Source organism: Penicillium canescens (assembly GCF_028828765.1).
Source record: "Penicillium canescens strain IBT 15451 chromosome Unknown utg000010l_segment0_segment0, whole genome shotgun sequence".
Taxonomy (NCBI): Eukaryota; Fungi; Ascomycota; class Eurotiomycetes; order Eurotiales; family Aspergillaceae; genus Penicillium; species Penicillium canescens.
In genome coordinates this window covers 1447478-1559043 of record NW_026703972.1, presented here as the reverse complement: position 1 = coordinate 1559043, position 111566 = coordinate 1447478, and the positions used below count along the sequence as shown (strand labels likewise).

The 111566-nt window shown below is 49.2% G+C and overlaps 17 protein-coding genes across 17 annotated transcripts; 11 read left to right on the top strand and 6 right to left on the bottom strand.

The window, feature by feature from the left end:
• Positions 1-15346: 15346 nt before the first annotated feature.
• Positions 15347-17279, top strand: N7446_012320 (zinc finger BED domain-containing protein; the record flags this gene model as incomplete). Its single annotated transcript, XM_058521062.1, has 4 exons — positions 15347-15844; positions 15904-16467; positions 16534-16620; positions 16671-17279. 4 exons carry the CDS (start codon positions 15347-15349, stop codon positions 17277-17279), a joined length of 1758 nt encoding a protein of 585 aa, XP_058366428.1.
• A 4121-nt stretch (positions 17280-21400) lies between these two features.
• N7446_012319 (uncharacterized protein) lies at positions 21401-22357 on the top strand (the record flags this gene model as incomplete). Its single annotated transcript, XM_058521061.1, has 1 exon — positions 21401-22357. The coding sequence occupies one exon, from the start codon at positions 21401-21403 to the stop codon at positions 22355-22357; it is 957 nt and encodes a 318-aa protein (XP_058366427.1).
• A 3029-nt stretch (positions 22358-25386) lies between these two features.
• N7446_012318 (uncharacterized protein) lies at positions 25387-26653 on the top strand (the record flags this gene model as incomplete). The annotated part of the gene is made up of 6 exons (XM_058521060.1): positions 25387-25760; positions 25864-25907; positions 26037-26110; positions 26168-26244; positions 26314-26413; positions 26474-26653. 6 exons carry the CDS (start codon positions 25387-25389, stop codon positions 26651-26653), a joined length of 849 nt encoding a protein of 282 aa, XP_058366426.1.
• A 3606-nt stretch (positions 26654-30259) lies between these two features.
• N7446_012317 (uncharacterized protein) lies at positions 30260-31473 on the top strand (the record flags this gene model as incomplete). Its single annotated transcript, XM_058521059.1, has 5 exons — positions 30260-30424; positions 30491-30775; positions 30824-30827; positions 30886-31003; positions 31077-31473. 5 exons carry the CDS (start codon positions 30260-30262, stop codon positions 31471-31473), a joined length of 969 nt encoding a protein of 322 aa, XP_058366425.1.
• Positions 31474-40750: 9277 nt separating this feature from the next.
• N7446_012316 (uncharacterized protein) lies at positions 40751-41074 on the bottom strand (the record flags this gene model as incomplete). The annotated part of the gene is made up of 1 exon (XM_058521058.1): positions 40751-41074. One exon carries the CDS (start codon positions 41072-41074, stop codon positions 40751-40753), a length of 324 nt encoding a protein of 107 aa, XP_058366424.1.
• A 5615-nt stretch (positions 41075-46689) lies between these two features.
• On the bottom strand, positions 46690-53383 carry N7446_012315 (uncharacterized protein; the record flags this gene model as incomplete). Its single annotated transcript, XM_058521057.1, has 3 exons — positions 46690-47188; positions 48121-52655; positions 52736-53383. The coding sequence occupies 3 exons, from the start codon at positions 53381-53383 to the stop codon at positions 46690-46692; spliced, it is 5682 nt and encodes a 1893-aa protein (XP_058366423.1).
• A 979-nt stretch (positions 53384-54362) lies between these two features.
• On the bottom strand, positions 54363-58455 carry N7446_012314 (uncharacterized protein; the record flags this gene model as incomplete). The annotated part of the gene is made up of 3 exons (XM_058521056.1): positions 54363-58091; positions 58160-58310; positions 58379-58455. The coding sequence occupies 3 exons, from the start codon at positions 58453-58455 to the stop codon at positions 54363-54365; spliced, it is 3957 nt and encodes a 1318-aa protein (XP_058366422.1).
• A 7678-nt stretch (positions 58456-66133) lies between these two features.
• Positions 66134-73915, top strand: N7446_012313 (uncharacterized protein; the record flags this gene model as incomplete). Its single annotated transcript, XM_058521055.1, has 4 exons — positions 66134-66763; positions 67029-72978; positions 73068-73439; positions 73500-73915. The coding sequence occupies 4 exons, from the start codon at positions 66134-66136 to the stop codon at positions 73913-73915; spliced, it is 7368 nt and encodes a 2455-aa protein (XP_058366421.1).
• Positions 73916-73969: 54 nt separating this feature from the next.
• N7446_012312 (alpha/beta hydrolase family protein) lies at positions 73970-74543 on the top strand (the record flags this gene model as incomplete). Its single annotated transcript, XM_058521054.1, has 2 exons — positions 73970-74011; positions 74034-74543. 2 exons carry the CDS (start codon positions 73970-73972, stop codon positions 74541-74543), a joined length of 552 nt encoding a protein of 183 aa, XP_058366420.1.
• Positions 74544-82283: 7740 nt separating this feature from the next.
• N7446_012311 (cupin domain-containing protein) lies at positions 82284-83437 on the bottom strand (the record flags this gene model as incomplete). The annotated part of the gene is made up of 3 exons (XM_058521053.1): positions 82284-82588; positions 82668-83102; positions 83182-83437. 3 exons carry the CDS (start codon positions 83435-83437, stop codon positions 82284-82286), a joined length of 996 nt encoding a protein of 331 aa, XP_058366419.1.
• A 318-nt stretch (positions 83438-83755) lies between these two features.
• Positions 83756-85468, top strand: N7446_012310 (uncharacterized protein; the record flags this gene model as incomplete). Its single annotated transcript, XM_058521052.1, has 6 exons — positions 83756-83806; positions 83866-84427; positions 84483-84639; positions 84702-84857; positions 84936-85075; positions 85131-85468. 6 exons carry the CDS (start codon positions 83756-83758, stop codon positions 85466-85468), a joined length of 1404 nt encoding a protein of 467 aa, XP_058366418.1.
• Positions 85469-86390: 922 nt separating this feature from the next.
• N7446_012309 (fumarylacetoacetate hydrolase family protein) lies at positions 86391-87510 on the top strand (the record flags this gene model as incomplete). Its single annotated transcript, XM_058521051.1, has 4 exons — positions 86391-86670; positions 86745-86881; positions 86944-87313; positions 87404-87510. 4 exons carry the CDS (start codon positions 86391-86393, stop codon positions 87508-87510), a joined length of 894 nt encoding a protein of 297 aa, XP_058366417.1.
• Positions 87511-87981: 471 nt separating this feature from the next.
• On the top strand, positions 87982-90556 carry N7446_012308 (uncharacterized protein; the record flags this gene model as incomplete). The annotated part of the gene is made up of 9 exons (XM_058521050.1): positions 87982-88080; positions 88148-88248; positions 88303-88526; positions 88584-89078; positions 89132-89324; positions 89377-89526; positions 89582-90069; positions 90139-90348; positions 90405-90556. The coding sequence occupies 9 exons, from the start codon at positions 87982-87984 to the stop codon at positions 90554-90556; spliced, it is 2112 nt and encodes a 703-aa protein (XP_058366416.1).
• Positions 90557-92480: 1924 nt separating this feature from the next.
• Positions 92481-94115, bottom strand: N7446_012307 (aldehyde dehydrogenase; the record flags this gene model as incomplete). The annotated part of the gene is made up of 4 exons (XM_058521049.1): positions 92481-92625; positions 92695-93137; positions 93197-93590; positions 93664-94115. 4 exons carry the CDS (start codon positions 94113-94115, stop codon positions 92481-92483), a joined length of 1434 nt encoding a protein of 477 aa, XP_058366415.1.
• A 647-nt stretch (positions 94116-94762) lies between these two features.
• On the top strand, positions 94763-95529 carry N7446_012306 (uncharacterized protein; the record flags this gene model as incomplete). Its single annotated transcript, XM_058521048.1, has 2 exons — positions 94763-94890; positions 94956-95529. The coding sequence occupies 2 exons, from the start codon at positions 94763-94765 to the stop codon at positions 95527-95529; spliced, it is 702 nt and encodes a 233-aa protein (XP_058366414.1).
• A 7581-nt stretch (positions 95530-103110) lies between these two features.
• On the top strand, positions 103111-104857 carry N7446_012305 (carotenoid oxygenase family protein; the record flags this gene model as incomplete). The annotated part of the gene is made up of 5 exons (XM_058521047.1): positions 103111-103296; positions 103361-103484; positions 103569-103945; positions 104014-104151; positions 104213-104857. The coding sequence occupies 5 exons, from the start codon at positions 103111-103113 to the stop codon at positions 104855-104857; spliced, it is 1470 nt and encodes a 489-aa protein (XP_058366413.1).
• Positions 104858-109738: 4881 nt separating this feature from the next.
• On the bottom strand, positions 109739-111162 carry N7446_012304 (Zn(II)2Cys6 transcription factor; the record flags this gene model as incomplete). The annotated part of the gene is made up of 3 exons (XM_058521046.1): positions 109739-110500; positions 110559-110700; positions 110756-111162. 3 exons carry the CDS (start codon positions 111160-111162, stop codon positions 109739-109741), a joined length of 1311 nt encoding a protein of 436 aa, XP_058366412.1.
• Between the last annotated feature and the right edge of the window lie 404 nt (positions 111163-111566).

The window sequence follows — 111566 nt, the reverse complement described above, 5'->3', positions numbered from 1 at the left end:
TTGCATTGCAGGGCGGGTCTTCTTTCACTCCTTTGTGACTTTTGCCACATGTAACGTATTTCCCTAGCGAGCTGGCCTCCCCCCCCCCCCCCCCCCCCCCACCACCCCCGGGAGCTGGCCACCCCAAAACACCATAGTAAATGCGATAAATTACAACATAGTATCACAACAACGGCAGGTTATAGGGACTTTTCCTTAAAAACTAATGCTTTTTAGGTGGTATTTAGTCTACAACGGGAGTTTAAAGAATTTCGATAACTTAGTAATTGAGATATAATCAGATATTTATATTTCTAGCTCCTAGCTACGTAATTCTCGATACCGTAACAATGTAGGTTTCAGATTTCGTCAAAATTAACATATAGTGTTGAAAAGCCTTATCAATGGCTATCGCTAAATAATTGAAATAAAATAAAAGCGTGGTCGTTGAGATATCAGTGTAGAACATATCGTATTTACTATGGTGTTTTGAGGTGGCCAGCTCGGGAGGGGTGGCCAGCTCGCTAGGGAAATACGTTACCTTTTCTTCTACATTGTTTCTTTTTTATTGTGTTGACGAAGGCGTCTTGATTGAGAGGTTATTGTCGGCTCTCTGCTCGCATCCTTAGGTCTATCACGTTGCATCCAAAAGCCTATTCGATTTTGCCAACTAATGCCTCGCTTTGTTTTCAGCGACGGCGTCTTTTATTTTTCTCATTTCTCTTTTTTGTAATGCAGGATGGTACCACTTGTTTTGTCTCTGCAGCTGTGTTATACTTGACGACTCTGCCCTGTATTATCACAACCATTCTGGATTTCCTATCTACTACTGTCTGAATGATATCAATATACTGCGATCTCGGAAGGCAAGCTATTGACTCTAGGGCCCTAAAGTAAGCTCCCAGCAGCCCCACAGATTCCAGATCTGGTCAATGTATTCCCAAAGCCAGTTTCGCATCTAGTCAGGAACGTTGTGACGGTTCATGGATGCTTGGGTTTACCACTACGCCATCTGGCCAAAAAGGCACAATGTTTGGTCAGCGACCAAACACCCAAGCTACTATATATGCTCGGTCTCTGACAAACGTAGAGTGAAAATCCCAGGGGTAGACATCATTTTCCTGGAACTAGAAATAGCCCCAGGATCTCAAGAGTATTTCCTAGGGGATAAAACCCCCCTAGAAATGCTTTTGAAGGTCCCAGGGTCAACATAGTAATTTCTACAGTCAATTCAACAAGCACAGAGATCCGTCACTTGCTCCAGCCCCACGAGTTGCGTTTTCTGTCAACAATCTCCGCCTTATTCGACGCGGCTCCACTGAGTTGAATCCGTGTCTTTTTGTCATCGCTGGTAAGGTAACTATGTCAGATTCGAATTGAGCGACGCAGCCAGTAAATTTTGACTAAGGTCTAGTGGTGTCCAGCACTTGCAAAGATGAACGGCCGCCTTGTAATCTGAAGTCTAAACAATCGGGATCTCGTTTCTTGCTAGGCTTGCTTCAAAAATCTATATCAATGCTATGGCCACAGTTGCGGATCACGATGCCGAGTGTTGGTCCCGTGCACTCACGTGTGATTGGCCGTCGCTTGTTCTATTTCCATCTTACCTCGCCTGGAACCTGTGATCACCCACGGTGAGTGGAATTGATTCGTGCGACCGGCGAAGCGGTGCAGAGGTGGATGGGTCTCGCGGTAGATGATCCCCTGCTAGTCCAGCTGAGCGACGGGGCCCACCAGTGGGAGATGGTTGGCTTGCCGTGGCGACGGTACATGTCTCGGCGTCCGACAAGGGGATTGGTAAAGGGCGAATCAAGGCGTCTAGGGCACCTTCGTTTCGGCTGTAGTCATCAGTATCCTGGTCGTTGCAGAAAAAAGGTCATCCAAACTTACCACACACAGCAGGAGGTGCTAAAGCCTGTATCTCGCCTTTCCAACCACTCTTCCGCGCAAGATAGATGAGAGAGCGCTCGGCACTGACGGCAGCGCAAGATCACGCACTCATTTGCATGGTCTTCATCCTCGGTCAGGCAGAACACACAGTGGATGCTGTCGACCTCTTCACTCGGGGTAAGACTCTGGAGCGTCAATTTTTGGAAACCCGCCCAGATATTAGCGACCGACGCCAGAATAGCCGGTTGGGCCGGCGAAATGCGCCATGGAACACTGTTCGTCCGCAGCATTGCAGAAGTCACAAAGGGATTGAATGGCTGCACTGGCTCGGGGTTCGTTGACAGGCACACCGACGGGTCTTGTCTGAGCCCGCGAGGTGACGGATCAGTGTTGTCTGATGCAGGGCGTCGCCTGGAGGCTGACGACGTCTGACGCTGGCCCCGATGTGCAATGACTGATGGAGAAGCCATTCTGGAGCCATGTGGTACTCGCGCCTGGCTGCGGACGGCGGCTTCATACCACTGCTGGCCAACTTGGTCGGCCTGCCGTTGCCGGTGCCATCTTGCGCAGAGGAAGTCTCTGGCGACATCACAGAGCTTCGACTGCAACGTTGACAAGTCAAACGGCTTTCTGGCGAGACTGGTCAACTTTGATGGCCGATCTTGGTGTCTTCAACTTGATCGAGTTCTTGCATGGGTCGCCTTTTTCGTCATGCCGCTACAGGAGCCAGGACCGCCATTGGAGCTGACCTCTATCTCACAAACAAGAAACGGATTCCAAGGCAGCATGGTAGTTATTGAGTGGTCGCCAAAGGCAGAAAATGCTTCGGATTGTGGTGGTGTTGGGCCATCACCGCGGCGTTCCCTCGCCAGCTTTATATGCCATCGCCGTGGGCTCCTTTCCTACATGGCTGCGTGGCTGCTGGCATGGAATACTTCCTTGAAACAGTCGGTACGTCCGAGAATGCATTCGCACGCAGTATGCGCCACTATACGGCCAATCAGTGGCCTGCGAGAAGGGGTATCATTCCAGATCGCTGCTGCCCAAATCAGCTGCACTTCTGGCTGTAGACCGCGGTGACCATGCATTGACGAACAGATTGGCTACTGCGGTAGGCAGTATAGTCGACAAATGCTGGGTGAAATTCTGGGTTGCCTATGGAATTTCAAAGTGAGTGATAGCTTGTGATTTATTCTTATGGCACTAGATGCAAGATGTGGGTACGTAGAGATAGATTCGGTTCCCATGCCATCAACACACTACCAGGAAAAGTTTTGGCGTTCCCAGGAGCTAGACTCCAGAGATTCTCCAACTCCGCCTGAGCATTGTTGTCAAGGCTTTGATGCTGCCGTGTGATTGCTACGCACCTCTCAGCGGAGTGACAGACTACACTCCTACCTGACAACGGAATGTGGCTGAGACGAGTATATAAAGGCCTCCGATATCCTACTTTCACAACTCTCACCTCACCCCTATCTACATTTCGTTTGCTACATCCGCTGTCCAATCATGGTCTGTTCAATTCGTTCTTACGGAGTTTACCGATGAGCTAATACATTACAGCCAAACATCAGAGATCTGCCCAACGAGCTTTTGCTGTGGATTGTGTCGTATTTGGACGGTAGTGCATTATTTGCCCTCGCAAAATCATGCAAAGACCTTGATTTTAGACTGCAGCCCAGCATCTGGAAATACAATATCAAATTTCAGAACAGCAATCTGTTGCACCTGGCCGTCAAATACGACAACGTTGGTCTTGCGGAGGCTTTGCTCCGGCACAACGCCAACATCAATGCATTTTACCGAGGCAAAACTCCTTTAATGAGGGCGCTCAAATACTCTTCCGCTGGTGTGCGCGAACTCTTGCTCAATCATCGAGACCTAGACATCAACATTCAAAAGCAAGCGCGGGAGAGCGCCCTGTGGTATGCCATCCACTACGGAACTTTTTCCACCGTCAAGCGCGTTCTAGAACAACCCAACGTCCAGGTGGACGTCAATCACAAACACGGCCGAACGGCGCTCCACCTAGCAGTCTTCGCAGGCCGAATAGGGCTCGTGCATCTGCTACTTTCTAGAGGCAGTGACCCTGATCTACAGGATGATTCGGGCCACTCGCCATGGGACCGGGCACGTCGCTTCAATAGGCCCGTGATGGAAATGATTTTTTCAAACGATCCGATGGCCGAGGTGTTTCTTGGTACCCGATCATCACAGGAGGCTGAGCTACCTCTTCACCATGCGGTATCCTATGGGTCGGTAGATGCTGTCAACCGGCTTCTTGGACAAAAGGGTCTGAACTTGGACGCCCACGACCCAAATGGTGATACGCCCCTCCATCTCGCCGTCCATAGCAGACGCCTCGAAGTGGTCAATATGCTCCTGAGTTACCCTCGTGCCAATGTGGACTGCAAAGACAAAGAAGGCAATACACCTCTATGGCTGTCAACGTACTTGTCATACGATGAGATAACCGAAAGGCTACTGGCCGAGATCGGCATCGATGTTAACTTCATCGGAGGCTACGGGAGGCGCGAGGGGCCCTTCTACATCGCTTCATCACGCGGCAGCCAGATTGGACACTGCAGTTTTACGGCAGCTGCTTGCGGTGCCAGGAATAGATCTCAATCACTGTGTTGCAGGCCACTCTCCAATGTCTGCTGCCGCATCGCACGGAAGTGTGGACACGGTTGCTTGTCTACTGAGTATGGCGGGCATGGAGATTAATGGAATGGATTTAATAGATCCGCCTATTTGCCGAGCGGTTGCACATGGCCATCTCGATGTGGTACGACTTTTAGTGCAACACGACGCACGTCTGAACATCAATGAAAGCACGATCGCAACTCACGACACTGCTCTCTGCATGGCTGCCCGTGGCGGTGACTTGGAGATGGTCCAGGCGCTGCTATGCCATGATCGAATTGATGTAAGCGTCAGAAATCGATATTCTGAGGATCCATTGATGTTGGCAGTCAAGGGTGGACATTTCCCGATTGTTGATGCACTTGTGGTCAATCCCAGACTGAATTACTTCAGCCTGAAGAGATCGCTGGACCTAGCAAGGAACGATTGCATCCTGAGGGCCATTCGAAGCAGAATGGAAGACGTCAATACTCCACAAAGATTGTTGAAGCGGTCTCCGAGGGGAAGGTTGGGTGGTCTGTTAGGGCTGGCGACGTCTACCCCAAGTAGCTCTTTCGATGCAATGCGAGACGGCCGATTCATTCGACGCTTCCTCCGCTAGCTGTACTGCCCACATTGTCACTGGATCCGTATTTTGTCTATAATATATTGAATTAATAGAAGTGACCTAGAACAGGCCGGACTATCCACTGACACACTCCGCAAAGGCTATCATATGCCTTCTTAATGTGAACAACTAAAAAGACATAAGCTGGCATGCGCTAATCCTCTTCATTGTGAAATTGTTGGTTATTTTCCACGTTGTAAAAGACATAAGACAAATATGAACATGCAATGCTTCACTCTTCTCTTGCGTTGTCCAAGAACCCTGGTAGATTGAGTCTGGAAGGGTGATCCCAGTCATCGAGTACGCGAGTCAGTCGAACCCGAGATGATTCCAGTGCCTGCTCGAAAAAGCGCAGCCGAGACAGCTGCTTGTCGTGGCGAAGCTGAAGTCCGTCCCTCTCTTTAGTCAGGTGTCTGCTAGCCTCCTCCAAGATACGATTGCTCTGGTCTAGCTTCTGGCCATCGATGTGTTTGGACACGCACGAATCCCATAGGCGTCGATAGAGCCCGACAAGTCGAGCCGCGGGAAAGGCGAATTTGGGATCGTCGCGTTCGAGGTCTTCTAGCACCTTCAGAACAGGCTAAAAGGGCTCAGTCGCCAAGGCATGTCTTGTTTCTGCTTCCTGTTCCGATGTAGAGGGCTGTAATGGTCAGCAAGAGCATTCGAAGCTGATCCTTTCCACTTACCACTGCTGCATCATCGGAAGTTTCCTGCGAATTGTCTTTTTCACAGACGATTGGCAATGCACTAGACTGTTGTTCTCCTTCTGCTTCCTGGTCTGGCGTGCTGTTAGGGGCAACCATCTTGATCGTAGGGAATAGTCGAGTGTCTGGGCAGTAGCATGTCCATCAATCCTTGGAGGATTTTATAGACTAGCAGACGTAGGTGGTTACTCATTCTCACTTTCACCATGAAAGTCAATTGACACAGTCTGACTTTGCCTAGAACCCAAAATTTTTCGGGCCTCCGTTTGAGACCGTTCAATGATGGTGCTGGTGTGAATCTCGTGGTGTTGATGGTTGGTGAATGTGCCTCATATTAGTGGCTCCTGGTGATGAACGGTCCAAGAGATATATATTCAATCACAACGCATTTTCCACATTCGTTTGAGAGCTCAGAAATCCCAAACGTAAATAGAGTAAAATCTAGAGGACAGAAAAAGAAAATCGAAAAAAGGATATCTATCTCAACCATGATCACAGGTTCAAAAGTTGACTCCCGTCAACAAGGACGGCCCAGCTTCAACGGGTGACGGGTTGAGTACCCATGCTGGCGCGACCGCGGCCTGACGCTTCCGCAGCCTAGACGGACAGAACCACACGCAGCTCAGACAATCAACACTCGAGCGAGGCCAGAAAATTTTCATGTTCCTTGGATGAAAATGTGAGCGCTCTTGGTGAAATCAAAGAACGAACAGCTTCCATTGCCTCAGTATTAGGACCGTAGATTCAACAGTGAGCCAACGTCTCTTAACCGACTCACTTTGACTAATTCTCATCATGACCCTAGCATTTTTAGTCGGTGGGCATCTAACATGACACCAAAAATTTCGCTGCAAATAGTTGCGGTAGAACGAAGGCATGAATTGCAGCAGACCTCACTTAGGATAGCGTCGTGTCCTTGGACCTTTGCTCCATCAAACAGCACGTACACGACAGGAGCCGAGAAGCCTATAAATTCGCCCTCTTCCCCCCAGCAATTTGTTCTCCATTACCATCACTTGGCTATGCAGAGTCGATCAGGTCTTCGATTCCTGATAAGTTCTTCCCTTTGACCTACTGGAATTTCACTGTATTGACATCTATAGTTACATCGTGGACCGACAAGCTAGAAAGTGCTTGTGAGACGCGACGACCACCAGGTCCACTACGTCACTCATGCCAGCCGATCAAGAAGCAGATTTGGGTTAGCTAGCAAAGTATCTATGCGAACATCTGTCCACCATAGCGGCCGACCACTGTCCGCTCCTGAATATATCGATGCAAAAGAGCGGTCGAGGTAAGTCTGTCTCCGCGCGACCCTATCCGAGACTAGACTGACTTCAAAGACGGTGCGAAACAAAGATCCATGCATTCCATCCAATATACACCAGCCACGGTGCCCTTTCCCGTGTCGTCTTTCAGAACATGTGAGTCATGCATTGCCTCGCCGATCGACAAGCTAACGATGGACAGGATACCGTTGACAGCGCACCAGACTGAGTCCGAACCAGCTCTCCGTCAGTGCTCCGCGCAGGGTCATGGCTTACACGCCATTTCTGGCCCTGTCACTTCAAACCATGCAACATGTCCTATGTGAAATACTGCAAACTAAGGCCGCGGGCAAACAACAGGACGTATAAGCTCCAGACGTTCGTTGTCCACGATGAAGTGAGTGGAATATCGCGCCTCTTGCTGCGCCGGGTCCAATGATTCGTGCCAACTCTGTGCCGGAGACACAAACACCACTGACATCTCTATGCCGTTGTAGGAGCAGCCCATCGCCGACCGCGACAATTCTTGTGGCGAGTAACCTATTCCCGCCGAGTCAGATAAGACCCAGGGCGCGACGCGCGCCATCGCGTCTTCCCCTCCTCACCGCCTTCACACCATGAACAGCGGAGTGCCTCAACCTCTCGCTGTCTGCACGAAGCTGTCTCCTAATACAACTGTACAATTTTTTGTCACACGTGAGTTCGTCATGCGCCTTTGCCGTGTTGTCAACTTGTCGGTTCATCCAGCGCGGCTTCTCGAAGCGACAGCCGGAGAGTGTGACGGACCTGGATACAACATGGCATATTGGTGACTGCATCGCAGAACTGATTTGGCAGTGATCTAGTTGGTAAGCAGGTATGATCACGAATCTTGTTGATTATCTGTCTCAAGCATACACTCGGATTCTTCATGAACGGCGTAAAGTACAACACCTTGTCCAACTGAATCAACACTTGCTGACTCTGGTCTCACCACAGGAAGACGCCGTCAGATTCCCATCACCCGAATGCAAAGCGAGCAAATCTCTTATCTGCTCGACCTCCCCTACACCAATACCATCTATGCTTTGTTTCTTCCACATGACTACTGGTGGCATCGACGAGTCGCTACCTCGACCTTCTCCCAGTCGATTTGGTTCATCAGATCATGCGTTGGTATGCCTACCTGATGCAGACCCAATGGAGCGCATAGCAGTGTCTGTCTCCCGGCATTTGAACCCTCTCATAGAATGGCCTACTTGCGGCTTGGATCCCTGGCGTCCAGTGGGTGACCATCGTTGTCCTCAGATGGCATCTAGCGTCTTTCGAGCCTGAAACCCCTAAGAAACCGGGAGAAGCCAATGCTTTGTCTAGCTAGAGCCATATTTTCGTACTGGCGAGGTTGTTAGTCGGGACTGCTTGCATGGAGAAGGTGAGGCAAAAGTCCCCGTCATTTCTACCCGAATCAACTAACAATAGCCAGTCAGCTTCAAATCGATGGACAAGACCGAGGATGGCCAAACGATGGAGAGGACCCATGACCCAAGAACCACGCCTGATGGAGTCCCCCTGATTCCTCCTCCTCTCCTCGTTGCTCAGCTTATCGACATATTCGAGCGAGCGGGAACCACTCGGACATACACGGAGTTGCATGCTATCAGAATTGTTTGTCTCGTCCCTGTTAGACAGAAGCTTCCTAAGCCTGTGTTTTTCTATCCAAGCCCGAGCACTACGTGCAAAGCCCATACACCTTGAATGTCACAGCAGCTGGAGGTCAGTCAAGTTATCCAGTATCCTTCGACCATTGAGACCGTCGTCTAACATATCGCAATTGGAGGCGCAAGCAGGTCTTGCCAGCAAATCACCGATTCCTCTACGTCTCTGAGCTCACTGTTCTTTGACCATCTATGATGTATTTCTCCGCGCCCAGGACGATATCTGGCATATCACTGTTGAGCAATTCACCGTGAAGGTGGGGTTGATGTCTGTAACAGCACCACGAGAGCCCTCGGGTTGTAGGACCTCTGAATGTCCCGTACAGCCTATACGAATTATCTACCCCAATAAGCGCTCATGTTACATTTGCTTGGGGAGGATTTGAGCGGATGCCTGCTAGGGTCACAGGCGGATGAGAACACTCCTGTACAAATCACCAGGTCCCGAGCGCTGATTGGGGAGAGTGTCTTACCAGTTCTGATTTCAGATGGCTCGTTGGGCCCCGATCAGAAATCAATCATGCTGTATCAGCAGCGGAGCATGATTTATCGCATGTAGTGGGGAATAAGCCTCACAGAAGGTAACGACCGTTTCTTCATCGCTGTAGTGGACTTCTACGAGAGATTGGTTGGATTTACTGGCGGGATATTATTCACAACGTTGCGACGGCTCCTACATGTAGAAGGAGCGGGTCAGATATTCGCGAGCCAAAGCTACCAATGATATGTTAACCTCGAGACAAAGAAACTCTCACTCTCGCAATTGCTCTATGTTGTAGGCATTCTGGTGTACCATAGGTTCTAGTGACTAGCAATAGTCATCTCAAGCAATTTCTTTGGCGACGCAAGAAACAGAGCGTATCGCATAATCATCTTGGATTGAACCCGTGATTCGGATTTACGAAATACATCACATGGCTCTACACTTCCTAGTTCTGAGCTTGAGTGTACAGTATGTTGCGTGATAGAGTTGCACAATTCTTGAATTAGATCATCTCAATTGAGTTGGAAGCCGAAGTCAAGGTGTGACCAACAGGGATCAAAATTGCTTTGCAGGATCAAAAAAAAAAAAGGCAATTGAAGTTTCTATGATGTGGGGGACATGGCAAGAGACCGCGTTGCCTCTGTGAGACGGTGACCAGCACTCCCTTCACCGCCCGACCATTCACCACACCAACATCAAACATCAACATCAAACATCAACATCAAACATCAACATCAAACATCAACATCAACACATCAACACATCAACACATCAACACATCAGTACATCAACGCGCTGTTGAATATCACGGCGGCTAAGCTTATGGAGTGGATTAGGGTCGGAGATATAAAGACGGGCTACCCCTCTCCTGTAAATAAGTCAATCAATCAATAAAAATATTCAATCAGAAAATCACTCATCTCAACAGTGTTGATGTGTTGATGTGTTGATGTTGATGTTTGATGTTGATGTTTGATGTTGGTGTGGTGAATGGTCGGGCGGTGAAGGGAGTGCTGGTCACCGTCTCACAGAGGCAACGCGGTCTCTTGCCATGTCCCCCACATCATAGAAACTTCAATTGCCTTTTTTTTTTTTAATCCTGCAAAGCAATTTTGATCCCTGTTGGTCACACCTTGACTTCGGCTTCCAACTCAATTGAGATGATCTAATTCAAGAATTGTGCAACTCTATCACGCAACATACTGTACACTCAAGCTCAGAACTAGGAAGTGTAGAGCCATGTGATGTATTTCGTAAATCCGAATCACGGGTTCAATCCAAGATGATTATGCGATACGCTCTGTTTCTTGCGTCGCCAAAGAAATTGCTTGAGATGACTATTGCTAGTCACTAGAACCTATGGTACACCAGAATGCCTACAACATAGAGCAATTGCGAGAGTGAGAGTTTCTTTGTCTCGAGGTTAACATATCATTGGTAGCTTTGGCTCGCGAATATCTGACCCGCTCCTTCTACATGTAGGAGCCGTCGCAACGTTGTGAATAATATCCCGCCAGTAAATCCAACCAATCTCTCGTAGAAGTCCACTACAGCGATGAAGAAACGGTCGTTACCTTCTGTGAGGCTTATTCCCCACTACATGCGATAAATCATGCTCCGCTGCTGATACAGCATGATTGATTTCTGATCGGGGCCCAACGAGCCATCTGAAATCAGAACTGGTAAGACACTCTCCCCAATCAGCGCTCGGGACCTGGTGATTTGTACAGGAGTGTTCTCATCCGCCTGTGACCCTAGCAGGCATCCGCTCAAATCCTCCCCAAGCAAATGTAACATGAGCGCTTATTGGGGTAGATAATTCGTATAGGCTGTACGGGACATTCAGAGGTCCTACAACCCGAGGGCTCTCGTGGTGCTGTTACAGACATCAACCCCACCTTCACGGTGAATTGCTCAACAGTGATATGCCAGATATCGTCCTGGGCGCGGAGAAATACATCATAGATGGTCAAAGAACAGTGAGCTCAGAGACGTAGAGGAATCGGTGATTTGCTGGCAAGACCTGCTTGCGCCTCCAATTGCGATATGTTAGACGACGGTCTCAATGGTCGAAGGATACTGGATAACTTGACTGACCTCCAGCTGCTGTGACATTCAAGGTGTATGGGCTTTGCACGTAGTGCTCGGGCTTGGATAGAAAAACACAGGCTTAGGAAGCTTCTGTCTAACAGGGACGAGACAAACAATTCTGATAGCATGCAGCTCCGTGTATGTCCGAGTGGTTCCCGCTCGCTCGTACATGTCCAAAAGCTGAGCAACGCGGAGAGGAAGAGGAATCAGGGGGGCTCTATCAGACGTGGTTCTTGGGTCATGGGTCCTCTCTTTCGTTTGGCCGTCCCCGGTTTCGTCCATCGATTCGAAGCTGGCATGGCTATTGTTAGTTGATTCGGCTAGAGATGACGGGGCTTTCACCTCACATTCTCTTTGCAAGCAGACTCGACGAACAACCTCGCCGTGTACGAAAATACAGGTCTAGCAAGACGAATCATCGGCTCCTGTCGGTTTCTTCAGATTTTCAGGCTCGAAAGTCGCTAGACGCCATCTGAGGACAACGATGGTCACCCAGTGGACGCCAGGGATCCAAGCCGCAAGTAGGCCATCCCATGTGGGTGTTCAAATGCCGAGAGACAGACACTGCTATGAGCTCTAAAGTCCCAGTCATCGTCCTCCACGAAAACTACCCCTGGACCGGTTAGCGTAGTGTTATCCTCCTCGGGCACCAGCTCATACCCTACGCCAGCTCCGTGAGGCTGCGCCACCCCCGAGTGCACGACAAAGGAGCAGAACAGCGAGTTCGTCCTACGTGTCCTCTACAGCGTCCAAGCAGATATGCGTGGTCGACGACTGGGTAGGATATGTAGGCGATGAGCCTGACTGGAATTGGACATGGCATTAGCGCTCACGGAGGGATACGCGTGGCAGATCGCCATGATGCTTGGCTTTGGCCGAAAAGCGCACTTCCAATATGTCCCCATCAACGAATTTCCTGTTGGGTCTTGCATCAGGTAGGCATACCAACGCGTGATCTTATGAACCAAATCGACTGGGAGAAGGTCGAGGTAGAGACTCGTCGATGCCACCGGTAGTCATGAGGAAGAAACAGAGCAGGCGATGGTGTTGGTGCAGGGGGAGGTTGAGCAGACAAGACATTTGCTCGCTTCGCATTCGAGTGTGAGAAACTGAGGGTGTCTTCTTGTGGTGAGATCCAAGTCAGCAAGTGTTGATCCAGCTGGAGGTATTGTACTTTACGTTGTTTTTGGTGCATCCCAGAAGTGTACCCTTGAAGCAGATGATAAACAAGGATAGTGATCATACCAGCTTACCAACTAGATCACGGCCAATCTTCTTCTGCATTGCAGTCACCAATCATGCCATGTTTTATCCAGGTTCGTCGCACTCTCCGGCTGTCGCTTCGAGAATTTGCGCTGAATGCACCGGGCAAGTCCACAAGACGGCAAAGGCGCGCGACGAACCCACCTGTGACAAGGAATTGTACAGTGGTATTGGGAGACTGCTTCGTGTAGAGGCACTCCGTTGTTGAGGGTGTGAAGGCGGTGAGGAGGGTGGAAAACGCGATGGCGCACGTCGGCTCACTTGGTTTTATCTGACTCGGCGGGAATAGGTTACTCGCCACAAGAGTTTGAACAGTAGGCGATGGGTTGCTCCTACAACAGCATGAAGATGTCAGTGGGGTTCGTGTTTGGGGCACAGACTTGGCACAAAATCAAAACCGGCGCAACAGGAGGCGCGATATTCCACTCACCTCATCATGCACAACGAACGTCTGGGGCTTATGCGTCCTGTTGTCCCGCGATCTTGGTTTGCGGTATTTTTAGTAGAAAATATCGCATGGTTTGAACTGACAGGGCCAGAAAAGAAATGGCGTGTAAGCCATAACCCGCGGAGCACTGACGGAGCACTGACGGAGTGCTGGTTCGTCAATTTGGTGCGCTGTCCACGGTTTCTTGTCCATCATTAGCTTGTTGGTCGGCGAGACAATGCATGACTTACATGTTTTAAGAAAGATACAGGAAAGGGCTCCCTGGCTGGGGTATATTGCACGGAACGCATGGATCTTTCTTTCGCATCGTCTTCGAAGTCAGTCCAGTTTGGGAAAGGGTCGCGCTGAAATCTACATACCGGTACAGTATGGGAATCGCTCTTTTGCATCGATATTCAGAGAACAGTGGTCGGCTGCTTTGGTGGACAGATGTTCGCATAGATACATCGAGGATCTAACACAAAACTGCTTCTTTGATCGGCTGGCATGGGTGGCATAGTGGTCCTGGTGGGAATCTTATTCTCACAAGCAGTTTCTAGGTTGTCAGTCCACAACGTAATTACAGTATAGATGTCAGTACAGTGGAAATCCAGTAGGTCAAAGGGAAGAACTTATCAGGTACCTCGAACCGAAGGCCTGCTCGACTTTGCGGAGCAAGTGACATGTGTTGTAGAACAAATTGCTGGGGGGAGAAGGCGAATTTATAGGCTTCTCGGCTCCTGTCGCGTATGTACTCTATTATGGAGCAAATGTTCAAGGACACGACGCTATCCTAAGTGAGGCCGGTTGCAATTCATATCTTCGTTCTACCGCAACTATTTGCAGCGAATTTCTCGGTGTGATTTTAGATGCTCACCGAGAAAACATGCTAGAGTCAAGTAGAGAATGAGTCAAAGTGAGTCGGTTAAGAAACGTTGGCTCACTGTTGAATCTACGGTCTTCCTACTGAGGCAATGGAAGCTGTGCATTCTTTGATTTTACCAAGAGCGCTCACATTTTCATCTAAGGAAGATGAAAAATTTTCTGGCCTCGCTCGAGTGTTGATTGTCTGAGCTGTGTGTGGTTCTGTCCGTCTAGGCTGCGGGAAGCGTCAGCCCGCAGTCGCGCGGGTGGGGGTGACCTGTCAACCCGTTGAAGCTTGGCCTTACGTTGTTGACTTGAGTCAAAGTTTTGAACTTGTGATCATGGTTGAGATGGATACCTGGTTTTTACAATTTTCTTTTTCAGTCCTTTAGATTTTACTTTATTTACGTTTGGATTTCCGAGCTCTCCAACAAATGTGGAAAATGCGTTGTGGTTGAATATATATCCCCCGGATAGGCCTCGGCAGAGTCCGTCCATGGACGCCCCTCTAGTGTCCAAAGTCCAACTGCGCTAAGTCCAGTCCAGCCCAGCCCGCACACGCTAAGTCCCAAACCTGTCCAAACCTGCCCATTCGTGCATAAAATCCTCCATAAATCTAATCACTCCGTAAAATGAAAGACTGTTATTTACTATCGTTCTAGTTCGTCACATAACCAGATTCTGATATTATCATCTTCCTCAAGGAAATTCTTTGAAATTTCTTTGTATCTTTAATCCTTTACACCGTTACCGTCTGATTGATTAATAAGATCAATATTATTATTGCAGGCTTATGTTTTCTTAAACGTTATCTTGGTCAAGTAATATTGAACTCGAAAATATATATTTTACCTCAAGGTCTACACCAGGATTTCTCTAAGTAAGCACTTTTGGTATAAATATAAAAATATAGCTAATTACGCCTTAAGCTTCATAGAGATTCATGGATTATATCCTCATTTTAACTACAAAAATATTAAGAATGTATTGTGTCATAATAAAATTAGGAGAAATCCTGTTCATCTTGAATCACTATGTTCTGATGGCTTTTTAAGGTTGATGCCTTAAGCTCAAATAAGGGGGTCCGAAGGGTGAAATTTTTTGGGTAAAGGAACTTACTGAAGTCCTGGGGCGTTGGTCTTGAGCAAGTTTCAAGGATCGATGGGCGGGTTTGGACAGTCCAAAACCGCCCACCTAGAAGCATGCATAGTGTAGCCAATCGGATCTTAGAGTTTTCTAGTCGGATCTGCCTATTTATGATATATCACCTAAAATCTATACTAATCTATACCGCTATCCTACGCGTAAGCAGACCCCTGGTCGCGACTTCCTAGTCTCTGTTTAGCTACCTACTATTGACTTGTAAGTTGTTTCTATACTCTTGATTCTACTTTATGAACCTTAGCTCTTCTCTTATCTACCCGGGAAAATGTCACAACAAACTCAGGATTATTCCTCATCTTTCTATGGAGATAATATTGACCCTCTCCTAGCACCAGATATCTTGATCAGTCAACAAACAGCGCCTACATCACGTTCTTTAGGCAGTGACCAGATATCGACTCGGCCACACTCCTGTCCAGAGATCATTAAAGACTGGGTTCTCTATACAGAAATGAACAAAGACGAGTTTGTTGAGTGGTGGCTTACAACATCGATTCGAAGTGACCTCTATGAGAAGAGTCACCAGTTTTTTGATGTGAAGAAACGCCATTCAGATGGGTGGAGATCTTTCCATCAAGTCGCACATACCCGGACTGGGGATCCACGCATTTTGTGCAAGGAGTGTGGCCAGCTCCTTGACCATCCGAGTCGGAAAGGAAATGGGACAACACCAATGACAAGACATTTAAAAGGGGCTAAATGCCAGAAACTAGCTAGCCATGCTAGTAAGACTAGTAATCTGAAAGAGCTTTTTGAGCTACAAGTAAGTTCGACTGGAGATGGTATCAATTCTATTCAGCTACTAACATGTGATATTACTAGGGACAACTCTACCCTCCGTCCCAGCGGTCCTTGTCGATAGAATTCAATGAGAAGGCTTTTATGGAGGATCTAACAGACTTTGTTGCTGGTCTTCGTCTTCCATATGTTATTGTTGAAAACCCTCTTTTCCAGAAGCTTCTCCAGCGAGCCCAAGCATCACCAAGGCCTCTTCAATTCCCATCCGCTAGAACAGTTCATCGACAAATACACCAGATCGGGCAAGGGAAACAACAATCGATCCTTAATTCACTACCCGAGAGAGCCAAGCTTTCGATCGCGCTTGATTGCTGGACATCACCATTCTCGCAGGCTTTTATGGCAATCACTGGTTATTTTATCGATATCAATTGGAATTATAGAGAGTTTCTACTTGGATTCGAGCCCCTAGAAGGCACTCATTCTGGTGAGAATCTCAGCTCGGTTCTTCTTACCCGTCTTAAAGACTACGATATCACTCATCGGATCTTGGCAATTACATCCGATAATGCCTCGAACAACCAAACCTTGGTAGACAGTCTAAATGATGAGATCGAAACTCTGGCCGAGGCTATTAGTGCACCAATAGTCAGAGTTCCATGTATTGCACATGTCATTCAACTAAGCCTCAGAGATCTTCTAACTCATATGAAGCTTGAGCCAAGCAATGAGTATACAGAGAGAGAATTCCGACCTGGGCTAACCAGTGGGAAGAAAGATATTCTTTCAACATTTAATAAGGTACGTTGATTTGGTCTGATCCATACTCAAATTACTAATATATCTATAAGGTTAGGGCATTTGCAGTCTTTGTCAACGCTAGTCCCCAGCTCCGTGAATCTTTTTTGAAGCTTCAATCAGGGGATACAACCTTAGTTCCGATCCAAGATGTAAAGACTCGCTGGAACTCAACATTCCTATTGCTTCGCCGCGCAAAGCGTATTCGGTCTACTTATCAGACCTTCTGCACTGAGAGTGGATACAATCAGTTTTTCTTAGATCGAGAGGAGTGGCGTCAGATCGATTACCTTCTCTGCATTACCCGACCCTTCTATAACTTTACCACCGTTCTTTGCCAAACCAAAGACGTCACTATCCACAATGTCTTCCAGATCTACAATGCACTATTTGAACACTTTGAGAAATCACTCAACCAGCTCCGACGGAAAAAGGTGAGCTGGAAGCAAGCGATGCGACAAGCCCTAGAAGCAGGAAAGCGGAAGCTAGCAGTCTACTATGGAAAGACAACAAATGCCCATGGTCATCTCTATGCAATTGGTACAATCCTTGCCCCATCGCATAAGCTCAACTACTTCTCTGGTGATGAATGGTCTGAGAATGAGTATGAATGGCGTGCGACATACCGAGATAGTTTCTATGACTATATCCGGCCCTACTAAGTACGATTGTCAAAGCGTCCTGGTTCCCCAACTCACTCTACGATGCCTGTAACAGGCTCAAGGCTTTCGGCAATGCTAGACCGGGAGAGTAAGGAGAGCCAGGGAGACGAGATTCAAAGATATCTTGACAGTGGTGAGTTAATCCTACTTTAATAAGTAGAAGCAGGCTAATTTAAGAACACCTTAGGTACAGTCAAAGAAGACCCGCTCGAGTTCTGGAGAAAGCAAGAGTCGTCGCTACCAGCCCTCGCAAGCGCAGCACGCGATGTTCTTTCTATCCCAGCGACAGGTGCAGGTGTAGAGCGTCTCTTTAACTCTGCACGGGATATCTGTCACTATCGTCGAGGATCACTGAAGCCAACCAGCATTCAGGATCTAATGATGTATCTGTGCTCGGCTAGGTTTGAACTTACTGGTCGTTATTTAGAGACTGTGAAGCAGGATAGATTCAGAAATGAGAAGGAGGCCGAGGATGAAGAGGTAGACGCTGATGGTGGAGATGATTATATAGATGGGATTAGTGACACCGAGGAACAGGATACTGTGTCTAATCCGAGTTTAGGTCGGTTGACTACCGAGGTTCATAGCCAGCAAGCACTCTTCTTGGGAAATCAGGCTGGTGATAGCGATGAAACCAGCGTAGCTAGCAAGGAAGGCGACGCTGATGAGGAAAGTGATGATGGTCTAGTTCTTCCATTGCCAGAAGGGATTGGCCGAAAGCGCTCATCAGGGAGGATATGTAGACCTTCTAAGAGGCTTAAGGAGTTTGAAACCTATTAAAATTGAATTGATGCTATTTCCACTCGATGCAGTTGAGATTCCTTGTATCCCTAATACCTTAAGATACTCTAAGCTACTGCATAACTATATGCATGTTACGAATACCCCGCGTGGGCGGGTTTGGGCGGGCAGGTTTGGACAGTGGGCGGACACCCCCTATCCTGTCCGCCCATGGATATTAGTGGACTGTCCAAACCCGCCCAGTGGGCAGGTTTGGGCGGCTTTGGACAGTCCATGCGTGGACTCTGCCGAGGTCTAGTGGTGAGTATGTGAGGAAAGAAAGCAGTTCGAAAAATGTTCAAGAACACCAATCCACTAGTTTCGCCCATGCAATGAGTTTTCCGTTTCTATAAAGCGACCATCCCATCCCAACCTCAGTTTCGGAAAGTAGAAAAATACGAGACGTAGTCCGTCTGCAACCAACATGAACCCATTTCGAAAACAAGTTCCCGGTCACTCTGGCGATAACACTTCCAGTATCTATAGTCGATCCTCCGACACGGCCAAAGATGCAATACCTATGACTTCCATACCAACTACCCTACAAATCAAGCCATCTCTCCCTGAGATAAATCTGCTAGACCACCAAATCTCTATGGCTCGTGGATCTACCATGGCCTTGGAAACCACACGGCCGCGACTGAGGAAATCCAAAACTCAGCCCGAGATGTCAATTGCAGAATTGAAGGCTGAACGATTGCAGCAACATACTCAACAGGGGCTTGAAAACGACTTCTATTGTAAGTGTTTTGAGAGCTTCCACAAACTCGTCAGCACCACAATGGACGCAACCCAAACTTTGGCTCTGCAGTATCATTTCAACTCTGCAAACCACCCCTCCAGGGACCCGCGCTTGATTCGAGCTATAATTTCATTGAGGGTGGGTCTTGACAGATCCCGAGCCGAGGAAACCAGCGCAGAGCAGGAGTGGAAGCAGCAGTGGAAGGACTCTTCTGCTAGGCAGTCGTCGCTCCAATGGCTTTGACCATTGAGACATTTTGTGTGCCTTTGACATCTATCAGGACAGATAATCCAGGGCAGAAATTTTAGTTGAGATCAGGAAAAAGACTGACCGAGTGTTCTGAGATCTATACCAAGTGAAAGTTAACAATAAGACACCAGAATCTTCAAAGTCATCGCGAGAATTCACTTAGTGTTTTCCCACATTAGCCACAGCAGAGAGACAGTGCAGTTCCAAATGCCATTGTTGTTGTAGGAATAAACCGAAGACTCCTACGAACTTTTGAACTCGGCGCTTAAAAACTGTTCAACTTTGCAGATCAAGTCATCTTCACTGCACTGAAGGACTCGCTTTACAGCTTCTGGAAGCAAGATCAAGCGCCCGCCCAAATGATGTGGGCTGGCTTTACACAAGGGGATTTGTAGGCTGGCCTTTTGCTTTAGCTGGGTAGTCAGATGGTGGAATTCTGAAAGCGCCGTCTTCACGAACGCTTGAAGGCGACAAAGACTTTCGGAGTCTTCCAAGCCAACAGTGCATTTCGAGAATTTGATGGCAAGGCGGATTAGCTCAAGTGGTGATTTTCGATCCTGTGGAATGCGATGAACAGCCGCGTGGCGGATGCTAGTGACCACGCCACGCCAACGGGTCAACGCTCTCAGAGTTAACTGATAACATTCATCCTTGACTTTCTCTCGTTGAGCTTTCAAGAATCGGAAGACTTTTTGTAACTCTGAGGCCTCTGGGCATGTCCATCCGGCCGCGAGTGACTCTGCTAAATGCCATCCCTGGATAAAGCGGAAAGCATAAATTTCGAGTTGTCGTTGTACGACCTGCAAGATCTGGTACTGAGCGCGAAAGGGTATATACGCGGCCGAAAATCCGGATAATGAGCTTATGCTTTCCATTACCCCTGTCAAACATGGTTAGCTTATCGCAACTGGGTTATCAATGATGGAGTATCCGACATACCCTCATGCAGCATATCTTTCTGGGCCATAGAGCTGACTGGAGCTTCTGTGCAGTTCAGCCCTTTGGTGGTGGGTCAGATAATGTTGGAGCTTAATGAATGTATATGGACCTGTGGGCGGGGGTTTTTGTAATATATATGTGGTATGACAGGAGCAACTCGTCAAATGGACCTCGTAGAGTGTTGAGATATTGGCTCAGCAAGCCTGAGGCATCAACATCTCTGAATTCATGTGCAACGACCATATAGGGCTTATTGGATGCTTTCTACCATGGAACTCTTGTAGCTCCATCGCACTCTCGCTTATTGTATTTTTACTACTACAAATAGCTGTAGAAGTACCTCTTCAGGGAGTTAGAATTAAAACACCTCATTTCAATGACAAAACTTCTTGCCAAGAGAACCTTCATAGTCAGATATTTCAACACTTTTATCAGACTGGTCTCCCACTATATAGCCAGAGACGGTACAAAGAGGTAGAGACCATGCTTTGACGAGTTCTTCACGGGGCAAGAGAAAGTACTAGGCCTTAACGTTAATCATGAAGGGACATTGTACTCCAGAAAGTACATGGACAAGGCCTCTAGGCAGACCTTTCCTTTAGAAGTCTTTCGGATCCTTTAATACTAATTAGTATCAACCGTCCATAGTGGGTTAGTCCATCAGAGTTTCCACACTATCTCCGTGGATCCCATCCGAAGCTTGGCATATTTGAACACTAACCAGCCCCCGCATTCTATTCGGGCCAAGTCAGCTTCCTTCGGGACTTCGGGAACGGCCACGAACGACGACCGCCTCCTAGTGTTCGGACATCCTATCTTTGCACTCGATGGGAAATTGGTGGCAAGCCTAGACCGGGGACTGATTACCCCAACCCTACTGTATCTCAGCATTGTCAACGCTGGTTGGTCTCTGCCTGACCTGAAGCACTGCGTGAGAGAACAGCTGCCTGCCACGGCGAATTACAGCAGCTTGCTGAGGGGCCTAGATGTCGTGACCTCTAACCCCTCCACGTTAATTTGCCAGCCACCCGGTTCAGATTGGCTCCCGTCGCCGTCAGGTCCAAAAGTCTCTTGACTCGACACGAATCTGTGAGCCCTTGTCGGAGTTTCTCGTTCATAGTCTCCTCCTGCCCATGTATCAGCAGCGATGCATACACCATCCATTCCTGCGGCTTCCCGCATTCATCCCCGCCAAACTTTTCGAAGTTGATATGCCTAGATTACGAGGTGCGGAGCTATGCAGAAAAAAATATTGAAGTCCCCATGGTTAGTAGTGTATGCGCGGCTCCTTCGCCTCCTCTTTTCCCTAACACCCTCTCTCTGCTCCTCTCAATCCGTTCTACAAAATGAGGACGTTTCCCCTAGCGACCTGCTAATTATCAATTAAAGCTGCCGCGTGTTGGTGATCAAGATGCTGTCCCTTCACTCCGCGCTAGCTTCCACCAAGCCCCTCCGATCGCTGTGTCGACTCCCTGCGCCAGGGCCGACCACACTCGCGCGCCGCCGGCCCTCTCCTGAGCTCGACTCGGAGCACCGTCGTCCATCTGCGGAGCAACATTGGTTCCAAGGGCGAGGCCCAGCAGTACCTGTCCCACTTCTCCTCCGTTTCCCCCAGCAGTTCGCCGTTATCAAGGTCAGCGGTGCGATTATCACCGAGCACCTCCAGACCCTGTCCTTGGCCCTCGCTTTCCTGAACCATGTCGGTCTTTACCCGATTGTCGTCCACGGTGCTGGTCCGCAGCTCAACCGCACGATACAAGCCGCCGGTGCCGAGCCCCAATTTGAGAATGGGATCCGGGTCACGGATGGCAAGACCCCGTCGCTGGCGCGCAAGCTCGTTCCGGAGGAGAACATAAAGTTGGTCGAGGAGCCGGAGCGTATGGGTGTCCATGCTCGGCCGATCACCGCCGGTGTGTTTTTGGCCGATTATCTGGACAAGCTCAAGTATAACCTGGTGAGTACGATCAATGGCGTGAAGAAAAAGCCTAGTGAGTCGGCCATTGCAGCTGGCTGCCTACCCATCCTGACTTCCATGGCCGAGACCCCCGATGGCCAGGTGCTCAGTGTTAATGCCAATGTGGCTGCTGGTGAGCTAGCCGGCGCTTTGGAACCATTGAAGATCGTTTATCTCACTGAGAAGGATGATCTGTTCAATGGTGGTACCGGCGAGAATATCTCCGCCATCAATCTTAACGAGGAGTATGACCACCTGGTGACTCAATGGTGGGTCCATCACGGAAGTCGCCTGAAGATCAAGGAGAGCAAGATGTTGCTGAGTGACCTACCGCGCTCGTCCAGCGTGGCCATCATCCACCCTGCTCGTAACACAACTGATGCCAAGCGTAGAGGTCGGTCAACGAATCTATAGTTTCCAGTAAAACGCAAGTATTCAGGTTAGATAAAATCTAACTGCAGGGTAGGAGGCCGGTCAGTGAGGTAAGGAAGAAAGTAACAAGTTCAAATGTGGTAAGACTGTTTCTTGAGGATTCCTCACGAATCTTTCACGGAACACTCTATTTAACATTGAGTCTCCAGGAGGACACCGAGGTTCAATATACCGTGATTCGGTGAGGACAGCTCAACTAATGCAAGAATAACATGAGGGGAAGCATCTCTTATGAAACGTAAGAAAGAGGGTGCGTTATAACAATAGGCTCGTGCGGCATTCAGCCAGCCACGTTTTCACCTCCGCTTCATGGGCGAAGCGGTGCCGGTTATGAATAGCTTCATGGAAGAGAAGATAGTAACTCTCTATAACCAATTTTCCCTATGGCTAAATCAATCATGTCAGCTGGTATGAGGATGGCACTGGCTCCGTCATGTCCCAGGAATCCACTGTCACATCGCAGTTCTTGTAAACTGCACAACATTCCGTTCCCCCTCCAATTGCGGTGGGCAACCTAACCCAGTATGTGCCGTCGTAAGGGCCAAGATTGAAGTTATACGTCAAGTCGTGGTACCGAGAGTTACTATATATAGACAATATTAGCAATGGAAGGTTCATTGTCACTTGGATAATAGATGACGTCTTACCCGTTAACTGCGGTTGACGATTGTAACTTGGCATACATAGTACCACCATGGAATCCGTCGGCATAGTAGGTGGAGCCTACATTGGTTGGTAGTTTATGTGTTTGGCGATGGTGAGCCGCAATTTGGAGAATTGATAACTGTGCATTGAACCGCTGCGTCACAGTGCATAGTCAGCCTCAACATGACGAAGGCTGCTAACAGGGCCCGTTTCGGACGGACACCTAGTGGGAAATAGGAGATGGTACGCATTCTGGAGGACAACGATAACAGCTGAATGAAGGCAAGAAGCCTACTAACTTATGTTCGAAGGAGGATATAATGTGCTTCCACTTTTTTATCCGTAGTGTGTTGCGGCTTTTATAAGAATTTAAGTCTCCAGAATCTGCTTTAAGCTGCGCCACGAGACAAGATAGAAACAGTGTGAGAGGCTGGGAGTCTACTGGACAATACTGAAACAGTAGCAACATTCATTATCTCAAGCAGATCCGCCTACGCTAGTGGGCCGCGTTTCCCACATCAATAATTAACTAAGCGAAGATCAGTTAGTGAGTGCTGCCTCCTACAAGGCTATCAGCTGACTCTGTAATTCTGGGAAATGTGTCTCCTAACGGCGTCTGGGCGCATTTTCAGCGATAATATTCTTCGCGATGCGGAATACCTACTCGATAGTAGAAGCCCCTAGAGAGGCAGGTTCTCTTTTTTGGGCATGTTTGGCTTTGATTGCTGCATTTGCATCCCTTCCCTTCTTGCACGCATGCGGGTGGTAGAAACCGGAGGCCCGATTTCCGAAACTCGCGCTGCTGCCCTATTCGGGCTGCATCGGGTGCCCCGCATGCACGTGGCATTAACCCTGCTTCTTCTGCTGGTTAAGCAAGAGAGTAAACCCCCTACATGGCGCCTGTGTGGAGGAAGCTAAATCGGCTCAAAGATATTGATTAATTGGTTAACTTCATAGTTAAGCTTTCTAAGAAACTACCAAACCACCACCGCTCCACCACCGCTCCACTTCGCAAACAAAATAAGGAGTGGGGATAAGGGGGTGAATCCCGAAGTTTGAACTTGTTTTTCGCTTATCGCTAGATTAAGAAGTCTTAACTAACCACAGAAGTTTGGGTGGCAGCTTGAGTCAAACCTTATTTTTCCATCTTCCTGCACACACGGCTCGGAAATTCGAGAACTCTAATTAGTCCAGTCATTTGCTTCAAGCAATATGGTCAATAATGCCGTGCTCCTGCCACTTCTGTCGGCACTAGGGAAAGACGCTTCTACTAGCGGAAGCTTCTATCAGCACTAGAGAAAGACACTTCCACTAGCGAATATAGTCAGTCTACCCCGCATCTCTTCAAATCCTTCATTAAATAATTCACTGTAAAATAAAGAAAAAAATATATATATACATGAATAAAATATGTGGTACTTGGTCAGAGATGCTCAAGCTCAAGCAAATAAAGACATACTCATGTCAGACAGCCATTCAACAAATGAGGATAATCCCCAGAGCACATTTCATATCCTTTGGTGAGGCTGGCATTCGAAGCAAATTAAGATACAATAATATCCGAGTGGTCCAAAGCCGGTACTCTACTAGGCAGCCGTCGAATTTTTTAAGAGGGGTAATAGCGATAGGAAGGTGGCAGTTCGGCTTACCGAAAGTGTCAAGGTACAGGTCTGGGTAACATTATATTAGGAGTTTGGGTGGCGAGGGGGGTCCGGAAAAATTGGTGAATTTTGTAGTGAGCCGGTTATCCGTTCCGTCGTGGATTTTGCTACCACGGAATTGTACCCTGTTCGTAAGCGGCGCGGAAGTTATATGAGGTTGTACATTGCAATGGCCTGTATAGCTATGGAAATATGCTGGATGCCAATTAGAGCAACGGAATCAAAAGGGGGAAAACAACGACGAGACCTGGAAAGAGTGTTGATTCTGGTGGGCGATCTACTGAAGGCCGAGGGGGTTGAAATACCCTCGAGCATAAGGTCGCTCGAAGGTTACATGTCCGAGGTGACAGAAGGTCGCAAAAAGGACGCGTAAACCAAAGAGAGGGTATTGGATGACCACAGATCTCGGCTAGTCACAGTTGTACCTGACGAGTTAATATAATGCCTATCTCCATGTTCCTGACAGGTTGCGACTTTCCATCTGCAGGAACTGACAACTTATCTGCATCCTGTGTAGCGCCATGTCAGAGATAAGGCTCATTTCCCGAAGTAAACAAATCTTCCAATGCCTGATACGAATGAATACAGCAGGTCATGTCCCTGTGAAGGTATAAATAGAAGCGTCCTCGAACAGTGCTTCTCCATACTACCGAACATTTTTACCAGGCTACTCTCTGCTTTTAGCTCAACTAAACTGCATCCATAATGCTAAGTCTATTTATTCTACTACTGCATTTGGGTGTTCGCATCGCGCATGGCTATCCTAGCACTGCACACCAGCAAAGTGCCGAAACCGCACCGTCCCTATTCCTCAAGACTCTCAGTGAAAGCAATGAAACCGTCTTTATTCCTTATAAATCCCTTGATTATGGACAGTGGAAACCTGACAGCACTGTCTATGACGGTGTTCCTATGGTTGAGAAGCATGCTGTTGTTGATGGCAAAAACTTGACATACCAGGACTTCGATATACCTGCACTCACAACAGAGCAGGTTAGGAAGTATCTGATGTCGACTCCAGAGTTTTTTAATAGCCATGGGAAACAATCTTACACACTTGAAGACGTTGAGAAATACAGGTAAACGCATACCGCGCTTACATTTATGGACCTTGAACTCACTACGATTCTAATCTAGGCATTCCTTAATCTCAGGGGACCATAATATGACTATTGTACCCAGTCGTTATGCCAAAAGAATTTTACCTCACACCACGGATGTTGAGTGTGAGTTTGGCAGCAGTTCATTCTGTATACCAGAATGCAGGAGAAGCTCGTCTAGAGCCGTTATTCAGTCGACAAACCCGAACGTCTATGGGGACTATCATTACGAAAGCGGCGCTTTGTGTGGCACAGGCTCTATAACAAAGAGCGTCTCCGTTACTTCCGCGTCAGGGGTCAACATTGGCGGCAGTGACAATATTCCCGGGGTCAGTTTTGTGTACTTGCTTCCTTTTAAAACTGCGTATGCCTAACTTTAGCAACAGTTGGGGAAAGGGTGGACGGGCGCACTAACAAAATTCCTAAGCACCTTCGGACTATCAACTTCTCACAATTCAGACACGTGAGTTAAATTACTAACCCAATCCCCAATATGCAGAAATTAGGGAGTACTGATAACCCGTCTTATTAGCGTTACAACCAGTATTTCCTATTCCGGCACTTGTGGGCCACATAATGTCTGCTTTCTCTGGGAGAGACCACATTTCACCGTTGAACAAGGAGTCATTACTGTGAGTAATGAGCAACTATTCTGGTCACTTCTAGCTGTGTAACCATACTGATTAAAGTAGACTCAGGAGTTTGATATCGCTACCAATAAGGCTTGCGGCTCTCCATCTGTGACGCCATTTGAGGCCCATATAATGCATGAGGATAGCGATGCTGGAGGCGCTGGTATGTACCTCTCCATCTCATCAGTTCCTATGTTCTGTTTCACCTGCTTTGTCTTCCCTGCTCTGCTACGTCATTGACACAAATGAGAAAAATGAAGGCTTGCTAATTGGATAGCTGACTATGGTGCTTGCTATTCTATGACGTACCATGGGTGCCCAGGCCCGGTAGAAGCTTCATCTACTCTTCCCCGCTGTCCAGATGGCTATTGAGCACTGTACCCGACTTGGACAGATGACTCTGCTCGATACGCTTTAGGTGTCCCTGTTTTTGGTGCTACCATTACTCCGTTCGGCTCACCCTATACCTCTGAATATAAACAGCCCTATTCGGATACGGGGCGTGAGAAGACACGTGAACGAATCAACGCGTTTATCAGGGAAAGCGGCATATTTGATGCAGTGCTCATTGACAATATATTTTGTCAACATGGAAACCAGCTATCGCTTTTCGAAGCTCCGAAGCACACTCGTCCACACCAACGGCTCTGTCGACCCGAGACTCCATTTATGTGGCAGTATCATCCTACTCTGCTTTATTTACCATATGTCTCAGTGCCCTTCATCCATAAGCAATACGGCCACAGCTTTGGTTTCTCTCTTAGCCCAACTCGTTTGTTTTGGGACTTCTCCCTTTTGTCACTACATGCTGGATTCGGGAAAGCAGCTCCCTTCTTCCTCCTTCCTGCTGGACTACCTCGGAATTATTCTTCACATGTGGGGGACATCCGTATCAGTCTTGCTTTTAGAGGCTACTGATAGGGGGAACAACAATTCCATTTTCCTGGGAGTCACACTCGGCGGGGTGGTCGGTGCCACTTATTTGATAACCTGGCCAAGAGAGAAGAGAGAACGAGTGCTGGTGATTGGAGGGGTTTGGAGCTTTGGCTTTATGCAGCGTCTCGCTCTACAACGCTGGCTTTTCTGGTATATCTCGACTGACAGCCTCTTATATCTTAATGGCTTTGGTTAACGGCATCGGAGGTTGGTTCTACTCTCATGGGTCTATTCAAGTCCTGAGTCAACGTTCACCCAAGCACTACACTGTGTCGGGGCACACGTTGATGCACATATGCTCCCTGATTGCATCCATATTTCACGCTTCAATCTTGGTTTCTTCTGTTTGTATCTGACAGACTTGAGCCCTTAATCACATGAGGTTTCGATTTCGGCTATTTCTATGAAAATTCGGTCATGCTTGTTGATAATGTTAATGGCACGTAAGATTCCGATCAGCTCGGCGGCGTATATTCCGACCCGACCGTCTGCCTATCGGCTCGACCTGAACCTGTGATGATTCTGTAATCCCTAGGCTGTTGTCCAGCGCTATGTCAGTGTGTGTTGGCACCAACGGAAGGATAATTTGTGATTAGGTGGTCTGGGTAGTACTCAGAGTGGACTCCACGAACATGTGGCTTGTTACGCGGCTATGGCCCTCTTTGAATGCTCAAGCGAACTGATCTTGCCATATCACCTATTCTCATGATACTAAATCCATTGAATGTCAGACTTGGAAAGGTTGAAGCAATCTCGCGGGTTGTCTGCGGACTAGTTCCCACAGCCAAGTTCCAAAGGAGAGGGCCAGCCTCGTATCAGTATGCAACTTAAAGGTAGAGAACAGTTGACAGATATTATCACATTAGAAGGTATTAGTGGATTATTATTGATAAACCTAAAAGCGCAAAGCTCCTGGAATCGTATAGCAGACTCTCGATTGGACATGCCTTCAATTGTGGCTTTCGTCGCCAAATAATGACACAATCTGATCTGGCAGCCATGTTGCTCCTGGAAATACACTTCAAATCAATTACTGGATCGGGCTCCATGTGGATACGGATATCCTTGATCCGACCGTCGCGTTGGTGTTCGATACAAAATATTACGAACGTTCAAAAGAGCAGAATTGGTCGGATAAACATGTCAGTGCACGGTTCAAGTGGGGCAACGGATCAGATCGCGGTTGAGACGGTCAGTCGCGGTCAAACCGGTTATCATTGCGGTTCAACAGTAAAAGCAACCGATTTCACTACTTTATCCAAGACCAATTTCCTACAAAATAGGTGACAGTAGTAGGTCAAGCGAGACTTGCGCTGACCCGGGCTAGACGTCCAACCACCAAACATCAATGGGCATTCGGCCGTTTGCTTGGACAGGAATTAGAAGTGAAATTGATCTCTTGCGTTTACGGTACAATCTCCGTGTCGAGCTTTCACTGCGTTTGCACAAGTTTGCCAGCAGGAGTACAACCAAGTTCGAAATCAGATTTGCCATTTTACATGATTTTTTTCCGTAGGCAACCGAAATCATAAAGCCCCGCCCGATGAGGGAGCCAAAGATAGCGAGCATCTTCCTGACGCGCTGGGGCAGCGCGACGCAAGCGGCGTCAGCACCAGCCGAAGCTGGCGGACAACCCGGGGGTGGGCGATTGCAGGTATTTGCAGACCGTCCTTAGGGGACTGGCCACGATCAATTGACCACTGAGCTAGCCGGTAGGTGGCCTTGCCGTGACCGTCGTTTTCGGTAGGAGCATCGCTGGCTGTTTGCCCTGGGACGTTCGCGGCTGCACTGCAGAAAGTGGCGAGCAGCAAAGGAATGAGAGAAAATTGAGTATACAGTATTAAAGCTATCTCTCAAAATACGAGGCGACGGGACAGAAGAAACAGAAGAGGGGAGAACAGGATGCAGGCGGCCCCGGAACTGCCGACCGGCAAAAAAGCCTTGATGGCCGCTGCCGCGCGTGCGAGAGCGGTCAGATAAGGAAGTTGGCTACGTTAGGGATAAGAGCTGGGCCTGCGATCATCTAAATTGGTTACGATTGTCTATACTCTATCCAGTTTTGGAAAAGCCAGAATTATTTATATCTCAAGTCACGAAGTCGTATATATATTCTAAAGTCCTTGAAGAGGCCAGATATTACCATAAATGGTATTTTGGGATGTCCAGCTCGGTAGTGAATTACGCTAGATTCCGCGACACGTATTACCACATGGCTGGCTGGGATTTGGGGTTACCCCGAAAACCTTAACCATCCAAATAACTGGTATCCGCCGAATCCCGAGAGATCCCCATAGGATAGAGGATATACATACGCATACTATAATGTTCCAAAGAACATGACAGGACCTTCAATGGTAATTAATAATATCTCACATCTTGCACTTTGCTGATAGTACCACTGGATAGCGGCTTTCGACAGATAGGGATCATGTTAATGAATTTTCTGCTTCCAGAATAGTTAAAGAGTACCTGGTGTGGTATCACAGTTTCCTGGAATAGTATCTCGAATTTTCCCAGGACTCATCGAACCCGTAGAACGCTAAGTGTTTTGGATCTCTTGGGATCCAAAGAGGGAAACAAAAAAAACCTTCAATGGCTGATAACCGTGTATTTCACGCTATACTGATATACTATACTATTCTTTAATCTCTCCTGATAGGAGAGACGCGGAGATAGTGTGACAAGCCCCACAGGACTCCCACTATGGGACTTGGGACTTCCACTCATGGACGAGTTGGGCTAAAGCTTTGGATCCCATCGACGGGACTAAAAGGGCGACGGGCCTCGAAAAGTCCAATAAGGTTTAGATCAAATCATGCCTCCGTTCTGAACTCAGTTCCTGGTTGCCCCGTACGGCACTTAAGAGGCTGGCTCCGGCCTCCTTCAAAACGTTCGCAAGTCTCTTCCACCATGGTATCAACAACGGCAGACGACAACAAAAATGCCGGTACTGGCGTACTGGCAACAGCATGGGCCTTCACTGCGGCTGCAATTGTCGTCATGGCACTCCGGGTAGTCGCCAAGATCAAGATTGCCAACTTCAACGTCGATGATGTTGTGATGATCATTGCGCTCGTGCGTTCGCCCTGTTCTCATCGGCGGAATGACGGGCTGACCCTGCTATCATGTTTCTACGTGTAGGTGTTCCTCATTGCCAGTGCGGCTTGCGTCACTGTCGCAGTCCAGGTTAGCCTCGCTCGCAACTCGACCATCACGCAAGAACAGGAGGTGCAACGCATTCAATGGTATCTGGCTGCACCGTCTGCATGCATTATCTCCTGCGCAACTGGCCGTATCGCATTCATCATGTACCTCCGCCGTCTCGTTCCATTACAATCGAAAACGCGGACTGTCTTTTGGTTACTTTTAGGACTGCAACCACCCGTTAACATAGTTCCGATCCTCCTGATGTACCTTCAATGCAAGGTATATTGCATGCCTGTAAGCATTCAGATAAACTGTGGTTATTTTCAGGGTGGTCCGTATTCCCTCTCCCTAGCTCCTATGGCTGTCACGCTCGTTACTGACCGCCCTAGCTTTTAACGCGGCAACTGATCTATACCTCGCGACCTTCCCGATCTATAGCTTCTGGAGCTTGCAACTCAGACTGCGCATCAAGATTGTGCTGCTGTGCCTACTCAGTATGGGTCTCTTGTAAGGGCATACATAACTCCAAGTATACTCGTGTCTGGATTTTCTAACACCATCCTTGCCGCTTTTTCTATAGTGCCATGATCGCCTGTATAATCAAGGCGGTCGAGCTTCGTTCAACGAGTGAAATTGGATACCCTACAGTTGTGCAAGCCAATCTGGTACATTGGGCCTACATTGAGGCAGGTCTGGTGGTGATCTGTTCTTCTGTTCCATGTCTGCGGCCGCTCTTCGTCACGATGGTGGAAAACCTCGGTAGCTCCCCAAGACCGACGTACGAGCTCACTCCCACTTATGCACAGTCCGGCCACACTCGGTCTCACATCACGACGCGCGCCCACACATACATCCGTGGAGATGCCCACGATGACTGGGGAGATGGAGACAGTGCCCGCCAGATCCTGGAGGGGATACGCGGTGGGATTACTAAGGAGACGACTGTAACGGTGCGAAACGAGCTGTTATCAGCATAAGTACCCTCGAAGGGGAGCACATGTAATCAGAGTCACGCTCGAAGTTTTAGTTCCTAGGAGGGAAGTGATTGAAAGCCATTGGACCTCATGCCCCATAGAGAACGTAGAAGGGCCTGTATGACCGGTGCATCATCTATACCGCCCAAAATAGTGAATTATCCTCGAATACAGCTCCCTTTCGGGGCTCTTCCTAAGGCGTTGACGGGCGTGAGGTCGGCACTGATCACCTGAAGATTCGAAGCGTACGTAGATTTTCCACGGAGTTTCCGGCAAAAAGTTCCTCTGTAAAAGCTACTGTCCGGAATCCAAGATGCCCTAGGGATGTGAACTGGCTCTGGAAATACATTGGCAAGATCTGGGAGTGTGAGGGTCTCACGTATACATAGAGGTGGATAGTGTTTCAAGATGAACAATCGATATTAGGAATAACTATAGTTGACTCTAGATACAAGACGTAGCGCGAGGAAGCAAAAGAAAGGTAGCTTCCTCGCGTTCAGGGGAACCCATGTGCACTATGTGGGTCCCGTGCGGATCATATCTCCATCCGTTCCGCATGCTTCATCTATATCCTTGACAGAATCAGCGGACTGTAATCATCAAACCTGGCTACATATCTTGAGTTACTGTATACAGTCTTTGAAACCAACAGACACTATAAGTTCCGGTTTCCATCTTCTATGGACTCTTTGACTTCTACCCGTATAGCTTCAGTTTACCTTGAACGTGTTGTGCTACAACAATCGCCCCTACATACTGGATTCTTCAGTGTCGCAGTACCACTCGCCCTGAGCTGAAACCGCCTTTCAGCAATACGCCTTCCGCTTCTGCGCCTGCTGAGAAGAGTGTTTGACATATCCTATTGCAGTGCATCGGGAGTGACAGTCTATCACCAATTGTTATGTCCACGCGTCCTATAGCTATCACACGTCTTGCTTAAACAGTTGGAATACAACGGTGGTAGCTTGCAATATTGACCAGTCCAACCACAATGCCTCTTCATTCCTGCCAATCATGCCGCAGTTTGAAAATTCGATGCAATCGTGAAGTTCCCCATTGTCAAGCTTGTGTCGGGCGTGGTAAATTGTGTGTTTATGCAATGAAAGGGTCAGACCGGAGACCTGCTCTCTCAGAGCTACGGCCAAATCAGCAAAAGCAAGTGCAAGAGGGTGAATTTGGTGATTACCAAACTACATGGAAAGGACAAAAACCGCCAACCGAACAGGCTTTGCAACACGGAACGAGTACAGCTGAGGCTATGCACCACGTCGTAGGGTGTGCAGATGATGAACATATTCAGCACTTGAAGAAGAAGGGTTTCAAGCAAGATCAAAATCCGCCTTACGAGATACTACCAAAGATTGTTGCGGCTACGGTGGGGGAGTCTTTCCCAAACAAATGGCCCTACAGCTGCTGAAGATATTATGGAACGAGGTCGAAGCTTGTCAACCTCTCAAACGACAAAGCCGTTTGTGCAGATGACCCCTCCGGTAATAATCACAATCTATGAGGCTTTGAGACCCACGACTGACTGTCAACCAGACCTCTTTGCCTCCACCGCCGAATTTTGATTTTACTTTATTGGTGACCTCACGCAGTCAAGAGGAGCAAGAAGAGTGTAGTTTGGCCATAACGGGTCACCTGTCGCTGCGGTCGTAGACCGTAGCGTCAGATAGGGCCCAAATGACCCGGCCAAACTAGGATGGTGGAGGGGACGGTGGTGGAAGCAGCAGAGACAGCGAGGCCGGCGAGCCTGTCTGGAACTGGTGATTGAGCTTGTACAAAACTGACGCGTTCGCCGTAAAATACACCCTGAAAGACTCTGAGGTCCATCTCCCTAGCATCTGAATCTGGTCGTCGAGTATCCCACTATCGTGCGCACGCTGAGCTGCGCCCTTCCGAAAACTGTGACCCGAGTAGCCCTCTGTCCGTAGTCCAAGCGCTCTTAGCTTAGTAGATAAGGTCGAGAGGGAGTTGTTGCGACTGAATGGTCTTCTGTGGAAGGAGAACAATGGGGCGTCGGGCCCTCTAGGATCGAGGAGTAGCAGCTTCTGAAGGGCATCAACAGGGCAAGCGCCGTCTCCCGTCTTTGCAAGAACAATTTGCACCCCTTCGTGGCGGCGGTCCGTCTTACTGCGCTTGAGTGTGAGTTGTGCGTGGTCTAACGAGGACGAGAATCTGACGTCGGAGCGAGTTAACTTTGTGGCTGAGAAGATAGAATGTGTGCTAAGGTCTTCAGTCTTGTAGGTGAATTCGCCGAGGCGGAGGAATCCAGCAAATGCTACCCGGCACGCGGTTGCGAAGTTCAAGTCGTCTAGAAGGTTCGCAGACATCTCCAAGGGCCGTGACGGGAGTGCGGCGAGGCCCGCGGATAGTTTCGTAATAGTGTCACGCGAAATAGGTTTTCTGACCCGTACTTTTGTGATGGGGTTGAGTCTTCTCGCACCGTCTATGAGACGTCGAAAATGCTTGTTATCGAAGAGTTTATCGTCAAGGAAATTATCGATATGGTAGGCTCGGAGAGCGGCTAGGTCGGCGAGTGCGGTGTCAGGCTTGACGGCCTTTTGGCTGGCGTTACCAAGGAGTCGTGAGCTTAGCCATGAGGTTAATGAATGTCTTGACACTGGCCATGCGGAGAAATTTTGTAGCGCGCAGTGCTTTTCGTAGCTGCGCTGAACGGAGAGGTAAACGGAACGGGTGTTGGCGCTGAGTCCGTTCCAGAGCAGTTTTAGGTGGCCGGTATTGAGCTGAGGAGCTCGTGAAGAGAACCACGCGGGCGGTTCAATACCGAGAGGTCCTGCCAATGGGGACAAATGTTAGCAATGTCTTCAAGATTGTTACGTGAGAGCGCGTCTGCTAATGTATTTTCCCCGGAGGGGAGCCAGTGTGGCACGATGTGGATGTCTCTCGCCGCCGCTAGGATAAGCAGGCTCTTCAGAGGTGCGTTAGGCGGACCATGAAGAAAGCCTTTCTTGAGTCCCGTGTGCGCTGTGGAGCTATCCGTGTGGATAACGAGAGTATGATGGAGCCAATGGTGGCTGAAGAGTAGGAAGCCTTGTAGAATAGCGTCTACTTCGTTGGTATTGATGTGCGCATGTGCGTCTTCAGCAAGGGCCAATGTGGCAGCATTGCTTGGATGAAGCTGGTGACAATGGGCCAGCCAGCAGTCTAATGTAGACTTGGATGAGAAGAAGAAGAGCCCCTGGCCTAAATTAGAGGCATCTGTGTAGAGATGCGTGATGGGGCGGCGGCAAGGGTCAACTAGGAGTACGCCGTTGGAGAGAGACAAGGAGTCCTTCCACCATTCCAAATCGTCACGTACCTCGTAAGGGATACGGCGGCGCGCACTACTCCCATGTGGGAAAGCGGCTTGGAAGGTGTATAGTGACTGTAGTCTTGTTCTTCCAAGTCGGACGACTCTTGAACAAAAGGCTAATAAGCCTGTGAGGCGCTCTGCTTGCTTGAGGGAGAGACTCGCTGCGTTCAAGGCAGCTGCGGCATCCAATGTGGCGCGGCACAACTTTCCTGGTGGCAGACGAGCTTCCATTGCAATAAAGCGATCTGGATACCTAGGACTGTTACACAGGTCCCTTGCTGGTTCTTTTTTGTATTGCGAGGAATACGTAGATAGTCGGTGACTCTGTTATAAACCTCATCAAAAAGACCTGTGGGGTCGGACACTGAGGGAGACTGAGTAATTGTGATGAAGTCATCTAGGTAATGATTGATATGGAATGCAGGGAGGAGGCATTGGAGTATCCAATGGAGTGCCTCGGCGAAGAGGTTGAAGAGAAACGGGGCCGTTGCGACGCCAAAGGGGAGGCAGCATTCGACATAAGTGGAATCGGTCCACTGGAAGGCAAGGAGGTGCTGGTTATCCTCGGCAATGGGGACGATTCGGAAGGCGTCCTTGATGTCCCTCTTGATTATTGTGCAACCTGGGCCAGCTTGTATGGCCTGCTCGTAAATGTCGTCGATTGTCATGTATTCGATAGCTGACCAGGAGTCCGGTACGCCCTGGTTAAGGCCCTGTCCAGGGGGCCAGGATAGATCATGGATGCGGCGCCAACCCCCGTCGTGCTTAGGGACTAACCCAAGCGGTGAAACGAAGGAGGGCCTAGAGGCTAGTCTAACACGACCGAGGCTGAGATCCTCTGCTAGCTTGGCCGTGATCATGCCGGGTTCATGTATGTGATGGTTGGAGGAATAGCGAAACTGCTTCTTGCCCCTATAGCCGACCTGAACACCGTAGGTCAGAATTCCAGCGATAGTGGACCCGAGATCGCCCGGATAGTAGCGTAGAAGATTGCTCCAGTCTTTCGCATGCAGTGGCGACGGAGAGGACTGTAGCCTTGGGAGCTCTGGGTTGAAAACGGGGTATTGAACAGCAGTGTTTGGTCTGGGCGGTTGCCCCTGTGGTATGAGGCTTAGGGATAGGGGATTGAGAACAACGTTGTCGGTGTCACTAGTGCAGTTCCCAAGGGCTGTCACTTGCTATTTCTTCTTGCGGCAGGAGGAGGCGCCATGCTCGCTTAGCCCACATGCCGTGCACTCATGACGTCTCTTACAGCCTTCCCAGGAGCACCCTGTCGTATTGAACTTATCGCAAACTTCTGTCTCATTATTCGAAGATCTGGTATTCCTAGCTTGACGAGGCCGGGTTGGAGGGTTTGTTGGTGTCTTTGCAGACAGGGTGAGATTGTGGCGGAGGTATTTCTCGCGAAATGGGCCTGTGACCAGGTAGTTGTCCGTCGATAACTCTCCTTTATCCATCATGTATTGGTGGAAATTAAGAGCAAGTCGGAGGACTGCTTCCGACCACTGATAAGTCTGAGCGAAGTCCAGGATCTGCCTCATAAACATGAGTAGATTGGGAACTGCTTTAGGGTGTTTTTCGCCGAAGAGATATCCTACAACGGCCAGATAGGCAAGAAAGCAGGTCGTCCATATTTGAGGATTGGGGCCCCAGTCCTTAAGACGCTGCTGCCTTCTTGAAGCCTACTGTGCCTCCCAACTCGGTCATCTTGAAGACTCTGTCCTCCTGATCTAGCTCGGTGACTGACTTCTCTTTGAAGCGTATGAGTTCAGTCGCCTTCAACTTCCTCTCAAAGACGCGAGTAAGAAGGGCGGCGGAGACACCAGGAAATATGTCGATGAGTGGTTTGACTTCGGGGAGTGGCTCACGGTTTTCTTCGGGATTATCGTCATCTTGAAGGTCCACACGAGGCCTTCTGCGGCGGAGGTCGGTCTCCGCTACATCCATTTCAAGGCGCCTAGCCCGGTCTCTCTGTATCTGTCCTAGCCAACTGGCACGGTCTGCCGCGCCCATGGTTTCCCAAATGTGGGCCGGAGGCCAAGCGGAGTCGAGTGTGGCAGGCGTGACACTGCTAGATTGGCCGAACGTCATGGCGGAGAGCAATATAGTCAAGGCTTATCGGTGCTATAGCCGTAGAGAAAGGATGTGATACTCAAAATCAAGACTTGACTGCGTGAGAGATGACGAGCTACCCGCAGAGGCAAGCAACTGACTCCTGTGGGGCAGTTGTAGGAGGAAGAGGCGTAATGTCGGTGTAAATATCACGTGAGGCTACGGGCATTGCCGCGGAAGACGCGATGGATCACGCGTCGTAGTGACGCCTTGGTCTTATCTCCGATGCGGCGATAGAACTCCCAACAGCGATGTTTCACATTGGGATGGGCTGCTCCTAATTCCAATAGCATGAAAATCAGCAGTGTCCGTGTTTTGGAGCACAAAAATTTGCGCGAACAACTGATATAGCACAGCAGAGGGCGCGACAAATCACTCACACTACCAGGATGAATGGACTTCCTTGCAGTCAAGCTCGCAATCGAATGTCCATACCTGTTATTGATATTACTCATCTAAGGTATGCTGGCTAGTCTTAAGCGACGGGACCAGGAAAGATGTGTAGGCCATGGCTTGTGCAGAGCACTAACAGGAGTGTGGTAGCCTCGGGGGCACTCTAATGCGATGTCCTTGGTTCACTGTCATTCATTAGCTTTCAGATCGGCGAGATAGTGCATGACTCACATGTTCTGGTGGCCAAAACTAGGGACGAAGAGACGGCAAAAAGCTGTGGCCCTTGCGCTCGTGCCTTGTTGTCGAATTTCCTCGGTTATATTTAAATCGCATCGACTTCAGGATCAGTAGAATCCAGACAGGTCAGGCTAAGATTCACATAACTGCGACGCGGGTATTCGCGCTTTCTCTTGGGAATACACACAGAGGCTGTACAGTAGATCAGCTCAGTCGGCTGCTGTGACGGAGGCATCTTCGCATAGACATCTTTAATCGGCTAGTGTGGATAGCAGTGCATCTGGTGGGAATCATACCTGTATCTCTCACAAGCACTGTATGGCTTGCTAATCCACCACGTATTCAATGAATGTCAGTACAGTGGCAATTTCAGTATGGGATCAATGGGGAAGTACTTCTCAGTGGCTCAGACCCAAGCCCTCTCGAATTTGCAGAGTCAGGAGAATAAATTGTAGAGCAAATTGCCGGGGTAGAGGACGTATTTATAGGCTTATCGGCTTCTGTGACTTACAAGCTTGGTACCTGTCCTAATTGAGGTCACTTTCATGTTTTCTTTTTGCCGCAATATTTGCAGCGACATCCTTGATGCCTTGAGATGCTCAGCGAGAGAGAGAGTAAAAGCGGTGTCGAGAAAAAGGATGCTGAGTTGGTCAAGAAACGTTGGCTGACTGTTGAATCTTTCACGGCTCTCTAAAATTCAGGCACTGAGTACTATTCAATCCGCAATGGCAGGCTCATATTTCTTGTTCTGATACCTCACCTGTGAGTGACTCAACGTTGAATTACCGAAAAGCGCCTACAATTTCGTCCCGATAAGTATGTATTTCTTTTTCTTAACCTCGCTTTAGTGTGGTGTTGGTTGTGTAGAGCTATGAGTCTGTCCGTCTAGACTGCAGAAAGCGAGGTCATTCGACCCGTCAACCCGTTGAAGCTTGGCCACGCGTTGTCAACACTCAATTTCCGAACTTGCGACCATGAATGAAGACACGCATTTTTTTTTGTTTTGTTATCTTTTTCAGCTTCTTTTTTTGGTGACTGAAGGTTCTACAATATTCCATTTGTCGGATTTCTGAGGCGTTAAACGAAACGGAAAGTAGTGTCTGGTTGAAATATATACCCTCAATAATTTTGAAATGTCTGTTGAGATATTGGCTCAGTGAGCCTGAGGCCTCAACATCTCTGAATTCATGCGCAACGACCATATAGGGCTTATTAGATGTTTTGTACCATGGAACTCTTGCAGGTCCGTCGCACTCTCGCTTATTGTATTTTTACTATTACAAATAGCTGTAGAAGTACCTCTTTAGGGAGTTAGAATTAAAACACCTCATTTCAATGACAACACTTCTTGCCAAGAGAACCTCCATAGTCAGATATTGTTGAAAATATCTGACTATGGAGGTTCTCTTGGCAAGAAGTGTATGTCAATGTGTTGTAATTTAGAATGTCTAATGATGGAGGATGAATAAAGTATGCAAACAGTCTATTCCAGAGAGGTGTTTAAGTCTGGTCTCTTTCTCTCTAGAATAGGTCAAATTCATGCCGTCTTGGGTTGTACATCCTGAATTTCAACAGCTTCCTCGCGTTCAGGGGAACCCATGTACACCATGTGGGTCCCGCGCGGATCATATCTCAATCCGTTCCGTATGCTTCATGTATATCCTTGACAGCCCCAACTTAGCTCTTCGGGCCCTTCATATTCTCGAGAAACCAAAATTATTCCTGGGACCTTCAGTCCAGTTTGTCAGAGATCGAGCATATATAGTAGCTTGGGTGTTTGTTCGCTGACCAAACATTGTGCCTTTTTGGCCAGATGGCGTAGTGGTAAACCCAAGCATCCATGAACCGTCACAAGCACTGAGGATTTTCGTATTCCTGGGAGCGTCTCCTTGGCTTCTGGAATTTTGTTCAGCTCTAGATCCATTGAAACATGATCTTTATGATTGAGATCCTACCTCATTTTGAGTGAACAGCTTATGCTCCCAAGCAAGGTCGATTTATTCATGTAGTAGATGTATATATCTTCTCAGCTCAGGTTCCAAGATACCCCTTATTCCATGCGCCGACACTCGGTGGTCACAACACCCGAGCTGCAGCTCACACAAGAATGCGTATACCAAGCAAGGGATGTTATCTCCCGGTCGCTAGCGGTGAGTTACCGCAAGCTTGTTCTGACCGAAGGATATATCCCGACAATAGCCTTGACCATCTTGCATTCAGGATCTGGGTCTAAAATGTGGATCTGGATCCGCCCCATTTCGTGGTCTAGTTGTTGTAAGGGCTAGGATACAGATAGCTTGGGCATTCACGGTCATTGGGTGTCGGGCCCAACTGTCGACCAGGGCACAGCAGGGCGGCATAATCCCCAACGTAAAAGCAAGAGTCATAGACACCTAATGACTCGTATTTAGCGCCCGCCTTATTCATTTTTGGCTGATAGAGATGATTTGTGATCAAAGTAAAAGTGGGTGGACAACGTACCAGCGGCACCACATGATGAGCTTGCATCTTGGCAATCGTTGTTCTCTCCCTGAACCAACGGGAGATGGATGTTCATATAACTGGGCTCACTTGTGCTACAAATACGTCCGTCTTTCGTCTTCTTAATCACCTTTGCGAGAAATTAGGCTGAAGGTCTCCAGGATTAGATCAAGAAACGGAAACTTACTCTAGCTACTCCATTTGCAACAAAAATGTTAGGTCGAAAAGTCTCAATAAAAGGATGTAGCTGGTTATTATCGCTGTAGGTAACAGTGTAAGATGTTGCCGTAGCGTGGCTGTTTGGACTGATTAGTTAGACACTATCTGACAGAGCTCCATATACGTACCCCCACGTATAGGTGAACATGGCCCTTATGCCAAGTTTGTCGAGATAATCAACAGGTATTTTCTATACTGCTGTAAGTCCCTGCGCTCTGCACCATAGTACCAGCAGAGGATAGACTAACCAAGTCTGGGCCTTCTTGGATTGAGATAGAGTACGAGTAAGAATAGGTGTATGACTTCCCAATACTTCCAGGAGGACAGAGGGGATCTGAAACTTGATGTATGTTGCCTGAGACCACCTGATAGTTCACGGTTTCCCAGGTATAAGAGGTTTCCTGTCCACATTGACAAAGGTTAGGACAATTGATCCATGCAAAGCTTCGAGTTTCAGGGCGAGAACTATTGCATTTACACCAACATGTCAGTCAGCTCTTCTCGCCGTCAAGAGGCGAAAGCTTACCGATCGCTATTCTCAGTCTGGGTATCCTCAGCAGCTCCGCGCTCCTCCCAAAACCCGGAAGGGGGCTTAATTCCTTCAGAGTAGTTGTAGAATTTTACTCCATCTTCAATGTAAAAGCTCAACTTGTCTGGTTCCGGTAAGGAGTGTTGATAGGTAATGTTACCAAACTCAATGATATCTGGATCCTGGCCAACCAAGTCTAGGATAGAGAACACTCGATTTGGTAGACCTTTTGGGAGAGGTGGGGGTACAGCATGTGCCCCAAGTGCGCATAAGGCAAAGATGAATCCTAAGACATGGACCAGGCATGAAGATGACATCTTCTTAGACGACTACTCCGACCAACTGAAGTATGTGGTTGTGTGAAAGGCGGCCACAAGCACCATATTTATATTCTCAAAAAAATTACCGTTGGGTCTCAGCTATAGGTTTCGAAATTTGCCTTTACCTTGTAACAATCATTTTCGCCAAGACTCAGTATCATATACAGGTTCACAAACGCGCTTCGAGGCTAGAATCGAAATGTGTAGCAGTAAAGCTTAAATTAGTATCCTTTCTCTTTGTGTCTTCGTGCAGATTGTTGTTGGTTAGAGTAGGGAAAGCGAATCAGAATTTCGACTGCCTCCACGTTTTTCCTTTCGCAATTTGCGGCGCCATGACTCCAAGAAGTTGCCATCCCGGCACAGTAGCACGTAATAGATTTTGACCTTTCGGTGGATTCCATATTTGCTGTGAGATCCACACGTTAGAATATGGCTTCCCGCTCCATTCAGTTTGCAAGTCACGCCACGTTTTCAAGTACAGGTTAGCGCGCACTTTGTACTCGGCTAGGTCGGCAACACATTTCGCATTGTAGAAACCCATCACCTGTAACTTATTAAATAGCCAGGGAGCACCCAGTCTGTTTCATTGCTGTGAAAACTCCAAAACTAAACCCTAATGCGTGGCTCAATAGACTGAAGTCACCTAGAAGTAGCCATTACTGATTTCGCTTGCTCGATCAAATACAGTCCTGCACACACCCACAAGATGGTTTCTCTTGGATCCCCTGTACTGATGGTGTCGTCCTGTCACCCTGATACGCACTACTCATGCATTAGGGTTAGACCTGTATCTATAATGCTGGGTCGTGACCCACATAACTCTACTAACAATACAACCATCATACACGTGCTACAAGACTTTCGGAATAAACTTGATGCTAAGCTTTAGCAAGCTTTTCAAGGCGGTGAGAAAGAGGGGTTGCGGATCGGTACGGGGCGAATGATGGCTTGACAGTCCCAAACTAGACCCACTTGCTGACAACTTGTCAATAGAAGAAGCACGCAGCTATTCGTTGAATGTGCCGAGCTTAGCTCCAAGTGGCGGCCTAACTTGAAGCACAGATGAGAGCCAGATGGTGGCCCTAGGAGTATCCGCCAATCTGCCCAAACTACTTAAATTTCATTACTTTACGGATCAAGTTAAGAGGCACATTATCTAGTCATTTTGTCATTGTCCCGGCCTATCCCGAAAACGCCGTGATAGTATAAGCCAGCCGGTCAAGCTAACGTGCATATAAAGACAATAGTACAATAAGTTATTGTTCCACAAATGCTACGCTAACTGCGTTACTTCGGTAAAATATAAACTTTGTTTCGTAAGGCCCCGTTAAGGACACCGAGGAAATTATTCGAGATTCAGAATTGAAACGGAGCCGAGACTTCCCGGCTACTGCGTAGCGCCGTTACTACCGAGTCAATATCTGTCAATGGAATGGCTCAGACCTCTCGGTGCAATGGCAGATCCCACCCAATCTTTCCAACCGGCCCCTAACCACGGAGACTTGCTCTGGATGCCTGAACAAGCGACTTCAATTTTGCGAAGATCTCCTTGGCTATCGCATCCTGTGAGTAAGCGGTAAGAACTCACGACAAGTCTTCTCAATTAGGAAGTTGTCACTAACGCACTGCTCTCAGACTGGTAAAACAGTTGATTGAATGTTGCCAAGGGAAGATCGATACCATCTTCACTAAGTTCAAGCTACAAATTTAGGAGAGCGCGCCGATTAATCTACTGGCTCGAACAACAGTTTTACAAGGTCTATACTCACTTCTCGGAGTTCCAATGACAAGCATCCCTTTCCGCGCACAGAATCTTATTCTCCAAGCCATACAGCGACATCTTGAATTCGATGCATTTCAATTCGTTCACAAATGGCTTTTAGAGGAGTCTCTCATGGTTGGGTGGACATGCCCAGAGGAACTGGAGCTACACAGTTTTTTGAAATTCTTGGTGAAACATCGGGACAAGATACAGTGTAGCTCTTGCCGTCAAGCCGCTAACACCATATAAAAATGGCAAAGATTGGTTTCCGGCATCCGCCACGCTGCTGTCCACCGTCTTTCACAGGATCGCGAATCGCTCCTCCAAATGAACCGCGCCACCATTGAATTCTATCTCTGTATCGGTGGATCTTCACGGGCGGAGAAGCTTCGCCATCTCTTGAAGTTCCTGGAAGATAGACTCCCAAAGTCAGAGCGCCGTCGAGCGCGGCCGAGACGAAATTTCAAAAACCAAGCTTCTTGCCAAGAATGCGCCTCGAAGGTCTTAAAGACCGATTCCTGTTGCTGCCGAAACACACGCAGAGAGTTCTTCGCCCGATTGAGGAAATGTACAATTTGTAAGTGGACTAGTTTTAATATCTTGATGTCCAAATACGACGTTTTATTGACGTGTTTCTCGGGATAAACGGACGTGAAATGATTTGTTAAGTGGTTGAAAATACTGCGCTTGCATGTGGACCGACAGTTGGAATCTCATCGTCGGTCCAAGGGACAGTGGATCAAGGAGGTTTGAATTTTAGCCCGGAGGAGAAATCAGAATGATCTGTTAGGGTCCAGCACAGCCAGCACCGCTTCCGTGCCAGCCTAAAAGAACACGGTCGTCATCCTGGAGGTGGGACTATGTGCATCGTGTCTGTGCTGCTAGTAAGCTGAGATACCGGCGAACAGAGCTGCACTTTAGCAGCATTCCTCGGCTGGATCGCTACATTGCGATGTCCAAGGAACAGTGGCCAACTATCTTGATAAACTAGTCCTAGTGCATGTTCCTACGTCGAAGGCGGTGATCAGCAATGAAGCCTCGGCATGAGGAATATAAGCGTGGTAGTATATCGTTCCATGTACGGAGTAGCAATCGCCCTTTGGAATTACAATAATATAGAGGATGCCCCAAAGTCAAAGGACTCGAGCACGATGGTGGTGCCCTTGGAACAGGCCCGCATACACATTTTCATCCTTGTCATGCATAACCAGCAGGATTTCATCGGAGTGTTATGTGGCCCGGTAAGTACTGCTGACAGCGTGTAAGGATTTACGATACTATGAGTGGTCCCGTAGGGAGACAGGACATGGTAGCAAGGGGGCTCTGGGAAAATGGAAATACGGCATTCTTGTTGGCTCAAGGTAATACGTCTGCTTGGATTTGATAGGATCGATGGTCGAAAGCAGGGCAATTTTTGGGGTGAAGCGTACGATTTGTTTTGACCTACACCCAAGTCAGGAGGAAATTAGTTTGACAGAGACCGTGGAATCACGAGGGCAGCTGACGATCATTAGCGGAACCGCAAATCATTCGACTGCTAAGTTTGGATGACCCATGGAATCGCCTGCTCGGTGAGAGAATGCGGTCGTCATGAAGGATTCAGGCCCGGGCTGCTGCCCCACTTGCTTTCTAGGTTGCTCGTGATTAAGCCCTACAGCCCAAAAGAGAAGCCCAGAGAATTGGGGCAGATTCACGACAGTCTCGACCTGCCCATGTACGGGGAACTCGAAGAGACCAGCAGTGTACCAGAAAGATTCTCTCTCGCTACAGTCGTAATCAAGATACGGAGGGTAATTGAGATAAAGTTTAGGGGCCGCAGGAGGGCCGGCCCACAACCTCAACCCATTTCCGGCAGCCAATCGGTTCCTCGGTTTTAGTGCAAAAACCGGAGATATTTTTACATAAGCTCATGTGGTGTGTCCATGATTGGCATAGTCTACAAGCTGTCTGCTAGACATACCGAACTGGTAATTGAGTTCGGCTGATGATGGGGTTGTGTCGGATTCAAAGAGAGTATAATATCTAGGAAAGCTTTATGCAGGACAGAAGTCAAAACTTCTAGAACGTTCGACAGACCTGATAGACAAGGAGCAACTTGCCACTTGACAGGAGAATTATTCTCCTGTGACAGGAACCAGGAAAGTATAACCACGGATCGGGATTTAGCCTACCATTCTGTTGCCAGAATTCCGCGTGATATTCCAAATACCTCACCTGCCTGGACCGTACCTCGGCCGTACCTCCTAAGCAACAAAGTCCTTTTCCATCGGTCACTGACGGCCGTCAAGTTTGGGCTTGTGGATCGGTCTGGACCTTTGCAAATCCTTCACTTCTTCTCCGGGCCATAAATAGAACCTCCTTGAAGTAGTGTCCCGTGGGTCGTCGCTGGGATCTGCATCGCAGAACCGTACCTGCGTCTGTCTAAATTCGCGCATTGTGTTTGATTGGTCCGTCGGAGTGCTATTTCTATCCAGAGTCTCATCAGTGTGTTAGGAGTGTTGCAATCTTGCGAGGGCCGGGGATCACGAGAACCTAGCTCGTGGGCCTGGTTGCACATTTTACATGGTTGTCCTAGGCCCGGTTTCCTATGAAGGCTTTCCAATAAGCTCTGGGCTTTTGGTTATGCCCTCCCGAAGAAGGACAATCCTCATCCTGAGCTTGAGAGTATGTCAATATCTGTGCGGCCAGGGAGTAGAGATTCTAGTAAAAGCAATATTAGCTGGCTACGAGTAGACAGGGAAGAAACAACATTCAGCGGCGCGGGGCCAAGGATGAGCAGAATTGATTCGAGCGAGACCAAAGGATCCTCCGGCCAACCGCAGGTACAGTCCAGCGTTTCTGTCAACCAGAAATTTTCCAACCTATTATTTTGGCATCTGTTGAAGCACATCAACCCTCATGAAAGAGACGGTGACCGTGGCTAAACGGGCAGATGTAGGGTGCCACCGCTTGAGCGATTTAATTGCAAACTCAACAATATGTAGGAATCACATTTTTGCGGCGTTGCTTTCTTTCAACAGTTGATGAAAGCGGTTCACCATACTCAACGCAAGATTTGAGAGAAATGGTCCCAGGTCGAAACATGAATCTGCGGGCCACAAGGTGTCCAGACACCGTTTCAACGTCGTTCGACTTGCTTCAGCGCCAACCAGGACAGTGATTCTCGCTACCCTCGGCGCAATGGTTCCATGGTAGAGACTTGACCGAAAAATTATAAAAGGGGTCGGATTCCCAGCGCAAAATTCTCAGGACTTCCATCCTCACACTTTGGTCCTCACTCTTTGATGCATCATAGTGTCCCTCTCTTGCCTGCGGGCTTGAGAGCTTCCGTGACCACGGCTGTCGCTGCCACGAGCCCAGCGATGTAAGACTGTGCTCCCTCGCTGCCATGAGCCCCGCGAGCGTAAAAAGGTGCTTCGCAGGATAGGTCTGCGTGAACAACAATCCTCGCAGGGAGGTGCTGCGAAAACAAGACTACCTCGCAGGATAGGTCTGCGTCAACAACAATCCTCGCAGGGGGTGCTGCGAAAACAAGACTACCTCGCAGGATAGGTCTGCGTCAACAACAATCCTCGCAGGGAGGTGCTGCGAAAACAAGACTACCTCGCAGGACAGGTCTGCGTCAACAACAATCCTCGCAGGGAGGTGCTGCGAAAACAAGACTACCTCGCAGGATAGGTCTGCGTCAACAATAATCCTCGCAGGGAGGTGCTGCGAAAACAAGACTACCTCGCAGGATAGGTCTGCGTGAACAATAATCCTCGCAGGGGGTGCTGCGAAAACAAGACTACCCCGCAGGATAGGTCTGCGTCAACAATAATCCTCGCAGGGAGGTGCTGCGTCAACAAGACTACCTCGCAGGGGGGCGCTGTGATGACAAGTGAGACCCGCAGGAGACCGCTGCGTTAACAAGTTCTCTGCAGGAGACCGCTGCATTACCAAGTTCTCCGCAGCCTAGGTCCTGCGTCAACAAAGCGCCTCGCAGGGACATCTGCGACACCAAGAGTCTCCGCAGGATGGGCTCTGCGTCAACAAGTGTGCCTCGCAGGATGGGCTCTGCGTGAACAAGTGTGCCTCGCAGGATGGGCTCTGCGTCAACAAGTGTGCTTCGCAGGATGGGCTCTGCGTCAACAAGTGTGCCTCGCAGGATGGGCTCTGCGTCAACAAGTGTGCTTCGCAGGATGGGCTCTGCGTCAACAAATGTGCCTCGCAGGATGGGCTCTACGAAACCAAGAACTCCAGACCTTCCGTGACCACGGCTGTTGCTGCCACGAGCCCAGCGATGTAAGATTTGCGCTCCCTCACAGCCAATGAGCCCTGTGTATGTAAAAATGTGCTCCCTCGCTGCCCTGAGCCCCGCGAGTGTAAGAAGGTGCTTCGCAGGACGAGCTCTGCGTCAACAAACGTGCTCTGCAGGGGATTGCTGCGTTAACAAGCCCTCTAGCAATGTGCAGGCACCTCTTCGTGGTGTTAGAGACCAGTATTCGATATTCAACAGTATTCGAAGAAGCAAAGACCTGCCCAACCTCCTCATAGTCTGTTGCTTTTTCCGAAGGATCATCATTGGACAGATAGAATGAGCCCTAGATAGATCGTCCCAAATTCAATGGCCAACATTATATAACAACGAAAGTGTCATTTTTATCAAAGGGGAGGTTCCCAAATGTTCTGCACTGATGGTTTGCGGTCCGATAGTCCTTTCGCGTAGTGAAATTGACACCCTTCATTCAGGCGTAGAGCAAACATGTTGGTGAGAATTGGTGAGAGTGTTGATGTGGTGGTGTTTTGATGTGTTGAGAGTTGAGAGTTGATCTGTTGAGAGTTGAGAGTTGATCTGTTGATGTGTTGATGTGTTGATGTGTTGATGTGTTGATGTGTTGATGTGTTGATGTGTTGATGTGTTGATGTGTTGATGTGTTGATGTGTTGATGTGTTGATGTTGTTGAGATAGGTAGTTGTAGTGTTCTTGTTGAGGTTACTATCAAAAGTGGGAACCCCGTCTATTTAAATGTCCATCGCTAGTCCTGCCATAAGCTTTGACCACCGCGATACTCAACACTCCCACTCGATGGCCACCATCACCAATGGTGTCAGTGACTATGTGATCGCGATTGTGACGGGTCCCATTAAAACCTTCAAAAAACTTCATTTTGAGAAGAAAGGAAGGAAAGGGTACCCTGCGCCTTAGTCTTGTTCAATACAAATAAGGTGTAGCAGTCACTCAACGCCAAGCCCTTTCCGAAACCACTCAAATCTTTCCCGAGCAAGGGGTTTGGTGAACCCATCAGCAATTTGTTCTGTGGTTGGGATATATTTGAGCTTCACTGTTCCGTTGTCTTGGACCTCTCCCTGCCACTTGCGTTGGATTTCCATATGTTTTGTGCGAGAGTGGTATTGTGGGTTCGAGGAGAGGGCAATGGCCCCTTGGTTATCCCCGCAGATGATCGTGGCGTTTAATCCTTGATTCATATTCAATTCGTTGAGAAGCCTTCTCAACCAGACTGCTTCTTTGGTGGCTTGTGTCTGCCCTAGAAATTCGGCTTCGCACGTTGAGAGGGCAACGATGCCCTGGCGTTTCGATTGCCAACTGATGGCCCCACTTCCAATATTGAAGAGATACCCAGCTGTTGATCGGCTCGTGTCACGATATCCTCCCCAATCTGCATCTGTGAAGCCTTTCAGTTTCTGAGGCTGACCCTTGTACACGAGTCTGAGGCTCTTGGTTCCTTTGAGGTACCGCAGGATGCGTTGAGCGAGTTTTATGTGTTGGGGCCCAGGATTTGCCAGAGACCTACTCGCCACAGAGACTGCGTACGCGATGTCCCCCCTGGTTCCAAGCATAATGTACATCAGAGATCCGACCATGCGTTGGTAAGATGTCCTCTGATCTGGAGGGCACGTATAGTCTGGACTGTTCTCTGGAAGCGGTGAGGTTTCTATCGGCGTGCCGATGGGAGCGCAGTTGCCAATATCAAATTGATGAGCAACCTTGTCAATGTATGCTTCTTGACTGAGGGACAGTTTCCTGTTTTGGCGGTCTCGCTGGATGGATATCCCAAGGTAGTAGCTGCATGGGCCCAGATCTGTCATCTGAAAACGGTTCCTTAGGCTCCGCTTGATCTTCTTGATCTCTGCGATACTCGGACCCACGATCAGGAGATCATCAACATATACCGCGATGTACATATTGCTCCGAACGAAGATACCAAGATCGGCGGTGATTGGCTCGAAGCCAAGATTGCGCAGGAAGTTCGTGAGGGTCTGGTACCAGATGCGAGGAGCCTGCTTTAATCCATAGAGAGCTTTTCGAAGCTTGCAGACCCTTGGAGTGCCATCCGTCATGCGATGGGGCTGTTCGACGTAGATCTCGTGGTCTATATGTCCGTACAAGAATGCGGTTTTGACATCCATTTGCTCGATCTCGAAGTCTAGGGCCGCTCCGATTGCGAAGAGGGCTTTGTAGCTCATTGGCTTGACAACCGAGGCAAAGGTTTCATCATAGTCAATACCGTCTTCTTGTGTGAAGCCTCTCACCACCCATCTGCTCTTATGGCGGAGTACTTTGCCGTGAGGTCCTCGTTTGAGTTTGAAGACCCATTTTCCACTGAGAACTCGCCGGTCTTTGGGGGGATCAACAAGCTCCCACGTTTTGTTTTGCTTGAGTGAGTTCACTTCTTCAAGCATTGCCCTTTTCCATTCGAGCCAGCTTGTGTCGTTCTTCGCTTGATGCAGATTCTTTGGCTCAAACGGTTCTGTTTCCTCTGCAGCTACCGTTAAGAGTGTTGGGATGATGTTCTCTTCGGGTATATTCATTAGTGCAAGCTCTTCTTCGCTCTCATCAGACGTGTCTAGTGTGACTTGTGGAGCACGAATCTTCATTTCAGGGTGATGATCTAGTGCTCCTTGTTGCACTTCATGAACTGGGTTGTCAAGTTGGAGTTCTGAGTATCGTTGCCATTCTCCTGAACTTAGCCCTTGCCGAGCGCCGTCTTGTTGCTGGTCGCCACCGGGTGGTGAGTCAATCCCAAGGACAGAATCCTGATAAGCAGGTGATAGAGGTCCGAGGGCATCGTCACTCCGTATGGACGACAAGGTCCTGTCTCCCTGTACAGCAACAGCTGGCTGCGAGTCTTCGTTACTCGATTGAGACGACGCTGGGGTTTGCGAGTTATCGTTACTCGGCTGGGTAAGCACTCGCGAGTTATCGTTACTCCGAGGCAGTATGTGCGAGATATCGTTTCTCGGCTTAGGTAGGGCCCGCTCCGATGGTGCCATTGACAATTGGCGCCCCGAAGCAGGCACGGATGCTTGCCGTATGCCTACCGACGGTTGGTTTATTAGTCCCACCGTCTCACTCCCCCCTGCGGCAGCAGCCGTTGCCTCAGGTAAGCCGTCTTGTCTGGCTCCCGCATCTTCTATAGTCTGTGTGGAGGGAGCTGTAAGGACTTCGTGAAATTCGGCGTTTGGAGTCCCAACGATTCTACCGTCTTCCAGGAGGATACGGTAGTTGGTATTTCCTTCATAGCCTAGCAAAATGCATGGCCTTGTTCGTGGATCCGTAAGCTTCTTTCTTTGCTTTGGCGGGATCAAGTATTCCCCTTTGGATCCGATCACTCTGAGTCGTGATAGGTCAGGCTTGTCGCCATACCACGCTTGGTACGGAGTCATGTTGAGCTTCGATGACGGCGACCGGTTGGAGAGGAACGCTGCGGTTCGAGCAATTTCCGGCCAGAATGTAGACGGCAACCTCGCATGTGCTAAGGTAGGCCCAACCCGATCATAAATTGTCTTGTGAGCTCTTTCGGCAACCCCATTCTGCTGGTGTTGATCCACTCCTGTCACCTCAGCTTGAATTGCGCGCGAGAGCAACATGAACTTCATCTCGTCTCCCACTTGTTCAGATATTCTGTCGAGACGTATTCGCCTGCATTTTCGTTCGGGGCGCTCATTGTGGTCGAGGAAGAACCGTAGTGATTCTATGACGAACTCTTGTCTTCGTGGTATAGGGATAATCTCGATCCAGCCCGTGAAGTCGTCAACGATGGTGAGCCAGTAACGACTGCCGTCAAGGCCCTCGTCAAATGGCCCTGCAACGTCAATATGGAGGAGCTCCATTGCGTGTTCGCCTCTCCTGCTATTTCCTGATCTGCGGTGGGGTTTTTCGATCATTCGCCCCTGCAGACACGAATTGCATGGATGACGTGGCTCCATGTCCCGAACACCGTGAGCCTGCTTTTTGAGTCGCCGAAGATTTGCATCACTCATATGAGCAAGTCGATTGTGCCACAGAGACATTTGCGGGCTAACATGGTAAGAGGGAAAAGTCAGACTTGTCCACAGATCGAGTGCGTAGACTCCATGATATTCGTTGGCAGTATATAGATTCTTTTCGTTTGACTTGTTGCGAATGATAGCACTCCGGCTTGAGAATTCGACCTTTGCTCCTCGTTTGAGAAGCTGGAGCACCGATATGAGATTGGCGTGTGCAGATGGAACATAGAGGACGTTATCAAGCACAAGCCATTTCTTTCTGCCGCGTACATTGCAAAGGATATTCACTGTTCCCACTCCTGAGGGAGCCGTTGAGGTGTCAACGCCTGTAAGTGAGGGGCCATGGTACTTGGCCATTTGGACAAACCTCGAGGCACTATTGCAGACGTGCTGAGCGCATCCACTATCCACGATCCACGCGTCGCGAATAGAGAGGGTTTTTATCGCCATCATTATGGGAATATGGTCGGACAGGGCGAAATAGCCCTCGATATCGTTTCCAAATGCTTCGTTGACATCTTTCTCGGAGGCTCTCGTCGCCATGAAAGTTGGTTTCTTCGGATCCTTTGGACCACCCGCATCGTCATCCTCGTCATCCGTCGAAGGCCGCTTCTTCAACTGTTTGCGTGTGCCCGTATGCATCCTGCCTGGCTTTGGCTTCGGTCCATCTCCGTCTTTCTGTTTCAGTTTCGGATTCTTGGTGAAACATTCGGAGTCAACGTGATAAGGTTTTCGGCAGAAGGAGCAATATGGGACGTTATCGATCTCGATTCGACAAGTAGTTCCGTCCGACGACGGGATGAGTTTCTTGTCACCTGGCCCACGGACTAGAGCAAGAGCAGGAAGTGCTTGCGTCTCCATTGCTTGTTTACCCAATTGCCCCTTCCTATGCTCTTCCTCAATTGCCTTATTCTCGATATAGTCGAACGTGGGCGCCGCTTTCGTGACGGTCCCATTTGCGTCTCTTTCATTGACAAGGTCCATTTGTCGGAAGATATGATCGCGGAAGCTCTCGTACTCCGGACCGAGTGCATGCACGAAGAAAAATGTTCGCTCAATTTCGGAGGTTACGCAATCAGAGTCAAGGAGGAGTTTTTCAGCATGGATCTTCCTGATCTCTGCTCCGAGGGCTTGAGTGCTCCCACACTTGTCTCTTGTAAGGGCCATGTATCGCCGTTGGAGGTTAACATACGTGCCTGAGCCTTCTGGTTTGAAGTTGTCCTTGACTGCCTTAAGCAGTACTTGGACTCGAGGAATCTCAAAGGCATTGATTCTTTGCGCCGCATTGTGTGTCAGCTTTGCCGTGATCATCGCAGAATAGAAATTTTGGCGGTGAATCCATTGCCGTGCTTCTTCCTCTTCTATCGGTGGAGTCGCTCCATCGTCGGCAACCGCAGATATCCGAATGAACTCATTGACCTTCTGATTCCACCGAAACCAGTCGCTGGCATTATCTAATGTTGGGATTCCGTTATAGAACGTATTGATTCCGAATTGCTCAAACTTTGTGATTTCAGTCATGTCGGCAAAGGATGCTCCTCGGAGCTGAAGAATTCAGGGCTAGATATGTCGTTGGGCCGATCAGAGGTAACCGATTCACTATTTGATGACTGAGGCGAGCGCACCTCCAAGCCAAAGAGTTCAAGGCTTGACGCGGCACTGGGAAGACTTGAGACGATGGAAACGCTTCGATCTGATGAACTTGGCGTAGGCATCCGAGATGGAGGAGTATAGTCGCTGTCCGGGACTCCTTGTAGATTGAGAGAGTACTTGTACGATCTAAAGAAGTGGGGGAAACGACGTCGGTCAACAAGATATCCCGGCTTCCTTGGAGGGAAGATTGAGGGTCTGTTTGGCCTGAGTTTGTAACGACTCGAATTGCTGTTGTCGGAAATGAATGGATCCCCTCCACCCGCAGGGCTTGGTGAGGTGAAGGCCAAAGTCTCAATGTTGTTTTCTGACTGAGCAAGAGTGCGATAGCGACTTGTCCCCTGTGCGATACTGGAACATGTGGGTTGAGCTTGGGGGGAACCTGAGAGGTTTTCTCCAGTGTTGCGAGGAGCGATGATTGAGGTGGTGATCCTCGATGCTCGGCGTATGCGGTCTTCGGTGGACAGGCGCCAGTAGGCTCCCAAGAGTGCGTTCGGAGAAAGTAATGGGAAGTAGGACGTTTGGATTTTCTTGAAGCGCCAATGGCGAGTGTATCGGAGGTATGAGAGGATGTTCAGCTCCTCGTCCGTCCAAGAGTGTCTCTTTTGTAGTGTTTTCCGCATTTTTCTTCCGAAATGGCATTGTGGCTGGTGACTCTGAGAAGATGGTTACCGAGCTTGCTGCAAATGGTGACATGTCCCGGCAGTAGGTAACATTTGCGGTACCTCATGCCAGCTTCATAGTGTAACCGTAGCAATAATGGCATACTGTCAATGGCTATTTGCCGGAGAAACTCCCGAGGCTTGCTGCAAACGGTGACATGTCCTGGCTATGGGGACAACCCTGCGATACTCCGTGCCAGTGTGACAGTGTAACAGTAGCATTGATGGCATGCTGTCTGTAAGTCTTCAGTGAATGGAAGTTCATCCAGGTTATTGCTTTGAGAGGGTTTTGAGCAATAGAACTTCATATTGTTCATCAAGTTACTGAGAATATATGATCAGTTTCTGAAGTTCATGGAGTTAGTTTCTGATAGAGAAGCTTAGCTGTAATGGCAGGGAAAGGATTTTTTTTCTTGATATGCCTGCGTGCCCAAAGGTAAAGCCACCCGGGCTCATAACCTGTTGAGATAGGTAGTTGTAGTGTACTTGTTGAGGTTACTATCAAAAGTGGGAACCCCGTCTATTTAAATGTCCATCGCTAGTCCTGCCATAAGCTTTGACCACCGCGATACTCAACAGTTATTTTCAATATTAATTCGAATCGAATCGAATCAGGCAAAAGTTCGATTCGATTCGATTCGTGCGGAGCGGTACTCAGAAATGCCTAGAGTCCCTAATGTGCATACAAGATAGGGCCTAGTTGGCATCAGTGTCAAGTCATGTGAGTGTACCATTCCCACCTCATGGTATTGGACAACCATGCTCGACATAACTATGCTATTCTGATTATCAATCATCTGGAATCTGAAGGTAGGTAGTCCTTCCGCAAAACAAAAACCCACATGGACGGAGGCAACAAAGGGAAAAGATTAAAGGAAAGATAGATATCTCGAACCATGTCGGATCATGTAAGGAGCCTGGGATTGTATATTACCTCCTCTCAAACGCCATTCAGCAATGGGTGCGAAGCTAAAAGCTGCGGCTGCTTTTCCACGGTCGGGTTATCCACGACATCCTCCACGCTAACATCAAATCCTCTGCGGCGGTAAATCTGGCATAACGCAGTCGCACCAGCTAGGTCTCCCCACACTTCATAGAAGGGGATGGACATAGAGATGTTCTCGGTGTCTTCGCCATCACGGAACAACACCTCCCGCCATGTCGCCTTCACGAATGGAAGAATCGCGTGTGAGGTCACAGTACGCGGTGCGCGAAGGCTGAAGGATATTACCTCGCTGCTGACGAGGGACGAAAGGGGCGCATCGACGTCGGACTGAAGACGCTGGATGACCTCACAGTACCGCTGCAACACTCGCTCCGCCAGTGTCCTGGGAATGACGGCCCCGCAGAATCTCAGCTCAACTTCCATCTCCTCCCCGGCAGGCTTCGTCTGCAGCCATAAATCCGACTTGTCGTGCGCTGGCTCGAAGACATCAAACTGGAACGTCAGGTCGTCCCGGAGACGGACCACAGGACTCATGTTCTCCGCAATGTGTACATGATTGACGATCGAACTGAAGCGGATCCAGGATGGCCAATCCGTACATGCCTCGATTATGTGCCGGAAACCGACATGTCCATGCAGAAGCGAGTCCACCTGGCGAGCCTGGACCTGCCGCAGAAGATCGACGACAGTCATCGAAGGGCTGAACTGCGTCCGCACCGGGGTGATGTTCAAACACGGGCCGAGAACGTCTTGAATGCCACTCAGGGACGAATGACGTCTGGAGATGAGGCTACCAAAGACCACGTCGGAAGCGCCCGAGAGATTGCCGAGAACAATTGACCAGGCAGCGTGGACGATGGCAGCCGTGGTGATGCGGTGGTGCAGCAGGGAAGGGAGAGGAATCGTCCGCGTCATCGCTTCGTTCACTATGTTGTGGTAGGTGGGCTTCGATCGAGGGAGAATTTGCGTCATCAGCGACCCTTGGAGGCGATCACGCCAGAATCGCACCGACGCTTTGATATCCTCATCCTGCGTGCAATGGAGCACATCCATAAATGAGGGCGCAGGTTGGAGAGCTAGGCCGTTGTATGCGTCTTTGATTGCTCGAAATAGCAGAGGAAGGCTGAGCGCGTCATACTGGGCATGCGAGATCCGGAGAACGAGGACATTGTGCTCCACGTCCTGCTGGACGAGAGTAAACTGCAGGACTGGGTCGCCCATGGACACAGTGCTAGCGAGATCGCGATCGTGAACCTGTTTCGCGACAGCGTCGGGATCATCTGTCTCTCCTCTCCCCTTATGTTGAATGAGCTCCACTGGAGAATTTCGCAGCACGATCTGCAGCATCCGTCGGCGGTGGACGGCGAAAACCGTTCGGAAAATGGGGAAGTGTGCCACGATGCAACTGCAAGCGTGCTCCAGGCGTGAGATGTCAAGGGCGCCTCGGAAATCAAAATAAAGGTAATCCGTCCATCCTCGCGATTTCAACGAGCCGGTATAGATTGTCCAAGCCTGCCAGTCCGTGGCAGGCGCAACTGCTTCGATCTCCCCCGGCGAGATGGCGTGTTGCAGCGTCTCCAAGTCGAAGGTAAGGGTTGTGTTGGTGTCTGCACTTGGATCAGGCATTGCAGAATCAACAGCCTTCGCTACTAGGCTCATCTCTTGCAACCCGGGATTCTGGAGGATGCCTCCCGCCGTCAAACGAATCCCCCGGGCTCGTGCCAGACCGGCCAGTTTGACGGCTGTCACAGAGTTCCCACCGTACATGATGAAATCGTCGCTCAACCCAACTTGGTCTGCGTTTACGTTGAACAAATCCGCCCACAGAGATTGGAGAATCTTCTCCGTGCGTGTAGAGGGAGGTGTCTTTGTCGTGGTCGCCCGATGAGTGAAAGACCGGAACTGTTCGATGGAAAGCGCTGATGCGATTTGACGCAGCCTCTTTCGATCCAATTTCCCCGATGTATTCGTTGGCTGGCATTCCAAGGGAAGGAAAACTGTTGGGACCATGTACGATGGCAACGAAAGGGCCATTTGCAGCTTGAGCTCTGGCACGAGAGGGGCAATCTGCTCGCGTGTGGTCTCTGATGCCAGGTCACATCCGGGGCCATTTGGATTCCCTAGCTCCTTGCTGGCAAATACGAAGCCCACTAAGAACGGCTGATCATCGGCATCGTATGGGGCCACCACGTCGGCTGCGGCTGCCATCGAGTCTGGTAGCCCAGCCTGCATGTGGTGCTCGACATCTCCGAGTTCGATGCGCTGCCCGTGTAGCTTTACTCGGGAGTCTTTCCTCCCCTGAATCCGGACAACTCCATCGTTGACGTACCGCGCCAAATCGCCTGTACGATAGAGGCGGAACTTGCGGTTGAGATGATGGTCAGGACCGTTGGCCGACCACAGGGGCATATCCACAAATGCGTTGGTTTTCTCGTCGTCATGGAGATATCCCTTCGCCAAGCAGGGCCCTTCCACCAGAAGCTCTCCAACGGCGCCGATGGGCACCAATTTATGGATGTTTTCTGGGTCCACGATCCACGCAGCGCCGCTCATCGTCTGGCCGATCTGGGCCACCTGACCGTCCGGGGTGATCGTGGTCTGGATGGCAACTCCTTCGGTCATGCCGATGGCCTCGATGAGTCTCAGTTTCCCGGACCATGCTCGAATGAGATCTGGCAAGACTGGCTCTCCGCCCACCAGCAGGATCTGCAAGGTGGGAAAGCTCTCAGGCGTGAAAAGCTTGAGTAACGACGGCGTGAAGAACGCGCGGGTGACAGCTCTCTCCGCCATGAAGTTAGCTATGTTTCCGAGACGGGTTTCTTCAGAGGGAATACATAAACACCCGCCATTGCCGAGCGTTTTGAGGATCTCCACTACGCTGGCGGCAAACGCCTGGGAGGCGAATTGCAGGATGCGAGACCCGGGGCCGTACCCGGTGTCCTGGCCACCTCGATCCTTCATGGTCATGACGGAGCATGCACCAGAATGCAGATGCATCACGCCCTTTGGTTTGCCAGTGCTGCCTGAGGTGAAGGCGACATAGGCCAGGTTGCTGGACTGCACACTCAAGCTGAATGCGGTAAACGGCAGCGCATCTGGCTGTTGGCAGATTTCCGGGATGTTGGTGAGGATTTCGCGATCGCTGCGGTCGAACCTGCCCGCCTGAGATGACGCCACGATCACGAGAGTTCCTTTCGTCTCGTCGATGGTGGTATCGAGACGCTCTGTAGGCTGTGCGGGATCCAAGGTAGCGAAGGCAGCTCCTGCCTTCAACACCGCCATCATGGCGACCACAGTCCATCGGCACTTTTCGAAGCAAATTGGCACGATCATCTCCGGTCCGATACCCCGACTGGAGAGGTGGGCCCCGAGGACGGATGCACAGCGATCCAATTCGGCATATGTCATGTTGCCATCCCATGAGGCGATGGCCGGATCATTGCAAGTACTGCGCGCTTGTTGTTCGAACAAGTGGTGGGCACACAAGTTCGGTGGGTTAGGAATGGAGCGGTTCCATTCCCATATCTGTTGCAAATCGTCTTCTGCGATCAACTCCAGGTCTGCAACAGGCCGCGAGGGGTGTCTGGATGTGATGCTCTCCAGTGCCGCTAGAAGGGTATTCGCGAGGCGTTGACCTTGCGGTTGATCCAGAACGGACGAAGCATGGCGCAGCGTGAGCGAAAGGAACCCTGGATGTCGTTCAAACTCTACTAATATGGGAAGCTGCAGACCCTGTTAACTGGTGCCGGTATTCAGGGAGATTGGCATCGTTTCTTTTGTTGTGAGCATACCTTTGACCCGTCTTGCGTTTGCGGCTCCTGACCAGATGTACCAGGACGATTCCCCAAATTTTCCCCTGATTCGTAAATGGCAAGGGACGAGTTGAATAAGTTCTGCCCCGGCTGTGGCCACTCGCACTCCGGCACGGCCCAGCACGTTGCGCTGGATGCGTCCTGCCTCTCCAAATGCTTGATGATTGGATCCGATCCGTCGAATTGATCTCCACATACCCAGAAGGATGATTCTGCGTCGCGGTACGCAAAGAGGATGGAGTCCGAGCCAACATAGCAGCGAAGGATCGGCCCATGCTGCCTGAAGAATCGATGGAAACCTGACCCCGTTTTGCTCGCAAAAGCGTGTCAGCTGCGTGGTTTGGTGGGCGGAGAGCTGGATGGACGTTGCATGCTCTACCTCAGGGTGAGCCGGCTGATAAACTAGGGGTGGGAAGTTGCAGGGCTCCAGCTGGCTACTCATCGATGCGACGCATCCTGAAACCCCCATGGTCATAATGAGGGGTGGATCAAGTTTCTCCTTGAAAAAGCAACCGCCAGGGGCGGACACCCACTAATTATCATTTCAACGCTGCTCTAATATACGCCCTGCAGCTTGAACCACTGCACTCGCTGGCTTGATCACTTTGCTGCCATAGGCCAGGCCTATCACGTATTTACGTAAAACCTCGCTTCCGACACGATAAAGGAGCTTATGGCATTGGTCTAGCCTATCGTCAGCACCAGGAAGACCAGTACTACGGAGGTCGATAACAAAAATAGGGCGCAGCGCAAGTCCCGAAAACTTAGAGAGTGCACTCGTCCAGTGTTTTGGAAGTCAGCGTCCTTCCCCACCAGCTTATTCAATTCCTTACCGCTAATTCGGCTACAAAAATCCTGAATACCGTCACCAGCTTATCAAGGTATGCAAAAGCTTAAAGGTCAGCGACGTTCTCGAAGCTCGGTATGGTTATAATTTATATCACATCAATTGAATCAAGTCCTGTCTTCAGCTATTGCTATTATAGAGTTAGTCGTACTTCTAGGCTTTAAAGAAGGATCAACTTTACTATAAGCCTAGGTTTCTCCGAAGGAATCGTAATCGTCGTGAGGGATTTCCGCTATCTAATATACAGTATTTAGCGTATTTAGTAGGTAGCCGTGTCACAGGACCCCCCCACCCTCGCGGGTAGGGGGTGTCCCTCAGCCATAATGCAATTCTCAGCCATAATACAAATTCTCAATTTCTTCAACTTCTAGCTATTTCCTAGGCGCGTGAGGTCCAGAATCCATGAAATAAAGCCCGTCAATAGCCTCATTAGCCAATAATGTATCATCCTCCTCATTTTCAAGTGTTTCCTCCAATTCCTTAGCCGCCAAATCGGCCGCCATTTTCACTGCGTCTTTCCGCCAAGCGCGAAGCTTCGACTCATCTTCTTTCTCACACCTATGCTGTACTAGCCTATTACCTGAAATTGATGAAAGGGGGCTTTTCGTAGCTCCCTTTACCCATCGCTTACTTTTTGGCTTATTTCCAGGCGTTTTGTGGCTAAGGGCGCGCGTAAGGCTCATCTCCGCAAGTTCCGCATTATATAGAGACGATTTTCCGGCATCAATTGCGCGCCGTATATGCTTCCGAATTTTTTGTAAATCAGGAGTCGGGTTCTCAAGTAGTGGAAAAACCGTATTCTCTAATTTTTTGATGCGTGCGTAAGAATTGGGCGGAGAATTGGTTGCTGAACTTGGGAACTCGCGGGCGGGTGACGGCTCATCGTACATGCGTAGTACCTCTTCATCCGAATACTGCCCTAAATTATCCAAAACTTGTGTAGGATCTAGTGGCCAGATACCAGTAGATTTGAACGATGTTTGGATAGTTTTGGACCTTAAGGCGCGGCGTCGGACGGCGTCAATATTGCGGAAAAAGTCGCGTTTTTCATTGCTTCCACCCCACGCCACAACTTCAGTATTCGCCATTTTGAACTCATGCTTTAGGCTTAAAAAAGCCTCAGCATCAAGAGGCTGACATATATGAGTCGTGTGAGGTACAAAATACCAAGGAATGATCAAGTTTTCCTTACAAAAATCGAGAAATTCGATAGTTGTATGAGACGCATGATTATCCATTAGCAAAAGCCTCGGTCGCCCGCGTCGTACGCGGTTTTTTGTAGCTTCATGAAACGAGCAGAGCCATCGGTAAGCAGTCTCACTATCCGTCCAGCCATTAGACGTTAAGTGGATAATTTTGTACGCCGAAGAAGAGGTTGACATATTGCTATACCAGTCTTCTATGTGGACGCTGCCTTTGACTAGAAATCATGGAAACATCACCCAGCCATCAGCGGCAATACATTCAATGCCGGTAATAGTTTCACCTCGATCTCCAGTAGCAATGCTAGCAGTTTGACGCGTAGAGACGACGTGTTGGTTAAGTCCTTCGCCATTTTGGAAGCCGGTTTCATCCCAATTATAGATCTCATGAGGTTCAAAACCATGCTCACGGTAGAGATACTCAAGCCTATCGTACCAATGGCTAATAACCCCAGGATCCTCGGCTTGAATTCGTAAAGATTCCTTTGGTTTTTGGGTAATAAGCTTGATGTGTGGAGGTAGACGCCGTATAAGCCGATAGCTATACATTGAACTAACAACTCTCTCCGAACCCGCTATTTTCAACAGGCGATTTGCGGCAATTTCAATATATTTTGCAGTTGGAGGTGTATAGCAAGAATTTAGCACTTCGATCCAGCTAATTAATGCATTTTCCTGATTCGAATTTAGGGGTCGGCACGAATAACGAATATATTCGTATTCGTTACAAATATTCGCAATTCGCATTCGTATTCGCAGACATTTTGCACGACGAATGCGAATGCGAATAAATTTTCTATTCGCCGCGAATATTCGCAAGTTCGGTCACGTGGCAAAAGAATAACTAGTGAGCAGTCACAGCCCAAGTGACAAGACTTCACTTGATGTTCCGTGCCTTGCGAACAATGATCCACAGAGGCTTTATACTACTATATCCTTCGAAGCAAAGCAGCGGCTGGTTGGGAATACCAGCAAGACGCTCTAGGATTTTTCACTGGGTGTTCTCTGAACTATATATATCTCTCAACAGCATCACTTTCCGCATTGTCCCACCTTTTAGAGAATGTCGACGTACTCCTAACAGATCCCTACCACGGCTAAACAACCTCTCTACTGCGACTTCAGCCGCCGGAATGGCAAGGTAATCCCTGGCTGCAGCTGCCATCCGCGGATACTCATCGTTGTGCGTCCTCCACCAGCCAAATAACCAATCTTCATCCTTTGTTACAGATTCATCAACAGTCACCACACCTTCCTCAAAGTAGCGGTCAATATCTGAACGCTGGATCACTTGTGGTTGCAGCTTCTGCAGAACACGAGCCTCCAGACTTTGCCGCTTGTTGTCCTGGTTAATCTTTGACGTTGATTGCTCCAGTGATGATTTCGATGGGTATTGCTCATGCAAGGTATCCTTGATGGATCGAATAACCTTTGGCGCCGTCACCTGCCCGAGCTCCTTATCCAACAAGAGGGTTTTGAAGCGTGGGTCAAGGACAAGAGCTATATAATAAGCATCTTGGGCGTCCATCAGTTCATAATATTTCTTGTATTTCTTCATCCCCGCGGAGATGGCGGAGGTAATGTCAGAGCTAAGCCCCGAAAAGTCGCCTTGTGCAGAAGCTGCATCTTCGAGCATGTCATTCAGTTCGTAATAGATGGGAATGGCTAGGCTGATCTGGGATTTCCGCCGGGAAACCAGTTGAGTGAACTCATCGAACTTGGAGAGGATCATTTCGAGCTGTTGCAGCTGCAACCAGTCGTCAGCTGAAAATGGCGGAAACTGGTTCTGATGCTCTATCCACATCCGGATCTGTGCTTTGGCTTGCAAGGCTCCCTGGACCATACGGTATGTGGAGTTCCAGCGGGTTTCCACGTCATACTCGATGAACTTGTCGTTCAAGCCATTTGCTTGGCAAGTCACTTTCCACTGCTGTCGTCGTTGAGGTGTCCTCAATATCCAGAGAGTCATGATCCGAATCCGGGCTAACGCAGACTGCCGTCCGATTTTCTTATTTCCCTGTAAGAGATCACAGGCTTCAATGGCAGACTTGTGATCTCCAGATTTCATCCTCGAGAGGATGTCGCGGACAATGAGATTGAGGACATGTGCAAGACACCGGATGTAGCTGTCAATACCTTGAAATCGGAGACGTCCTTTATCGGGCAATTTGGAATCCTCCGAGTTGTACTTTTCCAACAGGTGAAAATACAGCTCAGACACCAGCGTTTCATTATTCGACGCATTATCAGCTGTGATTGTGAGCAGCTTCTCCTCAATCCGAAGCTCGACAAGCATCTTCTGCAGAGTCTCCGCCATATTTTCTCCACTGTGGGATCCAGCAAGTTCGCTGAACTCCAGGACTCGTTCTTGATATTTGAAGTCGGTGGACACCCAGTGACCGATAACTCCCAGAATGGCTTTATGGTTCTTGCTTGTCCAGACATCCAAGGAAAGCGCAATTGTGGAGCATGTCCGTGCTAGTTCATCGATCAACTGGACCCGACAGCGATCAAAATCTGCGTCAATGCGGCGGGCAACTGTTCGAGAAGAGAAAGGAAGAGGAGCGTCCGGCAAGTCCTTGAATATCTGTTGGAACGCAGGGGACTCAATTGCCGTAAATGCCACATCATCTGTCACAACCCATCGAAGTATGTTCTGTTCCAACAGGGCTCTAGTATCATGCTCGGCTCGGGACTGGAATATTGAAGCAATTGAGTGCTGTTTCGTCTCGCTGGAACCCTCGCCCAGGTCCTCTGGACCGGACTTTTCGAAAATGTTGTGTTTGGCTAGGTGCGTCTTCATGTTGGTCGTAGATGTTGCCCTTGCCGAATCTGTGGTTTTCCAGCCACAATGAATGCATTGAATCTCTCGATCCTCAAGCAGCTGTCGGCTTCGCCTGGGCCGCCATTGCTTGCCCGGAAGAGGACTAACTCGAAATTGATTCCAAAGCCATTGATTCAGTGGCTTAATGCGGGCTTTTCTGTGCGATTTGTATGGCCGTATGGCCTCTGTAAAGCATCTAGAGCTCCCTGGTGGAACAGATTCCGACGGAGTAGGTAGATTGAGATGCAGCTGGCTGGCGGAGTCTTCAGGACCAATCGATTCTAAGCGACCAGGTGGCGAATCCAGTCGGGATTTCTTTCTGATATGATCTTCAATATCGTCTTCGTCACTTCCACCATTTAAGAAGTGGTAGTCTATTCTCTGAGACCGTTGGGGGCGTGGTGGCAATTCAACAGATGAGCTGCCGGAGCCATCATTGTTTGAAGCTGGCAATTCAGCACCAGACATTCTGAGCTCTATTACCGTCATCGAAACACGTCCTTGAAATAAACTTGTCAGATTCGGACGCGACTTGTCACTTGGATAAACAAACTGCACGTGATATACTTTTTCCTATTGGGTGGGAGTTAGTTTTGGTGACGGGGCAATATTTGTACGAATATTCGTACGAATATTGGCCTTGCGAATACGAATATTCGTAGAGGTCTGTGATCTACGAATGCGAATGCGAATATCTCAAAATGTTACGAATATGTATTCGTGCCGACCCCTATTCGAATTCAATGCATTATTGGTGGTAGGGCGATCGGAGAGAGATGTCTGTCCGTTTTTGCGACCGCGAAGCTTCGAATAAGACACGCGATAATGGTCCGCAGCCTTACGTAGGGAGGAAAATTCTCGCGTAGTATAAGCATGTAATGCCTTAGCTAGCAGGTCCTCTTCATCACGAGGTTTTTTAGGCATTTTTGGTAGGTAGGAATACACGTAAAGTTGAAAAAGTCGAGAATTTGCATTATGGCTGAGAATTGCATTATGGCTGAGGGACACCCCCTACCCGAGAGGGTGGGGGGTCGTCCCGTGACACGGCTATGTCATTCTATCCGTTAATATCCGTTTATGATTTATTTGGAAAGAGCTAAAGCGATAAGTCGGGCGAATAAGGACCACTAAATTTTAGGGATTATAGGCAGGATTCAGCTCGTATGAAACTTCGAAGAGGCAGTGCCTTGAGTTTTAACCTTATTGTGTTATATAACTAAATATACTATTCAGCCATTCTTTATACTTGAAACTGGTATACACTAGTATTGTAATAATAATAACTACTGTGACGGTTCATAAGTTTTAACAACACCCATGGACCCACATACTTACCGCCTTCTTAATAATACTACACCGCCTAGTGTAAACACACTAGCAAGTCTCACGTATGTCGCGTTTTAGCCGATTTCTTCGCGTTTTTTGACTTATTACCCCTATTCATTAAGCCTGTTCTCTACTATAAGCGTTCAAAAACATGCCTTTACGCTCAGAACTCACACCAGCCCTCCGTGAAAGGATATGTGAGCTTCATTCAGCTGCTCAATGGGGTTATAGGCGTATTCATAAGAGATACGCTTGGATTTCTCTCTCGACTATACGCTATACTATTAAAAAAGAGCATGAAAGACGTGCCGGTGTCTCGAAGCCGCGTTCTGGCCGACCGAAGAAGCTAGATGAGGCTGAAAAAGTACGTCTTTTAGACGCTGTTCACGAAAACCCTCGAGTTACCCGTGAAGACCTTCTTGCTGAGGTTTCTTATAAAGTTAAAACCTCCTCTATCCGACGACTCTTAAATGCCGAGAACCTCCGGAAATGGCGATGTAGTTGGCGACCTTATTTGACCGAGGAATATGCCTTTAAACGGCGTCAATGGGCTTTTCGCTATCAACACTTTACTCCTGAAGATTGGGCTCGCGTCTTTTGGTCCGATGAATGTACGGTAGAGCGTGGAATTGGTGTCCGTCAAGAATGGACATTTACTCGGCCAAAAGACCAGCCAAAACTCGGACAAGTTCAAGGCCTTCCACAACGGGGAAAGCAGGTTAAGCAGATGTTTTGGGCTGCTTTCTCGGGCGCTACCCGTCGAACTGGTTTAGTTCCGCTATTCGGGGATCCGGAATCAGAGCGTGGAGGTGTGAATAGCATCGTTATCCGGGATCTATACCTCCGAATCCTACCTACCTTAATATCGTACGAAGGGTCGATTTTTCAGCATGATAATGCGCCAACGCATACTGCCCACATCGTCCGAGAAGCTCTACGGGACTTAGAGCTCGAGGTAATGGAATGGCCGCCACATTCGCCTGATTTAAATCCAATTGAGAATCTCTGGGCGTTGTTAAAGGCCGAGATCTATAAGCTTCGGCCTGATCTTATTGACATGAGGAATAATGAGGAGACAAAGGCTATTTTAATAGATACAGCACAGATTGCATGGGACCAATTGAACCTTGAGCACCTAAAGCATCTCTCTGAGACTATGCCGCATCGGGTGCAAGCCATTATTGATAGCCAGGGATGGTATACACAGTACTAGTTAAAATGGGCATGAGGTTTTAAAACCGGCAGAAAATTATGTAATTAGTAGTGGGTCCATGGGTGTTGTTAAAACTTATGAACCGTCACAGTAGGTGTGGTTGAACAATACAATACAATAGACTAAATCCTAAATTGGAATAGCTTACTTTTGTTTTCGACCTCTGTTGAACAAAAGGGGGCGCCCCGTGTCATAGACACGGTCAAACAGCGGTATGAGGTGCAGGACTATTCAGGTGCTCCAACAACCTCCGTAGTTTACGGAGTGACACTCGTATGATACAACCATGTGGATTGAGTTGCGCCCAGCCAGCTAAGCTTCTCTGCCGCGTCCAGTTCTCTGGTGAGACCCACTTGACGAGATAATGCCTGCTCGTGAGTAGACCCACCGTGATAAGATCACAATGAGCAGTGGAGTTAAAAGGCTTATACTGGAACCGAATATCCAACTTCAATCTCCATCGCTTCCTGCAGCTCCAACGCTGCGCGTTAACTTTTCTTAGCACTGCATTGCTTTTCCCTTCCAGGTCTGCCGCTTCATGATGGCCTCTCCGTGGTTCTCCGGCCCTCTTCCATCGCTGGCGATTTTTGGTCCCCAGAGCAAGACACCATCTGATAGATACCTCTCGGAGCTGCGCTCCTACATTCGGAGCAAGGCGGTCCTGGTCCCGTTGGTACAAGCCATCAAAGACTTGCCTCGAGTTTGGGCAGCGTTCCGGCCGCTTCATCCAGGCTTTGCGACGTTGGAAGATGGCCCCAGATGCCTCCAGAACTTGTCCAACTGGATTTCTTCGGATGAGGAGGGCATCGGTGCCCTCGACGGGGTGCCGTCGGGGATGCTGGCGCTCCCTCTCTTGTTAGTCATCCATCTGGCCCAGTACTTTCAGTTTCTGGACCAGACGAACCGCACCCATCATGAGATGATCAACCATTTCCACAGCGGAGGCGGAATTCAAGGGTACTGTGGGGGGATGCTGGCGGCCGTTTCCGTGGCCTGCGCCCATGACGAGGAAGAAATTGTCGCCCATGCGTGCAAAATTATCCGAATCGCTGTGGGCATTGGAGCGGCGGGGGATGTGGGAGATGACAACCCGTCGAAAATGTCGACCATCATGGTGGTCCGTCTGAAACGTGCAGGCCAAGCGGAAGAGATCGTTAAGTCTTTTCCAGGAGTGCGTATGGAGGATGTCCACATCCGCTCCCCCCCTTTTCTCTCCCCAACACCATCGAAAATGACGTCAGGCGAACTGGACACCGACTGATACTGACCTCGCCTGGTCTTAGACTCATATATCGGCCATCACGGATACCAGAACGGTCAGCATCGTGGGACCGGCGAGGTGTTTACTGGAGCTCCAGCAGTTCGCCGTCGCGCAAAAGTTGACCGTGCAGTTGATACCCCTGCGAGGGAAATTACACCATCCCGACAATCTCCAGTTAGTGGAAGAGCTATCCAAGTTTTGTGACGCGGATGAGCAATTGCGCATTCCCCACGCGGCCTGTGCCCTGGTTCCCTTCAGGTCCAACCGGACGACGAAGATTAGCACGGAAGGCTCCTTCTCGCTCGAGATTGCACGGACAATCCTCGTCGACAAGTGCGAGTGGTATCAGCTGTTGTCCGAAGTGGCCATGGATCTGAGCCGCACCGGCCGAACGACACATTTCCTGGCAGCGTTCGGAATCGGAGACTGCGTATCCCTCAAGCCTTTCCGGGATGCTGGGGTCCAGATCTCGAAGATGGACATGTTCACCCTCTTGGGCATGTCTCCTACCCGAGCCCCGGAACTGGAACCGAGCCCTGGCATCCCAACGGACCAGTCTTCCCGTGCGATCGCGGTGGTCGGCCTAGCCGGTCGATTTCCAGGCGTCAATAGTGTGGAAGAGCTGTGGGAGATCATATCCTCGGGAAAGTCCATGGTCCAAGAAGTGCCCACAGAGCGCATTAACTTCCAGGACTCCTTTCGCGTCCAGTCAGACTGCAAATGGGCCAGCAAGCAGAAATTCTATGGGAACTTCATCACCGACCATGACTGTTTTGATTATTCATTCTTTCGAGTCAGCAGCAAAGAGGCCACTTATATGGATCCGCAGCAATGCCTCCTGCTCGAGACTGCTTACCAGGCGATGGAATCGAGTGGATATATCTGCTCCACCCAGCGCCGAGACGCTGGTGACCGTGTGGGAGTCTTCCTCGGCGCCAGTTTTATTGACTATCTGGAGCATACGTCTGCTCACGCACCGAACGCGTACACCGCGACGGGAACGATCACGGCCTTCTTGAGTGGCAAGGTCAGCCATTATTTCGGATGGACGGGGCCATCCGAAGTCATCGATACTGCCTGCTCCTCATCTCTAGTAGCGATATCTCGCGCCTGCCGAGCGTTGCAACGCGGAGAATGTACGACTGCCTTAGCTGGAGGCGTCAACTTCCTAGGGACTGCAACACATTTTCTCGACCTAGGCAGGGCAGGTTTCCTCAGTCAGACAGGCCAATGCAAGCCATTTGATGCGGCAGCGGACGGTTACTGCCGGAGCGAGGGGGTCGGCTTGCTGGTTCTCAAGCCGTTGGTGGAGGCCATGGCCAACCACGATAAGATTTTCGCAGTCATTCCGGGCATCGCCACAAACCAAGGCAGTGACCCCAAGTCCATCACTGTTCCGCACACTGCCTCGCAGTTGCAGCTGTACAAAGACATTTTGCAAGAGGCCAACATGAGTCCCTCGCTCGTCACGTACGTGGAAACCCACGGAACGGGCACCCAGGTCGGAGATCCCGTCGAGATCGAAGGCATTAGGCGGGGATTCGCCAGTCCGACAAGAGAACATGCACTGTATGTGGGATCAATCAAGGCCAACATCGGCCACTGTGAGAGTGCGGCGGGTGTGGCAGGGGTGATCAAAGCCATTCTCATGATCAACAAAGGCCTCATCCCGCCAATGGCCAATTTCCAACGCCTTAATCCGAAGATTCCGTCGATTGAACCTGCTAAGATGGTCATCCCGACCGCAACTCAACCATGGAGGGCGCCATTCCGGGCAATTTGTGTGAACAGCTATGGCGCGGCGGGAAGCAACGCAGCCTTGCTGCTCTGCCAAAGTCCCCAGCAGGACAAACCGGATGCAGCTCCTTACCCGAGGTTGCCTTCCCCTTATCCCATAATATTGACGGCGGCGTCGAGAAATAGTCTCTCGGCGAATGCGAGAAGCTTGAAGAAGTATCTCGCAGGATCTGCACCAAAAATTGGCGATGTGGCACTAACCCTTTTTCAGTGTCGAAAGCCGCAGCGATTTGCTTGGACGTGCACCGCTGAGGATATCTCGACACTGTCGGGGAGCCTCGATGCTTTGGAAAAAGTCACTGAAGTCCCACAGACTCCCAAAAAGCTGGTGTTGGCCTTCAGTGGACAAGCCAAGCAAGCAGTTGGGCTCCACAAAGGGCTGTATGAATCTTGCCCTCTTCTACAACAGCATCTCGACCGATGTGATCATTATCTCGTGAGGAGCGGGTCGCCCTCCCTTTATCCGTGGATTTTCCAAACTAAGCCCCATTTTGATGTGGTCCTGTTGCAATGCTCATTATTCGCCTTGCAATATGCTTGTGCCACGGCATGGATTGAGTCCGGGTTGAAGGTTGACGCTGTCGTCGGCCACAGTTTCGGGGAGTTGACTGCGATGGCAGTTGCAGGTGTGATGTCCCTGGAAGATGCCATGGATCTCGTCAGGACCCGAGCGCAGTTGATTCAGTCGAAGTGGGGCCCTGAGCAAGGGACTATGGTTGTCATCCACGGTACAGAGCCAGTGATTCACGACATCATCGCTCGTTTGCCTGACGGCTCGGGAGAAGTCGAGATTGCATGCTACAATGCGCCGACAAGCCATGTTATCGTTGGCTCAGCTGACGCGATTGCCGCCATCGAGAATATTCTGCTCCAGGAACCTTCCTTTAGAGGCATAGCGTCTTCCAAGGTAGACACCACGCACGGCTTCCATTCCCGATTCTCAGAGTCATTGCTCGGGGACCTCGACGAGGCCGCCGAGCGATGTCACTTTTCCTCCCCGCAGATTCCCGTGGAGAGTAGTACGCGCGACCCAGTAAGCCATATTTCGTTCCAGCGAATCTCTCAGCACATGCGGCGGCCGGTCTTTTTCTATCACGCGGTGCACCGGCTGGAGCAGCATCTCGGCTCATGCATCTGGCTCGAAGCTGGCGTTGATTCGCCAATCATTCCCATGATAAAAAAGGCTGTTTCAGCTCCTCAAGAGCACGTTTTCATACCCATTAAGCTTGGCACTAGACAGAATCCGATGGATGCAGTTAGCGAGGCTACTGCGCAGTTATGGCGTGAGGGCGTTCCCGTCTCTTTCTTTAACTTCAAGACTGCTGGAGTCAAACCGATATGGCTTCCCCCTTACTCATTCGAGCGTACGAAAGCCTGGCTTGCCTATGTGGACCCGATCCAGGATGCGCTCCGCACTCGCACTCTCAAAGCACCAGAGCCTCGAACAGAATCGAAGGGAGTCTCGTTGAAATTGGTCAGTCCTTACACAGACGCGCAGCAAGATCCTCACACTTTGTGCTTTGGCGTTGGTACGCTGACCGAACGGTTTCGGTCCATTGTCACAGGCCACAATGTGATCGGCCATCCACTGTGCCCAGCTGCCCTATATATTGAATTCGTTATAATGGCTGCGACGTCTGTACTAGATAGCGGTGATAGGCCTGGGTTTTCATTATGGAACTTCCGCATCGACGCCCCACTTGGGATCGACACGCGCAGGGCTGTCCATTTGACTATCCGAGGAAAACACAGTCCTGATTGGACGTTTACCGTGGAGAGTTCGGCAATTGGAAATCTCAAGTCCAAATCGACTGTCCATGCGAAGGCCAGTTTCAGGCTCTTTGCCGCCCTCGATGACCACCAGGCGAGACAGTTCCAGTATCAACAGAGAGTTCTTAAAGCGCGCTTGAGCAACTTCGTGGCCATCGCACCGCCGACAGAGACCTTCAGAACTCACCGGGCTTATAAATTGTTCTCCCGTGTGGTAAACTATTCCTCAATTCTGCAGGGCATCTCCGTGGTCGTGATGGCTGGAACTGAGGTCATGGCAGAATTAGCTCTACCGGCCGCTTCTGACACGGAAGAAAGTACTGCAGTTAGTGCCTGTGATACCATAGCTCTGGATAACTACGTTCAGGTCCTGGGCCTACTGGTCAACACGAGTGATCTCTGCGCAGATGACGAGGCCTATCTCGCCACCGGTGCAGATTCCATCGTCGTTCACCCTGGCTGTGATTTTAAAGCCATGCGAAAGGGGCGCGTATATGCCTCCTTCTGTGCCGTGGGCGATGCCAAGGCAACAGGAGATATTTTTGTCCTTGGCAACGACGAGGCCTTAGTTGTGACAATCACTGGCATGCACTTCTCTAAACTGCCACTCAGCACGCTTCATAAAATTCTAGGTCCAGTTACTCAGGACGACACAATTTCCCGGAGCAGACTGAATCAGCAATTCAGTGCCTGCCCGGCTATCCACCTCCCAACCCCTTCCACAACGGCACCCAAAGTCCTCAATGAAGGTCCGTCCACTTCCTCTACACAGAATGGAATTGATGAGGCGAGCATTGTAGCTCTCAAGAAAGTTATGGCTGAATTTATCGGACTGAGCCCTGGGGAGATTTCAATCAATGCTGCGATAGCCGACTTGGGTGTTGATTCATTGGCAGCCATTGAACTGGTGGATGAGCTGCGGTCGCGATTTCATGTTGAAATTGGCAGTAACGAGGTTCTTGCGACCAATATTGAGGGAATTGTTCGTTTGTTGCCCAAAATGCAGAGTTGGACGCCTGATCTTGATAAGACACTGTCTGGAACGAATCCTTCCAGGAGTGCTTCTACGGGAATTGTATCTTCCTTCCTCTCTCCGGCTTTCAACCAAACTTCTATCAACTCTGGGCGGCAAGAGAATATCCTCACCTTGATTGCTGAGTACGCTGCGATCGATGTCCAGTCAATCACACCAGACGCAACGTTTGAGGCACTCGGTGTTGATTCGCTTTCCTTGATTGAGCTCATATCTTCAGTCCAGGAAGCATTCGGAGTAGAGCTGGATTTTGACCTATCTACCACCGTTACTGCTTTGGTCTCTCTTCTAAACCAGACATCCGATCGCAATATGTTGCAGCCGATGCGTCCACCATTAGCTGATGCGACACAGGTCCCATCAAATCCCAATTTTGAAACCTCCGCGTTGAAGGATGCTGTGTTCAAGGTGCTCGCCGAATATGCCGCAGTCGATATGTCTTCGATCGTGAAAACTGCGAGTTTGGATGCTATTGGATTCGATTCTCTATCATTAATTGAATTGAAGTCCGCTTTGGAAATTTACGGAAGTGAGCTCGAGCTGGACCTGAGCACCACCGTGGAGACTTTGCTTTCCACAGTGGGTGCGGCGTCGAACGCTGTCTACGAGCCCCTGACCCCATCCAGCAGCCCGCCAAATCGTTCACCCACCTCATTGGAACCACCAGCCATCTCCTTCTCTCAAAAGGACGAGTGCTTAGGAAATACAGGCCTCGATAATAACAGCAGTCCCAGCCGCGACCCTCTTGAGGCTCTCAATGACTGTCAGAGTCTATTTACTGCGGCTGCTGACCGCCATGGGTTGACTGGTTATTGGGAAACAGTTGTGCTCCAACAGGACGAATTGACCGTCGCCTATATTACTGAAGCGTTTGAGCAACTGGGTATACGTCTCCGCGACCTCCGAGAGGGTGAGACCGTCCCGGAGCTCGATTGCTCGCCAAAGCACAGCCGGCTCGTATCACGTCTGTGGGATATCCTCACAGAATACGGAATCGTCAAAAGGCGAGGATCCCAGATCACCCGGTCGACAAAGCCTCTCCCGAGCTTGCTTCCTGAGGCCTTGTTAGATCGGTTGACTACCTCCCATCCTAAGTACACCACAGACGCTCAGTTGATATCTGTGACTGCGCCTCATTTGGCTCGATGTTTGACGGAGCAAGAGGATGCTGTTCGGTTGCTGTTCGGAACTCCAACCGGAAAAGATGTGCTCAACAAGTTCTACAGTGATTCACCGCTCTTCAAACCATCCACCAATCTCCTCCTCGATCTGATGGACCGAGTCATACCGCGAGGCAATCTTCAAGCGCCATTCCGGATTCTTGAAGTCGGTGCTGGTACGGGGGGTACTACGAAACAACTGTGCGAGTTACTCCAATCTCGAAACAAAGCCGTTCAATACACATTCACAGATATCTCGCCCACGCTTGTTAATGTGGCAAAGAGGAAATTTTCGCAGCAGTATCCTTGGATGGACTTCTGTACCCTGGACCTGGAAAAAGACCCCCAGCCACCCTGCAAGCGAAGTATGATCTCGTCCTTGGAACCAATGTGGTGCATGCCACGTCCCATATCACTCGTTCTTGTACGCGCATTAAATCGATGCTCCGAAAAGACGGCTTCGTGGTGCTGCTGGAACTGACACGCAACATCAACTGGTTCGATCTCGTCTTTGGGTTGCTATCTGGCTGGTGGTCAGCAAAAGACGGGAGAAACTATCCCCTGCAACCACCTCATGCATGGGTTAGCTATCTTCAGGAAGCCGGGTTCGGCTCCTGCGGATGGACCACAGGTTCGACAAAGGAGTCGACTACGCAACAGATCATCATCGGTTCGACTAGGCTTCACAAGATCGGAACCAAGAATGAAACCCAGCGTTACGAGCTACGGACAGTGCCATATAAAGTGGTCGACGATCTACCAATTGAAGCCGACATCTACTATCCTCCGCCTCAAGATCGATCCAGGAACAAACCGATGCCGATCGGTAGGTAGGCATTCTTTGTCCTTCTACAATTACCACTCCCTGATCCAAAAATCCGTTTAGCACTGATGCTTCATGGCGGTGGTTATATGACTCTCTCCCGGCGAGCCATCCGCCCTCACCAAACTCAGTATCTTCTTACAAACAACCTCCTACCCATCTCCCTTGACTATCGCTTGTGTCCTGAGGTTGACGTGCACTCTGGACCTATCACCGATATTTGCGATGCCTTGGTTTGGGCCCGGACTACTTTGCCTGGGATCGCCAAAGAGCAAGGAGTTCTGGTGGACGTGGACAAGTTGGTCGTAGTGGGTTGGAGCACTGGTGGCCACTTAGCGATAACAACGGGTTGGACCTGCTTCGAGAAAGGCGTCAAACCTCCGACCGCGATTCTGAGCTTTTACGCCCCAACTGACTTTGAGCATGAGTGTGCGTTTTCTCGGAACGGTACCCTTTGGTTCCTTCGCTGGGATTGCTGATGAATTATCCCAGATTGGACTCTCCGAGATCTAGGAGCATACCCCGCCCCCACCATGGATGTTGAGAGCATTGAAAGAGCCCTCTCCGGCAAAGTGGTAAGCCGCCTCCACCGCGAAGGAAATCTTCATGCGGAACGTTGGTGAGCAGATCTCCCACTACGATGGCCCCAAGGGTATCGGCGCCTCTGAAGAGAATCTCGGCCTCCTGTGCCGAGGCGATCCGCGTTCGGAACTGATTTTGAATCTATTTGCTGGTGGCAATGGTCTCTCTCTCCTCCTCAATGGTTTCACGGGCTCACTGAACAGACTACTACTACCCACTACAATCCAAATCCAGTCGCTAAGTCCATTGGCACACGTGCGCGACGGGTCATATCGCACACCGACGTACATCATTCATGGGGAGAAAGACGAGGTCGTCCCATGTCAGATGAGCGTGACATTCATCAAGGAGATGAAGGCGAGAGGTCTGGATGGTGAGGTGCAAGTGGTGCCACGCAGAAGGCATATCTTTGATTTGACATTGAAACCGGGGGATGCGCAGTGGAAGAAGTGGATAGAGCCTGGATATCAATTCTTGTTTGAGCATCTATTAGTGGAGGGTACAGGTGACAACAATACTCGATGAGGCAACGATTAGTCAAAGCTAGCTGACGATTCCGGAGGATCCAGTATGCTGGTTACGGGCAGCAACCAATCAGACCAAAAGAGATCAAATAAGATGTGTATTCGAATATGCTGTTTCAAGTTGACGCGGGCGAAGCTATTATGACGTAATACATCACCACCAATTACGGTCTAGTGGCACTCTTAACTACAGTACGAGAGATGCTAACCAGATCGCGCAAGTTCAAGGTGGAGCGTTAAGGGAAGTCGCCAATTTCCACAATTGGTGCTCGGTATGCTTTAAATAGACTGAATTTTTACCCTTATAACTGCATCTGGTGGTATTTATGAGGCACAAATCTAATGTCTACATCCATGCGGAGTGCTGCTACCGTACAAATCCTGGGATAGTTAGCGGCAATCTGGTGATGCTGAGGTATAAGATGGCTCCCGTGATAAATAGGCTTCCGTTGAATAGGGCAACTAAACCTAACCATAAAAACCCAGCAGAGCTAATAATTGGTGTATGCCACCCATTCAAACATGAATTGCCTTAACAATCTGTGATATCTTCGAGAGAGACGCTCTTGCTTGTTTGTGTATACGGGAATGTAGGAGGTAGAACAAATACACACCCTATGTCTATTCATGGACACTCCTATTTGATTTTGGTCGCTCGTGTTCTGGGGCAAAAACGTTTTCTTGAAATATCTAGCCAATCAGAGGTCTCACAGCCTCGTGAATTAGTTCATCGTAATCGTAACCTCAAGCGCTACGACCTGATACCCTTTTTATAGGGGAGATGGCAGCGATGGTTGGGACGGGTGCGAACGCACATATTTTGCCCCCTGGCAGGAGAGGAACACCAAAAACCACGGCCCTCGCGGATCCACCCCGATCCATGGACGACATCGCGGAAGGGGCCCGCAGGGTGCTCAACCACATCGAGAACAATGGCACGGAGGACCGGTATGTCACTGGATATATTCGTGCTGTCCGCCAGTACGCACTCAACGCCCAACGGGGAGACGGCCAGGGGATGGCCAAGGTGCTTGAGGCGCTGACCAAGATCAACGCCGACACCGAACGCCTGAACCAGCGAATTGATACCATAGAAAAGACAACGAGCACATTATCGACGGCACTATCTACCCCCGCGGCGAACTCTGCGGCAGCGTGGCGCAACTTCCGGGCCAAAGAATGGCAGCGCGACTTGGCTACGGCTGCGGCTCCTATCACCCGGAGCGGCGGCACATCGTCACCAGGAGTACCGGAAATGGAACTTCGCGAGGACCGAGAGGTCATCGTCAAGGTCGGAATGAACCGCGAGCAAATCCGTGGATTGACACCAAAAGATTTGGTCGAGAGGGCTGAACGACAGAGGGTATCAAATGCCCGTCAGAAGAATTCAGGGGTACTGGCCGGACAGGCTTTCTTTGTCGCTGCTCGAAAATTGCCGTCGGGGGATGTGGCAATGATCGCCAACAGTGCGGCAGGGGCAGAGGTCCTCCGCAAACATGCTGCGTGGCTGAGAGCCTTTGGACCAGGCTCGGTGGTCCAAGAACCGTCATGGGGAGTGGTGGCGTACCATATTCCCGTGAGGTCCATGAAGGTTACTCCGGAGACGATGGCTGACGTTGCGGCTGAGCTGCTCAGGCAGAACAACTGGGGCGAAGGCGCTAAGATTCAGTATCTAGGATGGATGACCCGTCCGGGTGAGAGGGCGGAGGGCTCCATCCTGATCGAGTTCACCAGCCCAGTCGTGGCTAATCGCGCGATCATCTCGGGAATCGTGTGGGGGAAGCAAATTCACAATGCATCACGATTCTGTCGTGAGGGGCGGATAAAGCTATGCAGAAAATGCCAAAAGCCGGGGCATATCCAGTCACACTGTTCCAACTTATTCAAATGCGGTCACTGCGCCAACGGACACCCGACCTGAGAGTGTCCGTCGACGAAGGGGCAAGCGATACCAGTCAAGTGCGCCAACTGTGGTGAAGGGCATCACCCTACAAGTCGGGAATGTCCGGTGAAGGTTGCAGCGATGAACGAAGCCAAGCAAGCGCTGGCCAACTGCCCTGCATATCACCGCGTTCCTCTGCACCTCCGAGTGACGGCAAGCACTGGCAAAGAAGCAACTTCGACCAGGGCAGACCCCATGGCCACGAATGGACTCGAAGCGTCGATACACGCTCCAGAGGAGCAACGGGGGGAAGAGCCCCGGCGGAACCCCCAGGATGCTGTAATCGACGTGGAGGCTGCAGCAATAGAAGTAGAAACATCACCAGAGGAAAACACTGAGCCTATTCAGCCTACTCAGCTCAAAAGAGGTCCTGGTCGCCCAAAAGGCTCAAGAACGAGGCCAAAGAATCCGAAACCAGCAATGATACCACTAGCATGCCAAGGGTCAACAAGGCTCCAAGCGGCCTCGAAAAGGCGCCGCACAGGCGAGCCGGACGACACCATGGACGAGCAACCAGACGACAATGAATGGCTCAGCATTCAACCCACTCCGGCCGATCTCCCTCAACCTGACACTCCGCAGGATAGCCGGGAACACCGACTTACCCAATTCATTAACGAGGTCACCTCTGTCAACATGGCCGGTAACACGTCCGAGCCTGATGACGAGGACGAACTGGACCCGGAGAGCCCCGAATACCGCAAATTGGTGGTTCTGAAATACAAGCAGCGACAAGCGATACCAATCGGATCTTCTCCGCCGATTTTTACGACGGATGCACCAACAATCGAAGACCCAAATGATGAAGTATGGCACGAGGCCAGCGAACGAAGCGATGACGAACAAACTCATCAATGAAATCGTTTGAGATTCTTCAATACAACGTACACAAATCGTGGCCAGTGATGGCAACGTTCCTCAGAGACAGAAATGTCCTCGCGGCGGACGTCGTCGCGGTGCAGGAGCCATGGAAGAACGAAATGCAACACACAGCACACCAACCAGCGACGGCAACATTCCAGCTAATTTACCCACCAAAAGCAGCTGCCGACGGAACAACCCAAGGCCAGGACAATCAAGTCCAAGCCTCGGATCTCTCCCAACCGGGCGTATGCCTGTTTGTGTCTAAAAGGCTTGACCCGAGCACTTGGTCGTGTCAACTCGTCTCACAGGACTACCAGTTACTGAAACTTAGAAAGGCTCATCAGGGCAGAGACTGGACAGATCTCTTCATACACAACATATACAATAGGCCGGGCAGCAATACTCTTAGACATCTGAGAAATGAGCTGTCAAAACGACCTCATGGAGAACACATCATCCTTGGAGATATGAACGCGCATCACCCGAGATGGGGAGGAACAGGGACCAGGGCCGATCAGGAGGCCGAGCAACTCCTAGAAATTGCCAATGAATGGGGACTCGAGTTGACGACCCAACAAGGCAGACCTACCTGGTCTCGAAACGCTCAGTCGTCGGTGATTGACCTCACCTTCATCACATTCAACCTGGTCAACAGGCTTATCAATTGCGAGAGGGCGGATGACATCGAGCACGCATCCGACCATTTCCCGATCAGGACTGTGCTTGATATTATTACACCCATTGCTGTACAACAGAAGAGAAGAAACTGGAACGCAACTGATGACCAGAAACTCATCCAGAAGATCGAAGGAGGTCTACAGGCAGGAGGCCTATACCAGGCAGATCTGCAGAGGATAGAAGCCAAATGCCAGGAGCTAATGGGTGTGATCCAGTCAGCAATCGAGGAATCAACCCCATGGGCAAAACCATCCGCGTGGTCGAACCCCGACTTTGACGACGAGTGTAAAGTTGCGGTCAAAGAAGTTCGTCGCCTCCGTCGCAGACATACGAGAACCAAAGACCCCTACGACTGGATGTGCTACTCGGAAGCACGCAACAAGAAAACGCGACTCGTCAAGAAAACATTGTCAAGAGCGCACCGGCGCCGAGTCCAGCAAGTCGTTGAAGATGGCCCACAGGGTATGTGGCGATTGGCTAAATGGGCAAGAAACCGAGACGGGGCATATGAGAAGGGTATCACCCCTTCGCTGAAAATACAGGATCCCCAAATGCCTGGAACTCTCGCAGAAACAGTTGAGCAAAAGGCAGAGGCATTCCGGACTGCCTTCTTCCCAAAACCACCGCCGGCCGATCTATCCGACACAGACTCATTCCTGTACCCACAGCAAATCGAGTTTCCAGCAGTCACCGCTCAAGAGATACAGGAGGCGGTGCGAGGAGCGAAAGCAGGGAAAGCACCCGGAGAAGACGGTATACCAAACTCTCTCTGGCACAAGCTTATCGAGATACCGGTGGTTCTAGCAACAGTGGTCCAGTTATTCAACGCATGCATAAACACGGGATACAACCCGTCACATTTCCAGCGCTCAATCACGGTGGTGCTCCGGAAGCAAGGCAAAAGTGACTACCAGCTCGCAAAATCCTACAGACCCGTGGCGTTGCTGAACACGCTCGGAAAGTTTCTGGAGGCAGTTGTCGCGCGACGGATCAGCTACGCAGCAGAAACCAACGGTTTACTCCCACGAACCCATCTAGGCGGACGAAAGGGTATATCCACCGATCATGCTATCCACATTATCATCGACCGAATCAAAACTGCATGGGGAAAGGGCAAGCCAGTGGTATCTCTGCTGATGCTGGACGTGTCCGGAGCGTACGACAATGTCTCCCATGAACGTCTACTACACAACCTCAAGAAACGACGTCTGGGACACTTCGTTCCCTGGGTGAGGGCCTTCTTGACCAACCGAAGCACACGGATCCGCATGCCCGAGGGCACATCTGATCGAATCCCGACACCTACAGGCATCCCTCAAGGATCACCGATCTCACCCATTCTATATCTCATCTACAACGCAGACCTCGTTGAGAACTGCGGTAACGGTGTGACTAGCAACGGGTGGGTCGACGATGTTTGCTTCATGACAAAGGGAGACAGCGAACGCGAAACCATCAAGAAACTCAGAGCGGCATGCCGCAAAGCCGACCAATGGGCCGAGAAACATGCATCAGTTTTTGACCCGAAGAAGTATGCACTCGTGCATTTTGTAAACACCAGGGAAGTCGACCCACAATACACATCGCTTTCTCTACGAGGACACACGGTGACAGCGACGAGGACGGCTGAGCGGTACCTAGGCTATTGGCTGGATCCGGGTCTGGAATTCCACCATCACCGCGAGAAAGCGGTGGCCAAGGCCGGTGTCTCTCTCCACGCACTACGAAGCCTGGCAGGATCAACGTGGGGAGCCTCACTCTATGCAATGCGAAAGATCTACCAAGCGGTGATAATCCCGCAGATGCTCTTTGGGGTTTCCGCGTGGTATCAACCTATGCTCATCAGTCATTCCAAGGCACGCATAATCAGTCGGCCTTTCGTGGCAATCCAGAAGCAGGCAGCATGTCTCATCAGTGGAGCTTTCAGAACTACGGCAGCAGAGGCACTGAATGCAGAGCTTCACCTACCGCCTATTTCTGTTCACATGAATCGACTGGTGAAAGAAACGGCCCTTCGACTACGGACAGGACCAAAGTTCGCTGTCCCGCCAACGATGTTACGTCGACGACTGGCAGATGAGAGAGACTGGGCTGGATGGTCACCGATGGAGGCGCAAGCTTGGAAGGCGGGCGGATGTCTTATGGCTCCCCCGGATACTTTGACGAGGAAATGGGAGAGTCGAAAGGCATTCGTCCTGGCACCATGGCAAGCGCCACCAGAGGTAATCATCGAGGACAGAGAAGCTGCGGTGAACAATCACAACCAGATCCTGATGAAAGACCCAAGAGAAAGACCCTTGATTCTGTACACCGACGGGAGCGGAATTGATGGAAGGATCGGAGCGGCAGCGGTCGTGGACCTTGAGGATCAACATGCTCATAGCCAGATGGGAGATGATAATACGTCCACCGTATATGCGGCAGAGCTTCGAGCCATTGAGATGGCACTTGAAATGGTTCTGGAAAGCACAGAGCCATGGGCTAAGCAGGCGAAAAACGGGGTAGTCATCTTTGTAGACAGCCAAGCAGCGCTGAAGGCGCTGAGACGACCGCGGATGCCGTCAGGACAGGTCTATCTAGCAGGATGCCTCAACCTGATCCGAAAACTTGCGGGCAGAAGCATTCGGACAGAACTCAGATGGATTCCTGCGCACCAAGGAGTCATTGGCAACGAGATCGTGGACCAACACGCAAAAGAAGCGGCGCAGGAACAGGACGGGCTGCATAACCCCCTCAACCGAGACATATGTCTCGCAGCCGCAGCGAGACGACGAATTCGCAGAGAAGCGAAGCTGGAGTGGGACAGAACGTGGGCCAAGGAAGCGACCAGTCGTCCGACGAAACGCTTGATTGAAGCACCAACAAAGAAGACGCTGGAATACTGGACGGGCTTGCGCAAAGCGACGACATCGATTCTGATGCAGCTTAGAACTGGGCGAATTGGCCTAGGGGCTTACCTGAATCGTATCAACCGACGCGAAACAGCGCGGTGTGATTGCGATCTTGGCAGCCAAACAGTAACACACGTCCTACTGGAATGCCCCTTGCACCAGGACGAGCGAGACTGGATGAGAAGCGCTCTCTCATACCAGGGAGTCGCTCTCCACCGGGACGAACTCCTCACACGACCGGAGGCCCGCACAGTTGTGGCCGAATTCATGGTCAAGACCGGCCTCCTAGGCCAATTTCAGACAGTCGACCCTACGGCTCTGGGCGAGGAAGGGGACCACAAAGGAGCGGAGACAATGATCCCTTAGACAGTGTGACGGAAGAAGAAGGATGGCGCCCATTGGGAGTGCAGTGCCAGGTCCACTGTACTCCCTTGATCCAAGCGAGCGCGCAAGCGGCAGCCGACAAGACTGGACAGTTGGAGAGAAGAGGGCGTGGGAATGGTGTGTTGAAGCGGGGCCCTGGTCCTACCCGCGACCAGGGGTAAATGACGTTCATTTTGGCTTTGTGTTTATCATGTTTGCATCCGTGCCATTTCTTTTGTTTAGTTTACGTCTTTCGATTCGAGGGCGATTGATCAGAAATTCGCAAGGCGAGTTCCCTGACGGTCGCCCAGTGGGCTGGCGACCACCTTCCAGCTGTCGGCAGGCCTGACAGCACTCCCGCATAGCAGCATATATATAGAGCGAGCTACATCGGGCAAATGAATACATCATCATCATCATCATCATCATTGCCCTGGGAAACTGACGTATCACATTTTTTAACACATCGCCAGCTCTCACTTGATTGAGTAGTAAATACGAATCGTCGGTTCTTCATTGTACTGTTCGCCAGTTCCTGTTGGCAGTCATCAAACACAATAATGAGTGCATATCTATAAGTCGATATTGTGTAAACGTTCGCACAGTGCGCCCGTGGCCAAGGCTACTGTAGCTTAAGGTCGAAGGCAAAACTGATGTTCACGGAAATATGTCACCCGCAATGGTTACATCAGTGAGCCCTCCGACTAGAAATAGAACTGAAAGGTCGTGCAGGCTGATTTTTTGCGAGACTGAACATGCGGCTTATGGAATGTGGGAGACAAGCTACGGGCATAAATTACGCTGCTCTTAGTAAGTCGTACTTTGCTATTTTGCAGTTTATGAATAAATTATTTGATGTGCTACGATTTCTCAACAGGGGCGACATCACATGCGGGTTGCTTTCAGTCCATAGTGGCTCAACGTAGGAAGGTTTTCTATTTTCCCTACAACATTTTGACCTATAATTGAAACCAACATAATTATAAAGCCGAATATTTCATGCTTAATCGGACACCAAGCTCTCCACATCCATTTGCTCCGTACGATAGAATCCAAGAGCTGTAATCATTGGCTTATCATCAAAGCGGTATAAGTAAACCGACTCGCCCTGGTTGGCAAAGTGCTGGTACTTGTACCATGAAGGAATGCAGAATGTATCTCCGGACTTCCATCTCAATGTCTCATCGCCAACCTTGGAAATGCCGCTTCCTGCGATGACATGATATACGGCGGATGTAGTCTCACGGCGGGAAGGGGACGATGTGGACGCATCTAATCTTTCTGCGCAGCCACCAAGTGTACGGCTTACTTTATATAATGACATATTAGCACCATCGGACAACTCCTCAACAACATAATGAACAAGGAAAGGGAGGGAAATAAGTACCTTCACTTCCGTCTTCCTTCAGATATCGCCGGGTTGTCCAGGTACCACGATCCTGATCGAGCATGCTTTTCATGCGAGTCCAAGGGAACACAATAGGCGAAGCATTAGTATCAACATTTTCGGCAGGATATCGGGGCTGCTCAAAGTGGTTGACAAAGTGGACGGGGAAATGTCTAAAATTAGGCAAATCGAGACCATCCAGCCAGATCATAGGTCCATTTCCATCCTTTCCGTGATCGTGCCAATTCCAGGTCGGCGTGAGTATCACGTCTCCCTTTTGCATCTGGATTCTTTTTCCATGAACGGCAGTAAACCCTCCGTTGCCTTCAATGATGTAGCGCATGGCAAAGGCAGTGTGCCTGTGAGCTGGAGCAGTCTCATTTGGCATAACAAGCTGCAGTCCAGCATAAAGTGTGTCGGTTGTGTAGGGAGCATCTGTACAATGGGTATCAGCTCACTAGGAAAGATGATTCCAACGATCAGACCTGTTAGAGGATAAAGGTATTTCACATACCTCTAGTGGGATTGATCAACATCAACACTCGTCTTTCGGCCTCCTTCTCGGAAACGAGTTTGCCAGCCCTGAGCAAGTTTGGGCGAATGCTTCCGTAATCCCAGACATATGGGACGGCCGTTGGATTGGGCGCAGGCGGGTTAAGCCGAGTCATCTGAGCCCAAAGCGGGAGGGTTTTGCTACTTTCAAGATCTTGGAGAAGTCTCGCGGTTGAATCAGCCCCTTTGGGAGACTGTTTTTCCGATGGTTGAGCCATGATAAATTATCTGGTAGAATAGCTAGCTTTTACCGTTTCCAGAGCCAAATAGAGTGAGCCAACGAACTCAATGAAGTTGATCAATCCAGATATTTTGTATACTAGAATTTCCATACAAGGCCTGTGATAGGCTTTATATCTTTCACAGCTGGACCGCATCTTTCGAAGGTGGGAAAGGCCGGAGATAAACCGGGAAAGCTCACCCGTGGCGGGGAAACCCCGGAAAGAGGAACGAGGCCTGATTATTTCGAGTTATATACTTAATCACACCAGGACCGTGAATGGAGATGCCTCGTTACAGTAGAGTTGAAAGCAAATATGAACCTAAAAAAGGTCTCACACAACCCCTTGGTTTCTAAGGCGCTCAGCGTGAGTCTCACCGCACGCCAATTGATCTGGAGCCGTTCGTGCTTATTCTTGCCTTGCAGATGCCGACGTACCCCAGCAATTGCTTGGAATTTGCGAAGCCATTTTCCTCTTCGGTAACTGATTCCCCTGACTACCTGCAAAGTGCCAAGGTGCCTTTGAATATCCTCCTGGTCGGTGCTGGATTGGGTGGTCTTGCCACAGCCATTGCGCTCACACAAAGTGGCCACAAAGTCACGGTGTACGAGCGGACCCCCGTACTTGGAGAGGTGGGGGCTGGGATTCAAATCCCGTCTAACTCTACTAGAATACTCTTCAAGCTGGGCCTAAAGTCATATCTGGCGCCTTACGTGGCCGAACCCGAATCCATTTCATTCAGAAGATGGCAAAGCGGCGAAGTCATCGGCAACACAAAGCTGGTCCCTGATTTCACGCAGAATTTCAGTGCTCCATACTACGTAATCCACAGGGCCCACTTTCATACCGCGCTATACCAGAAAGTTCAGGACATGGGAATTGAAATCAAATTGGGGGCCAACGTCGAAAGTTATGATCCAGTCGCCGGAAGCATCACGCTTGCTGATGGGATAACCCACACCGGAGATCTGGTCATCGCCGCTGATGGTTAGCCGCCCTTGCGCACAGCCTTGAAATTTTTACCTGACCTGCATCACTATAGGGATCAAGTCCGTTGCTCGCACCGTCGTGCTCGGCGGAGTAGATGTGACTTTCCAGAAGCCTGGTTTTGCAGCCTACCGCGCCACGGTAGATGTGGAACGGATGCGAAAGGATCCCGATGTTTCATGGGTTCTTGAGAAGCCGGGTCTCAATATTTGGTACGGGCATGAGGACATGCATATGCTATCCACCCGTCTATCACCTACTAACTTATATTAAGGATTGGCGATTCGAGACATGTCATGACGTATACTATAAAGGCTGGAAAAGCATTCAACATGGTTCTATCTCATCCAGATGCCACTGACCCATCCACATGGGACCCCAGCAAGGCCGTTGAGGATATGAAGGCCGAATTCGAGGGGTGGGATCCAGTGTACGTATTGGCCCTGTTGCTTTAATTTGTTTTCTACTTTGTTTTCCAAAGAATATGAAGCTTACAACCCCTCAACAGACTCACAAAAGTCATTGATATGGTAGAAAATACACTTAAGTGGCCCCTCACTAGCGGCTTGACTCTCGACAAATGGGTGTCAAACAAACTCGTCATCCTTGGGGATGCTGCACACGCAATGTTGCCCTATATGTCGCAAGGCAGGTTTTTAGATCGCCCCTTGCCTAATACCGAAATACTGACAAGTGTGAGCAGGTGCCGCTATGGCCGTTGAAGACGGACTGGCACTTTCCCGATCCTTGTCCAAGATCGGAAACAAAGAGCAGCTGGCGGAGGCTCTTTCTGTTTTCGAAAAGGTCAGGATAAAGCGTGCCGGTCAGATGCAGGAGGCTAGTCTGCTTAACAGTCATCTCTGGCATTTTGCCGATGGCCCTTTGCAAGAGGCAAGAGATTCAGCAATGGCTCCCGAAGTGTTGGGAATCGCCTTTAGCCACAGCCCCAACCAGTGGAGCGACCCTGCAACTCAGATGTGGTGTTATGGATATGATACAGAGAAAGCTATTGATGAGGCATGGGAGAAGAGCCACTTTTAGGATAGGTAGAATTAGATTCTCGCCATCCTCGTTTTTGCCAGTAATTTCATACTTTCTTGCGTGGCATACACTCTATTGCTCTACGTCCAGTGTTAACTAGCAGCCCATCCTTGCCAGCAGACAGTCGACACGATCCGTACTTTCTTCGGAAGCCCCCATACCGGACTTCCATCTCTTCAAAAGTTTGGTTAACTCGAAGCTTCCCACAAAAGAACAGTACGGATTTGTACCAAGCAGTATTCTGGTGCTTGTCTAGCTTCATAGATTTATCTGAATATCTTGGCTTCTGCGCAATAACTAAGCCTATAAGGTAGCCAGCCTCTTATTCGCAAATTCGTTAAGAACAAATAGAGCTGGTTGGGCACATCCTGAGCTTGGAAACAACGCGACCCAGAATGATGTCATAATGGTTTTTGGGATGTTCGAATTAACTGTTTTATTATGACATTATGTTTTTCCCTTTTTTCCCACTTGAAAATTGCTGTTGTTATGTTGGAGTCTTCCTACAATTTAGCAGAGCTTTTCGATGCCATCTTAGCTGGCACTCCACTTTGTTGCAACCCTGGGCCTATGTGAAATCCAGCAATCTCGGAAGTGATACAGATTATATATTGGGTGAAGGGCCGATCGCGATTATTACAGACAACGTTTGAAGCTTACGCGCAGCGCGAAATCGGCCTATGCTCAAAGTGGAATCTGGCTAGATCAATTAGCCGGTTATGTTTGCCTAGCGAAGCGTCTCTGTTTCCGTATGTTTGCTCTCACCGGTAACTCCGGAATAGGTCCCGATCTATCCCCGTCCGCCGAATCTGCCAACGAATCTTCCGACAGCCCCTCCTCTTATATAGTTTACCTATTTCAATGTTAATGGGGGCGAAGGTTCGCTAACGCTTCCCATACTATTTTATATTTTCATTCTACTATGTCTCTTCCGTGGATACGCCTGATCCGGTTCGAGGCAGTCGACGGCCGTATCCTGCGGGGGGAGCCTGTGATACCCGAAAGCAAACAAATCGACCTCGGTTTTGTCACAGAAGCTGACCACCTTCAGGCCAGAATCCTTGTCGGTGACGACATATTTGACGTAACAGGCGAGACCAAATTGTCAACGGAGATGGTATTGGTCAAGAAGATCCTCTCGCCCTTGGCCTCTAGCGACGTGCCTATTTTGCGTTGTGTGGGTTTAAACTATGCCAAGCACAGTTCGTACACTCTGATTATCCATGCACTGCTTTAGCACCGTCAAAGTAGGCTAACATGAAAGCTTGTATCTAAGTCAAGGAAGCAGGACGCAAGCGCCCCCCGTTCCCATTCATTTTCTTTAAGCCCAACACCACTGTCCATGATCACGGTGCAGCTGTTGTGATCCCCAAGGTTGCGCAAAACAACCAGGCTGACTACGAAGGAGAATTGGTTTGTCCTAAATTTCTAGCTAGCATTTGTAAGATTTTCTAACCTGACAAACCTTATATTAGTGCATGGTGATCGGGAAGGACGCTAAGGATGTCCCAGTGGAGGATGCCCTGGATTATGTCGCTGCATATACTGCTGGGAATGACATCTCCTCGAGAAAACTTCAACGGGATCCTGCCTATGCTGGCGTTGTTCCCCAGTGGGGCTTTTCTAAGGGCTTTGACACCTTCGCTCCTCTCGGCCCAGTGTTGGTTGCGGCCTCCGAGATCAAAGACCCGAGTTTACTACAGTTGAAGACATTTGTTGATGGTGAATTGCGCCAAGAAGAAGGTCTATCCGATTTATTATTCGACTGCAAATATTTGGTCTCCTTCTTGTCTCAAGGTACTACACTTCAAAAGGGTAGCGTGATCATGACTGGTACACCTGGCGGTAAGTGCATACAGCCATCCACCCTGAACCCCTCCGTCCACGAAATGCAAGTGGAGCCAATTAAGAAACTGTCACTTACTTTATTTCAAGGGGTCGGTGCCGGTTTGAATCCTCCAAAGTACTTGGTCCCTGGAACCCAGATGGATGTGTTTATCTCAGAGATTGGCACGTTGAGGAATGACGTAGTTTTCGCTTGAACACTGGAAGTTACATGAAAGAGAATATATCCCATTCTTTATTAAAATAATATTAAAATAACCAGATCGAGATCCCGGAATAATTCTTGATAGACCGTAACGGCTGTGCAAAGTCAAGATTCAATCTGCAATCTTTGTTCGTCAGAGCGCCGAATTAATTCTCTCTGCTGTAAACGCAAACAACGGTGGCGAAGCTTTAGTTCTACCGCATAAGCGTGCGAAATTAGCGAAATCGAATTTGGTTTTGGCTTTCCAAAACAAAATTCGCCCATGGTTTAGCTGACCGTTATCCACGGGTTGGGCCTGGGCTGGTTTTGGCGAGGCGTAGTCCTGACTGAGTTCTAAACACGGGGTCCGGACTTTCCCTGCCCAGCGCCTCCCCCGACTTCCCCCCGACTTCACTCTTCCCCCCATTACTTCCAACCCCACTAGCGCAGCAGCAACAGCAAGGTACAAGTAGAGCCCTCCTGTATGGAGCCGCCGTCCAATAAGCCTACCCTGCAAGGGCCATCGGGCAAACGTCGCCGCGTAGCCTTGGCTTGTGAAGTATGTCGCACGCGAAAGTCTAGGGTAGGCAGGCGCCCTTTGACCGTCACGCAGCAAAAATGAGACCTCCCACTGATCTCTGCGTCCCTAGTGTGATGGCGTCCGGCCCCAGTGTGGCATGTGCAGAGACTTGGAATTTGAATGTATCTACATGCCACCAGTCACTGCCACTAACGTGATCGTCCAGAAACAGTGAGTCACGACGCATCCAGTTCTTGTTGCTACCGTGTGCTTATCAGTCCTTAGCTACCTCCAAGATATGGAGTCACGGGTGAAGTCGCTTGAGGTCAGCCTCACCAACATTCGATCGGACCTGTCTGGCCTGGCGGAGCGCCTCACAAACAGAAGCCCCGTGGGCGAAGGTCCGGAGCCTAGACATGAGCCTCTTGCTGACCTGGCTGGAGCCGAGGACCCAATTGACGCTATGGGCGCGGTGACCTTCGCAGATGAGGAGGACTGCGGATATTTTGGTGCAGCAATCCGTCTCCGATCCGTCTAGCCGCTATACTAATGGGAAAGTGGTACAGGCCCGTCATCAAACATCGCGTTCTTGCGGCACCTATCCCGCGCGGTGTCATACACAGGAAGCAATCAAAAAGAAACTAACTTACCTCGGATAAATCAAATTGCCTACGATGGCGGCTTTGTCAGCGCCACCCGGCACCCATCGCCGTTATCAAGCCGCACGCCTACGACTGTGCATCCCGGGCTCGCGACGAATCTAACCTTGCCGTCCGATACATTACAGCTGATTCGCCGGTATTTCTACCATACGGGATTGCTGTTTCCATACATACACCCCCCGGGCTTCCTCGAGGTGTATCATCAATTCAAGAGCAATGTCAGGAAAGTCCGCCGAACCTGGTTAGGCTTGCTGAACATCATGCTGGCCATGGCAAAGGTGACCGCCGTGTCCGGCCACGCGCCGGCGGAAATAAGGATCGAAGAGTCCACCGTCTACTATCGACAGGCGTTGAACCTGTGCCGAGGCGAGATTCTACGAGGGACCACATTGGAAGTTGGTGGGTTGGCGCACCTCTTCTTAACCTGAGCGCACCAATTAACCTTCCCTTAGTGCAGTACCTCCTGCTCATGGGTCAATATCTCCAGGGGACGCAAAAATCCGTCCAGGCGTGGACCGTTCACGGGCTCGCGGTCAAGGCTGCCCTGCAGCTCGGGCTCCATTCGAAGGGAGCGTCCCAGGCCTTCTCCCCTCTTGAGCGCGAGATACGAAAGAGAACATGGTTCGGCTGTGTGGTATTGGATCGGTACTCACCCCTTCGTACTTCGCGAGTGTGGCTCCAACTAACCGCTCCGTAGAACTTTGAGCATGACCTTCGGACGACCGCCGGCGATTCCCGACAGTTATGTTCAGCTAGACCTCCCGATCTTAGATAGTACCACCGAAGTCCAACCTTTTGTCGACAATGAGACCATTCGTCACAGCATCCAGTTCTATAATTGCACCATGTCAGTGGACCCCGCATCTCCCCCATTAAATTGGCCGCGCACTGACCGTGTACAGAACCCTGTACAAGCAGATGGGTAATATCATTGACCAGATCTATGGTCAAAATTTGGCCTGTGGGCCTGGCCTGTCTGTTAGTGAGATGGTGGGCCGGGTGCCAGCGATCGAGAACCAGCTGTTCTCGTGGAACATGGCGCTTCCGGACAGCTTTCGTCAATTATCACTGCAGGGCCTTCGCGAGGGAATTGAGCAGTCGCAGGCCCTCGGCCGACTGTTTCCCCTGAAGTTTCGGGTCATCCTGACCCTGCGATATCTCCACATCCAGATCCTGTTGCATCGGCCCATCCTGGCGAAGTTTCTCGACGCCAGCCACGCGTCTTGTCTGGAGCTCAGCGAAGAGCGGATTCTGAATGACATCGGCTACAGTAGTATGAAAAAGTGCGTCGAATCAGCTATGGGTATTATTGACACGGTCCACGAACTTGTTTCTGGGACTGGGTGGCAGCAAGATCTCCTTGGGGCGTGGTGGTACTCCCTGTACTACAGTAAGTTTGCCCTGCTCCACTTCCGTTGTAGTTTACAGGTGTCTGATCCTCTATTGTTTGACGGAACAGCCTTCAATGCTGCGCTGGTAATTATCGGTGTGAGTTGGGTGCAGTGCACGAGGCAGTCGGCCCGAGATTCCCCGGTGCTCCAGACGCTGGACATCCTGATATATCCTGATCGCGCCGTCGCGACCTTGCATCGATTAGATACGGGCAATCGGATGGTGGACCGCTGCAGGTACTACCTCGAACAGTTGATATCTGTCCTACGTTTACAACGTAAGGCATTCTGGGCACCACGTAGACTAGATGACGCTAATCAGATCGCGCATCAGAGGATCCGACTGGTACAGACCCCACCCAGCTCGAACCGGCAGCTGTGGGCAGTGCGAACCCAGATTTCAACTTTGCGTCGTTTGGCATTGAATGTGGGGAATTCATGTTAGAGGAATTGTTTACCAATATCACACACGGATCGACTTATTGACGCTGTCAGCCTACGTCATTATCGACCGCGCCTACAGTCCTCAAGCGTGAGCGGGTAAGGATGGCTCTGGAATAGCATTGTTTCGATCCTTCAAAACGAATACACTTACAATGCAGTTTACTAGTATTACTCTGTCTGTGGTTCAGCATCTCTCCATCCACCCAGCTTCCATGTGGATTCTGGCCTGCACGTGAGCGAAGTTTTGCCTGTCCCGCAGATGGAGTTTGCTGGCTATCATCTCATAATTATTAAACAGCATTAAAATATATCCCCCCATCTCCCTCGTGGTCGAGTTCCTTCCACGGGATAAAGACCGGCTCTTGGACAAGATGAGGTTTACCGGGAAATAAGACCTCAATTTGCCTTGTAGCGTTGTACAAGGGAAACCGCACAACACTCCCCCTGTTTGACACAACCCATTTCAGATCGGTACCCAGCCGCGAGCCCGTCAGACCGAAGTAGCAGTGGCGATAGGGAGGGTGGTGAACCGGCAGTCCATCGGGTAGAACTGAAATGTTGCGCTATTTGGATAGAAGTGCGATGTTGAGCGCAAGGGAAAGGTTGTTCAAGTAGCGCTACATGATGAGTACATTGCTCATCCGCCCGTCTTCTTTGCTTCAAGCGCTTGCATCGTCTGATTCCAACATTGGCCGCTTCTCCACTTTTATCTGCGTTTAACGGAACGTCATATAGCGTATATGTGGTGAATTGTCACTCGTCGGCTGTCTTGATAGGTCCAATCCACTATCTTAATCGAGCCATGAGAAATTGGGCTGACCACAAGATTCCAGGTAGGAATTTGGTATTGTACCAAATAGAAGCTTTCATTCAAATTGAATATGGCGTTCGAGGGCAAGCAGCGCTCCTCACCCAGTGGCAGGAACCTCGTTATTTCACATCTGCCTTCCCTATATTGTTTCCCATGGGCCCCGGCCGGGGGCTTAGTTGAAGGGGTAACATAGTGAGATTATTTGTGAGGCGTAATAGACTCATCAGGGAACCTGCCACCCTATTGGCTACAGGAAGTTAATCGAAGTGGATAGAACAACAAAGCAAAACTCTTGCCACACCTTAATCAAGTGTGCCGGTCTTGGGCATTTGTGGATCATTTGAGGCAGAGTTGCCTGTAACCAAGGTATTAAAATAAAGCACGCTTGATGTCAGGGATTGCATTGTAAGTATCTTCTACACTCGTACATGCCCAGGGGGATTTAGTATACAAGCAGTTATCAGTGCTCTACTGTCTGGCTGGCCTTGGTCACGAATATTACTGTGCTCTGGTTTCAAATGGCTATTCTGGGCGTGATGAAAGTGAGTGGACCACCTCGGGTCACACAACCAAAATCACTACAGACTTTATTGGGCATGGCTCGGGCTCAGCTGGTCTTCACTCCTCGGGTGATTGTATTCAAGGTACTATCGCCGATGGTCTCAGTGATGTTAAGTGTCGATCTGGGGAATAGGGATTGCAGTGGATTCCTGAAATTGTGGGCCTGGTGAACACGTATATTAATTCGAGAGGTATTCGGATTTTTCGCCTCATTTTTCTTTATTTACTAGACTTCTTTCCCTTTAATTATAGATATAACTTTACTCCTCTGTGGAAACATACACTGGGCACTAAGGAAGAGGTGCCGAGGATACGAATCACAAATAGCGAATGCGATACGGACCCACTCTGGGAGTACGAGACGCGGCATATAACACAGGACGGGGCCACTAAATTCGTCGAGATTTTCACAGCAACTCCCGGGTATGCCGCCTGCTTCTCTAGCTACAGGGGGCCAGGCGAGACGAGGCTCCGCTATCGGTGTATGCGGCTCAGCTCAACCCCCCAAGTGTGAGAAGTCCTTGGAAGACCACCCCCCTCCCGGCCCCCCAATTCTTTCTGGGGGCCAAATCCGGGCATTTCCATGGTCTGGACCTATTCGTGCCAAGTCACAGACTTGCTTTGCAGGAACTCTTCGTAGCCTACGGCTCCTCCGAAGCGACCGAAGCCGCTGCTCTTCCATCCACCGTGGGGCAGGACAGACTCGTCGTGCACAGTCACTGAGTTGATGTGGACGGCACTAAGAAAACATAGTTAGCACTTATTCAAGCGGCTCCGAAATACGGTATGATGTGATGAATTCACTCACCCCGAGTCAATCTCCTTCGCCACCCGTAATCCGCGGAACAGGTTCTGGGTGTATACCGCTGCGGTGAGGCCGTATTCTGTGTCATTAGCAAGCGCGATAGCGTCCTTTTCTGTGTCCACCACCATGAGCGACACGGTCGGTCCGAACGACTCGGCCGCGTAGATATGCATCTCCTTGGTCACATTGTTGACAATGATCGGGCGCATGGCCGTGTGGACTGACTCGTTGGCGTTGACTTCACCGAACAGCAGGGTCGCACCGCGGGACACGGCGTCGCCTACGAGCTTCTTGTTCTTGACCACAGCGGCGGAGTTGACCAGCACCAGGGCGGGCGCGTCCTTGCCGAACAGCTTGTCAGCTGTCGCAGCAAGCTTCTGGCGGAATTCGTCGGCGATCGAGCGCAGCACGACAATGCGCTCAGTCGACATGCAGATTTGTCCGGACTGTATAGGTTAGTTACTTTGTCCATGGCCACTGATGTCATGGGTGCTACGGTACATACATGCATGAAGGAGCCAATGGCGCAGTTCATGGCGGCCTTGTCCAGGTCCGCGTCGTCCAAGACAATAGCAGACGCCTTACCGCCCAGTTCGAGCAGCACAGGCTTGATGTACTTACCAGCAGTGGAAGCAATGATCGAGCCGACGTTAGTGCTACCGGTGAAGTTGACCTTGCGGACGGCAGGGTGTCCGATCAACGCGTTGGTGACAGCGGCGGCGTCAGAGGCCCGATGGAAGATGACATTCAGACATCCAGCGGGAAGACCAGCTTGCCGGAAGACGTCGCCAATAGCCCAGAAGCACTTGGGCGAGAGCTCGGAACCTTTGAGAACAACCGTGTTACCAGCGCCGAGAGGCTGCGCAACGGCACGGACACCAAGGATGAAAGGTGCATTCCTGTGCAACCAAAAAGCTTCTGAGTCAGCTGTTCCGAGGGTCATCTGAGTACTATATCAACTTGGACACTCACCAAGGCGCAATTGACAGGATCACACCGTATGGCTCCTTGTACACGATAGCACCCTCACCATCGCGGTTGATATTAGGCACAATACCCTGGACGGAGGAGATTCGGCCAGCAAAGTCCCGGATGAATTCCACACCTAGACCGAAGGTGAACTCAGTGAAGGGGCGAGCGGCACCGGTCTCTTCGCACTGGTACTGGATGAATTCCTGTTTGCGCGACTCCATGATACTAGCCGCCTTGAGCAGGATCTCGCGGCGCTCATTGTACTTGGTCTTCTTCCATGCGGGGAAGGCAGCCTGGGCGTTGTCGACTGCGCGCTTGGCCTCCTCGACGGAGACCCCAGCACAGTAGCCGTTCAGCTTGCCCGTCGCAGGGGCGTGGACCTCGAACTTGATATCGGTCTCAACAGACTCATTATTAATGATGAGCGGGGTGAGCGCCTTTTCGTTCGTCATGGTGTAAGGGAGAGGGAGAAAATATTAACAGAAAATATTGAAAGTTGGACGGAAACGGATTGAGTCCAATGCTTATGGAGGGGTTTAAAAAAGATCAGAGGTCTGATCTTAAGTGGAAAGGAGATGGTGTGGATTGCCAATGAGCGGCATAGAGTTAAGTTCTTATTCTGAAGCTGTTTGTAAACTGTGGTCCCAGGGAGACCTCTGCATCCCAATTTTGTTGCAGACAGTGGGTTATCTCCGGTACATGGCGTTACAGAGATATATCTCTGACACGGATATACAACAAACGATGCCGTTATTGCCAGGAGTTGTGTGGGGGAAACACCGGATCGGAAGGAGGCCGGAACTTCTAAAACCCTTCCGCGTCAGGTCTAGGGGTAACAAAAACTATTGGAATATAAGGCTAGTACAGATCAGAAACTAAGCTGCATCATCGGAAATAATTCCCCTGAGCTACCATCTATCCGCTGTTCCACTTCTCACGCTTTGGTTTGTCGGAGCGGCTTACCGCCCGCCATGGGAATACATCGGCAATGGCAACAACCGTGTTCCCGGATATCCCGAAGCTGGTATATATTCGTCTTTCCATCTCGGGGGTGCTAAAGCATCCTCTGCCACTTCCGCGCGAGATCTTAGATTACACCATGCTTAATCTACACACTCTTCCTCCGGGCACCTGGCCCGCGCAGGCTATTCGCAACAATGGTTCTGACAGTCTCGTTTTAGAGCGCGCAAAGCTGCGTGAGCTTGCGGAGGGCTGGCCCTGCTACCGGTAAGCTGCAATTCAAGGAATCAAGATCCCAAATATCTTCGCCTCCAGTTCTTAATCCGCCATAGTGATGCTTGTGAGTGGGAGAACTTCGAGTCAATCTTTCACGAGGATGCCCATGTATACACCACCTGGTCCGGTCGAGTCTCCTATAAGGATTTCATTGCCGCTTCCAAGGCCGGCATGGACAAGGGGGCCTTTATCATGCACCGCTGCCAAGGGGTGACCACGGACATCACTCCCGATGCCGCTCGAGCCGTCACCAAAATGAAGGCGACAATCACTCAGCGCTTCACGATCGATGGATGCGAAGTTGACGCCGAGGCCGACTGCCGATTCTGTTTCTTCTTCGAGAAGGTGAACGGCCGCTGGGGTGCTAGATTCGTGCGTCACTGGTACGAAAAGGACAAGCTGTTACCTGTAAACCCCAACAAGATTCCTCGAATCAATGAGGAGAAGCTCAACTCGTATCCTGAGGGATACAAGTGCCTTGCCTACTGTCAGGAGCTCACTATGGGTGTTTCTGTACTAAAAGATATGCCTGGGCACAGAAGGCATGTTGGCACTGTTTGTGGAGAGAAGCATGATCTACTTTATTGGTTTTCTAAGGACTGGTTGGATGGAAAGGCTACCGATGTATAAGTGAATCAGAAATCAAAGGTTTTACTTTAGTAATGCGCCACAATTAGAATGCGGTAGCCTATTAGCTACACTGGCCACAGGGAGCCGCGTCTTGGTGAGAAGATCGCTATGGCTGGCTATCTCCGAGTGACTGGGTTCCGTATAAATAGGAGTAAGTTTGCTCAAGAAAGAAGCCCGATGCACAGATTTTTGGATGTCTCCATTGATAATGAGCGAAACGGTGGGTCCTGAGACGTATGTAGGAAACTCCTGTCCCCTTGGTTAGGAACTGACATTCAAGGCTCCACACATCTCTACCTTCCGGAGTAGTGTTCGAACGCTTGCCAACCTTCACGATTGGAGATAACCGGCGCGGGGAGGAAATTTCATCCAAGAACTCCATGTAATGCTGAGTTCCGCCCGGATATCGTTCAACGCTAGTCTGTGACGGGATAGGCCTCCTTTTTAACGTGATACGAAAAAGGGCTGGGCCCAGAAAAATCCAGTCAGTGTAGGAATCGGATAGCCGTGTCACAGGACCGCCCCCCACCCTCGCGGGTAGGGGGTGTCCCACAGCCATAATGCAATTAACCTCCATAATGCAAATTTCCTACCTTTTCAACTTTTACGCGTATTTCTACCCACCAAAAATGCCTAAAAAAGCTCGTGATGAAGAGGATCTGCTAGCTAAGGCATTATATGCTTATACTACGCGAAAATTTTCATCTCTACGTAAGGCTGCGGACCATTATCGCGTGTCTTATTCGAAGCTTCGCGGTCGCAAAAACGGACAGACATCTCTCTCCGATCGCCCTACCACCAATAATGCATTGAATTCGAATCAGGAAAATGCATTGATTAGCTGGATCGAAGTGCTAAATTCTTGCTATACACCTCCAACTGCAAAATATATTGAAATTGCCGCAAATCGCCTGTTGAAAATAGCGGGTTCGGAGAGAGTTGTTAGTTCAATGTATAGCTATCGGCTTATACGGCGTCTACCTCCACACATCAAGCTTATTACCCAAAAATCAAAGGAGTCTTTACGAATTCAAGCTGAGGACCCTGGAGTTATTAGCCATTGGTATGATAGGCTTGAGTGTCTCTACCGTGAGCATGGTTTTGAACCTCATGAGATCTATAATTGGGATGAAACCGGCTTCCAAAATAGCGAAGGACTTAACCAACACGTCGTCTCTACGCGCCAAACTGCTAGTATTGCTACTAGAGATCGAGGTGAAACTATTACTAGCATTGAATGTATTGCCGCTGATGGCTGGGTGATGTTTCCGTGGTTTCTAGTCAAAGGTAGCGTCTACATAGAAGACTAGTATAGTAATATGTCAACCTCTTCTTCGGCGTACAAAATTATCCACTTAACGTCTAGTGGCTGGACGGATAGTGAGACTGCTTACCGATGGCTATGCTCATTTCATGAAGCCACAAAAAACCGCGTACGACGTGGGCGACCGAGGCTTTTGCTAATGGATAATCATACGTCTCATACAACTATCGAATTTCTCGATTTTTGTAAGGAAAACCTGATTATTCCTTGGTATTTTGTACCTCACACGACTCATATATGTCAGCCCCTTGATGCTGAGGCTTTTTTAAGCCTAAAACATGAGTTTAAAATGGCGAATACTGAGGTTGTGGCGTGGGGTGGAAGTAACGAAAAACGCGATTTTTTCCGCAATATTGACGCCGTCCGACGCCACGCCTTAAAGTCCAAAACTATCCAAACCTCGTTTAAATCTACTGGTATCTGGCCACTAGATCCGACACAAGTTTTGGGTACTTTAGGGCAGTATTCGGACGAAGAGACCTTACGTATGTACGACGAGCCGTCACCCACCCGCGAATTCCCAAGTTCAGCGACCAATTCTCCGCCCAATTCTTATGCGCGTATTGAAAAATTGGAGAAGACAGTTTTCCCGCTACTTGATAACCCGAATCCTGATTTACATAAAATTCGGAAGCATCTACGGCGCGCAATTGATGCCGGAAAATCGTCTCTATACAATGCGGAACTTGCTGAGATGAGTCTTGCGCGCGCCCTTAGCCATAAATAGACCTCGAAAGGATCCGTTCTGATCTGTATCCGGATCCGCCCCGATCCGCCTTTGGGGCGGATCCGGATCTAGTTCTTCGATCCGCGGGGCGGTTCTATAAATCTTTGATCCGCCCTGTACGGGGCGGATTGATCCGCCGGATTAACAAAAAGGACAAACATAAGAAACCCTGTGATATGCATATTTTATGTAGATTTGGGCTGTATTTTTAAGTATTTGGCTTACAGATTAATCAAAAAAGTATACTAATGAAATAGAAATTGATTTGGAACTCTCTAATTCTATTAAATCTAGGGCTTTAAGTACTCCCATTCACCATCATCCCGCTTTGAACGCTTTGGAACCCGCCCTGATGTACGCCTCTGAGTACCACTTGCATCCTGCAGATTTGAATTATCAGGTAGCGGGATCTCATCCTCTTGGACTTCTTCATCCTCGTCTCCGAGTTCAATCAGAGGTGTATCTCTGATATCTCTAAGAGGTCTTTTACCAAGCGCAACCCTGCTCGGGCCCTGCGATGGTTGAGCCTTAGCTGAGAAATCTTCTTCAGTATCACTGATTAGATCAAACATATCATCATCTAGCCTTTCGCTCTTCCTTTTCTCCTTCACTGCTTGTATCTCCTGTGCTGTAAGATACTCCTCTATCAAAGTATGCTGATCACTTTCAATGTCAAACCTCGATGTACATAAATACATCATAAGATCCTGGATAGTTGTCGGTTTAAGAGACCCTCGGCGGTAATGACAGATATCACGAGCAGTATTGAAGAGTCGTTCAACACCAGAACCAGTCGCAGGAATAGAAAGAACATCGCGTGCAAGGCTCGCAAGAACTGGGAACTCATACTGATTACACTTCCAAAAGACACATGGATTAATCTTGCGAGTACCTAGTAAAGGATTAGTAAGAGATAATAAAAGGTATTTAGTAATGATTCACTTACTACTTCCAAGATATTGTGTAAGCTCATCGTCTTGGTTGATCTCACACCCCTGGGCTTTCTGCCTGTCACCTATCTGATCAACTATAGAGAACTGCTCTATAGAAGAAACTCCATGCAACGCTGGCCGAGTTTCAAAGTAACGCTTCTTGTATGGCTCAAGGTATTTTTCAAGACTCTCGCGGTATTGTTTGCGATAAGGCCCATTCCAGTCCTTCCCAGAGAAGTATTCAAGCTTGTTCTGGGGTGCCATGATAGTCGCAATCGCATAGAGATCACCATAGGCCTTGTCGGTCTCGGCATAATAGTCTCTTAGCTTCTGTGTTGCATATTCGAGAGCGGTTCGCATTATTATCTGCCATCTTGCTTTCTTTCGTCTAAGCTGGTCCCTAGACCTCTCGAGATGATCGAATAGCTGATTGTAGATACTAAAGACTATATGGATAGTGACATCCTTAGTCTTTGAGAGAACACTTGTGAAGTTGAAGAAGGGTTGTGTGATAGAAAGAAGATAGTCAATCTGCTTCCATTCGTCCTTAGTGAGCACAAGGTCAGAGAGGCCACACTCAGAGCAATACTTGTCGCAGATAGTCTGTAGTCTTTTGGCACGCTGGAGCATCAGAAATGTAGAATTCCACCGGGTTTTAACGTCCTGCATCAGAACAAGCTTTGGTTCTTTGGACTGGAGCTCGAGGAATTGCTCTCTACGCTGAGGGCTTCTATTAACCCAGACTGCTAGTCGCCGAACCTAGGTTGATATTAGTATAATATTAGCTAAGAAAGAAGGAGGGGGGGGGGGGGATTTCTTACCTTATTAAGGGTAAGCACGATATCTTTCTTCTCTCCATGAGCTTTACCCCGGGACTCAGAATCTGTCCATTCCATTTCTTCTCGGTCATTCTTTGGGGCTGCTTCCATCCTGCCGAGAAGCTCGTTTAAACTGAGTTGAATAACATGTGCCATACACGGGATTCGAACAATAGGGGTACCATCTGGTAACACGAGTGAATCAAGAGCTTTCATGATACTATCATGGAGCGTCGTGTTATTTGATGCATTGTCAGTGGTCATTGTTAAAACCCGATCTTCGATGTGATGTTTTTTTAAAAGATCCAAGAGGACAACACTAAGGTCGGCCCCTTTATGGCTTCCATGAAGTGGCTCAAATCCAAGCAAGATCTCACGGTAATGCCAGTCTATATCGATAAAATATCCGGTAATGGCCATAAAGGCTTGGCGGAAGGGCGAGGTCCAGCAGTCTAATGCAATAGAAAGCTTCGCACCTGACGGAAGCATCTGTAGAAGGCCTTTTTGGCGTTCTATCACTTTCGCCTGGATCTTCTGTCGTACTAGATATGCAGACAAAACCCGAGGCGGAGATGAGGCGAGACTAGCCAGTTTGACTAGTTTATGAAACCGAGGATGTTCAACAAACTGAAATGGTAGTCGTAACTCAGTAATTAGAGATATCACACACTCATCAAACTCCTCGAGGGTAAATTTCTCTGGCTGAGGGCCATTAAGTACCTAAGATAAACAAGTTAATTGTAGGTTCAAGGAGGAGTAGGCATAATAAAAATAAGTTCTAACATACCCCTGATTGAAGAAGCTTTCGAATATCCTGTGAGGGTTTCGATCTCCGGCAATTAACACCCTCCCGGACATGCTTATTTAGGGAGGATGTCCCACGATTTCCGACCGCGGGGTGGATGATAACCTGGCTGCATACTTTGCACATGACCTTAGGTGACCCATTTTGAATCATAGCAACCTGATAGAAGTGTTTCCAACAGTCCGCTTGGCGTCGTTTCTCGAAGATATTCCTTTTCATCTGACTTCCATACTCTGTCATCAACCACCACCCACAGAATTCATCATTCATCTCCTCAGTCCAGAGTATAAAGTGCTTCTGGTTTGTCGTAGGCCCAACACGTTCTAGAGTCGGTGGAACAGGAGGTACTATTAATGGTCGAGCGGAATCGCCGTCAGGTGTAAGGGTGGATGTCTGCTGAGATAGAGCACTAGGGGTAAAATATATTGCTCCGTCAGAAGGAATATCTGAAAGGTTATCTAGAGGATTATCCTCAAAGATAGAGGAAGGGTAGGTATCCGAGAACTGAGAGGCTTGACTTTGTGACATAGTGAATAAGTATCACTACTAACTTTAGTAAAGAGAAAGAAGGAGACTTACAGGGAGGAAAGAAGCGAGAAAGAAGGGAAATTAAAAGACGCGACCAGGAGCGCGAGCTGAACGACATTGTAGATATATCAATTCTAATATGGGCTAGGCGACCTACAGCCCTACTATATGATTGGCTTTAAGAGCAAAACGAGCCCACAATAGAACGGATCTTAACGGATTGATCCTGATCCGCCCTGGGAAAATCCTGACTGATCCGCCCCGCCCCGCCCTCCTAAAACCTTTTAGTATGTTTGAATTTGCCTGACTCTTTAATCCAAAGTATGCTATGTAGGCTACAGAGATAGGTATTTCGGTAGGAATCACTTATTAAAAACAAAGGAAGAAATGAAGTACCTTAGTTTATCAGCTAACTAATCATAAGGATATAATGATTTTAGAAGGCTTTGCTTTAAAATAGTTCAAGAAAGTTCCGAAAAAGTGTGACATGATACTTGGGTGAGAATATATATTTCCCATGTCATTACAACACCTCAACTTTACTTTAATAATTGGCTAACAACCAAGGTCGGAAATGATGTTACGACTTCTATTATTCAAATTCCATAGGTAAAATGATTTACATACGGTTTCAAAACATGAAATTTCAACCAAAAAATCACTAAATCTTAGGAGTTATGAATGCATTGACCAGAACAAGTGTATATTACAGTATTTTATTTAGATAAGTCATCATCTATTCTAACCATTGCTACACTGGCACAAATGGAGACGGATGAGATATTTTGGCCCGCACGGGGCACCTGCGGTCTGAACACTGGCGATGTAGGCCTCGTTGACGGAGGGCTACAGCGCCGTGAGGGCTGCAGGCGGGCCCGTGGCACTCCGTATATTCTAGGAGGAAAAATAGCTATGCGAGAGCATACGTGGTATATACATGAGGGGGTTCCGCGGTGGGCGGGAAGAAACCGTCGCGGAGAGAGCCCGGCTCTCCCTCGAAACGGCGATGTTCTTTTCGAGGGAGGGGAAGGCCAGGCGATATTTGTGTGCGATGTCCAGCACGGGATATCGTGGGCCCGACGCAAGGGGCTCTCACGCAACAGTCCCGAATAGAACCTATCATTTATATCCGCCAAAACAGGAAAGTCTTGGCGAGTTTATGCAAATCAGGATCGAAACGGATTGATCCTAATCCGCCTTGCGTAGAACCGTGGTGCGGATCCGGATCAAAGAATTCGATCCGGAAATCCGGCGGATCAGGATCAGGATTCAAAAGTTGGATCCGGATCCGCCCCATTTCGAGGTCTAGCCATAAAACGCCTGGGAAAAAACCTACAAAAAGCAAGCGATGGGTGAAGGGTGCTACAAAGAGTCCCCTTTCATCGATTTCAGGCAATAGGCTAGTACAGGGAAGGTGTGAGAAAGAAGATGAGTCGAAGCTTCGTGCTTGGCGGAAAGACGCAGAGAAAATGGCGGCCGATTTGGCGGCTAAGGAATTGGAGGAAACACTTGAAAATGAGGAGGTTGATACATTATTGGCTAATGAGGCTATTGATGGGCTTTATTTCATGGATTCTGGACCTTATACGTCTAAAAAGTGAGCTAGAAGTTGAAGAAATTGAAAATTTGCATTATGGCTGTTAATTGCATTATGGCTGTGGGACACCCCCTACCCGGAGGGTTGGGGGTCGTCCCGTGACACGGCTATATCATAATATCGCAGATAAGTACGCTGACGTTCCAAAAGAAGTTTAGTTTTGACCGCCAAACTCAAAAGGGCTTAATGTATGCTTAAATAAGCACTTTGGCCTCGAAAATTATCGGATTCACCAGATTGTAACTCCATGGCTATTCCATCTAAGAAAACATGGACATCGTAATCGCAAGCCAGGGCATTGTCCCATGAATCCAATGCAACGTCTATGTCGACGTCGACTGGGATTTCAATTACTTTTATGTAAGCCTAAATCCACACTATGACTGGGGCGTTGATGTTGAACCTAATAACTACATAGCACAGACTAAGTTTTTCTGTTGGAAAGTAGTGCTATTTCATGATTCCAAACATTGACTCGGCTTAACTTCTTCTGTTTTCTCTTTGAAAGAACGAAAAGAATGAAAAGAACGACTTTGAAAGTAGTTCCTACATACCTATTGTACTACCTGGGCGCGAAGGTAGAACCTTTTTCTCACTTCGTCCGTTTCAGGGCACAAGAACATAGCGGAAACGATCCGTACTTCCCCCGAGGGCCATCACCGCCATCCCGATATCTCCCCGAGGGTATAGCGTGGCTTCGGGGATTCTCCGGGAAGTTTCCGAGTTTCCCGTTCCTCGTGCCTGCGGCCATGCCATGCGCCTAGAGGTGAAAACGAAACGTATATCAACGTCAATCCTCACCAACCTCCTATCGCGCCACTTAAGATCATTGCTCTAAATCAAATCGGAAATGGCATCCCCTGCTCCTCAGCATTTTCCCGACCGCCCTCAATTCTCAGATTTTATGAAGCCATGCCGATTCGAGGGCGAGATTCAAAATCTGGAGGTACATGGAGATCTTCCAAATGACATCGACGGTACTTTCTACCGTGTCATGCCTGATCCTCAGTTGCCTCCTTTTATCGACAATGATCCCGTATGTATCCACCTAAGTTTACTATTTCACATTCTTCTTGGCGCCCTAACACTCAGGTAATTAGTGGTTCAATGGAGACGGAAATATCAGCGCATTCCGCATCAAGAACGGTTCAGTGACCTTTCAGCAAAAATATGTTCGCACCGAGAAGTTCGTACGCGAGAGAGAAGCCGGCCGCGCGCTCATTGGTACGCATTTCCCAGCCCACGTGGCCTCCATCCCCCCGCTTTAGATATATTATAGAGCTGGCTAAAACAACTGTTTTCAATCAGGAAAATACCGAAACAAGTTTACCGATGCCGTGGGATTCAACGTTAGAAGTACTGCCAATACCAATATTGTCAGCTTCAACGGCCAGCTCTTGGCTCTCAAGGAGGACTCTCCCCCATATGCGATGGATCCAAAGACCCTGGAAACAAAGGGCTTGTATACCTTTGACGGCCAGCTTCCCAGCGTGACCTTCACTGCCCATCCCAAGACCGATCCAATGACTGGAGAATTGGTCTGTTTCGGTTACGAAGCAAAGGGAGACGGCAGCCCCGACATTTGCTATTATACCATTGGTCCTGACGGTAAGTTCACCCAGACGGTTTGGCTAGTGGCTCCCGTTTGTGGAATGATCCATGACTGCGCGGTGACAGAGAACTGGGTGAGTGTTGCTCTTTGATACCCATTTGTGGCACGATGTCGGCATCTAACCATGATCCTCTGTGTCAGGTTCTTTTCCCTGTGATTCCCCAGTTAAGTGATCTTGAACGATTGAAGCAGGGTGGAGAACACTGGCAATGGAGCCCTGAGACCCCCTTATATATCGGAGTGATCCCCAGGTACGGAGCTAAGCCTTCGGATGTGAAGGTAAGCGGATTTCTATACCCAGTGTTGCATGTTTTACTATGTCCTCACACGCCATTCGCAGTGGTTCACATATAAGAATTCATTCCCCAGCCATACTGCCAATGCCTATGAGCAAGATGACGGGAAGATTGTCTTCGATCTCGGACTCAGTGACAAGAATGTCTTTTTCTGGTGGGCAGATGGTCAGGGCAATTCGCCCGAGCCTAGCAAGATCCACACTCAGTTAACACGCTTTACTGTGGATCCTAAGGCGGAGGAAGAAAACCTCCCAGAGCCGGAGGTTTTGCACGATGGAAATTCGGAATTTTATCGCATTGATGATCGTTTTTTTGGAAGAAAATATAGCCACTGCTACTTTGATCTCATGGACCCCAGCTTGGGAACGGACTTTGCAGCTATCGGCCCGGTCATGGGCGGTGGATATCCTCCTTATAACTCGCTGGCACATCATGACGAAAGCACGGGCAAAACGGAAATTTACTTCCCCGGAAGCACGCATCTCGTGCAAGAACCCATTTTCATTCCTCGTGCGTGCTCTACGGAGGAAGGTGATGGATATTTGATGGCACTGGTAAACAACTATCGCAACATGTCCAGTGAACTGCATCTTCTCGATTGTCGCGATTTCACCAAGGCCCGGGCTATTATCATGCTGCCTTTGAGACTTAGACCTGGTCTGCACGGGAACTGGGTTGACAACAACTAGCGAGTTAGCGATTCCAATATTCCTGCTATTTTTTTTCGTAAGAAATATCAACTGTTGAATGAGAGGCCTAATCATAGATTTTCTGTAATGTTTCCTTAGCGTCATCTTAGGTGCCACATGTGAGATGTGGAAGTATCCGCAGCCCTGTTCTCTGAGGAACACTGACTGACTTACGGATGTTGTGTCGCCATTACCTTACGAACACTGCATGAGACCGGATCTAACTTACATTAACTTCGCACCTCCCATCTTCACTTTATTCGCTTCCATCGTTTGATCTACCAACTAGAGTCGTAAAACTGTCAATATTGTTCAAAGATCTTATGTCCGCCCAATTAACACCGCCTTTAAATGGCATAGGTTACCTCAAAGAGGCAAATAATGATCGCAGAGCAACAGGATAGTTAATCTCGCCCATGCAATATCCAAACCAGTATAGGCAAAATATAAGACCACCTAACTTTGTGGCTACACATTCATTGAGTTGCTCGAGCTTTAAGCTGTTTAATCCAAACCTGTTTAAGTCAAACTCGAACCTGTTCAAAATGGCCATTCTATAAGTAGTCAAAACTTTATCTTCTGTTTGACCATATTATTTACTGTCGGGACATATCCTCCCGTCAGAATAAGCAAAGACACTTTGTACGTAATTTTGCTAAGCTGCGGCTCCCGCCGTATGGATTCAGGGGCATTGGACCACGACCTGATATACAGACCGCGACCTGATATACACATCTATCTACATGAATCAATCAACTTTCGCTTTAGAAGCATGAACACTGTTCACTTAACTGTGTACACGGTACCTAGCTGGTGATACCAACATTTACACTTATGATTCCGTTAAACCATTCCCCTACCGCAGAAATACACGCAGGTTCCGCGTATTGTGTTAGCTATTCGTTTATTGCAGACAAGGTTTTGATTATTAGTGGTTCCACTAAGTACTAAGAGCTAATCATGCTATTATTCGTTCAAGATAGTGTTCGTTCAAGATAGTGTTCGTTCAAGTGTCCGTCAGAATATGAAGTCTATGTCTCAATATTTAGCTTTTCTATGCGCCAGATTCTCAGCCAAAGTGAACATATTCGGGTGAATAAGTAAAGCAACCTCACTTTCCACCAACTATGCTAGTTTTGCTATTATCTGTTCGTAACTTTGCTGGTACTCAACACTAATTGTACGTCACCGTCCTGTCCCCAATTTTATCAACTGTACTCAACGACCGAATTTCGTCCAGAAATGGTACATAATCTTGCTTGGTTAGATGTCGACACCCACTGCAATCGACAAATCTCCTAATAGTTTCTAGTAACTAAACAAAATTCTCACTGATTTTCATTCAAAGTTGTGTGAGTTGAGTACGCACTGAAGGCACTGACGAGAAAAGCAGAAAAGTAACACGTTTTGTTTTATCATTTGCCAAAGGTGAAAAAGATGCACTTGTTTCGAACAAAAGCATTTCAACAGTGGCCCCAGCTTTGGGCCGAGCATAAGGAGAATAGCCTGAAGACCCTATGACGCTCAAGTATGTTCACCGAGATGCCAAAATTTGTGCGATATCGAGTTCTTCATTTGTTAACGATCTGTAATCTGCAAATTGTACCAGCGGATTTTGAACATCGGATGAGCTCTTGACCGAAGAATTACATGAAATGTATACTGAGGCGGTGCCGTGCACGTTTTGACCAATTTATTATAGGCCAAAATTTCGGGGACTGGGTGTTTGCACGACCGACCTTCTACTGATTCGCAAACGGGGTGCTTTTCGGTTATTGACCCCAGGAATCCTTAATGCGTTGTTTGCAGTTTAACTTGTTCTTAACTTTTTCTTAACCGTCTGCTACTAACCATTTATTGCTGACTGTTTGTCGATCATTTGCAGTTAACCGTTCACCCTTCACCATTTACCATCTGTTGTGAGCATTGTTAATCTCTCATTGTTAAACGTGCACTGTTTCACCATCGCTGCGTTTCTGACCTATATTTGCTCACCATATCTTTGTTGAACTTTTTTATTAAATGTTTTTCTATTGTCTACCCGGCACGCTGGAGAACACATGACACTAGCGTTGCCAGCTCCAGTGGTCATCGAATATTCGGTTACCTTGCACCTTGCCCTCAAAATGACTGGTTGAAAGCCTGGCAGACGCTGGAAAAGCAGGAGAAACTCGTGGCCATGCACCTTGAGTTCAAATTATCGCCGGGGATAAAGGCGACTCCCCTCGGCTTTAAGCTACAGATGAACGTTGATTGGGGCTGAAGATGGCACCAAGCACGGTGTTAATTTGAACGCGCAGAAACAAGCAAATGGGAACAGTGTGTCCTGAAGTAAGCTTTCACTGTCACGTATAAAATCTTCCTTGGTCAGGATGGCAAAACATATTGACAAACTAAAGGAGCGGTCAAATACCGCTATGGCCTTTTGGGATAGGCTTGTTCATCGTTCACCCAATTTCCCCTAGTATTTGTATGGTATTCGGACTAAATTCGGATACGGTGTCACAACACGCCAGAGCACGGACAGTAGGCTCCAGAGATCGCTCAACCGATCTACACACCTTCAATCAATCATCAGATTCTATTGGACATGTGCAGTACTAGCCAGTACATTAATTCCTCATCCTGTCACATATTTCTGTCCGATTTGTTCCCTGGCGGGGTCCGTAATCAATACGTCACAATACTGCACGACGGCTGCAGCACCCGTATCGCGCCATCCACTCATCCTCCAGGAGTTTGAAGGCAAAACAGTCACCGCAAATCTGCAGGAAGCCTCGGCTCATGATATGTATACGCCCAAAAGCCAATCGATCAGCGAGATAGCATAATTGTCGCTTTTAGATGATTAAGTGCCATTATGTCAATTCCAAGCGAAATATATTGATACAGACCGCGCCACTTCCAAACCTGTCGCGTAAACCACGGGAACGAAGATTCTGTGCCATAACCATTTGATACATTAAAGCCATCGTCGACTTTATCGAAGTAGCGTCAGAAGTATTTGTGTAGTGAACGCAGATTTTACGGCCCTTTGTTCTATTTATCTGCTGGAAACGGTGGCCAAAATATCCCGCTGCACCCCAGATGGTGGCGTCGGAGTCGTTGAAATCTGTAAAGTGTCGAGAGATGGGTGAATAATGAAGTTTCTCTTCGAAAATGTCCAGTTTGTCCAAGACAAGGAGAATTGGCTTGTTTTTCAAATAGTCGCTGTTGGCCAAGGAGTCGAATAGCCTCATTGCTTCCTGCATCAGGTTCTGCGTTCGCATTAGAAATAGTTGTTGGGCACGGCATTTGACTTAACACGCACAGAGCGATGACCCTCAACTAGGCACTGATCATAGCTGGACAGTGCGACCACGAATATGAGGTAATCCACGTCTTCAAAGCAATGCATCCACTTTTTTCTTTCCAGACATTGGCCACCTAGATCCACCACGCGCCAATTGATGTCGGTCAGTGTAAAGGAGATCTCGGCAGATCCATTACTCTGGTGATGAGTGTAGAGAATGGCCTCTCGTTCGTCCTCAAGAGTAGCCATGTAGGAATATGATCCTCATTTGCTCGATAATTGTCGATTTGCCTGTATCATCGGGCCCTAAAGGTCGGCTTCGGTCAGCAAACCGTCCGATAGTTAAGCTGGCCCATGCACGTACCAAGTAAAAGAACATTGGTGGTCTCCTCGCAACTTCCCTTTCGGATTTTCATAGCCCGTCAATATGAGAGTTGCGACGTGATGCTTCATGTTCCATGTTGTTCGGCGTAGTTCCCATTCCCATCCACCCCATGACCGCCTTTTTAAGAAACATCATTTCAAGTCTGACAGCTGCATAAGCAAGATGTGTACCCAATGGCCCGTAAGACTCAATATAGTCTAGGCGAAAGAATATCCTGGCAGAGATTCGTCGCTTTCTGCGCTACGGGGTCCCCAGCAGACATCGCCTTTAACCATCGCACAGCTTTATGCACCTTAAACTGGACATTGAGTGCATCGGTCGGGGTTATTTGCGTTCCTTTGAGTAGTGCAATCATAAGAATGGCTGTGGACTGCATGAGATAATGTAGAGCGCACCACCACGGACACGACGTGGAGAGCCAAGCTGTATCAGGCTCATCAGGGAAGATATCAATTGTTTCTTTAGCCATGTGTATGCACAGAGCCGCCATAGAAGCACAAAAAGAGTTCGGGAGGTTCTTGTCGGAGGATTGATATGTAACAATGTGCAGACACGGTTGTAGAATCAGAATTTTGGCGCAATAGAAAGAAAAGGTGAGACTCGTGCGATGACAATCAAGCGGATCTGCCGCTTCTGTTCTTAGAAAGCGGCATGTGGAAGGAAGACTGGACAGCCAGTGGTCAACGGAGCTGTTTAAGGAACGTATGACAGATTCCAAATGCTGCCGTGACTTCCGAGCGCTTGTCGTGTAAATTCCAATAATAGCTTGTCTCATGACATGGTTTAGCTGAAAGGCATAAATGAAGTGTAGAGAGCCAGTAGTCGTGAGCTTGCCCACTGCTTTCTGCGGGTTGGGTTTCCCTCTGGTTTCCGCATGCGAAATGCACTGCAAGGGAAGCGCCTGGTACGTCGGCCTTTCAAATAGAGTAGGATGAGAGCTCTGCAAGAAATCGCCGCTTGCTAATGGATCTTCATTTATCGGCGATGGTGCGGGAGTAGTGAAGAAAAGCATGTCCATGCTCAGCGGCCGGCCAATCGTTGCACACAACTTAGTATCTAGCATCTGTAGCGCCCACCACACTTGATACCGGCTTTGTTTAGATATCGGCGATATCGTACTACTCTCGGGAGCGAAGATGGAGTCCCATCATTACAGCTGACCTGGTTGCAACGCCACAAAGCTTCCATGCCCTGTTCAAGTTTCTTAGGCACCATCCATAATAACAACCGGTATAGACAGGATCAAAATAACTAACCTATTTGCATGTCCAACGGAAAGCAGGTAGAGGGATGCCAACGCCTCCACCTGCACCTGTTGAAGATCTGAAGGTTCCAACAGAGAGTCGGTCAAGGCCAAACTCCACCCACGTCCAAAAAAAGTGCTATGTGCGTTGCCTTTCTGATTTTCTGGGAACTCAGGTAGACTTTCCTTGCTCATCGCACAAGGCTGCCCTGCTGCGACAGCTAGAATCAAATTGAAGATAGCCAACCATCTTCTCCCTGGTTTTGCTGTTTGATCAGAATAAAATGATCGATACTGACTTAAAAAAATTTCTTTCCTGATGGAGGGGAAGTATACGTGCGTAACGCCAAAATAAGCCGAAATCAGGTGGTCAGCAATTGCTTGTGGGGGCCGTTGCGAGATGTCCACATCCTCTGGGAACCGAAGCTTCACGTCATCCAAATAATAGTACACAGAAGAAAGTTTGCCTCGGTCAAAATTGTCGTAAGAATCTTCTTGGACATCAGAGTTTCGGTTAGTATCATCAAGATGACACTTCAGTCTGTACAGCCACTTCATCAGTGAGTGGTCGCCCACATATTTCACTGGCAGGTTTTCCCTCTTCTGATTGTAATCCTCAGTGGTGCAGTCAGCAACAACGGCAGGAAAAGACGCGTTGGAGTCATCATGGCAATCAGTTTCATGAAATACGTGAGCTGGATGTTTAGATGATGAAAGGATATCCTGTATTCAATCATTGTTAGAAAATTCTCCTCCTATAGATGCCGAAATTTGAATTGACTTTCTCCAGGGGGCGATGATTATGAAAATTATAGCCGAAAACATGATCAACGCTGTTGGCAACCTCAAAGCCAAGCTTGGGATAGATTTCTCGTAATAGAGATTCGTAGGTTTGGACTTGGTTTGCAAGATTATCAAGTTGTCTGATAACTCCTGGTTAGAGAAACTGGCATTCAGGTGTTGAGTAAATTGACCTACTTGATCATCTTGAACCGCTTGCGATCTTCATAGACGCAGGAAAAGGAATTCTCTTCGCATCTACGACATTCAGGCCTATGACCACTACACTTCACCTTCTGTTCTCGGCAAGACTGGCACTCCTGTTTTACTCGGCCAGGCGTGACAGCGTTCATTTGATTTGTGGCTCGGGGTATTGGAACTTTCGGAAGTCGCGGCTCCTCGGCTTTCAGCCGCATCGAATTTTCCCCTCCATTGACTTCTCGGGAAATTGGAGGTTTGGTCGAGCTGGACACAGGTTCCGGCAATTGAAATGAGACACTATCAAACCCGGGCAAGTTTGAAGGGAAGAGGGTCGCCTGATCTGCTGGAAGGTCGAAGTGGAAGTCATCAGGGGCCCACAAGTCAGCCTGCGATCGCCAACTCATGGTGCAAAAACCTGGAGGTCAAGGCCACTTTTGTTGAAAGAAGTTGAAGGAACGATGGCAGAGCTGGACGGCCTATAAACAGCAGTTAAGAGCGACGGTTGACAAGTCTTCTGAAACCCTGTGATCGATTGCATGGGGCGCTTTATATGTATAGAGGTGCTTTGCTCGAGGTATCTTGGCTGTCGCCGATATACGCTGTATCATTGGCTGGAAGTTTTCGCCGCACCAATGAGATCGCCTCCCTTGCTTAAAAGAAGTCTCCGTTCTCCGCGGATAGATCAGCCATTTCCTGAGCTACATGATTAAGAAATTATTTCATTGGGAAATATGCTAGGTTAGCATCAGCTTCAAGATATTTAAAAGCAAAATCAATTTCAAGATTATGAAGGCTATAATATAAAACC